Here is a 144,179-nt window from a genome sequence, read left to right on the forward strand (position 1 = left end):
GTGGAGAGTATGGGCTATGATGTGGACCATTGACCATGAGGTGATGCCCAGAGATATAATTACCAAATGCAATGGACGTGTTATGATAATGGGAGAGAGTGTTGCTGTGGGGGGAGTGGTGGGGTGGGGGCAGTGGGGTTGAATGGGACCTCATATTTTTTGAATGTAATTTTTTAAAAAATGAATAAGAAAATAAAGAAAAAATAAAGAAAAAATAAAAAATAAAGAAAAAAATAAAATTTTCTCCCATTGAATGTGTTGCCTTTTACCTTCTTTGCAAAGTCTTTGAGATGCAAAAGTGTTTAAGTTTTTTCTTTTGTTGCTCATGCTTTGAGCATCCAGTTTAAGAGATCTCCTCCTACATAAGATCTTGAAGATATTTCCCTGTTATCTTCTAGGATTTTAGATCCTGGTTGTAATGATTACACCCTTGATCCATTTTGAGTTGATTCTTGTATAGGGAGTGAGATGGGTGTCCTCTTTCATGCATTTCGGTATGGATATCCAGTTCCCCCAGCACCATTTGTTGAAGAGACGATTCAGTCCCAGTAAAGTGGGCTTGGTAGACTTATCAAAAGTAAGTTGACCGTAGAGGTGAGTATCTATTTCTGAATTCTCAATTCAATTCCATTGAACAATGTGTCTATCTTTATACCAATACCATGCTTTTTTGACAACTGTAACTCTGTAATACACTTCAAATTCAGGCAGTGTGAGTCCTCCAACTTCACTTGTATTTTTTAGGATGTTTTGGCTATATAGGGTGAATTTCCCCTAAAATAAATGTGGTAATTGACTTTTCTATTTCTGTAATATAGGCTATTGGAATTTTTATTGAGATTGAAATGAATCTATAAGTCATTTTGTGTGGAATTGACATCTTTATGATATTTAGTCTTCCAACCCATGTACAGCAAATGCCCTTCCATTTACTTAGGTCTTCTTTGACTTCCTTTTGCTGTGTTTTGTAGTTTTCTGAATAGAGGTCCTTTACATCCCTGGTTAAATTACTTCCCATATATTAGAGTCTTTTCTTGCTATTATAAATGGATATTTTTTCTTGATTTCCTCCTCAGATTATTCATTTCTGGTGTATAGAAATACTACTATTTTTTGCATGATGATCTTGTGTTCTGTCACTTTGTTGACAGCTTGTCATAGATATTTTGGAAGTTTTTAAGTATAAGATAATGTCATCTGCAAATAGTGAGAGCTTTACATCCTTTTTTCCTATTTGGATACAATTTATTTCTTTATCTTGCCTAATCGCTTTTACTAGAACTTTTAGTACAAAGTTGAATAACAGTGGTCCTCAAGGCATCCTTGTCTTGTCCCCATTCTTCAAGGAAAAGCTTTCAACCTCTTTCCATTGAGTACAATGCTGAAAGTGGGTTTTTTTTTTTCAATATACCCTTTTTCAAATTGAATAACTTTCCTTCTATTCCTATCTTTTGCAGTGATTTTATCAAGAAAGTATGCAGGACTTTGTCAATTGTCTTTTCTGCAACACTCAAGATAATCATGAGGTATTATTTTATTCAATTAGTTAATGTGGTATATTATGTTGATTTGTTTCTTTTATTGAACCATCCTTGCATACCAGGAATATAACCCTCTTGTTCATGGAGTATAATTAGTTTAAAATGATGGTGGACTCAATTTGCAAATATTTTGTTGAGAATTTTTGCATTGATATTCAATAGAGAGACTGGACTGTAGTTATGTTTTCTTGTATTATCTTTATCTGGCTTTGGTATTAATGTGATGCTGATCCATAAAATGTTTTGGGCAATTTTCTCTCCTTGTCGAGGATTTTTGGAGGACTTTCAACAAAATTACTATCAATTATTCTTGAAATATTTGGTAGAATTCACCTGTGAAGCTATCTGGCCCTGGACTTTTCTTCATTGGAATAATTTTGATGACTGATCCAATTTTGTGATTTTTTTTGTTAAGTTCTTTTATATCTTATATTATTAATGTGGGTTGTTTTGCAATTCAAATAATTTATCCATTTCAATTAGATTATCTAATTTGTTGGCATAATTATTAAATAATATAATCTTTTTTGTTTATTTATTTTTAAAGAAGCTTTAGATTACATAAATGCTATATCAAAAATATAGGGTATTCCCATATACCCCACTCCTTCACCCTCTCACACTTTTCTTCATTAACAACATTTTTCAATAGTGTGATACATTTGTTTCAATTAATGAATACATATTGAAACATTGATACTAATCATTGTTTTGTTTACATTATATTTTACACTCTGCACCACATAATTTTATAGGTTTCTATAAAATGTATAATTGACTGTATCCATCATTGCAATGCCATTCAGAACAATTCCAATATTCCAAAAATACTTTATGTTAAATGTATTCTACCCTCTTTCTCCCCTCAGAACCTCTGGTGGCCACAGCCTTTATATCAGTTATACAATTTCTTCCATTACTATAATAATAATGCCTCCTTTAGTCCATAGTTGCAGTCTCACCTTATTTTTGTTCATTTCTAAATCTTGAGGATTTGAGGGTATTTATGTCCACTGTGTTTCTGATTGAAAGGCTTATATCCCATGTGGTAGATGGATGTAACAGTCTTGCTTGCAGTTATGGATACTCTGTTCTTTTGTGATGGGTGTTGTCCATCATCATTCTTTTGTTACTTGTCCTGGGCTAGTAAAATGCACTGGAAAGTAAGTGTTGGAACTCTCCTGAGATTCAGGGATCGAAAGGCATATGAGCAGACCAAATATTTATGTCTATGGAACATATATATACTGAGTTCAAATAAAACGCACAGAAGAAGAAGATCTATTTGTAGAGAAATTATAAATGAGTCTAACTCTGTTACATTGAGAAGCATACACAAAGTAAAGCTGCCTGACAGGGTGCTGAATTCCTGAGATTGCCTCTCATGCCTATAATGTCTAGAAGTCTCTAGACCCCTCAAGTGCTCACTGTTTGAGATACCATTTACTGTGGCAGTCAAAAATGTCCTGCTAAGACATGCATATGTATAACCTCTGGAATGAACTCTCAACTCACTTTGAAATAGTAGTCATAAAAACTTATTTGTATTTAGTATCACCTCCTTTTTTCTCTATTTTTTAAAAATGTTACATTCAAAAAATATGAGGTCCTTGTACACCCACTAACTTCCTCACCCCACTCCTCCCACATTAACTACCTCTTTCATTATCATGGGACATTCATTGTATTTGGTGAATACATTTTGGAGCACTGCTGTACCACATGGATAGTGGTTTACATTGAAGGTTACACTCTCCCCCAGTCCACCCAGTGGGCCATGGCAAAACATACAATGTCAAGCATCTGTCCCTGCAATACCACCCAGGACAACTCCAAGCCCTGAAAATTCCCCCACATCATATCTCTTCTTTCCTCTTTTATTCAAGTTCTTTTTTCCAAATAAATCACTAGTTGGAGTTTGGTAACAATTGCTTGGTGCCAAAGTGGCTCATCCCTGGGAATCCTGACCTATGCCAGGGGGTTGGTAGTGCACTTATATGCTGAATTTGACTTAGAAATAGCACATTTGAGCAAAAAGGAGGGATAAATCTTAGGCAATATATAATAATAGGCAATATTTTAATTTCACAGGAACAAGGTTGATAAGTACAAGGATCAATATTGGGCTTGGCATAATGGTCTATCCTCCTTCATTAGGCACTGTCCATGTACTTGAGGGATTCTTGCCACTCTTAGAGAATGTAACAGGACTTCTTAGGATGGGAATTCAATATTCTTTCAGTTATTGTATGGGTCTCCATCCACTGGGACAATGTCCCATGACCACTTGAACATATTCATATGCCATAGAGGCATCCCCCAGGTGAACCCTCTCCACACATTCCCCCATCTCGGAGACCCTGAAAAAGTGATCCTCCCCTGCCTCAGTTGTGACCCATCTGCAACCCAAAATATCACCCAAAACAAAGCCAATATAAACAAATAAAAAGAATAAAAAATAAAAAGTAAAATAAAATAATAAAATTAAGAATTTTTTGTCTTTCATCACTGTAAGTTCTGTTATCTTTTATATATAGTGACAGTTTCTTCTGTATTATTCCCCAGTGTCTTACTTATTATTATTATTTTTTGCTTTAATTTGAAAGTAGCTTTAGAGCAACAAGTTGGGCATCCACCTACCACATTGGAGGTCCCAGGTTTGGGTCCCAGTGCATTCTAAAAAAGACAAGCAGAAGTCACACCCACTGCATTGAGCTAGATGCCATACTGTGGCACCCAGCAGATGCCAAAATGAACAGATGCAACAAGCCAGCATGCCACATCCTGCAGGGAGCTGATGTGGCTCAGACCATTGGACACTTGTCTCCAATGTGGAAGTTCTCAGGTTTGGTTCCCACAGTTCCTGGAGAAGGTGAATAAACAGTGAGCAGATAGACAGATGAGAGAACCATCTGCAGAAAGGGGGATAAACATTTTTTTAAAAATTAAAGTTAACAAATCTTTTTTTAAAAAGAAGCTTTAGGTTATATAAAAGTCATATAGAAAATATTAGGGATTCCTATATATCCAATACCCAACCCCTCCCCTCTACCACTCTCCCCTATTAATTATACTTTATATGTGTGGTACCTTTATTACAGTTGATGGAATATTGAAGCATTGCTATTAGCCACGGTCAATGCTTTACATTATAGCTGAAATTTTCCAAAATAAACTTTTATAGGTTTTGACAAAATTTAAAGTGACCTGTATCTGTCATTGCAAGATCATGCAGAACAATTCCAATGCCCTAAAAAAGCCCCATGATCCATCTATTCTAGTCTTACCTATTCTAGTCTTACCTCCTCTTCCCCTTGGAACCTATGGTAATCACTAAGTTTAAATTTTTGAACTATGGACTGATGTTCATAGTTACATGCAATAATATTTAAGGTTTGATATATTGGTCTGTTTTCTTTTATTAGGCATTTCCTGTCTCAAGAAGTTTTTGCTCCTCTAATTGAGAACATAGCAGGACTCCCCAAGATGGGGTTTAATATTTTCTTATTTATTGTGTGGGTCTCTACCCACTAAGAAAATGCACAATGACAAGATGAATAATTCTGTGGAAGCATGCCCCAAGTGCGCCCTATCCTGTATATCACCCCATCCTCAACACACTGCACCACTAACCCTTCCTTGCCATATTTACCAAAAGAACATTCCCACCATTGTAGTTTTAACCAGAGACCTACAAATCTCCAAAGTTCACCTGTCCTTCCACCAGCCCTCACCTCAGTTCCATGGATAGTCCAACCCAACCCTCTTACACTACTTCCCCTCTTATGTTAGCACCGTGTAAACCAATTACATCACCGCACCACTATCACACCCATCCATCGTCCAACCACCCCCATCTACTTTATCATAGATTTTGCCCATAATTAGCATTAGCTCACCACCTTATACTCTCTTTTTCTTTCTTGATAACATATCTTCCAATTTTTAGCTCTATAAATCTGTTCAATTTGTTTAAGTCATCTCAGTGAGGGCATGCAATATTTGTCCTTCATTCACTGACCTATTTTACTCAACATAAGGTCTTCAAGATTTATCCATGTTGTCCTCAGTGTTAATACTGCATTCCTTCTTACAGCTGATTAATATTCCATTATATATATATATATACCACAATTAGCTTATCCATTCATATCTTGATGGATACTTGGGTTACTTCCAACTTTTGGCAATAATGCTGCTATGAACATTGGTGTCGATATATATTTTCATAGCCCTACTTTTAATTCTTTTGGGTATATAAAGCAGATGTGGAATTCCTGGATCATACAACAGTTCTATACTTAGCTTCCTGAGGAACCATCAAACTGTCTTCCACAATGGCTGCACCATTCTGCATTCCCATCAGCAGTGGCTGAATTTCCTCTTTCCTCCATATCCTCTTCAACACTTGTAGTTCTCTCTCTTTTTTTAGTAGCCACAAATCTAAGTGTAAGATGGTATCTGAATGTAGTTTTGTTTTGCATGTTGAGCAACTTTTCACACGTTTTTAGCCATTTGTATTTTTTCTTTGGAGAAGTGTCTATTCAAATTTCTTGCCCATTTTTAAGTAGGTTGCTTAACTCTTTATTTTCAAGATATTGGCTTTCTTTATATTAGGCCCTTATTTATTGGATAAATTATTACCAAATATTTTCTCCCATTAAGTAGGCTGCCTTTTCACTTTTTTGACAACTCCTTTGAAACACAAATGTTTTCAATTTTAAGGAGGTCCTATTGTCTATTTTATCTTTCATTGCTTGTACTTTGTGTATAATATTTATAAAACCTTTTCCTACTAAAATATCTTGTAGATGCTTCCCTATGATTTCTTCTAGGAGCTTGACGGTCTTGGCTCTTATATTTAGGTCTTTGTTCTATCTTGAGTTAAATTTTGCATAAGTTATGATATAGTAATATTCTCTCATTCTATTGAATATAAATATCCAGTTCTCCAAGCACTATTTTTTTGAAGAGGCCATTCTCTACCAGGTAAGTGGGAATGGTAGTCATGTTGAATATCATTTGACTGTATATTTGAGGATATATTTCAGAACTCTCTATTCATTTCTATTGGTCAATATGTCCATTTCTGTGTCAATGCCATGGAGTTTTAAACACTGTAGCTTTGTAATATGCTTTAAAGTCAGGTAGTATAATTCCTCCAGTTTTGTTTATCTCTTTCAAAATATTTTTGGATATTCAAGGCCCCTTGCCCATCAAAATAAATTTCATAATTAGGTTTTACAAAATTCAGTAAAAAAATATGCTGGGATTGCAGTAAGTCTGTAAATCAATTTGGGTAGGACAGACATCTTAATGATATTTTAGTCTTCCAATACATGAACATGGAATAGTCTTCTATTTGTTTAGGTCTTCTTTGATTTCCTTTAACAATGTTCTGCAGTTTTCTGTGTACAAGTCTTTACATCTTCAGTTAAGTTTATTCCTAGGCATTTGATTCTTTTAGTTGCTATTGTAAATGAATTTTTTTCTTGATTTCCTCCTCAGATTGTTCATTATTTGTGTACAAAAATGTTATTGATTTTATGTGTTGATCTTATATCCTGCCACTTTACTGAACTTGTTCATCATATCTAGAAGCTTTATTGTAGATTTCTCATGGCTTTCTATTTAAAGGATCATGAGATTTCAAATAGTGAAATTTTTACTTCTTCTTATCTAATTTGGATGCTTTTATATCTTTTCCTTGCCTAAGTGCTCAAGCAAGTACTTCTAACACAATGTTAAGTAAGAGCAGTAACTGTGTGCCTCCTTGTCTTGTAACACGTCTTAGAGGGAAAGACTTTAGCATTTCACCATTGACTATGATGTTAACTGTGTGCTTTTCATATATATCTTATATCATGTTAAGGAATTTTCCTTATCTTCCTACCTTTTGAAGTGTTTTTATCAAGAAAGTCTGCTGTATTTTGTCAAATACTCTTTCTGTATGAAGAGATGACGATGTTATTTTTTCTTTCTATCTGTTAGTATAGTGTACTATATTGATTGATTTTCTTATGTTGAAACATCCTTGCATACCAGGGATGAAATGCACTTGGTCCTGTTGTATAATTTGTTTGATGTGTTCTTGAGTACATTTAGGAAGTAATTTGTTGAGGATTTTAGCATCAAGTTTCATTAGAGTTATTGGTCTGTAGTTTTCTTTTCTTGTGCCATCTTTATGTGGCTTTGGTATTAGGGTGATGTTGGCATCTTAGCATTAGTTAGGCAATGTTCCCTACACTTCCATATTTTGGAAGAGTTTAAGCAGGATTGATGTTAGTTCTTTCCAGAATTAATGATAGAATTCTTGTGTGAAGTCATCTGGTCCTGGGCTTTCTTTTAATTAGGAGGTTTTGGATGACTAATTCAATCTAATTACTTGTGATTGGTCTATTGAATTCATTAAATTCTCCCTTCATCAATATAGGTTACTTGTGTGTTTCTAGAAATTTGTCCATTTCCTCTAAATTGCCCTTCCTGCTGGCATACAATTTTTCAAAATTTCCCTCTTCTGATAGTCTTTATTTCTGTGGAATTAGTGGTGATAATCATTCCTTCATTTTTGCTTATGTATTTGCATCTTCTTTTTTTCCTTTATTAGTCTGTTTGTTAATTTTATTAATCTTCTCAAAGAACCAGGTTTTGGTTATGTTAAATTTGTTCTAGTGGTTTTTTTTAAATTATCAATTCCATCTAGCTCTGTTCTAATCTTTATTATTTCCTTCTTTTTGCTTGCTTTGGAATTAATTTACTGTTCTTTATCTAGTTCCTGCAGGTGTGCAATTAGGTCTTTGTTTTTAGCCCTTTCTTCTTTTTTAATATGGGCATTTATGTCTATAAATTTTCCTTTCAGCTATGCTTTTGCTGCATTGCACAGGTTTTTATTTCTTTTTAAAGATTTATTTTTTATTTATTTCTCTCCTCTTCCCTGCCTCCCCCAGTTGTCTGCTCTCTGTGTCCATTTGCTGTGTGTTTTCTGTGTCTGCTTGTATTCTTGTCAGTGACACTGGGAATCTGTGTCTCTAGTTGCATCACCTTGCTGCATCAGCTCTCCATGTGTGCAGCACCACTCCTGGGCAGCTGCACTTTTTTTCACGCTGGGCAGCTCTCCTTATGGGGTACACTCCTTGTGCATGGGGCTTCCCAACAGGGGGATGCCTCTGCGTGGCACTCTTTATGTACATCAGCACTGCATGTGGGCCAGCTCATCACATGGGTCAGGAGGCCCTAGATTTGAACCCCAGAACTCCCATGTGGTAGGTGGACACTCTATCCACTGAGTCAAATTCGCTTCCCATCCCACAGGTATTTATATGTTGTGTTGTCATTTTCTGGCATTTTATTTTATTCTAATATTAATTGTTTCATTTTTTAATCAATATTTGTATTCTTACTCCTTTTTATGTTTATGATTTTTTTGCTCTCATTAATTATTTATTTTCCTGGTTATTGAATTTTTTTCTATCTGTTTTTATTATTATTATTATTTTTCTCTTCACCTATCTTTCCTTTTATGTGGCCTTAATTTTTTTTTCCCAAAGGAAAACAGAACCTAAAAGGATATGGAATAAGTGGAACCAAGGGAGAAAAAGGAAACAACACAATACAAAACAAAATAAAATCATAGATTAGGAAGAAAAGCTCCATCTAAATAAGCCCACAATGATAAACTGAAACCTACCTGCCAACAAAAATATACAAACCATATTAAGATAGTATAATAGAATTTTTAAAATGCCAAAAATATGAAGACATTTTAAAACATGAAGAACAAACAAAAAAAAATGTGGAATCAAAGATGCCAACAAAAGTATACTAAATAAAATGCCAAAAGTATGAAAAAGAAATTTTTAAAAATGAAGAACAAAAAAGAAATGTGGAATGAAAGGAAGGCCACAGAAGAGAGAAAAATGTGAAAAGAGAAATAAAGAAACTAAAGAAAAACTAAGGAAAAAAAAGAAAACAAAGAGAGAAAACAACAACAAACAATAGCAAAAACATTAAAAAACAAGCCAAGAAAAACAGGCTTCCCTCTTTGGCCCCTAGCAACCATCTCAGGCTGCTGGGGCTTATCAGTCAATCACACTACAGTCTGCCCTCTTCAGGTAAGGTACCACATTTTAGAGAAAAAAATAAGAATAAAAATGAAAATGAAAATTAATAATAAATATTTTAAAAATAACATTGAAAACCTAAATAACAAAATCTATATAAAATTTTCCTGTCATAAGTTCCCAGCTGGGTTCCTGAAAAATGAGTGAATCACTCTTTGGCTCCCTTCTCTTAGGCAATACCATGAATCAAACTAGGAACCTAGCATATGAGAGGCAGGTGTCCCTACACTGTACTTCCCTCCTTCCACAGGTTATGTAGACTATCTGACTCTCCCCATCCCATTTCCCTCAAGTAATTTGGTTATCTAAGAGTCTGTCAGTTATATCTCCAACTTTCTTCTCTCCCTGGCTGATTAGATGCCTGTCTCCTCCTACCCCCTAGCTGACACAGTTTCTTCTCCCAGTCTCTGGCAGGCTGGTTAAGTGTGAAAACCTGCCTGATCTTATCCCCTCTCTCCTCTCCCTGGGTCCACTTATGTGTGGGTTGGGATCTTTTTTGAGATTCAATGGCATCTTAGCTAACCAAATTCACTGAAGAGAACTCACTCTCCACTCTCCACCAGATCTCTCTTCCTCCCAGGGAAGAGAAAGATCTTTCTCCATCCAGTTGCATACAGTGAGCCAGGGGTTTTACCAAGGCTATTCATCTTGAGGGTGGAGTGTATGTGCTGTTCCCAGCCATAGGGGCAAGTAGCTCACAGTTTTAATTTGGCCTTTTTTTCTCTCTGTCCTTCTCCCTTTTGAATGTTCTGCAGCACTCTCCTGGTCTGAAGATCCCAAAAGCAGCTCCTTGGATAGCTTTTTGCCCTTCCTATATTGTTTTTGTGAGCACATTGAGCACTACCAAACAATTTCCATTTCATCTTCCTGGAAGATCATATTTTCTTATGAATCTATTCTATTTTCTTTCAATATTATTACTTCAAAGACATTACTTACTTCAACTATTTTATTCTTTGGCTTTCATATGTCATACTTTTCTTTTTGCCTGTCTTTTCACCATTTTTAGTTACACTTTCTGATAGTCTTCATGTTTACACTCTCCTCCAAGCCTCTCTCTTTAAAAATACTTTCATATTTGAAAGACGGTTTTCCTGAATAAAGAGCTCTTGGCTAACATATTTAATCTTTCAATGTATTAGTTATATCATCCCACCTTGTATGTGATTTTTTCCATATATATATATATTTTTTAAAATTAAAGATACATAAATTAAATTAAATTAAATGTTACAATAAAAATATAAGAGGTTCCCATATATACCACATCCACACCCCCTACTCCCACAATGACAACTTCTTTAATTAGTGTGGTACATTCATTGCATTTGATGAGTACATTTGGGAGCATTGCTACACAGCATGGATAATAGTTTATTTTGTAGTTTACACTCTCTCCCACTCCATTCAGTGGGTTATGGCAGAATATGTAATGTCCTGCATTTGTCCCTCCAATATCATTCAGGCCCAGGTCAAGTCACAAAAATGTCCCAATATCACACCTCTTTTTCCCTCTCCCTACCTTCAGCAACTTCCATAGCCACTGTCTTCACATCAATGAAACAGTTTCTTCCATTGCTGGAGTCACAACAATTCTATAGTAGAATATCAGAAAGTCCACTCTAATGCATATTTTATTCCTCCATCCTGAGGACCCTGGGATGGCAATATCCACTCCACATCTAAATTGAGAGGGACCTTAGATCCCACATGGCTGATGGATGGAATTCTCAAGCCAGAGAGTAGGTGTTGCAACTTTCTTGAGGTTCAGTGCCCGGTTGGCACATAGACAGTCCAGAGATTCAAGTCTCCTGAGTATACACCAACCCCAGTGCCAACCACAGGCATGCGTAGACAGATCACATCTGAGTCTAACTCCATCACATTCAGGAGCACAAATTCCAAAGTAGGGTCCACTGGCAAGGCACCAAATTCCAGAACCATTTATTATGACTATAGGCCCTGGGTGTCTCCATGGCACTCAGGAGCACCAATAACTGAGGTTCTTTCTACTTTGGCTGTCTCTGAGATCCTGCTGAGTTGTGCATAAGCTCAACGTCTCTGATGAACTCCCAGCTCATTTTGAAGTCTCTTAGCCATATAAACTCATTTGTCTTTACCATTTCCCCCTTTTATTCAAGGTCTTTTTCTAGTTGTTTCACCAGCTGGAGCTCAGCAGTAATCCCTTGGTGCCAGCAAGTCTCATCCCCAGGAGTCATGTCCCATGCTGGGGGGAATGTAATGCTTTTACATGCTGATTTTGACTAAGAGAGTGACAGCATTTGAGCAACATGGAGGTTCTCAGGAGGAAACTCTTAAGCACACTTCAGCCCTAAACCAAGTTGAAATTTCAAGGACACAGACTCATAAGCATAGTCATCAGTATCAAGGGCCCATCATTGGGCCATCCTTCTCTGGTCTTTGCCCTTGAACTTGGGGTAGTGTTGCTACTCCATCACAGAGTGCAACAGAGTTTCCTGGAATGGGAACTCAGCACTCCCTTGGTTATCATGTGATATTCTATCATCTATGCCAATATCCAGTGATATTTGAACATATCTATATATACATGTCCTGGAGAACTACCTTCCACCCATGCGTCCCCCACTCATGACACTCCACAACAGTGCTCCTCCTCTGCCATAGTTGAACTCCTCTGTGATCAAAAACTTCTTCAAAAATGAAGTCTAATATATTGCCAAACACAATTAATAGGAAAATAAAATAGTAATGATAGTTTTAAAGATTAGAAATAGAATACATAATAATTTAGAGAAACTAAAGTAAAGTAAAAAATAAATTGGGGCATAAAAAATGAAAAATATCATAATTTTTTTGACATATTGTCTTTCATCACTATAATAGTTGTTGCCCTGTATGTAAAGTGGCAAGACAATCTCTACCATTTCTTCCTGTGTCTACAAAGTCCTTTTTTAAATTATGTCTTCGAAAATATTTTAGATCATAGTAAAGTCACATTTAGAACATAGGAAACTCCCATATACCCAACATCAAAGCTTTTCCCCCTTCCCCAGCAGTGATCTTTTTAAATGTGGATGTCATAATTGCTGCAGATATTGAAACTTAGCTACCAGCTATGGTTCCATTATGTTTTACATTTTAGACTCTACATTTTTATAAAATTTTTGTTACATTATGATTTACATTATGATTTTCATTTAAACTACATCATCATAAATTCTGTTTATATTTCAGATGGTCTGTATCCATCATCATAGGATCATGCAGAACACTTCCATTGTCCCACAGTTACTCCCTCTTCCAACTATTCTATTCCTCTCTCCCCCTCACCTTAGGGCCTATAGTGACAATCAAGCTTCACTGATTGAAGGACAAGACGTACAGATATTTGCAACAATGCTGAGAGCTTGACACACTAGTCTGTCATCTCCCATTGGGAACCACCCTTGCTGTTGAGAGACAGCCACCCTCTGTTTGAGACCATCAGGTCTCCCAGGATGGGGGCATATCACCTTCCTGTCCATTGTATAGGTCTCCACTGACTAATATAACACTCTGACAAGATGAGCACTCACACACTCCCTAGAAGCCTGCCTTTTGCTGCTATGACAATTTTCTCCTTATCTTTGGCATTTGATATTCTGAAGAATATGTGTGTTGTAGTAGATCTGTTTGGATTTTTTCTCATTGGAGTATGTTCTACTTCTTGGACCTGTATATTCATGTATTTCATGATAATTGAGAAATTTTGGGCCATTGTTTCCTCAAATACTCTTTCTGCCCTTTTTTCCTTCTTTCTTCCTTCTGGACCTCCCATGACACATATGTTGATATACTTCTATTATTCAAATCCCTGAGCCCCTGCTCAATTTTCATATTCTTTTCTCTGTATTTTCAGCAATTTTGTCTTCTACTTCACTGATTCTTACTTCTATGGTTGCAAAACTGCTGTCCTATGCATATAGTATACTTTTAATCTCACCTATTGTGTCTTTCATTCCCTTGGGTTCTGTTAATTGTCTAGACAAGGGCAATGGTTAGGTTATTTTATCAACTTGGCAAGGTAATTGTGCCCAGTTGTTTGGTCAAGTGAGCACTGGGTTAACTGTAATACAAGGGCATTTATGGACTTTAGTCACCATTGACTTTATTACAGTGGTAAATCGTAGATAGCTGTTAATAATTACATCAATCAGGGAGATTATCATCATCAGTGAGTGATGCTTAACCCAATCAGATGAATTCCTTAAAAGGAGAAGTGATTACAACATCGAGAGAGAATTTCCCAGCTCATCTTTGGATAGCCAACATCTCCCAGATCTTGTTAAGAATCTTCCTTGGACTTTCCTCGGCACTGCTGGTTGCAGCCTGCCATGTTGCCTTCTCTTTCCCAGCCCACAGTTTGGGCACCTTGGGGAGTCCCTTACAATCAGTTGAATGAGGATGAGAAAATTCAGACCTGGTTTGCAGATGGTTTTGCATGATATGCAGGTACCATCCAAAAGTGGGCACTAGCAGCACTGCAGCCCCTTTTGGGGTCCCTGAAGGACAGTGGTGAGGGCATATCTACCCAGTGGGCAGAACTTCAGGCAGTGCATCTGGTTGTACATTTTGCTTGAAAGAAAAAATGACCAGAGGTGCATGTTTACACTGATTCATGAGCTGGTGCCAATGGTTTGGCTGGATAGTCAGGGACTTGGAAGGAACATGATTGGAAAAATTGGGTTACAGAGGCCTAGGGAAGAGGTATGTGTATTGACCTTTCTGAGTGGGCAAAAAACATGAAGATTTTTATGTCCCACATGAATGCTTACCAGAGAGTGACTTCAGCAGAGGAAGATTTTAATAATCAAGTCAATAATATGACCTGCTCTGTGGCTAATGCTCAGCCTCTCTCCCCAGCCACTCCTGTCATTGCCCAGTGGCCTCATGAACAAAGTGGCCATGGAGGTAGGAATGGAGGTTATGCATGGGCTTATCAACATGGACTTCCCCTTACTAAGGTTGGCTTGGCTACAGCCACTACTGAGTGTCTAATCTGCCAGCAGCAGAGACCCACACTCAGCCTCCAATATGGCACCATTCCTTGAGTTGACCACACTGCTACATGGAAGCTGGTTGGCTACATTGGACCACTTCCACCATGGAAGGGGCAGTAATTTTGTTTTAACTGGAATGGACACATAGTCTGGATATGGGCTTACATTTCCTGCATGTAATGCTTCTTCCAAAACTACCATCCATGGACTTACCAAATGCCTTATCTACTGTCATGGCATTCAACACAGCATTGATTTTGATCACAAAACACATTTCACAGCAAATGATGTGTGGGAATGGGCACATGACCATGGAATCCACTGGTCCTACCATGTTCCCCATCACTCTGAAGCAGCTAGATTGATAAAATGGTGAAATGGCCTTTTGAAGATTCATTTATGGTGCCAACTAGATGGCAATACCTTACAGGTCTGGGTCAATGTTCTCAAGGAGACAGTGTATGCTGTAAATCAGTGTCCACTCGATGGTACTGTTTCTCCCATAACCTAAATCCATGGGTCCAGGAATCAAGGGGTGGAAATAGGATTAGCACCACTCACAATTACCCCTAGTGACCCATTAGGAAAAATTTTGCTTCCTGTCCCTGCAACCTCAACCTCTGCTTTCTACAGGTTTTAGTGCCAAACGGAGGAGCTCTGTCACCAGGGTACACAGCAATAATTCCACTGAAATGAAAGGTAAAACTGCCACCTGGCCACTTTGGGCTCTTCTTACCTCTGAATTAACAGTCAAAGAAGGGAATTACTGTACTGGCTGGAGTGATTGATCCTGACTATCAAGGGTAAATAGGAATGCATCTACATAGCAGGGGTAAAGAAGAGTTTGCCTGGAATACAGGAGATCCTCTAGGGCATCTTCTAGTACTGCCATGTTCTATGATTAAAGTCAATGGAAAATTTCAACAACCCAGTCCAAGCAAGACTAACAATGTCCCAGAATCTTCAGGAATGAAAGTTTGTTTCACCCCACCAGACAAAGAACCATGGCCAGCTGAAATGCTTGCTGAGGGTAGTGGAAACATGGAATGGGTAGTAGAAGAAGGTAGTGATGAATATGAACTTTGACCATGTTACCAGTAAATGGAAATGAAGTATAATGGTCACAAATCTTTCTTCCTAGTTTCATTAGAATGATGATTGTATATGTACACAAATGAATTTGTTAGTCTTCTTCCCCAAACTTTCTCTTTTTCATATAACAAGTTGTATCACTTTCATGTCATATTAGGAAATCAAGTTTGAGAGTGAATATTACCCAAGATCTTGCACTCTATTCTGTATGGAATTAATATGTTTCCAACTGTATGCAGGAAAGTTGAACATTTTTAGGTGGAAATATATATATATATATATATATATATATATATATATATATATGTGAATATCTGTTATTGTTTTTACTTAGAGACTAAGTATATTTAAAGGTAATGTGTATGGTTGTTGACTGTGGACTGTGATGGTGGACTGTGATGGTTCGGCTGTTGTGTCAATTCAGCCAGGTAATTGTTCCCAGTTGTTTGGTCAAGCAAGCACTGGGCTAACTGTAATACAAAGGCATGTATAGACTTTAGTCACCATTGACTTTACTGCAGTGTTAAATCATAGACACCTGGTTATAATTACACCAATCAGGGAAATTGCCATCGGCAATGAGTGACACTTAACCCAATCAGCTGAATCTCTTGAAAGGAGAAATGATTCCAGCATTGAGAGAGAATTTCTCAGTTCATCTTTGGATAGCCAACATCTCCCAGAACTCATCAAGAATCTTCATTCCACTTTCATCAGACCTCCTTGTTGCCACCTGCTTGTGGAACCTGGACTTGTGTATCCCCACAGCTGTGTGAGAGCCTCTGATAGGTCTCTTACTATGGACAAATATCCCTTACTGATTCTGTTTCCCTAGAGAACCCTAACTAATACACCAAGCTTTCAAATTATTTTTTTCACCTAGTGTCTCCTTAATGTATTTTATCTCTTTAAGGATGTTACACTTCAACTCCCTTATTTGTTTAAAATTTGTATGAATATCATTGATTACATGTTTCAAATCCTGTGTCTCATTTAGAGTTTCTTTTGTGCCTAATTCTGAATCATACCTTCCTTTTTGTTAGCATGGCTTATAATTTCTTGTTAATATCTAGGCATCTGATTATGATGGCGACTATACTTTCATGACCAATTTCTCTATCTTCCAAGGAATTAAATGTTGAATGTTGGCACTATTTTTTGAATCGTGGTTTAACTTGTTAACTACTTAGACTTGTGCCATGGAACATGTAATAGGGTGCAGACCAGTTTCCAGAGGACTTGGGAAGTGCTGAGACCAGGTACACAAAAGCCTCTTTTATTTATTTACATTTTTATTTTGCATATACTTTTCCTGGCCTGCCAGCAGATGGCACCTGTCAGCAACACTCTTAGGTCAGAGGTAGAAGGGAATGGGTTTACAGGAACCCTACCTAGGTTGGAAGTGTAAAATCAATGTTCTAGAGAATTCCCATCAGGTCAGGCTCTTTAAAGCTAAACCTGACAAATCAGTTTCTCAAAAGCCTTCTCTTCTCTTCATCCTCCCTTTTCCAAAGGAGGAATTAAATTTTCCTTCAGCAACCAGTCCAGGTCACTAGGGAGGGTATTTGAGTAGGTAGGTTCTTAGTTAAGTTACCTGCCAGCTCCCAGGTCATGATCTATGTCATGACCACATCCAGCCTGATAAAGCACAACACTTGGAAAGCCACAGACCAAGTTTGCTGTCCAAAAGCTGGATAGGCTGTAGGGTGAGTCCCTCCATCTCTCCTTTTCTGAGGAAGTGGAACTCTGTAAACCCCTCAGTCTGTAGCCACCAATCTGGGACCAATGAATCCACTGCTGCCTGCTCCAAGAGTGGGGCATGGGCATCGGCAGCTGTAACTGCAGCTTTCTTCATGGCTTTTCCCTGCTGAGTATCCTTTTCTTCACCTGTCTCACTTATGGGTGGTGTCCAGCCTTCCCCTGGTATCCTAAGCTGTAGAACATTTTCCCAGACAATTTCTGCCTGTCCTCTAGCTATTTTTCTGGAAGAGAAGTGTGTCCTGTGCTCTTCTAATCCTCCATCTTTCTGGCAGCTTTCATATACACTTCTCTTTCATCCAGGCTGATCTTCTTGAAGAGAGATCAGACTACAAAAGAGAGCTCTAACCAATGCAGACTCAATTTGTAATGACTGTGAAAGGTGTTTTTGTTTTGATTTTTTTTTGTTAGATCCTGGCATTAAATAAAATTTCTGTCGTTTCACTAACTGAATAAAATGTAAGGAGATATTTTCTTAGGGAAAAAATCCCAGACTAAACACTTTTATAATAGTAAAATGTGCAGTGCTGAAAAAATCAGAATTCAAACAAAGGAAGAGTAAATTATAGTCCATCTGTAGGAATAAGATGCAAATCCAGAAACCATCAGTGAAGATGACCAGCTTTGGAAATACTTGATGAGGACTTTAAAATATATATATATATTTTTTCCTATGTGTGAGGAAATGAAATAAAACAAAAGCAAAGAATTGTGAGACTGGAATGATAAATGATTTACTATTCATCTTGATTTCCTTGAACTTTTATTTTATGTAGGGAATTATAAAGGAGAAACAGAGATTGACTGATGGAAACTAACATACCAATAATCTTTTGTGGTGCTGATAAAGAAAACCCTGCCCAGCCTGGGAGAAAGAACTGTAATAAAAATTCAAGCTAATACCAACAAAGTCTGCTGGTCTTCACCAAAGGACTCTAATCTAACATCAACATCCTAGTTGCTAATTAACACACTGGGACATCCTGCCCAAATCCCACATCACTCATCATCCCATAGTTCACACAGCTCATGTACCCATTGTCCTCACCCCTCATCCTGTAGTTTACATCGTTCACATAAACATCATCCTCAAGCCCTCCCGATTTTCTTCCCACCTTCCTTTTGTTTAAAGGAGTCACATAAGCTGCTCCTCCAACTCAAACTTTTGAGCAAAAACCTTTCCATGCTGCTCCTTCATTAATGTAACTTTAGCTCAAAAAACTTGCTCTGCATCCCCTGTTAAAGTCTGTTTTATATTCAGCACAACAAACTAAAGAATACCAGGTAAACAATGGAGGAATAATATAAGACTCTCAATAAAGAGATATACATTTTAATATGGAACCAAACAGGAATGCTTGCATCAAAGACTGGAAAAAATGAAATGAAAAATGTCCTATGGTGTTGAACAATAGAATGGAAGAATCAGTGAAAATGAAAACAAGACAATTGAAATGATTCATGGTCAGGAGCAGAAAGAAAAGAGATTTTTTCTTTTTTACAAAAGTGAATACAGAGTAGGAGTACTATGAGACATCATCAGGCATATCAATATAAACATTATGGTAGTCCCACAAGGAGAAGAAAGAGAAAAACCTGTAGAAAAAATATTAAAAGAAATAATGTCAGAAAATTTTTCAACTTTAAGGAAAGACTTGAATATACAAATTCATGAAGCTCAACAAAACACAAACAGTAACAACTAAAAGAGAACTTTGCCCAGATATAGTAGCCAAACAGTCCAACACCAAGGCCAGTGAGATTTCAGAAAGTTTAAAGTAAAAAGCAATATGTTATGTACAAGGGTGTCCTAATAAGATTATCTAATTTCTAATTAGATACCATGGAAAAAAAGAAGTTGGTAAGAAAAAAATAATTAAATTGTTGAAGGAAATATTTGCCAACAAAGAATTTTATACATTTCAGACTGTCTTTCAGATAAAAGAGAGAAATTTTTGTTCCCAGGTAACTAAAAGCTGAGGGAGTTTGTCACCACTGGGCCTGCCCTAATAGCGATTCTATGGGGTGTTCTTCAGATTGGCAGGAAAGAATACCAGGCAGTGAACTGAAGCAACATAAAGAAAGTAAAAGTAACTATGTGGGTAATTATAAGTGCAAGTACTTTTGCATTGTTTTTTTAAATGTGTAATTTCACTTTTCACTTCTTTCAGATTTTAAAATGCAAATGTATAAAAATTAAGATAAATCTATGGATTTGGAAGAATATATATAAAGATATAATTTGTAACAAGTACAACAAAAAGGTGATAGTAGAGGGGTTATAGGAATAATGTATGAGCATGATACTGAAGTTAAATTGGTATCAAATCAAATGTGATTGTTATAGATTTTAAGAATTATTATTCAGGGCTTTGCTATTTTCTGCATAAATAGGATATCATCTTTTTATTGCACTCCCTCCAAGATATCTTCTACATGTAAAGATTGTAATAATTGGGGAATAATGTAAGATGTGCTATAACTTCCAAGGTGACACAAATCCTGTCATTGAAAACCTTTTATAGCATTATGATAAAATTCTATGGTAATAGTATCTAGAAAGGAAATGGTTGCAAATTCTGAGATTTAATATGAAGAGTAGTAAATTCACAGCTAGGGTACATGTTCCCTTTAAGTTCCTGTGTATTTTAACATTTTGAAAATTACCACACATTTGATAGATTACTAATAAGGTACAACAAAAAATAATTTTAGACAAGAGAAATCTGATGGGCATCATTTTAATGAAGTAATCAGATATAATTGCAATATAATTGGACAATCTAACATCATATACCTCCTCATAATATAAGCAGAAAATGGTATTGCTTCACTTATGTATAATTCTTTCTTAAAAAGTAGAATCTAAATATATTTAGGAGAGAACAATCCAATAATCCACAATTGAAAGACATTTTATGAAACAAATCTGCCTGTATTCTGGAAAAATACATAAATCATTAAAAAAAATAAAGTTGAAGAATTTATCCAGTTAAAAGATCGAATAGACCTAACAAATAAATGCAATGAACAATCCTAGATTCTATGCTAAATTTGGGGGAAAATGCTGTAAACCATGTTATTCGTTCAAGTAGACAAACATGAATATGGATTATTCCAAATGTTTATTTAAAAATAAATAAAAGAGATGAACAAAAACCTCCCAGAGATTGTGAAGCAGCAGATATTGTCATATCTTCTTCACCATGCTTCAAAACAAACTTGAGCAGCAAAGAGGTCCTGTTGATTGGAAGGATACAATGGGAGTTATTTGAAGCTTTGCCACTACCATTTTAAGAGGATGTAAAGATCAGGACATAGGGGATGTGTTAATTTTGTAGTTAAAAGTATTTAGTGGGGTTTGAGCTTGGACTTTCAAGGTCTACATATAAACATAATTATAATAGAAATGAGGTTTTTCTTAATGGAGACTTGAAAGGAAACTGGAATTTTGAAATATTACTAAGCAGACTTTCTCATCTCCATTTTGATCATATTTTTACAGCTTGTGGGGGCATGGACTACTTTGTGCAAATATTTAAAATACTACAAAGTGATCTTAGGCAATATGTGTGTGGCATTTTTCATTGAAACAATTAAGAATGTTAAAATTAAGCCACAAACTCCTCTAAACCTACATGCTTTTCGTTACCTCAGGCTAACATGCATGAAGATGCTAAATTGTGTGTGCTCTTCATTTTTTTTTCAAAATTTTTTATTTCCTATTTGTTCTTTGTCTTTTTTTCATAGTGTAACCTTTTATACTATGAACTTCAGCATCTGTCATGTCACCTAATCCTCACAGAACAGTGGCTGGGGTCACGTGTGGTGGGAGGGGGCAGAACAAGCTGTGGAGAGTCCCACCATCCAGTCCTGCCTCTCCAGCCTGAGGAAGGGCACCAGGTGGCTGGTGAGAAGTTCTAATGGGAAAACTTTTCCTGACATCCTCCCAGCTCCCCACATCTCATTCTCTTCCAGTTGCTTCTTGTTCCCTAATTTCTCCTGTCTCCTGAATGACTGAAGTTACAGGATGTTCTGGGAGCTGCCAGGGGGTCTTTCTGAGGCCTGGTTTTCCTTCACTGCCCTGAGAATGTGTATTCTGGGAGAACTGCCAGGAGGGAAGATGGCTTTTTCCTCCAAAAGAATCACATGATTTTTATGCCTTGTTTTAGCCTGAGAAGTATTATTTCACCCAATAAGATTTTTTTATCGGCAAATGAAAAATAAAGATACATAATGTCGATGTCAAATTTTTTCAGGATATTGATGGATGCCAAGACACCTATCTACCAGTAGATAACATGCTAATATAGAGTAAAAAAAATGATTTATAATTTATTCTTCTTTCCTTTTGATAAATATTAATTATATTTATAAGATTATTAATTAATTTGAAGCAATTATTTTAAAGATATATTATAAAGTGGACTTGATAATTAAAGAGTTAGCTTCCAAGAAGTTCACAGTCAAGTTTTCAGGCTCTGTTATTTGTGTATGTTAGGAGGAGGGATGGAGATGGGAAAGTTGGGCTATTTGTATTGCTCTGTTTCCAAAATATGCTTCACAACCCATTCCCACTCAAACTTTAACATAGTGTTTTCTCTTAGCTGCATTTCATGGTATAATTGTGATAGTTGATTATCTGTGTGGCTTAAATTTTCCTCACTGTTGATTAAGAATCAGCTCTTTCTTTATTACTCATTAAAAAATTCAAGTCCTCAAGTTCTACTGCACCTTGTACATAATCTCAAATAAACATAATGCAATATTGTTTTTCAGGTTAGATGAGCTGAATTCCCCTTTTTATGAATAGTATGAATAGCATAGATATGAATTTGTGGCAGACTGAAAATTTCCCTCAGTATCTATTCCTTTTTCTTCCTTTTTTTTCAGTTGGAATTTAAATATTTTAATTATTTGCATTTTAAAGTATAGTTAAAGAAAGAAACTGAAGTGAGTTTCAGAAAGCAGAGCTACGATTAGGGATGAATACAGAAATCACAATTTTACATAAATCTATTTTCTTATTTGAAGTTTGTCGTTCATACATAAATATACATAACCAATAAGTGCATAGTAAAAGTTGTGAATTTTCTAAACAAACATGCATATCATCATACAGGGCTCCCATATACTTTCCCAGCACCACCAAATCACATTGTTGTAAAACAATTGTTATAAATTATGAAAGAGCTTCATCAAAATATTATTACTAACTATAGCCAATATCTTATATTTGGTGCATTTATCCCCCAATCCACCCAATTGTTAAAATCCTGTGCTAATATTATATACATGTAATAGTTCATGAGAGAACATTTTCATATTTTTTCTATTAACCACATTTCATTTTCTAACACAGGATTCATTGTGTCATACAGCCCCATTCAAAGTCTACAATCAGAGTTAATTAAGATTAACTGCTTAATCTTTGTGCGTCTAATCAGATTCCTTTCACATATTTTCTTTCTTAAAGGTAGTTACAATTTTAACCCACCTTTTTAAAATTTTTTTATTTTTCCAAATTCTACTCAATTTATTCATTTTTTAAAAAGATATTACATTAAAAAAAATATGAGGTCCCCATTCGCCCCCACCACCCCCCACCTCACCACTCCCCCTACAATAACACTCTCCCCCATCATCATGTCTCATCCATTGCATCTGGTGAGTACATCTCCGGGCATCGCTGCACCCCATGTCCCGTGTTCGACACCATAGCCCACACTTTCCCACGTTCCATCCAGTGGGCCATTTAACCCACCTTTTAAAGAAAGAAGCTCTGAGATTATTTTATATGTTAACTTTATTAGCAAATCAGAACTTTCTGTTTCCCTGTAATTAACATATTTATAAGATTATTGTGAAAATTAGGAGTTTTATGTAACATGTTTGCTGAGCTATAGAGTCACTCACAACCCAGATTTTGTAAATAGCATGTTTTTTATTTAATTTTAGAGTTTACTGTTCTTAATTTGTGTTTAATTTATAAAATTTTGTTAATGAGACGTTTATTAACCATCAAATAAAAGTAATCTTTTATATCAGAAAAAAATAAGTCAGAATATGAATAAACAATTCACAGAAGTGAAAAAATATAAAATAATATAAAGTACTCATTTTCTTTTATTTATATAATTATAATTAACTATAAATTAGAAAATGGCTTTCAAAAATATGCAGTAGGTGCATTAAGAGTTTGAAAAATAGTCATGAATCTTAATCTTTGACTCACTAAGCTGATTTTAGAGATTTTTTCCAGGATTGATTTGTGGAGAAAAGAAGTCTAATATTAAACTTTAAATATAAATAAGGAACTTTTCAAATGATAATATAAATAAAATTTTTAAATTATGTTTCTAAAATCTGTTTAATATTATGTGGTAATATCTACCAGATCCTATTAAATAAAAAAAAAAAAGAGCTATACACTTGAGTAACCAATTTCATCAGGAAATACCTGTGCATGTACACACATACACACACAGATATAGAACAATGATAGGAAGAAAATACACCAGAAATGTAACAGCATTTGACTCTGAGATTTATTTTCCCTTTTTCTTCTTTTCCTTAATTTTTGTAGTGAGTAAGTTTTATCTCAATACTGTGAAATAGAACTCATTTTGATATACCGAAATGAAATATTTGTAAATTTTAAATAGCTAGAAGGACATAAAAAGGTCATTTATCTAAAATAATCAGGGGAAGTGAGAAATAAATGTAAATAAAACTGTCAAACTTTAAACTGCACTGAAGCAAAGCACAAGTGGCAGTATTTTATCAGGAGTTACAAAGCTGAGGCACTGAAAGTGAAAGAAAAGGGAAGTGAGGCAGAGAAGGAGGAAAAGTAATAACAGATGATATATTCCAGGTGACCATTAATTCCCAGAGACCTATAGAATTTCTCAGTGAAGCAAGACATCTTTGGAGAGGTGGAGAAAAATAACAAAACATCCTTTTCTTACAAGAAAAGGAGACAAATTTTTTCCGAAGTTCCTTTTCAACTCTTGTGCTAATTAGTCATCATTCACTCATCAGCGAGTGGACTCTCCTATAATTCTGGGTGATATCACATTTTCTTTTACAATTTCTAAGAAACCGATCCTAGGCCCTGCTTTCTGCAAGCGATGAGAGCCACTTGATGATACATCAGATTCTCTAAGTGATGACAGTAGCCAGAGACTTGGGACAATGATTCTAGACAGAGGACGCAAATGGTTTTTTAAGGAGTAAGCCACCTAAGAGGAGACAAAAAGAATAGATGAGGTCAAGAGAATTTAAGACAGTTTGTTGAGATTGGTCTAATATACACAGAAGAATCAAATAATCCAGTTAAAAATATAAAAGTTCAAAAACAAAAAAAGGAAAGATACCACTTCCTGGCCATGAAGCTATTATCTTCAACCATAACACAAACGAGCAGACAAATAAAACAAATGGGAAATTTCTCAAACTGGACTAAGAAAAACATCTTCTAAATATCCCTTCTGTCAAAGAAAATAAAAAAACAATAAAGAAAAGTAAATATTACAAATTGGGAAAGCTTGATTAGTGAGTGAATAATAGAGTTTAATAACAAAAAGTATATTTAAAAAAACATCCAGGGATTAGCTCAGTAGGCTTCCTCTGTGTAGTTTTCTCCTTGTTTCTTGGGCTTGGGACTCTATGAGTGTTTTGAATCTATGATCACATAGTTTTCCTTAAGTTCAGAACATTTATGGCCATTATTTCTTCAAATTTTTTTCTATGTGTCTCTCTATCCTCTCCGTTAGGAAATCAAAGAATGCATCTGTATTATGCCATTTGAAGCTATCCTACTACTCACTGATTCTCTCTTCATTATTTTTCATTCCTCTTTCCTCTGTGATTAATTATGGATTAGTGTCTATTGCTATATCTTCATGATAACCAGTCTTTTTTTCTTCAATTTCTGATCTGTTTTTAATCCCAACCAGTATAATGATCATCCTTGGCTTTTTAATTTTCACCTCTAGCAATTTGATTTTTAAAAATATCTTCCATATCTACATTTGTTTTTGTTTTACAACTGCTCAGACAAATACCATACAGTGGAATGGCTTAACCAATGGCAGTTTATTGGCTCAGGGTTTTGAGGCTAGATGTGTAAAATCAAGTCATCAGTAAGGCAATTCTTCCTCACAAGAGTACAGGATTCTGGGCCTGACAGCTGGCAATTCTTGGGTTTCCTTGTCTTTTACCTTACTTGTCAATGCACATAGTGGCATCTTCTCCATTCTCTTCTGGGTTTTATTGATATCCAGCTTCTGCTTACTCTCATGGAATCTCTCTCTCTCTCTGTGGCCTTCTCTACAAGGCCTCCAGTAATAGGATTATGACCCACCTGGGTTGAACTGGACCACAATTTTAAATGAAATAACCGCATCGAAAGATTTTATTTACAAAATGTTTAGAGCCACATGACGGGGTTGAGATTAAGAACATATTTTCCTGTTGTACATAATTTCAAGCCACAAAAATTCTTAACTTGTTCAATTTTTCCTTTAGCTTTTTGAACATAGGGAATAAGGTCATAAACATTTGAACATCTATTTCAGTTGGATCTGTTTTAATTGATTTATCTCCTCATTAGAGGTTTTATTTTCCTGATTCTTTTCATGCCTTATAAGTTTTGATTAGATGACAGATATAGTGAATTTTACCTTGTCAGCTTATTAATATTTTTATATTCTTGTAAATATTGTTGAGCTTTGCTCTGTATTGTAGTTAAGCCACTTAAACACTGTTTGAAGATACTGTTGGTTCATGCTTTTAAAGGTTATTAACATGGGACTAAAACAGTCTTAATTTAGGATTTATTACATGCTTCTATTGAGGCAGGATTTTCTGTGTACTGTACCTAATGACCATGAATCATGTTTGTTTCCAAGCCTTCTCTAACACTGAAGGGTGGTACTTTTCCCAGCCTAGTATAGTTTCTGTACTTGCCTACCTTGATCACATCCTGCTGAATACTTAATAGGGACCCTCTAAAGATCTCTAGATTTCTCTCTCTGTGCATCTCTCTTCTTTGGTGCTCTGCCATGCAAATTTAAGTGCCTTCGTGCTCTTTATATCATCTGCTATGTTGACTCATGTAGGATAATTTGTTAGGGTCCAACTGATTTCCCCTCCCAGATTCATGGCCTGAAAATTCTCACACTACAGTACTTTGGGGTTTACTTTGTTATCTCTAAGGAGATGTAATGCTTATTTTTATTTTCCCAGAACTAGGAATATTCCCTGAATTATCATAAATATTGTTGTTATTAGTTATCTCATTGGACTCCAGATTTCATGTAGGAATAGCATAGGAACGGTTTGAGTCATAAAAGGAATAAGGTGTGAATAGATTTTCACACTTCAGAAAGTGTTTTTCTCATGATACAAACAGAGAACCCAGCCAGCACCAGCTGTACTGCTTCACTAGAGTTCTAATCCAGCTCTCTCTCCTGGACTTTTTCTGAGAATTTAAGAATCTCCCTTTCAGGCAGCAAGAGATATTGAAACAATGAGATATTGCTTGACTCTACATTTAATAATTAATTTACAGACATGACTTTTACAAACATTGGTGCATCTCTGCCTGTTATAGTCCTGCAAGTACTAAATCTTTTACTTGATGCCCTCATTTAACAATTTATCTAGAGAAAATATTCAAATCAATACATCTCTGAGAAAGGATTCAAATCAATATGTGTCTACCTGACTGTTAAACAAAAAATAATATCATTCAATATGGAATTAACTGTATAGTTAAATATTTAAAAACATGAGAGAAACTATGAAAATAGGTAGGCAATTTTATTTCTTCAATTTTATTTAAAACTGTAATCCACCATGTAGTGATATTATAAATCACTGTACATACAGTAAATGGTAGAATTCTTATAACAGATTTTTAAATAAAATTTTATTGAAGTGTATCATTCATATATGGACATACATAAACAAAAAATATATAATAAAAATTGTGAACTTACAAAACAAACTTGCATATCATACAGGGCTCCCATACAATAACCCACAACCAACAGCTTGCATTATTATGAAACATTTGTTACAAATGTTGAAAAAGAATCATCAAAATATTACAACTAACTACATCCCATATCTTATATTTGGTGTATTTTCCCCCTACCTACTCAATTATTAACACCCCGTATTAGTCTTACACATTTGTAACAGTTCATGAGAGAAAGTTCTCATATTTGTCTTGTTAACCACAGTCAATCTTCCACCATTGGGTTCCTGTATTATACATCCCCATGTTTTGTACAGTCCATTCAAAAGTGTATACACTGGCTTTCACTTTGATCCCAGAGTTATGCTGTTACCACCTCAGTCAATTTTAGAATGTTTTCATTACTCCAAAAGGAAAAATCCCATACCTCCTTATACCCCCTCTTGTTGACTCTTAGAATTGATGTAATATCTTCTTTGCCATTGCCACAAAAATATCACTATATTCCTGCTAACTATCATCCATAAGTTGCATTAGTTTTAATTTTCCCATATATCACCATATTCTTAACACTTTGTTAAGGAATATTCTTATATTTATACTATTAAACACATTTTCATCCACCATTGAAATCACTATAGATTGTTTTAAAACAAACATTTCTAGAATTTGAATTATTATTTCTTTCTGGCTTCTCAGATTTTTTTTCAGGTAATAAAGTTGATAAGCCCAACTACAATTTATTTTTTTGAAAAGGCACTACAGCTCTCTGTCAGGAGCTATTTAAATAGCTAAAGCAATACTCAAAGAAGGGACATAAATATCCTGCCCCTGGGTTAGGACACCCTGATAAATACCTTTTATTTTCTAGAGGATCTGACAAGGTATAATCTTGGTTTGGGAGTGGAAATGGCAACAGTGATGTCCTAAAATATAAAAGATACATATTTAAACATCTTAGTTTAGCATAGTGACTCTTATTGTGTCCCCAAACCCACTGTCTTAGTTGGGCAAAGGACTGCCAATGTAAAGCAAAAGAAAATGTATTAGCTTTATTTTTTTTAAAGATTTATTTATTTATTTCTCTCCTCTTCCCCCCCACCACGGTTGTCTTTTCTCTGTGTCTATTTGCTGCCTCTTCTTTGTCCACTTTTGTTGTCGTCAGTGGCACGGGAATCTGTGTTTCTTTTTGTTGTGTCATCTTGTGTCAGCTTTCTGTGTGTGCAGCACCATTCCTGGAGAGGCTGCACTTTCTTTCATGCTGGGATGCTCTCCTTACGGGGCGCACTCCTTGTGCTTGGGGCTCCCCTACACTGGACACCCCTGGGTGCACTCCTTGCACACATCAGCACTGCGCATGGGCCAGCTCCACACGGGTCAAGGAGGCCCAGGGTTTGAACTGCGGACCTCCCATGTGGTAGACAGACGCCCTAACCACTGGGCCAAGTCCGCCGCCTTGTATTAGCTTTTATAAAGGGGATTTATTTGGGGGAAAAGCTTACAGTTCCAAGGCTGTGAAAAGTCCAGCTCAAGATCATAAGGGGTGCTTTCTCGCCAAGATCAGCAGCTACATGTAGAAGCAAGATGGTGAGATATCTCTGCGTGGTCTCTTTTTCCACTCTGGGCTTTCTCCCAGGCCCAGGTGCTTCACTTTCTTCCAGATTTCAGCTGCAAGCTGACATAGGGCTTGTCTCTTATGGCTTCCCATATCAGTCTTGGCCGTTCTGCTCTAGTCCCAAGTTCAGCTATCAGACAAATGTCTCATCTCTCCCTGGGGCCTCAGTTGCTTGAACCTTCTCCTTTCTGTACATAGCAAGATTTAAAAAAAAAAAAAAAAAAAGACAAATGACAGAGCACTCTCTTTCTGTGTCTGTCTTTCTGTGTGACTCTGTTTGTGTCAGACCCAGCAAGAGAGTGGGGGCTCAACCTGAATCATGGCTTGCTGAGGTAGTCAAATCAAAAGTCCTAAAGCAATCCTAACAGGTAATCTAATCAAAGCCTTCTTGCCTGAATTTAATGCAATCAAAGGGTATCACACCCAGAAGAACAGATTAGTTTACAAGTAGATTCTTTCTCTTTATTGGATTCATAAAATAATCTCAAACTGCCACATTCATTGTTCCTCATGCATTAGCGTGACTAAGAATCACTTGGAGATATTGGTAAAGCGTAGACTCCTAGTTTCCATACTCAGAGAGTTTGAATCAGTAGGACTTTGGTGGGGTGCAGGAATTTGCATGTCTTTTTTTCAATGTTTTTTTTAAATTTTTTATTTTCTATTTCTATGTTATAAGTTTCTCTGTTAACACATGATAGTAACTACAATATCAATAAATCTGCTTTTACCTGTGGCTACAGTTCCCTCTTATATTTGTTCATTCCTCAATCTTGAGGGATTTGGGGTGATGTCTGGTCTTCTTCAGGCAAAGAAAGGACTTAATTATGGGGCAGAGGAAAGGAATTGTTTGCTTGTTGTTGAAGATACTCCTTGTTTTGGGGAGGGGACTTGTCCATCATCATTGTTTTGTTAGTTGTCTAGGGCAAACCTGAAGCACTGGCGAGTAGGAGGTAGCTGCAAGTCTGCTGGGATTCAGGGCTCAAGCAATGCAATCCAAAGATGTATGACTCTGAGAAATATATTTAACAGGTTCATTGAAAATTATAGGCTCAAATAAAAAGAATAGAAGAATCTTTAATAGGGAACTATAAACGACAGTAAACCTGTTATATTGGGGAAATAGATTTTCAAATATTCCCAAATAAGGTCTGCCAAGAGGGTGTTGATTTCATGAGGCTGTGTTGTTTTCCTATGGTGTCTGGGTGTCCCTAGTGCTTTTTGGAATACTTTTATTTGAGGCTTCGTTTACTGTGGCATCTTGTGAAATCTGCATAACACCTGCATAAGTATAACATCCAGACTGAACTCATGAGTCACTTTGAAATTTTTAGCCATAAAACTTTTATTTAATATTACCTACTTTTGATCAAGATTTTGGTAATAATTCCTTAGTGCCAGCAATGCTCATCATTGTGAGTCATTTCCCAAGTCAGCGGGAAAGTGATAACTTTATTTTCAGAGATTGGCTTAGAGTGAGGTTACATTTGAGTAATAAGGATGTTTTCAAGAGATAACTTAGATATTAATTATAATTATTCTTACTTTAATTATTATAGAAATAAGGTCCATACATGCAATCATTAAGATCAAGGGCTTGGCATATAGTCCTATTTTCTTTTATTAGGCAAATCTTATATATTCCAGAGAATTTGACATCTTGTTTGAGAAAGTAACAGGAATTTCCCAGGATGGAAATTTAACATTACGTTAGCTACTAAGTAGGCCTGTATTTATCCAGAAAATATATTTATTATACAAAAATACATTTATATCCCATAAGACTATGCTTTAGGTGTATTTAGTTCCTATATACCACCCACTCTCAATATCCTGCACTAGTGCCGTACCTTTGCTATAGGTCCTGAAGGAACATTCTTATATTTGCATTATTAACCACAATTTTCTACCCCCACAGAGTTCACTGTTATACAGTCCTCTGTTTTATCCTTTAGCTTTCCTTCTAGCAACATACACAACCCAAAATTTCCCCTTTCAATCCCATTCCTGCTCTCATTCAATGTTGCTGATTACACTCACACCGCTGCACCACTATCACCTCCATCCATTTCAAAACCATTACAACCATTCTAATCATAAATTCTGTAGATTAAGCATCAGCTTAACATTATCTACTCTCATTCTATCTCCTAGTGAGTTATCTTCCAGATTCTATTTCTATGGATCTGCTCACTATGCTTAGTTCATATCAGTGAGACGATGCAATATTTGTCCTATTGTGTCTGGCTTATTTCATTCAACCTAAGGTCCTCCAGGTTCATCCATGTTGTCACATAGGTCAGTATCTCATTCCTCCTTATGTTCCTTCTGAATAGTATTCTTTCATGTATATTCCACATTTCGTTTTTCCATTTGTTGATGGACATTTGTGTTCTTCCATCTTTTGGCAATTGTACATAATGCTATTATGAATATTGGTGGCACATATCTGTTCATGTTCCTGCTTTCAATTCTTCTGAGTATGTACCTAGTAGAAGGGTTGTCAGATCATATTGCAGTTCTATACTTAGCTTCCTGAGGAATTGCCAAACTGCCCTCCACTATGGCTGAACCATTCTAAATTCCCACCAGCAGTGAATGAGTGCTCTTATTTCTCTGCATCCTCTCCAACACTTGTAGTTCTCTTTAAAAAAAAAAAAGATTTATTTATTTATTTCTCCCCCTCCCATCACCTCCTGTTGTCTGCTTTCTGTGTCCATTCACTGTGTGTTCTTATGTGTCTACTTGTATTCTCATTAGGCAGCTCACAGGAACCCATCCTGGGACCTTCTGGAGGGGGAGAGAGTCTATCTTTCTCTTGTGCCACCTCAGCTTCCTAGCAGCCATTTTAACTGGTGTGAGATGATATGACATTGTAGTTTTAATTTGCATTTCCCTAATAGTAGTGATTTTGCACATCTTTTCATGTACTTTTTAGTCACTTGTATTTCCCCTTTAGAAAATTGTCTATTGAAGTCTTCCACCCATTTTTTATTTGGGTTGTTTGACTTTTTTAGTAGTGAGTTGTAGGATTACTTTATTAAGTTGTCACATGCTGGATAGTAGAGCTTTATTGGATATGCGGATTCCAAATATTTTTTTTCTATTGATCAGGCTGCATTTTTACTTTCTTGACAAACTTCTTTGAAGCACAAATGTTTTTAATTTTAAGGTAGTTCAGTTTATCTATTTTTTCTTTCATTGCTCATGCTTTGGGTGCAAAGTTCATGAAACTTGCCTACCACAAGATCTCACATAAGCTTCCTTATGTTATATTCTAGGATTTTAATGGTTCTTCTTTTATATTTAGGTCTTTGATCAATCTTCACTTAATTTTTGTATAGGGACTGAAAGAAGGATCCTCTTTCACTCATCGGATATAGTTATCCAGTTCTCCCAGCACTAGTTGTTGAAGAGACTCTTCTGTGCAAGTTGAGTGGCCTTGACAGCTTTGTCAAATATAAGTTGGCTCTAGATACATAAATTTGTTTCCAAAACCTCAATTCAATGCCCCTGGGCAATTTGTCTATCTTTGTGCCTATATCATGGTTTTGACCACTGTAATTTTGTAATATGTTTAAAGGAGGTCATGTGAGTTCTCCAACTTTTTTCTTTTTCAAGATGGTCTTGGTTATGTGGGGCCCCTTACCCTTTTAAATAAATTTAATAATTGACTTTTCCATTTCTGCAAAAAAGCTGTTAGAATTTTGGGGGGATTGCATTGAATTTCTAAATCAATTTTGGCATAATTGACTTGTTAATGATATTTAGTATTCCAATCTATGAACTTGGAATATCCTTCTATTTATTTAGGTCTTCTTTTATTTCTCATAGCAAAGTTGTGTAGTTTTCTACCTACATGTACAAGCTTTTTACATTATTAAATTTATTCCTAGATATTTGATTCTTTTAGTTGCTATTGTAAATGGATTTTTTTCTTGTTTTCTCACCAGATTGCTTATTCCTTGTGTATAGAAACATTACTGACTTTTGCATGTTGATCTGATATCCCCCACTTTGCTGAATTTGTTTATTAGCTCTAGTAGCTCTTTTGTAGATTTTCAGGGCTTTTTATATATTGAATCATGTCATCTGCAAATAGTGAAATTTTAAATTATTTCCCCCATTTGTATGTTTTTTATTTCTCTTTCTTATCTAAATGTTCCAGCAAATTCTAACACAATGTTGAAAAAGAGTGGTGACAGTAGGCATCCTAGTCTTGTCCCAGAGGGAAAGATTTACACGTTTCACCGTTTAATATATGTTAGCTATGGCTTTTTAATTTATGCTTTGTTTTAGTTTGCTAAGGCTGACAATGCAAAATACCAGAAATGGGGTGACTTTTAATGTTAAATGTATCAGCATTACAGTTCCAAGGCTGTGAAAATGTCCAAATCAAGGCGTCCTCAGAGGTGATTTCTCACCAAAGGCAGGCTGTTAGTCAGAGCGTGGGCTTCTGCCACATGGCAAAACAAAATGTTGCCTTTCTGTCTGGGTCTTCTCCTCCAGGCTACTTTCTTGGAGCTCAGCTGTAGGTGATTAAGCACATGGCCTGGCTCACTGCTTCATCTTTGAGCTATATTGTGGGCCTAGTTTCTTGGGGGCCTCATTCCACCCTCTGTGCCCTGATGATATATAAGATACACAACCCCAAGCCTCCAGGAGCTCTTGTGGTTTCTCTTGAGCGCTCTCTCAGCTGTAGCTGATCCTGGAGTTCTTATTTATGTGGTAGGGCAAAAACAGTTGCTGTCTTTCTCTGTGTGTTTTTATTTCCAGTTCTCAGTTTATATAAGACCCTAGGAAGAGGGAAGAGACTCAACCTAGATCATGCCTCACTGACAGTCCAATCAAAGGTCCTAAAATGATCTGATCAAATCGAAAGATTGCTTAACTGAATCTAGTGCAATCAGCATGTCCTACACCCACAGAATTGGATTAGTTGTAAGAACATGATCTTTTCTGGGATTCATAAAAATTTCAAACTGTCAAATGCATTTTCAGTATTGATAAAGATTATCATATGATTTTTCTTCTTTGCTCAGTTAATGTTGTGTCGTTTGCAACAGGCCTGCCCATGCAAAGTACCAGAAATGGGTTAGCTTTTATAATGGAAAATTTATTAGGTGTAAATGCTTACAGTTCTGAGGCTGTGTAAATGTCCAAATCAAGGTATCATCAGACATGCTTTACCGTCAATGTCAGCCACTTGTGATCCTGGTGCCCTGCCATGTGGCAAGGGAAGGTGGTATCCAATCTCTGCCAAGGTCCCTGCCTTCCCCACCAGTCTCACCATCTCCTGGGGCTCAACTGTGATTGATCAGGCATATGGCTTGTCTCTTTCCAAGCCTCCTCTCTTAGCCTTGGTTGCTATCATTTCTCCTGGAGGCCTGCAGTGGAAATCAGGCATATGGTCCTTCTCTTCAGGCCTGATCTGTTTCATGGGCCCATCCTCTTGGAGCTTTGTACTTCAGCTTCAGCTTCAACTGCTAGGGATCCTCAAGTCCATTCCATATGTTTATGATTTCTTCTGTATTCTTACCTAGAGTCTTCTTAATATCCTTTTTTTCTTCCTTCAGCTCCTTGAATTGATTTAGGAGATTTGTGTGGACATCTTTGATTAGCTGTTCCAAATTCCCCATCTCCTGCTTTTTAGGTTTTTTTTTCCCTTTGACTAGACCATACTTTACTGTTTCTTAGTCTAGCTTGAAATTTTTTGCTGATGTCTAGGCATCTGTTTATCTTAATGGGTTTACTCTATTGTTCAGTTTCTCTTTCTTGCCAAGGATTTTATTTTTGTTTGGCTTTGTGTTAATGCACTTCTTTGACACTTGTTTCCAAAACTTTACCCTAAATCTTTAGACTTGCCAATGTTTAAATGGAGAAATAAAAGAAGGAAATAAAAAAAGAGAAGAAAATAAAAGAATAAGGAAACATAAAAAGTGAAAAAAGAACAAATAAGGAAAAAGGAAAATGAAAAAGTAAAGAAAAACAAGAAAAAAAATGAAAAATCAAACACAGGCCTCTCTTTCAGGCCACTGTCATCTGGCTAGGCTCCCCCTCATGAGATGACCACACTCTTGTGGCCCCGTAACTCTGTCACTCCCATGATGCCTAGAAGAGGAGAGAAAAAAGGGAACTCTCTGACCACTGATGTCTAGCTAGGCCTCTATAAGCCAGTCTCCTGCTGGTTCCCCCCCATCCCGCCACTACTCCAGTGCTTAGCTAGCTCCTCCCTCACTGGCCACACACACACCAATTTGTGACCTGTCACTTCTCCAGTGCCTGGCTGGGCACTCTGAGCCAGCTGGCTGTGTGGAGTACGCCAAAGCCTGTAAGTCCCCCTGTGCTTGACTGTACTCCCTTCACTGGCTGCCAGCTTAGACTGCCTCATGATCCAGTGGCTTCCCCTATGCCTGGCAAGTCTACCTTTCTTCTTGCTGCTTCCGAAGGATTAGTGCAACCTTCCATTCCCTATGCTGCGATCTCAGATCTCTCCTGGAATTTGCATTTCTAATCAATTCACAATTTATGCTCATGCTATCTGCTTACAGATTTATTAGACAGAATAATGGCCCCAAACACGTCCAAGTCCTAATTTCCACAACCTGTTAATTTACGTTATAAGACAAGCGGGAATTAAGGTCACAAATGGACTTAAATTTGCTAATCAGCTGATATTAAAATATTTATATCATTCTATATTCCTCTTATGGGTACAATTAATCACATAAGACCTTAAATGGTGAAGAAGGAAGTGGAAGAATCTTAGCAAGAAAGACATATCATGATGAAAAAAAGTGACTGACCATTGTTTCCTTTGAAGACAGAAAAGGGTCATGAACCAGAGAATATTATCAGCCTTTAGAAGGTAGAAAAGGCAAGGAAGTCAGTTATCCCTCTGAACCTCCGGAAAGGATTTCAGTCCTTCTGACATCTTGATTTAACCTTTTGAGATCTATTTTGGATTTCTGTCCTCTGGAACTGTAAATTAATAATGCTTGTTGTTTTAGACCAGTAAGTCTGTGTTCATTGGTTGTGGGTAGAATAAGAAACTAATAAAATAGTCCATGTTTCCAATAGAAAGATAATAAATGATCACAAACCTCCTGCCCAGGCACTTATGATTTGGTGTTTTAGAGAATTCAAGAATGTTGGTAACACTGCAATCTATCAATAATCTTTATTGGAGACTATTTAAAATATGAAGCATTATAACCTGCAAATTAAAATGCTGTTGCCAACCATATGACTGGCCAATTTTACTGATCCAGATATACCCAGTCAACCACTGATGACTTTGTTGAAAATAAACTGTGTTAATAAACAAAGATAAAGAGTAAAGAAGAACTATCAGCTCTTCCTCTCGAAAATATTCAAAAATATTTTAATGCGGAAAGCTTTCAAATCTATAACACTTGGACAATATCTATTTATTACATTATAATTTGAGTTAAAAAGGAAGGTGGTTAATTTTTTTAAGTGATTTTTTTCCTGGGAATGTTGCCATCAATTCACATACTGCCTTTCATTTATGAAATTATGGTGTCCTAATTAATGACAAATGATGAAAAGTCTATATATTTGGATATTCTAACCATCAATTTTCACTTAATTTTCATAATTTTAGGAAAACCAAATAAGAATATATTTGTAATATTTTCTGAATTGGCAATAGATTTCATAATATGATCTTGTTGATTCTGAGATCATCATCAGGAAAGTGAATCTGAATTGAATAAAGTGTGGGAGGTAAACATTTGTATGTGCTTATAGTATTTGTAGAATTTAAGCAATCATGCCTACAAACTTTAAACTCTGATATTCATAGTATTGTTGTTATAATTTGACATGGTGTGTTTAAAAAGAAAAAGAAATATGGGTGGCATGTGCAGAACACTGGCTAGAGATGCTTGAGATGATCTCTCTATTCTTTCTTCCATTCTACTTATACTTTCTTTGCAATGGGAGTAGTCACTGTACAGTATTCAGACTCAAAGTTTTGATCATGCTATGAATATGTAAATCCTGAGAATAAACTTCATTATGACTATGGGACCAAAGGGTAGATTTCTTATAAGAAAGATGTGTATTCATTAATATTATAAGGTTTCTGATAATATGTTATTCATAATTTGTCTACTTATTTTCCTTGGTGATTTTCTTCATTAATGTGTGAATGTACATAACACAGAAATGGGCAAAAGATAATTCTAGGAAAAATGAGAATGAAGTGTTTTGTGTGGTTACTTATATACCTCCCCTTTATGATCATGTTTGTTATTATATTACTTCCTTAAGAAAACCCATCTGTTCCTTTCTTCCCTGAGTTAACAAATTTCTCACTCTCAATTTACTTTTCCTCTCCACCCTCATTCCTGGATCCACCTAATATTCTTACCTCTTAGGTTAATGTGTACTAACATTCAGTAGGACAGATGGTGCTTTAAATTTCTGTTCATTTATTTGTTTTTAATGAAGGAAAGTATAAAATTTCCAAACGAATAATGGACCCAGAGGTGATCTTTGTATCACCCAAGCTATAGATATTTCAGAACCATATTAAAAATTAATGTAACCTGTGCTCTTCAATATGATCCTTAGAAGGCAATAAAATGACTTTAGAATCCACAGTAAAATCAATGTAAGTATGTCAACATATAAGCTTGTGTTTATGGAATATAGCTAATGTTTAAATAATGGGATATTTAGTAGATAAAACTACCCTATAAATAATGTCAGTTTCTGAGCTCAAATGTTATATTATAACAATATTCTAACAATAATCTAATGTAAATTTAAATTACATTATTAGAGAATAATTCCTTTAGATTCACACTGGAAATTGTGATATGTATAAATGCCAGAGAGAAACAGATAAAAATAATTTGCATTGTGGGTCTAAGTAACATTTTTAGCTCTATGGACACCCTGATCTTGAAGTTAGAACATCAACTAAAATTACGGAATCATAGAAAGGTAGATTTGATTTGGAAAGGAGTGGCAAGAAAGAGAAGAAATTTATTTAATAAACATTTATTGCCTATTGATTTGTATACTACTCATTCATTGTTCATTTTTAGTAAACACATATTTATTAAATATTTATGATATATTAAGCCCTCAGGCACAATTTTATAAGATTGGTGTGGAAGACAAAAAAAGACAAAATTTTAGCAGTGAAAGATTTTATATTCAAGTCAAAGATACAGATATAAAAATAATTAAAATGTATAGTTTGTTAATGGTGATTGATGGAGAAGAAATACTAGAAAGGGAAGATAGAAAATAGGGAATGTTCACTTTTAAATAGTGATGTCAGAACAGTACTCCCTAAAAAAAAGATAATAACGGGGGAAATATAATTCATTAAAGAGAAGAACAAGTGTCAAGACCTTAATTTGGGTTAATTCTTGAAGTATTCTAGTAAAGCAAAAAGACTGATGTGGCAGGAAGATAGAGTTAATGAGGAGCAGAGAAGTAGGAAAGTGGCCTATGAGATAATGGAAGCTTAGTTCATGTAAGGTCTTGTATACTTTTGAAAAGACTTTGTTTTTTTTGTTTTGTTTTGTTTTGTTTTTACTGAGTCAAATGGTAATTTAATTAAGAACTTTAAACAGAGAATCTGCAGGCTCCAATTTATATATAGATAAACTTCTCTGTGTCCATTTTGGGTTTGCCAAGTTCTAGATGTCAGTTTGATATGCAATTGGAGATCTTGAGTAGGCAGCTCTGAGCTGGAAATATAAATTTGAATCAGTTTATCCATGATTTTATAACAGTGGGTTCTCAAACCCTCCTAATTTTTTTTGTATTTTATTTGCTATTTTAAAACTATCACTATTATTTCATTTCCTTATTAATTTTATTTAGTTATTTTTGGGCTTCATGTTTGAAGAAGTTTTGAATCACAGAAGGGTTATAACTATGGCAGGGAAGAATCACTGGTACAGAGTGTCAGTTATGGGTGATGCATGGTAGGAGGTTCACCTGGGGCATATTTATGAGGCACATGAATGAGTTCAAGTGTTCACAGGACATTGTCACAGAGACTCACACAATAACTGAAATAATATCAAATTCCCACCCTGGGGAGTTCTGCCACATTCTCTAATGGGATAGCAAGAATCCACTGAATACAGGAACAATGGCTAATGAAGTTGGATGAGCCATTGATGGGCCCTCGTTATTGATGACTGTACTTATGAACCTTTTTGAAATTGAAACTTAGCCTGGTATTTTAGCTTGCTTAAGAGTTCATTACTAGACCCTCCTGTTGCTCATGTGTGGCATTTCTCTAAGCCAAATGTAGCATATAAATGCATTACCTTTGCTCCAGTGTTGGACATGACTCCCAGGGATGAGCCTCTCTGGAATTGAGAGATTACTACCAAGCACCAACTAGCAATACAACTAGAAAAGACCTTGAATAAAGGGAGAAAAGTAAAGACAAACGCGTTTATATGGCTAAAAGACTTCAACGTGATTCTTTGAAGGTTATGATTACGTATGCTTCAAAAGGATCCCATTGACTGCCACAGTAAATATTGCCTCAAATAGTGGGGCTCCTGATAGCTCTGGAGACAACCAGATTCTATAGTCAGGCCTGACAGCTTAAGAATTTGGGACCCTGCCAGTGGGCTCTACCTTGGAATTTATCTCCTCAGTACTACGGAATTGGACTCAGTCATGATTTCCCTACACATGACCCTTCTGCCCCGTTTTATGTGAACCTATAGTTAGTACTAGAGTTGATAGGTTTTTCACCAAGAAACTTAAATCTTGGGCTGTCCATGTGCCAGTCTGGCCCTGAACCTACTCTCCAGTTTACTGGAATCACCCAGGGCAATTAAGGAAATGATGATGGACAATGGTCATCCCAAGAAACAGAGATAGTCTAAAATTGCAAGCAAGATAGTTCCTTCCATCTGCCCCATGGGGTCTAAATCCTCTTTCAGTTGGAGGTGGGGTGGGCATTTACCATTTCAGAGTGGGCATCACCATCCCAGAATCCTCAAGATTGGGAAATCAATGATGGACTAGAGTAGACTTACTGCTATTCTACTATAGACTTATTGTTATTCTAGAAATGGAAGAACTTTTGTCACTGATGTGGAGACAGTGACTGCTGGAGGTTCTGAAGGGAGGGAGAGGGAAAAATAGTAATACCAGGGCATGTTCTGGGCATTGAAATTGTTTTGAATAATATTGCAATGATGGATACAGGCCATTATATATCTTGTCATAAATTACAAAATTGTGCGTGAGAGAGTTTAAACTATAATGTAAAGTATAATTCACACTTAGTGGAAATATTCCAATGTGTGTTCATCAATTGTAACAAATGTACCACACTAATTAAAGATTTTTTTTGTGTGGGAAAGTGGGGGAAGGATAGTAAGTGGGTCATATGGGAGTTCCCTAGATTTTGTATTAACATTTATGTAATTTAAGTATCTTTAAAAATTTTTTTTAAAACAGGGAAATAAGAAAATAGAGAAAAGTCGGAAAGGAGATTCATGAGAGAGACAAATGAGATTGACCATTAAATAGAATAATTTTCCATTGTAGAAGCCAAGTGGTTAATGTGCTTCAGATAAGATGAAAATACAGAAATGTATTGTGCATTTGGCAATTTAGATAATTTTTTACTTTGGCAAGAGCAGTTTTAGTGAAAAAGAGATGAACGCTCTGTTAGAAGGGATCAAGAGAACATATAAGAAAGCATTTACAATAAGCTAACATAGACATTATTTTCAATTTTTTTTTCTCTCTAAAAGGAGGAAGTGAAATAGATTCATAGTTGGAGATACAGTTAGATCAGGGAACTTTTTTTTTTTTTCCCAGTAATAGAAGGAAGGGAAATAACAGAATGCTTTTATGCACTAGGGGAAAAAGAAGAGTGGACAATATCTGAAGATGTAAGAGAAAGTAGAAAAATTTCTGGCTCAATATATTAGAGTTAGCAAAGGAGGGTGGTGTGATGGTTAGGCTCCTTCTATGACCAAAAAGGAGGCACAACATTTAGTTGGACTCTGCATTTTGGAGACAAGACATTCCTCTTTTTGGTGTGCTACTCTGGTCCATTTACTAGGTGACCAGAGAAGCTGCTGGTTTTGATTGGGTACTGGAAAAAGAAGAAGCTCTTTTTCAGGTCCAGACTGCTGTGCATGCTGCACTACCATTGAGCCATACAATCCAGCAAATCCAACGTCACTGGAAGTTTCAGTGGCAAACAGAGATGCTGTCTGGTGCCTTTGGTAGGCACATATAGGAGAATCACAGCACAGACCCTTAGGATTATGGTGCAAAGCCCTACCATCCTCTGCAGATAACTACTCCCATTTTGAGAAACAGTTTTTGACCTGCCACTGGGTCTTAATAGAGACTGAACACTTAACCATGGGCCACCAAATTACCATGAGACCCGAGAGGCCTATCATGAGCTGGGTTTTGTCTGACCTACCAAACCATAAAGTTGGGCATACACAGCAGCTCTCCATAATAAAGTGGAAGTGGTATATATGAGGTAGGGCTTGAGCAGGTCCTGAGAGCATAAGTTACATGAAGAAGTAGCCCAAATGCCCATGATCACCACCCTTCTCAAGTTACCTTCTCTTTACCAGCCCACACTTTGGGCCACTTGGGGAGTTCCTTACAATCAGTTGACTGAGGAAGAGAAAACTCAGGCCTGGTTTGCAAATGGTTCTGGACAATATGCAGGTGCCACCCAAAAGTGGACAGCAGCAGCACCACAGCCCCTTTCTGAGACATCCCTGAAGGACAGTGGTGAGGGCAAATCCTCCCAGTGGGCAAAACTTTTAACAATGCACCTGCTTGTTCATTTTGCTTGGAAGAAGAAATGGCCCAAGGTGCATTTGTACACTGATTCATGGGCTGTTGCCAATGGTTTGGCTGGATATTCAGAGACTTGGAAAGAACATGATTGGAAAATTAGTGGCAAAGAGGTCTGGGGAAGAGGTATGTGGATTTACCTTTCTGAGTGGGCAAAGGACATGAAAATTTTTGCATCCCATGTGAATGCTCACCAGAGGGTAACTTCAACAGAGGAAGATTTTAATAATCAAGTGGATAAGATGACCTGCTCTGTGACTAATGCTCAGCCTCTTTTCCCAGACACTCCTGTTATTGCCCAGTGGGCTCATGAACAAAGTGACTATGGAGGTAGGATTGGAGGTGATGCATGGGCTCAGCAACACAGACTTCCCCTTACCAAGGCTGATTTGGCTACAGCCACTGCTGAGTGCCAAATCTGCCAACAGCAGAGACCCACAATCAGCCCCTGAAATGGTACCATTCCTCGAAGTAACCAGCCTGCTACGTGGTGACAGGTTGACTACACTGGACCACTTCCACGATGGAAGGGGCAGCAATTTGTTTTAACTGGGGTAGACACAAAGTCTAGATATGGGTTTGCATTTCTTGCATGCAATGCTTCTTTCAAAACTACCATCCATGGGCTTACCAAATGTCTTATCTACCACCATGGCATCCACACAGCACTGCTTCTGTTCAAGGAACCCATTTCACAACAAATGATGTGCAGGAATGGGCACATGCCCAGGGAATCCACTGGTCTTACCATGTTCCCTATAATCCTGAAGCAGTTGCATTGATATAATGGTAGATTGGTCTTTTGAAGACTCAATTACATCACCAACTAGGTGGCAATACCTTGCAAGGGTGGGGCCATGTTCTCCAGGAGGCTGTGTATGCTCTAAATCAGCATCCACTCCATGGTGCTCTTTCTCCCATAACCAGAATCCATGGGTCCAGGAATCAAGGGGTGGAAATGGGAGTGGCACCACTCTCTATTACCTCTAGGGACCCACTATGAAAATTTTTGCTTCCTGTCCCTACAACATCAAACTTTGCTGATGTACAGGTTTTAGTCCCAAAAAGAGGAGAGCTGTCACCTGGGAATACAACAATGATTCCATTGAACTGGCAGTTAAAACCTCCACCTGGTCACTTTGGACTCCTCTTACCTCTGAATCAAAGGCAAAGAAGGAATTACTGTACTTGCTGGGGTGATTGAACCTAACTATCAAGGGGAAATGGGGGAAGCAGACTTGGCCCGGTGGTTAGGGCATCCGTCTACCACACGGGAGGTCTGTGGTTCAAAACCTGGGCCTCCTTGACCCGTCTGGAGCTGGCCCATGTGCAGTGCTGATGCACGCAATGAGTGCCCTGCCATGCAGGGGTGCCTCCGCATAGGAGAGCCCCACATGCAAGGAGTGCGCCCTGTAAGGAGAGCCATCCAGTGTGAAAGAAAGTGCAGCCTGCTCAAGAATGGTGCCACACACACGGAGAGCTGACACAACAACTTGACACAACAAAAAAAGGAACAGATTCCCGTGCTGCTGACAATAACAGAAGCAGACAAAGAAGAAGACACAGCAAATAGACACAGAGAACAGGCAACAGGGGCTGGGGAAGGGGACAGAAATAAATTTAAAATTTTTTTAAAAAAATCTGTTTAAAAAGGGGGGGGGGAATGGGACTGCTTCTACGTAATGGGGGTAAAGAAGAGTTTGCTGGGAATACGAGAGATCCTCTAGGGCATCTCCTAGTACTTCCTTGGCCTATAAATAAAGTCAATGAAAAATTGCAACAACCCAATCCAAGCAGGACTAACAATGGCCCAGAATCTTCAGGAATGAAGGTCACCCCACCAGTCAAAGAACAATGGCCAGCTGAAGAGCTTGCTGAGTGTAAAGGAAACATGGAATGGGTAGTGGAAGAAGGTCGTGATAAATATGAACTTCGAACATATGACCAGTTACAGAAATGAGAATTATAATGGTCATGAATCTTTCTTCCTTGTTTCATTATGATGATTATATATGTACACAAAACAAATTTCTTTGTCGTCTTCTCCAAACTTTCTCCTTATCATATAATGAGTTGTATCAGTTTCATGTCAAATATTTGAGGATGTCAAATTTGAGAGTAAATATTACCCAAGATCTTGCACTCTATTATGTATGGAATTAATACGTTTCCAGTTGTATGCAGGAAAGTTGAACATTTTTAGGTGGAAATATATATATATATATATGCATATATATATATATATGCATGTCTTCTATTGTTTTTACTTAGAGACTAAGTATATTTTAAGGTAATGTGTATGGTTGCCAAGTTGACAAGGGTGAACTGTGATGGTTCGGCTGTTGTGTCAACTAAGCCAGGTAATTGTTCCCAGTCGTTTGGTCAAGCAAGCACTGGGCTAACTGTAATACAAGGAAATGTATGGACTTTAGTCACCATTGACTTTACTTCAGTGGTAAATCATAGACAGCTGGTTATAATTACACCAGTCAGGATGATTGCCAGCAGCAACGAGTGACAATTAACTCAACCAGTTGAGTGTCTTAAAAGGGGAAGTGATTCCAGCATTGAGCGAGAATTACCCAACTCATCTTTGGACAACTCATTTTTCCCAGAACTTGTCAAGAGCCTTCATTGGACTTTCATTGCAGCCCCTGGTTGCAGCCTGCTAGTAGAACCTGGACTTATGTATCCACATGGCTGCATAAGAGACTGTTATAGAATTGCATACCATTGACTGATGTCTCTGGTTGATTCTGTTTCCTTAGAGAACACTGATAAATACAGGTGGGTTCTCAGATACAGATGAAAGAGCTGAACTTTTTTTGATGAAGGAATATTTCTTCCATAATATCAGGAGTGAAAGATGAGTATATACATATGTGAAAGAAGGAGGAAGGATGGATGGGTGGGAGTTTGTAGACCTTAATTTTTATTACACTATTTTTAGGTAGAGTAAGATAGGTGGAGTAGTAATGAACAATTTTGCTTAAAGATTTACATATAAGATTACATCTGCATACATACTACCAATCCAATATTTGTTTTCCTTCTAATATATCCCTCCTGTATCAATTTGATATGGTTATGAATTCCAGAAATAGATATTGGTTTATGTTTGTAATCTGCTTTATGTTTGTAATAATAACTTAATCATAACGTCAGTTATGATTAGGGCTTTGATTGGGCACCATCATTAGGATGTTGCGTCCCTACCTCTTGGTGTGTGGGGACTCATAGATAAAAGGCACTGCAAAGACAGAGTTGAGGGTTTTTGATGTTGGAGTTTTGATGTTGGAGCTTGATGCTGAAACCTTAAGTCGGATCCCCAGAAATAAGCTATCAGAGGAAAGAGAAGCAAGCCCCAGGAAGAGAGTAAATCTTAGCCCAAAAGAAGCAAGCCCTGGGAAGAGAAGAACCATTAACCCAGAGATCATGGAAGAGAGGATTCCAGGAAGCCTAAACCCTCACCAACATTGGGAGCCATCTTGGTCCAACACATGAAAACAGACTTTGGGGAGGGAAGCAACTTATGCTTAGGGCCTGGTGTCTGTAAGCTGCTACCCCAAATAAACACCCTTTATAAAAACCAACCTATTTCTGGTATTTTGTGTTAGCAACCTTTTCGTTGACTAGTACACCTGCTTAGTGATTTCCCAACCTCTAAGGATAGTTTAGGAAGCAATTTGTTGTAATTGAAAGAAGATAGATTCATAAATTGTAGAGGTTGGCATTAAATAATATTAAATATTTTAAACTTATTTAATCTAAGTTCTTGGTCAAATACTTAGATATTCTTAAGCTTCATTTTTTATATGTAAAATGAATTAGAATATATTCAAATATATTTATCCTATGTTTCTGTACAGATTGAAAGAGACAGAAAATTATAATAAATTAGAAATTGGTAAAAGAGACTAAGGGTATTCTTTCAGTACAGTGCTGGATTTATAGCTTTAATTAATATTTTGTTGACTGGGCAAGCTTTCATCCCTGTCTTGAGTAGAAGATAACCACAAAAGTTATGTTTATTGTACTGTAAGATATTAACCTGTTTTGTGCCTAACCCTCAAATCTCATCTTAATGTTTCTTTATTAAATTATATGTAAAACCCTATCTTCAAATGCTCATTAAGCCAGTTTTATTACTGCTTCCCTCGTTAATTAATGAAGAGAGTTAAATTTTAGATGCATATTCATTTAAATTTACACGAGTCATGCTTTCACATTTTCACAATGTATACTTTAACACATGATAATTTTATAAGCCTTAGCAGAATATATTACATGTTGCTTTTGCTACCTCACCTGTCCCTTCCCACAGCTATCACAAATGTGGATTTTAGTTCTCCCACTGAAGAAAAATAAAAATGCAGTTGAGTATGACTTCCTAATTTTGCATCTTCTTAAAAGCTTAATATTGGAGAGTTTATTTGTATTTGACAAATTATTGATAATTTCCCCTGGTGAAATAATCTCAATATTTAATGTGCACATCCAATGGGAATTGTGGTATGGTGTAAGGGGTATGGAAATTGGTAAGTGATGGAATTTTGTCAGAATCTTAGCTTGATTATTTAGATGACATCAATATTGATGTTCTTATACATAGGGTAATGAAAATAAAAGTCACAGGAATTTTTGTGCAAATTAAAGTACAAAACACTCTTCCTACCACTTAATTGATGCACTAAACTGGTAGAATTCTACTCTTAATGTTCTAAAAATATGCATGCAACCGTGCTTATCATTATCTTTATCATATTTATTCTATTTTAATTTGATATTTGTATTGGAATTATACCTTCTAGTTGCAGACACCAAAATCTGTATTTTGAGCTTGAACATAGACAGACTCGCCAGGTTTCAACTTCTGACATATGCATATATTTCAAACACTCCCTCTTCTATTTCACCATTCTCATTTGATGTTTTCACACCTTCTTACTTCAGAAATCTCAGTCTTGACTCCTTTTTCTCTTTATAAATATCATTTATTCAAAAGTAAAATTTTCCTAAACTTCTTCCTTTATTTCGCTCATCCATTCACCCATCCATCCATTGATGCATCTGCTAATATGTCTGACAAGTACTTATTGCTTCTATTCAAGCCTGCATCATCTGAAAAACAGTAATTTGTAACTAATCTAGGCTAGACATTGTGATATGGTAAATTCATGAAATTATTTTCTGAAATATTTCTTAAATATGTCTTTTTCTAACTCATAACTCTACATTAATTCATTCCTATACATTTTAAAGGTATTATTTTTCAAACATACAGACAAGACAAGGTAATATGCTCATTACTCATGAACCAATTATCTAGCTTAATTACATGATCATATATATTAGTCCATTCAATTGTTTTTATTCTACCCCTAATATTTACCAATATTATAAGAGCTCTTGGGGATAGTGCAGCAAAAATCAAATCAAAACAAAAGAGAAAACAAACGAATAAAAGTCAGACTGTCATAATACTTGCATTCTAGTAGGGCTAGAGATACAGAAGGTCAACAGCAAAACTAACAAAAAAGAAATAATTGAGAGATCACTAGGAAATAATTTCTATGGCAAAGTTGGTTAAGAGTGTATTGAAGTGGAGATTTAGGATGGTAAATAAGTTAGTAATGAAATTATATTTGGGCAGAACTTTTTAAGTTGTGAGAGAGTGACTGGCAAAATAAAGAGTATTTTAGACACATGGGGTCAGCCTTTTAAAAACTGATATCTGGCATAACTAAGAATCAACCAGAAGGTCAGTCTGGCTGGGGAAGAGTGACCCAGTGGCCAGTTAACAAAGGAGGTGGCCAGAGAGAACTATGCTAGCATAAGGCTTTTGATCCTGAGAATGATAGGAATGCTTTGCAGGGTTTTGAGCAGGGGTCAGGTATGAGCAGACTTCCATTTAAGAAGCATGTCTTTGCCTGCACATGGAGAATATAGACTGTAGGAGGTAAGAATAAATGCAGGGAGAAAAATTTGAAGGTTACTTCAATAGTCCAGGTTAAACATGATAGTGACTGGAATGTGAACATTATTGATTTATTCTGATAAAATTATGAAATGATTTTACCAAGTGATTAAATTTTATAATGAGAATTTATTATATTCTCTGTTAAATACTTATAAATATATATTTCATACTATTTAAGAAAAATATGAAAGTGATGATTACATAATTATATACCTTTAATCAGGAAGTTTACGATTTCATACTAAATATGCTTTAAAAATAATATAGCAAAAATATTCATGTTTGCTTTTTCTACTTTGAAATTGTTAAGAGTTTTGCTGGCATAATTACTACTTATGATCCCTGACGGCCTGCCCTCTTAAATGATATTAGAATACCCATTGTACTTATTTTCAAATTTATAGAATAAACTACTGTTGTGAAATACCTGTTTACATATATATAATAATGTTATACACAATTAATAACTGTGAGAGGAGTTCAATAGTCAGAAAATTATCTAAATCATTCAGTTCATTAGCCTGTAATAAGATAGGAGAAAAATAATTAACCAATCTCCCTTGACCAATATACATGAAAAATTAATGGAGGTTATTTCATGATTTGAATTTCAATTAATCTACAATATATTTCCTGAATAAAGAATTGTGTTTTAGACTTCTTTGAAATTCTTTGAAATTTATACTTCTTTTGAAATTGTTGATTATACATTCAACATTTTGCAAGAGAAATAAAACATATAATTTAGGAAATAATAGTATGCTTTTTAAGTAGAGAATAACATTTTAACCATGGTTATAATTTTAATATTTTGATTAAAAGCTATTTACTCATGGGCTATTTTCGAAACAGACATTGGCTCTGCTCTATAGGAATTAGCCTCCTCATGTGTGCAGCATAAATGTACTAAATATCATGATGCTGTACTTCAAGGTACATTAGGTTGGAAACTGAAAGACTTTCCTTTGGGTGAAAATAAATCTATAGAGTTTATTTAAATGTTTTATGTTACAGTGTGTAAAGAATTAAAAGTCATATAAAGTGCCTATACATTTGTGGGCTTTTTACCAAACTCACATAAGAATCTTTGTGACTAGCAGAGTGACAACTGCATAGTATTGATCAACATGGGCAATTTGTTCATTTAGTCCATATTAGATTCACATAGCTTCAAAATATAATAAGAGGGAGAGAAATGAGAGAAAAGTATTTTTTTTAATCTAGGGTAAATTTAATAAAAAGAAAATTATGCCATAGAGTTAGTCATATCTGTAAGAATTTTAAAAAATAGTTTTAAAATTTTTATATAAATATGTTACTGAGGCCTTATCAAAATTTCAAACAGACCTTTCTTGAAGTGTGTTTTCTAGAATTAAGACAGTGATTTTAACTAGAATTTTAATATTAATGTGTTCAAATATTTAATATCGGAAGCTATTATTAGTATGGAAGATCATTTTCTTAGTATGTTAAATTAATTTGATATACTTTATGTTTGAACTTCACTAGATAAAATGTATAAATGACACAAATATAGAGAAATATTATTTTAATATAAAATAAAAATGATATTAGAAGTAAAATGGATAAGGTAGTATTTAATGGCTACTTGTCAGAAAAATATATGGACCTCTCATTATTTCTATACATCTTCCCCTCCACCACCACCAGCACCTTATCAAGTTGACAAAGCAATATCATGTTTTAGTTTCCAACAGATGAAATATAATGGATATATTTATTAATCTGCTATTCATTATCTTTTTACATCTGAAGCAACATCAACTTTCATTTATCCTATGTTTTATTCAAAGAGGAAGGGATGGTTCATTCAGTCATGCTAACATGTCTGCCTTGGAAATCTGTTTCACACTTTGCCTGTTGAAATTTTTCTCTTTGAATCCACTAAAATACTCTATCTATATCTACTCCAAGAAAAATGATTTTTCTCTGCTTCTGTGCTCCCAAATTATTGTTTTTTTTAATATATCATAGAACAATGGTCTTTAAACTGACTTCCATGCTATATATTTTTATATGCTTAGGTAACTCACTTTTGATCATAAACTACTTAGAGGCTGATTCTGTATTTTATTTAACCTTTGAATTCTCCCTATGACCTCAATATTTCACTACTAATCATATTGAAACAAATTTTTAATATGTAATATATCCCTTGTATCATGCTAAAAGGTAGATAGATATATGGCATGTCCCAATATTTTTAATCCTCCAGAAAGACATATATTTTTTTAAATATAGTTACAAATTTACTGGGTATAATATGGAAACAATGGTTGAACTTATGAAATTATAAACAGGAAATCTAATATAGCTAAGAGCAAGGAAGGAAGAAGTATATTTATGCAGATTTTGAGGGCTCAATAAATCATGTTTTAATTAAATTTTTTAAAAAATTTATTTCGACATTATTTCAAACTTACAGGAAAATTGCAAAAATAATATGGAAACAGTACATAGAAACCCAATGCATCCCCATGCAGATACCCAGATTTACCATCTATTAGCATTTTGTTACATTTGGTATGTCATTTAATCTAACTATATCTGCCTATCTATATTTATTTATTTACCTATATCTAAGTGATAGATTTTAAGACTAAAAAAATTCCCTTTAATTCTCTGCATTGTTACATAACACTGGTAAGCAGAAATGCAACTCAAAATATAAGTTGTAAATATAAAAATGATTGTTATGAATGATGGTTCACATACGAGAGTTTTCTGTTTCCCACAGTCACACAATATACTATTGTGTTTGAGATGTGTCTTAACTCTTGGTTTGAATAAATTAAAGAATCTGCATGAGGAAAATAAACTAAAATGTTCAGATCTGAAAATTGTTTTCATGTCTTCCTAAGTGTTCACTGTGGCTTCTATTTTTATTCTTTTTAATTATTCTAATTATGACCTTTTATTTAATAATCTCAGTCTCCTCATTGGTAGCTCATCCTCCTCACTGTTCTACTCATATAATAGGTGTTAGAGGTTTTCTCTCTTGTAAATGGCTGGACTCCAGGCCATCCTGACACTATTCCAAATGCTAATATAGCAGATACTAACAAGCCTATGAAGCTACAGGTCTAGAAGAAATATAGGTCTATATTAGAATGAACTCAGTATGACTTTAGTAAAATTTTGTCACAGAAGAAAATAAAACAAATACAGCATTTCCTTCTGTGAAAGTTTCCATTTTTTTTAAACTCTTGACTGCTGTGAAATTATGCAGAGACTGAAATGATTATTCTAATCTCTCACAAAATAGAATTCTATGGCACTTGTAAGCACTGAGTTTGTGGATTCATATTGACATTGAGATATCTGACAATTATTTAACAAACATCACTCTGGTCCTCTTGTAGGCAAAGTTTATGTAAAGATGAAAGATATATATGAAACATACAGTGTATAATGTCATTTTCTAGTAGTTTCAGTTCTAGTTAGAAGAGAACCACCACCACAATAAATAAATAAATAAATCACCATAATGCGGTGAAGTAAGTACATGCTAAACAATGAAAACATCCATAGGAGGTGAGAGTTGGGGTGCAAATTCCTCCATAAATGTAATGCTTGAGATGTCTTTTAAGTGGAACGTACAGGTAACCACTACCCATGGAGGAAAAGTTGGAACAAAGGAAGTTCGAGAGGTGAGCAGTGGTCTGAACCCAAAGAATCCAAGTTAAGGAACAGAGTACCCTGAAGCTGGTGATTTATTAATATATTTAAAGCAAGGCACTGGCACACTAAGTTTTGTATTTAAAGACAATTCCTAAAAAAGTAATTAGAAGATGTGGTAGGAAAAACCAAGGAGTAAGAATTTAATGCTTTAATTAAGGATGTAGCATTGAATGGATAAAGAAAATATGTTGTTAAAAATATGTTGGGGATTGTATTAAAATCACTTATTATTTATAAAGCTCAGAATTAGGGGGTGATGAACCATGATGGTGGGCATGGGAATAACTGATGAAAATAAGGGTTTCCATTTTGGCTTCTGATTTTCTGGTTTTTGTTTCATGGACACATTGTCCTTAAAAACATACAGCGAATGGACACAGAGAGCAGACAACTGAGGGGGGGGGGGGGGGGGAAGAGGAAAGAGAAATAAATAAAAAACAAATCTTAGAAAAAAAAAGAACTTCTGACTTGGTGGCACCATAAACATTTTTTTCACCCACTTAACTTTTATTTTAATAAAATATTTGTAACAAACATTATTGTCTTTCTATTTGCTTCAACTCTGAAATTTGAGAAAGTATGTAATTGTTGCACGTTTTCTTTTTAAAAGAAATGTGTATATCAGGACCATCTTTTCAAACTCTGAGTTCCTTGGTTAGCTAAAAGATGTATTCTTGCTATTCCCATGACTGGGAGAAAGTGTGTCTTCATTTGTGATAACTTTTGGTATCCACAGGAAGATGAGTTACTTGGAAACTATTTTATCCTACATTATGGCATGATAATTTCAGAACAAAAACAAGATCTTTCATCAGCACTTCCTGCTTCTCCAGTCTTCTCAACACTAATAATATAGTTCTCTGGTGGAGGCATTGTGTGAAAGCTTATGTCTTTAGAATTACAAATATTGGAAGAACACAATAGTATCTTATCTAACTTTATCAATATCATGAACTATTAAGAGAATGAAGGCTAACAAATCTAGCCCTTTGAAATAAGGGTGTGCCATGTCAAAACTGTATCTTTTAAGTTGTCTCTCTTCTGAACTCTCTTCCTCTGTTTCACACTTCCCTCGCATTCTAGCAGACCCTCCTTCTCTTTTCACCCTGGAAGAATGTTTGAGCTTTAAGTTGCTTATACAATTTTGTGGCACTGAGAAGAGTATCTGTTCTGTTTTTCCTGAACCCTGACATCTCAGATTTGGCCACCTTTTTGTGTTGTCATTGCTGTAGTTTCTTTCTGTATCCCAATCTCACAGCTTTTTATACAGCATCTCTGCATGATTATGTGAAATCTAAATCCCATGTGCTTCCCCTCGAGGTTTAAGGTTATTCACCAATTCCCCAACATCCTCTTGAGATAAAGAAAGCTACATTCTGCTGCATCACTAAACATCTCTTGCACTGCTGCCTGACCATGTTAGTAAGGGAAGAGAAATGTGGGGGCCCTCTAATTTCTTGGACACAAAATTGTGCTCTGCCATGAGATCCCTAACTCCAATTATCCCACTCAGGGCTCTTTTTCAGAGTGTTTTATCAGACTTTTTACTCTCTTGGCTTCCTGCCTTTCTTCTTCCCTGATATATATTATAGTATATACTTCAGGGGCATGAAATAGGTTCTTCTGGAACCCGTAAATTTTCAAAAGATATATTTCTTAACAACGCTGTTCCTGCCTGTGAAATCAAAAGCCACAATTTTATTATAACAATTCTCTGGTTCTCTTGTAACAATCCATCACTTGGAGATATGACAGATTCTAATCTTTTGGCCAAAATGAAACAGAAGAAAATAAAAGCATGCATATCTTGATACTTCAAAAATATATAATGTGCAATGTCAAGAATAATAACTGTTTATATTCTCAGACTATAACTTTGTTGAAAATCATCTTTTTCCATGTTCACAAGCATTGCATGTAATATCCCAAAGTCCTGCAATATATGAATTATAGAAATTAAACACTGGGTGATTAAAAAACCCTCAAAAGATGAAACTGAGGATGAAGAAAATTATCTTGTTATGTAAATGACTGAAGACCACTAAAATACTTTATCCTTAATTAATTCATGCAACCCCTTCAAAAATTAGTGATGCAGTGCTGCTCACAAACCTGAATCACCCTCCACTGCCAAGCATCACTATGAAGTATCCACAGTCCAACCTCAAGTCTCATTGTCCTGCTGTACTACTAGAGTTCACAATGCTGCATATCCTATGTTGCATCTCTCTCTATAGTCATAGCTAGAAGTCTAAGCCTTTCAGGTCTCTCAGTGCCCTCTGAACTGTTATTCCCTTTAGCTCACCCAATCCTCACCAGCATGTCTGCTCTTTCCCCAGATTTCCCAGGTTGCCTTCTGAAAATTTAGCTCAAAGTTCATTAAAAACTTTCTCAAAATTCTCTATGTCCACTTGCCTTCAAGGAAAAATGATTCTACCCAAAGGACACTTATTCCTCTGCAAATACCCAAGTAAAAAAAAATTCCTTTTTGCTTAACATTTTTCTTTTTAGTTCTCATAAACTCCAGGTTTGAAGCTGGCCATTGTTACACCTCAACGGTACCTCTATAACATTGTTTCTCCTTCCAATTATATAATCATACAAACAGATTTGGGAATGTAATCAAACTAACAACAGGAAAGCATTTGAGATGCATGTCATGGAATGCTGTGATATGTTTATTGAATCTACCAAACCCTGATTTCTTCCTGTCATTTTTGGAAGACCGTAACAATTGACTCACCAGCTTCTTTTATTCTCCAAATCATGCCATCATTCTCAGACAATTCCACATCCATGTGGATGGACATTGAGACACACCATTCAAACTTTGTCTTCAACTGTACAACACCAAGTATACTTTCTTCCTCTTCTCCATTGACACAGACTTCTGAATTTATATTGCTCTTGTTGACAAAAGAAACATGACTTATAAAATTAAGTAATTAAAACAATTCTCTCAAGTATACTCTTCTGACCAAATAAACTCATGACACTCTTTTAAATCATCAATTTCTCCCACAGTCTTCACTTCCTTCCTAATCTGGAAACGTTTCTTTGGCCCACAAATATGATGGCAAATTTCCAAATACATTGAACTGACTTTCACTTCTTTCCTTCTGTCAGATTCATCCAAAAATTAGTTATACGACTTCTTACTTAAAATCTTGCAATGTTATCATTATATATTTTAATATTTTTAGAGAAGTTGTAGGTTTACAGAAAGATCGTGCAGGAAATACAGATGCCTCTTACACTGCTCATATTATTAATACTTTTACAATAGTTTGGTACCTTTGTTACAATTGGTGAAGCAATAATATTTTAATTATACTATTAATTGTAGTCTATGGTATATATTAGGGATCCCTGAGTTGTACAGGCCTATGGTTGTATTTTTAACTTTTATTCTAGTAACATATGTAAAACCTAAAATTTCCTCCTTTAACCACATTCAATTCAAATATATAATTCAATGGTGTTAATTACTTTCACAATCCCGTGCTGCCATCACCATCATGCATTACCAAAACATTTTCATCACCCCAAGCACAAACTATGTGCCAATTAAGCATTAACGCCCCTTTCCTTACCCCCAGCACAACTCTGGTAACCTGTATTCTAGTTCCTGACTTTGTCAATTTGCTTATTCAAATTATCTTATATAAGTAAAGTGATACATTTGTCCTTTTGTGTCTGGCTTATTTCACTTAACATGATGTCTTTAAGGTTCTTCCATATATCAGAATTTCATTCCTTTTTAGGGCTAAATAGTCTTCCATTGGATGTATATAACATATTTTGTTTTTCCTTTCATTGGTTAATGGACATTTGAGGTGCTTCCATATTTTGGCAATTGTCAATAATGCTCCTGTGAAATTGGTGTGCAAATATCTTTTTGTGTCCCTGCTTTCAATTCTTTTGGGGTATACTTAAAAGTGGGAATGCTGAGTCACAAGGAAATTCTAAATTTATCCTTTTGAGGAACTGCCAAACAGTTTTCCACAGCAGCTGTACCATTTTACATTTCCAAGAATAATAAATAAATGTTTCAATGTCTCCACATCCTCTCCAGCACTTGTTTTATGTTTGTAATAGTAGGCTTTCTAGTGGATATGAAATGGTGTCTTACAGTTTAAATTTGCATTTAGTTTTCACATCACCATTCTTTGAAGTGACTACTCTTTCCCTTTTGAGTTGTCTTGGCACCCTGGTATCACTATATTTCAAGTGTTTGAAACTAAGGGCTTTTAGATTCTTACTAAGGTTAATATGCTTAATATGCTACTTGTAAATGCATAATGAATTGGACTAGAAAAATTCAATTTGGTCTAACAGATTTCTGAGTAAAGGTATCGAACTAAGTAAATATATATATACACACACACACATACATACTCACATACATGCACACACACACACATATATATTTCATCCTTTAAATTAATGTAAAGAATATTAAAGCTAAAATGGTAAGAAAATTCTGGAGTTGTATAAATTGTTATCTTACTAGATAATACAATAGGTAATATCAGGGAACAATAGAGAGGACCTTCAATAGGAAATTAATATCTCCAATGTAGAGCTTTGCAGCAAATTTTATTAAGCAAATACATTGATTGCTTGTTAGTTAAAATTGTTGATATATGACACTAAGAAATACTTTTCAAATAGAATAAACACAATGTTCAATCAATCATTTTTGTTTATTTTCTGGAGATATTTTGCTTTACTGCTTTAAAATACAAAAGTTATATTGTTTCTGACTATCTTTTTCCCCTTCCATATTTCCTTTCCTCTAAGCCAATTCGCACACACCACAATTACGTATAAAAGATTCTAAGCCACAAAGAGTGTAAGAATATTAGACTATATACATGAGTTTTTGTTTTGTTTTGTTTGTAATTATATACTGGCTAATTTGTCAAACAGTCACCACTTCTTTTCCATTTGCAAATCTCAGCAAAACCATATGCAAATAACAAATCATCTATTTCCATGAGTAAATAACAAATGCAATTTGATCTCTTAATGTTCAATACTCCTCCTCCTCATCTCCACAATGTTATCCTTAAGTATGTCTAAGTTTGAAAAGTAATATTTTTGGATCATATAGCTCACAGAAAAATGGCTAAAACCTGGAGTAGAATAAAAATAAGCCACTGTCACTGCCAAAACTATCTATAAGCATCATTTTCAACTTTCTCTGCCTGTTATTTGAAAGCAACTTTTAAAAATTGAAACACTCTGCCCAAGAGGTTGTATTAAAATGCACTGATGATATCTAGACTTCTTATAATAGTCATATCTTTAACATATATTAATTGATTTACTATGTGTAAAACTCAGAATGGCACATATGCATAAAACCTGCTATAGATGAAGGGGATATTTTAAAATAATTTTAATATATTTTTTAGAGAGTTTGCTCATTCATTCTGTAACACAACAAAATTATTGAGTATGTGAATGTGGATGGCGTTATTCTATGCTTTGGAGACAACAAAATAAACAGTCATGAGCCCTGCCTTCGGGTAGCTGACAATCTATAGGGTAAGACAGACACAGAGATAGATGTTCAAGACAGAAATAAAAATCAAATTAAAAAAAAGAAAGCAGTTAATGGATGATTTCTCTATGATAGGTCTGGTTTATCTAATCATTATAGCAGTCCTTTAATTTAGGGACAGTTCTCAAATCTATATCTCGGAAGAGGAAATTGAGGCATGGGTAGTTATCTAATCCAAGATCATTCAATTGCAGAATGACAAAGGTGGGATTATAAGGTAATTCATGTAGAATAAAAAATGCAGACATATTAAAATATATATATTAGAAAGATGTTGTTGGAGTACCTGAAGAACCACCTTTAAGGAGAGCTTGTGGTGACTAAAACTATGTCAGGGCATGTTCTCTGAAATACCATAAAGTAAGTAGATAATGAAGGAAGTACAATTTGCAGTCTCCCAGCCTGAGGAAACAGAATGAGGAAAACTGCTGTGGTGAATGTCCAACAGTTCACAGTAGTGCAGTGTGGAAGTTGAGATATATCTGGAAGGGGAAAAGTGGGAGAAAATTTGCAGGAACCAGGTCTCAGAGGCTCCACCTGCCAAATCAAAGAGCTTCTATTCTACCTTGAAGAATGTAGAAAGCACCAAAATGTTTTATTCCAGGTGTGGCATAGTCACTTTGGTGTTTCAGATGTTCAAGCTGGCAGCTTTGTGAGATATTTTAAGAAGGCCAAGACGAGAAAAAGAAAGGGATAGACTTTCACGTATTATAGTGTCTCTGTTAAGTTATTATCATTTTTTAAAGATTTATTTTATTTATTTCTCTCCCCTTCTCTCCCCCGCCCCCTCCCTTGTCTGCTTTTGTGTCCATTTGCCATGTGTTCTGTGTCCACTTGCATTCTTGGCAGCACCGGGAAACTGTGTCTCTTTTTTGGTTGCATCATCTTGCTGCGTCAGCTCTCTGTGTGTGCATTGCCACTCCTGGGCCGGCTGCGTTTTTGTTTTGTTTTGTTTTTTTCATGTGGTGCGCACTCATTGTGCATGGGGCACCCCTCTGCAGGGGCACCCCAGCGTGGCACAGCACTTCTTGTGTGGCAGCACAGCACGTGGGTCAGCTCACCACACGGGTTTAGGAGGCCCTGGGTATTGAACCCTGGACCCTCCCATATGGTAGGCAGATGCTCTATCATTCTATCATGTCTGCTTTCCTCTGTTAAGTTATAACACAAGATGAACTTGTCAATTGGTAGTGGTGTTTAGAGAAATGTATGTAGTGTAGATAAATGTAAGGTATGGCTATTAAAAATTGATTGAATATGTGTGCTGGGAGAACAGTCATTAACTATAATTCTTAGCTTTTTTCATGATCTAACATTCAATCTTTCAGCTGACCAAGATTAAAAATAAGATAAATATATAAAGTTCCTAGAATAAATAATTATTCATTCAGAGATGGAAGAATAATGAAATAAGTGGCATATAGAGAAAAAGAAATAACATCAAGACAAAAAGTCTGATTTAATCATGGGAAAAGGGAATTACTATGTTTGAGAAAATATATTTATTCTGGAGGTAGCAAAAAAAACAAGATATAGAGTAATGGGAAACAGGAATGAGGAAGTGGCAGAGATGATGCTATAAAGATAAACTGAGTAGAATTTTTAAGAATCCATAAGTCTGATTATTATGCTTAACTTTTAAATGAAACCATGATATAAAAAAGGGGTAATTAAAATTTTTCTGGGATAGAAAGAGATTAAGGTCGAGCCCACAGTATTGTCTAAGAATATTATTTGCATCCTATATGTCAGGCTTTGTAGTTACCATGCAAATAATAAAAATTCTGAACAAAGCAGATAGAATACAATAATAGAATTTATTATATTAGAATAATAGAATATAAATTAAGGCAAATCAAGAGGCAGACAGACAGTAAATAAGCAAATTTCAACTTATGTAAGATCTAATTTATTAGGCTGTGTAAGCAAATACCATGAAATTGGTAAGCATTAAAGATGGCAAATTATTGACTCATAGATTTTTTTTCCAAATTCTACTCAATTTATTCATTTTTTTAAAAGATATTACATTAAAAAAAATGTGGCCCCCATTCGCCCCCACCGCCCCCACCCCACCACTCCACCCCCAATAACACTCTGCCCCATCATCATGTCACATCCATTGCGTCTGGTGAGTACATCTCCGGGCATCGCTGCACCCCATGTCCCGTGTTCCACACCATAGCCCACACTTTCCCTCGTTCCATCCAGTGGGCCATCTTTCATGGTTTTTGAGACCAGAAAAAATGTCCAAATCTCAAGGTAATGCTTTTTTCCCAAAAACCAGCTACCAGTGACCATTGACCCATTTCTCACATGGTAAAACACATGGTGACAATTGCTGATCTCTCCCTCCTTTTCTGGGTTTTATTGATTTCAGCTTCTTACTTCTGTGGCTTTCTCTCTTTCTGTCTGCAGTTCATCCCATTTAATCTTGTCATAGGATTAAGATCCATCTTGATTTAGGTGAGACACCTTAACTGAAGCAGCCTCATAGAAAGGTCTTACTTACAATGGGCTCACACCCACAGGAATGGCTTAACTTTAAGAACATATTTTTCTTGCACACACACAGCTTGAAACTACCAGAGTCCACCCACTGGACCCCCATAAGACGTGTTCTTTCTGCATGCAAAATGTTTCCATTCCATCACAACATCCCCAAACCTTAAGTCATTATCAGAAACAATACTTACTACAAAATTTCTTCAAAATAGGTGATATGTAAAGAATAATTCACCTCTGTCTGTGATCCTGTGAAACAGAGAGAACAAGTTATATGCTTCCAAAATACAATGGAAGGACAAGCATACAGTAAACATTTCCATTCCCATAGGAATATATTGGAAGGGAAACATGGTCATGGGATCCAAACAATTCTGAAACCCAGCATATCATTGTCCAGTAGATTTCAGGCTCAAAGAGTCATATATGGAAAGAAGTTTTGAACTCTGGCTTAATGGATCTGCAGTTCTACCCCTTCAGGCACTTGCCCAGTGACCATGACCTCCCTGAACACTTGTGTGAAGGTTCCACCTTCACCATGCATCTGGATGAGGACCAAGCTCTCCATAAATGCCTGGCCACAGATTTCGCCCCTTCTGAGCACTGTGGTGGTATTCAGACTCTTTGACAGCCTTGGGACAGACTCCACCCTCTCTGAGCACAAAATCTCTCTTCCTGAACAATGAGATAGGTGGAAGGTCTAAGCTCTCCAAGTACCATGGCAGACTCACCTTTTCCACACATATGGGTGGGCCCACTCTCTCTGCTTGAGAACATGTCTTGGTCCAGATTTATGCTTCCATGGTTATTCCTTTGAAGATTTTTCCTTCGATTTGTCCATTTTCTCTCTTTATTCCAGGTTGCGATGTTTCCATTTATGCATATCATGCGCGCGCGCACACACACATGCACACACACAACTTGTTGGTTTTGCAAGTAGTATGCAGGGGTCTAAACCATCAGACGAAAGAACTTTTCACAAATCTTTCCTGGATAACTGTATTTCAAAACCTGACTTCCATAAATATTGCTCACTGTTTCTATGTGCAGTTAAACCTTCACATAGAACACTCTTCTCTGGGGACTCACTTTCTCGAAGCTCAGAATTTTCCAAACTACCAGTCTCTTGTTTCCTTGTGCCCAGGAGTTCAATTTTAAGCTTACCCCTTTCCTCTTACATTTTACTACAAGCCACATGGAGAATTCAGGCTGCACTTCCCACATTTAGCTTGAAAATCTCCTCATCTAAATATCCTAGCTCATGACTTTCAAATTCTTCCTTCCATCCAACATCAGAACTCAATTTTGCCATGTTCTTTCCCACTCAAGGGTCATCATTCTTCTAGTTTCTGAAAACATATTCATCATTTTTAAGGGCTTATCAGAAACCCTTCTTTTTCTATTTCTCTCCCTTTTCCCCACCCCTGTTGTCTACACACTATGTCCATTCATTTGCTGTGTGTTCTTCTTTGTCCACTTGCATTATTGTCAGTGGCACCGGGAATCCATGATTCTTTTTGTTGCATCATCTTGCTGCATCACCTTTCCATGTGTGCAGTGCCACTGCTGGGCAGGCTGCACTTATTTGCATGGGGTCATTCTCTTTGAGGGGTGCATTACTTGCATGTGGGACTTCCCTACATGGGGGACACCCCTGCATGGCACAGCACTCTTTGCCCACATCAGCACTGCACATGGGCCAGCTCACCATATGGGTCAGGAGGCCCTGGGTTTGAACCCTGGACCTCCCATATGGTAAGCGGACATTCTACCATTTGAGCCAAATCCACTTCCCAGAAGTACTTTCAACATTCAGATTTCCATTAGTAGACTCTTCAGAGCAATCTAGGCCTTCTCTTTTAACCACTGCACTATTCTTCCAGACTTTACCCAGTACCCAATTCCAAAGCCATTTCCATATTTTTGACATTTACAATAGCAATATCCCACTTCTGGTATCAAAATCTGTTTAAGTTTCCTAGGCTGCTGGAAGAAGATACTATGAAATGGTTCAGTTTCAACAATGGGAATTTATTTTTCAACAGATTGAGACTGAAAAGTTGTGCAAATCAAGGTATCATTAAAGAGATGCTTTCCTTTCAATGACCAGCAGATGACTATCCTTGACTTCTCTGCCACATGGCAAGGCACATGGAGGCATGTACTGGTCTTTCCTTTCTCATCCAGGTTTCATTGACTTCAACTTCTTGACTTCCATGGCTTTCTCTCTTTGCATGAATTTTATTCTTTTACAAAGGACTCCAATAAAATGATTAAGACTCATCCTGAATGAGTTCAATTAAATCTTAACTGAAGTAGCCTCATCAAAATGTCTTAATTACAATGGGTTCATACCCACAGGGATGGCTTAACTTTAAGAACATATTTTTCTTGTGTATATGCAATTTCAAAATACCACAATGTAAATCTGTATCTGTTTATGTACATAGGTATAAAATGGCAGTTGGTAATTGACACATTTGATAAACACAATGATGGAAATGTACTGTAAAGACAGAGTAAAACAGAGGGTGAAGATACCTTTATAAGTTATGAATCAATAGCCTTTCTGGGAGGGGCCATTTAACCTGAACACAGGAGAAATTAAAACAGTGAAGAAAAAAAATGGAAGTCAAAGTAAAGGTATAATCAATGTTGAGAATAAGTAGGATCTGCCTTGAGCATCCTTATGATATAGATTTCTTAAGCTTTTTTGTTCAGTTTTGTGCCCCAGGCACAGTGGGGTTCTTGCTCTCCCCCAAGCAAACTAATCTCTCACTTTAGGGTTTTTGCATATACACATGTGGCTTCTGTCTCTACTCTTCTTGTATCTAAATCATTTTGGTCAGGTCAAATGTCAATAGCCCAGTCAGGCTATTAATAGCCACTTTTACTGAGGAAACTGAGAATCTCACTAAGAAGCGGGTCTTGAGTAAGTTGTGTTCCATCAAGTGGTGGATGAGATAAAAATGTTTATTTCTAGGGAGGCTCTTCCAGGCTAACCTCTTGTACATTTTTTGCATATGTTCACTCCTGTCTTACTTAAATTATGTTGGAAAACACTTCTCTCAGCCCATGCTAATTCGAAGTATGTTTATAACAAAAAAAGAACCCATATTGGGTTTTTACTAGACCTATGTCTAATTGCCTTATTTTACCTTTTGGGGTTAAAAGTATTGAAACTTGAAAAGACATTATATTGTGAACCTTTGAAGATTTTGCATAGTTGATTAACATGAACTCACAATTACTCAGAATGGTTCAAAATCACAAGTCTGAATTGGTAATTTGCATCAAAGATAAATTATCATTCTCAAAATGATATAGAACGAAAGTATAAAAGTTTTCTTTTTTTAAATAATCAGATTCATTTTTCTTTCTTTCTTGAGGTACTGGGGCTGGGGACTGATCTCAGGACCTTGAAATTGTGAAGCCGTGCTCAACCACTGAACCACATATGCTCCCCTGAGTTGGTTTTCTTGTTTGTTTACCGGTTGTTTCTTTTTGTGTTTCTAGGAGGCACCAGGGACAAAACCCAGGACCTCCCATGTGTTTGAGCAACATCCAGTACCCTAAAATTGGTTTTAATAACAGAAGCCAAATTAATCAGATGGATAGAAGAATTAGTTCAGGAATGAAATTGTAAGTCTTTATTTGATCCTTTAAACAAAGGTAGTGATATAAGGACCATAGCTGGAACCCAGATTTTAATTGATAAAGACAGAAATATGACATTAAATATAACAATTAAGAAATTAAGAAGATGAATCATATGCAAACATGCTACTTAGGAGAATAATAAAGTCACTATAAAGTCTTTCATTCCATAATATATCATGTAAAAATATTTAAACTATCAGGAAACTTTTTGTTTAGTGATGCTTAAAAGTTTTAAAGTGAAAATTACAAACACTGTTCTTCCTATTTTCCCAGACATCAAAGGCTTTCTGTAGGAAAGAAAAGAAAGTAATTAATTTATAGGACTTTTGAACCATGTAGTCTTTTCAACTAGAAAACTAACACAACATGATGCTTTCTATTGAGAAGATCTATGCGGCCTTCTTATGGCTCTCATTTTTATCTCGAGGTGTAAATTTTTATTTGAATCTGTCAGTTTGTTGTCTTTACACTTCTACTTGAATTTGCCACAAGAAAACTGAACAAATGGTATTATAATATCAAAAGATAATTGTCCATTTTTTCTCCTCCATTTTTCTTCACAATAGCCAAAATTGAATTGAGAAGCTTTAGGTAGATTGAAGTTATTTTCTATTTCCAAACAAAATTTTTGACATTAATGTGTACCTTGCAAATTTCAATTAATTATCTTATAGGATCATTATCAAGAATATTCATAAAAATATAGAATATATCATTAAATACTCGTAAAGATAATAGAGTTTATCCAGTTTACTTGAATTTTCAGGTAAGAAGGAATAAATAAAATTGAGAGATAATGATAAATGAAGAGAGGAACAAACAAAAAAAATCACAAATTAAATGCAAGAAGCAGAAATTTTCTAAATTGCAGTACAGTATTTGGTATCTATGTAACATATTCCTGATTAGAACCATTTAACTCGTCAGTTATTAACAAAAATGCAATAATTGGAGGAAGAGTAGAAATTGTTTAATGCTCTAATGAAGTGTTCTTAAATATATAGATTAACTTGAGCACCTGGAAAAGCAAAGCTATTGGTTTTGCTTAAATTGTGGATTAAAAATAAGAGTATGGGAAAAATTTAGTTTAGGAAAAACTGACAAGACATGTTACTGAAATTTTCTTAGCTTTCTTTCAAAATACTGTGTGTATGTTATGATGGTATTTTTGTAGGAATCTTATGAATTTTTTGTAGAAATCTTATACCTTCTCCCCATCACCATAGCCTACAAAATTCCTAAGAACCACTTATAAGAAGTACACAATCACTCAGAAACTGATCATTTTTATTAATCCAATGCTTTGCATCCAAATCTCAATATTAATTTAGGAAATGGATAACTTCTTTTCTTTCTGAACTATGTGCTGCACTAGGGTCCAACATTAAACAATGTTTTCTTCTTTGTATCCTCTTAAAAGACTAATATGTTATGTTTTTGATTGTATAAAAAATGTATGAAGAAATAAATTTTGACCCAGTTCCTATGTGTTTATTTTGTTAGGAATCCTACTCAAATATCTGTATGCAATGCCTGCAGTCTGTGTGCCAGTTAGCTTTGAGTAGTTGAAGTAAATAAAACAAAGAAAAAGGATAGGAACCTGGCTGGATACTCAACCAAAGAAAACACACTCAATTACAATACCACTTAACCTGTGTAAGAATTAGAACTATAGGATCTTCATACAAACCAAGTCTCATCTTCTTACTAAACATCTACCATAAGAAAGCCTCTCTATGTCACCACAAGTGTCAGCATTCTTCCTTCCTTGGGAAAGATTAGGATAATAAGGGTATCAAAGGAAAAATTGCACTAGACAATGTTAAACAGGCAGAGATGAGTAGAAGAGAGTAGAACTCAACTTTGTCTAGACAAAGAAAGGCAAGCTTTTTTAGGGGCTGAGTGGGCTACTTGTGGATGTTAAGGAGTGTTTATCCTTGAGACGGGTGAGCGATTTTCTGAGTTTGCATTTGGAGCCATTTGTTTCAGATAATCTTCTTCTGCTGTGATTTGGCCATTTGGAGCTTGTAAATGGTGATATAAGGAGGGAGATAAGGAATCATCTAGTGAGGCAACTTTCTGGCACCCAGATAACTTACGGGTCATGAAGAAGTGAAGTAAGGGGACTGGAGTCAGGGAACTTGAGTCAGGAATAAGCCTGTCTAAAGTTAATCAAGCTGAAAGGAAGTTAAGCCCAACTTGTTCAGGAAGCTAGAATACAATAGATTCTAGAGAACACAATGCCTGAAAGTAATCCTGAACAATGTCTAGAAAACTTATACATCACCAGCTCATTTATTCTCCCACTTTCGATTTATGTAAAAGTTGCGAAACTCGTTTAGGAAGAATTGTCCCTATTCCAAACAAAGGTAAATTTGTCCCTTTGGTATATAGATCCTATCTACTGCCCCCATTATGCCTTCATTTTCAATTCTACCTCTATGTATTAGATCCTTCCTAGTATGAAAACATATGCATATTTCATAAAACTCTCCTTTGAGGCCATTTCCTCTCCCCACACACATTTTGCCCCATTTTCTTCTTCCTTTTCCAGGTAAATGTCTTTAAAAAGTATTTTATACTCTAATTTTTCTCATCTCTTGCCCTTTTGAATGTATCGCAAACAGGTTTTTGCTCCCTCAAAATGTCCCTGGTGAGGATGCTAATGTCTGATCCATTGTAAAAGTTATGATTCATTTTTCAGTCTTTCTTTTATTGGTCTATTTGTTTTCTTCTCATTTAGACAATTGTTTTCCCACTTAGATTGCTATATAATACACCTTCAAGGTTTTCTGTCATTCAGAATGAAATTTCCTCTGGAGACCAGGAGAAGCTCCAGATTTTCCCCAAGGACTTTATCATTGGCCCTCCTGGGGGATTGATGGGTGGGTAATTAATCAAAACAGCAAACAGCTGGGACTCCTCCCTGTCATTAGCAAAGGGGCAGAATAATTAATAGCTTAAAAAGCAAGCACTCTTTTTATTTCAGATTTGTTTTTTTTAATTTATTTCTCTCCCCTTCCCCCCCCCCCCACCCCCCAAGTTGTCTGCTCTCTGTGTCCATTCGCTGTGTTCTTCTGTGACCGCTTCTATCCTTATCAGCGGCACTGGAAATCCGTGTTTCTTTTTGTTGTGTCATCTTGTTGTGTCAGCTCTCCGTGTGTGCAGTGCCATTCTTGGGCAGGCCGCACTTTCTTTTGCCCTGGGTGACTCTCCTTACCGGGAGCACTCCTTGCCCGTGGGGATCCCCTACGCGGGGGACACCCCTGCATGGCAGGGCACTCCTTGTGCACATCAGCACTGCACATGGGCCAGCTCCACACGGGTCACGGAAGCCCAGGGTTTGAACCACAGACCTATCATGTGGTAGGCGGACGCCCTAGCCATTGGGCCAAGTCCGCTTCCCCTCTTGCTCTCTCTTGCTCCCTCTTTGGCTCTGTGCTCATAACTGTTCTTGTGCCTGCTCCTGCCCTCTGTGCCCTGCTCTTGCTGTTTATTCCCTGCCATGATGGCTATGCCAGTAAAACCTGGGCATTGATAATCTATTATGGGAAGTTATAGTCTGTAAATCAGCCCTCTTTATCACTCTTCAGCCCCTTCCTCTCTACCCGAGACCTATGATCTATTAATTTCTCCCATTTCTCTTCCTTCCCTACCTTAATAAATTACTGGCCTAACTAACCTGAGGTGCTCTTGAAATTCATTTCTGTGGTGTAGTCAAGAACCTAGGCAAAATGGGTAATAGAACCATGCAAAATTCTTAGCTCTTTCCCAGAAAAACCAAGATGAATTTGACCTTAGGGCCTTTTCATGTGTTCCCAGTGCTTACAGTTCTCTTCCACAGAGGTGCCCCTGAATTGCAACTCTATTTATTCTAGTTTCTGCTCAAATACCTTCTACTACAAACCCTTCTTTCTGAAAGTCAACCCCATGCTAACCATTAACTTTAATTTTCTTAATCTGGTTTAAAATCACCTATTTATATATATTAATTGATTTTCTATCTAAACTAGTAGAGTGTAAACCTCCTTAATGCCAGGGTTTTCTTTGTCCTGCTTGCTGATGAATTCTCACTGCCTTAAATAGTTCCTGCCAGATAACTTTATCTCATATAAAAGTTGAATGCCTAATAGATTTTAATTTTCTTCAAACATTGACTAGTCATAAAGTTTGTATATACTCAGAAGAGAGAAAAGGTAGTAGTGTTCATGTGTTTAAATTTGCTTTATTAAAGATAAGCAGTCACTGACATTCTACTTTTTTCAGTGTCCTTTCTTCTTTTGTGTGCATTAAGATTTTTAATAATGAAATATACATATTGTATAAATGTGTAGGCAATTATTTTAAATTAATAATAAGTTTTATCAATATATCTAAAATTATATCCTCTTGGTTCTGAAAAGAATTCTAAAAACTGGTATGCTCATGTAGACAAAATGTTAGATTAACATCTGAGAATTCATTGTGATTTTAAGAATCTGCCCAAATTACTTCAGAGTAGAACTCCAGCTCTTCTATTTCTACCTAAGTGAGCACATTTAAATTTTATTCTAGCTGTGACATTAGACTATATGTATTTGTCCCATAAAGATTTGGAAAGTTCAGCACAATAGGCCTTCCATAAACACAACATGATTTTCTTCCTAAATCTTAGTGTTCTGTTTTGAAATAAAGATGTTAAATCTGATTTCTATTCTAAAAGTTGGTGCAGGGGAGAGGGGCCGGAGGAGAGCTGAATGGAAAATGGGATGTTAATGCTTTATTTTTTTAGCAAATTAATTTTATTGATACATATTTTTTAAAAAAATTCATCCAAAATGTGCAATCAATGGTATTTGGTATAATCATATAGTACTACACTCATCATGTCAATCAATCTTAGAGCATTTTCATTATTTCAATGATAATGATAATAATAAACAAAAACCAGACCAAAAAAATGCATCACCTCTCAATCTCTATATGATTCCCCTGCTGTACATAGCTGCTATGTCTGGTGATTCTTGCCATTATTTATTATTTTTTAAAAGCAGTTTTTCCTTTTTTTTAAGAAATCAATTTTATTCATACATATGAATAAAGCATATATCCATCCAAAGTGCACAATCAATGGTATTTGGTGTAAACACATATATGTGCATTTATTACCTCTGTCATTCTTAGAATACTTTCACTATTTCAATACTACTACTACTAAAAAACAAAAAACAAACCTATAAAACTCATCACCTGTCAATCTCTCTATGCTCTCTGTGCTGAACATAACTGCTATTGTTTCCATGTCTCTAGTATATTGGTATTTGTATTTTATAAAAACAGTCTTACATATGCAATATCACCTATATTCAAGTTTTGCATGAGATTTTACTATCTTATACAGTCCCATCCATGTTACAGTTTTTAGGTTTCCTTTTAGTAAACTATAAGACCTTAGTCATTCCCTTTCAACCACTGTCATACCCATATAATAGTACTGCTAGTCACAAACACCATGATATGATTTAACCGTTTCTATTCATTTCCCAAAGATTTACAAAAAACTTATTTACTTTTTCTGTACAAATTGATCCTTAGCTTTACATTCTCTACCCTCCTTCTATTTACTGGTGATCTATATTCTAATTATTAACTACATGAGTTTACACGATATATTTAATTCATAATAGCACAAGCATACAGTATTTGTCCTTTTGTGTCTGGTGTGCTTCACTCAATATAATGTCCTCCAGGTTCATCCATGTTGTCAAATACTTCAAATTTCATTTCTTCTTACTGCTGTATAATATTTAATCATGTTTATATACAATTTGCTTATCCATTCATCAGTTGAAGGATACCTGGGCTGTTTCCAACTTTTGATAATTATGAATAATGCCACAATGGACATCAGTGTGCAGATGTCTGTCCATGTCTCTGTTCTCAGTTCTTCTGTGTAAATACCTAGTAATGGTATTGCTGGGTCACACGGCAAGTCTATATTCAACTTCCTTAGGAACTGCCAAACAGCTCTCCACAGTGGCGATACCATTCTACATTCCCACCAACAATGAATAAGTGTTCCTATCTCTTCTCATTCTCTCCAACATTTACAGATTGGTGACTTTTGAATAGTAGCCAGTCTAATAGGTGTAAAATGATATCGCATTGTAGTTTTGACTTCCATTTCTTAAATGCTAGTAATTTTGAACGTTTTTTCATGTATTTCTTTGACATTTGTATTTCTTCATTGGACAAATGTCTTTTCCAGTCTTTGCCCATTTTTAAATCAGGTGGTTTATCTTTTTATTGTTGAGTCGTATGAGCTTGGTGTATGTCATGGATATTAAATCCTTTTTGGATATGTGATTGCCAAATATTTTCTCCCATTGAGTCAGCTGTCTTTTCACATATTGACAAAGTCCTTTGAGGTGCAAAAGTGTTGAATTTTTAGCAGGTCCCATTTATCTGTTTTTTTCTTTTGTTGCTCATGCTTTGAATGTAAGGTTTAAGAAACTACCACCTACCGCAAGAACTTGAAGATGTTTTCCTACATTTTCCTCTAGAATTTTATGGTTATCACTTTAATATTTAGGTCCTTAATCCATTTTGCATTATTTTATATATATGGTGTGAGTCTTCTTTCTTTTTTTGGGGGTATGAGTAGCCAGTATTCCCAACACCGTTTCTTGAATAGACTGTTCTCACGTAGCTGGAAGTGCTTGACAGACTTGTCAAAAAGTCACTTGACTGTACATGTAAGGGTTTATTTCTGAGCTCTTGTTTCAGTTCCATTGGTCAATGTATCTGTCTTTATGCCTGTACCACTCTGCTTTTACCACTATAGTTAAGTATTATGCTTTAAGGTGAAAAGTGAAAGATCCCAACTTTGTTCTTCTCTTTTAAGATCTGTTTGGCTATTCAGGGTTCCTAATCGTTCCAAAGAGATTTGATAATTGGTTGTTCCAATTCTGCAGGGAAAAAAAAAAAGGCTGTTGGGATTTTTATTGGGATTGTGTTGAATCTGTAAATCAGGCTGGGTAGAATTGATATCTTTATGATACTTAGTCTTCTAATCCATGAACCCTGAATATCCTTCCATTGTTTTAAGTCTTCTTTGATTTCTTCTAGCAGTGTTTTGTAGTTTTCTGAATACAGGTCTATTACATCTGTGATTAAGTTTATTACTAAATATTTAATTGTTTTTTTTACTATTATAAAAAGAATTTTTCTTTTCTGATTTCCTCCTCAGATTTCACATCAGTAGTTTAAAGAAACGCTTTTGATTTTTGCATATTAATTCAGGATCAGCCCACTTTACTGAACTCATCTATTAGTTCTTGTAGGTTTGTTGGGGATTTTTCAGGAGATTCTACATATAGGAGCATATCATCAGTGAATAGCAAAAGTTTTACTTCCTCCTTTCTTATTTGGGTGTCTTTTATTTCTTTATCTAGCCTATTTGCTCTAAGTAGAACTTTGACCCCATATTAAATAACAATGTGACAGAGGGCAACCTTGTTTTGTTTCTGATTTCAGTGGGAAAGCTTTCAGTCGTTCACCACTGAGTACAATACTAGCTATAAGTTTTTCATGTATGCACTTTACCACATTGAGAAAGCTTCCTTCTATTCCTATATTTTGGAGTGTGCTGTTTTGTTTTTTTAAATCATGAAAATGTGCTGTGTTTTGTCAAATGCCTTTTCTACATCAATTTACAAGTTCATGTGATTTTTCTTCTTCAATTTATCAATAAAGTGTATTACACTAATTAATTTTCTTGTGTTGAACCACCCTTGCATGCCTGGGATAAAACCCACTTGATTGTGTTGTATAATTCTTTTAATGTGCTTTTGGATTTTTTTGCAAATATATTGTTGAGGATTTTTGCATCTATAGTCATTAGAGATATTGGCCTATAATTTTCTTTTTCGTAGTATCTTTATCTGGTTTTGGTATTAGGGTGATTTTGGCATCATAGATTGAGTTAGAGTTCTTTCCTGTACAATTTATTTTTGGGAGAGCTTGAGCAAGATTGATATTAGTTGTCTTTGAATGATTGGTAGAATTCCTCTTTGAAGTCATCTGGTGCTGTGTTTTTCATCTTTGGGAGGTTTTTGATGACTGTTTCTATCTCTTTGCTTGTCATTTGTTGTTGAGATCTTCTATTACTTCTAGCCTTAGTGTATGTGGTTTGTGTGTTTCTAGGAATTTGTCCATCTCCTCTACATTGTCTAACATCTTGGCACACAGTTTTTCATAGTATCCTCTTATGATCACTCTTATTTATATGGGAACAGTGGTAATGTCCCCACTCTCATTTCTGGTTTTATTTATTTGAATCTTTTCTCTTTTTATCTATGTCAGTTTAGCCAAGGATTTGCTGATTTTTTTTTTTATCTTTACAAAGAGCATACTTTTGGTTTTATTGATTCTCTCTATTGTTTTTTGTTCTCAATTTCATTTATTTCTACCTCAGTCTTTACTATTTCTTTCCTTTAGCTTGGTTTGGGATTAATTTGCTATTCTTTCCTAGTTCCTCCAGGTGTACAGTTAGATCTCCCATTTCACCTCTTCTTTCTTTTTTATTGTAAGTATTAAGGGTTACAAATTTCCTTTTCAGCACTGACATTGAAATGCCTCATAGGTTTTGATATATTGTGTTCTTATTTTCATTCATTTCAAGATATTTGCTTAATTCTCTTGCAATTTCTTATATGACCCATTAATTGTTTAAGACTATGTTGTTTAATCTCATGTAGTTATGAATTTTCCCTTTTTCCATCCATTATTGATTTCTAGCTTTATTTCTTTATGATCAGAGTGTTTTGTATAAATTTAATCTTTTTAAATATATTGAGACTTGTCTTATGACCCAACATATGGTCTATCTTGGAGAAGGATAAATGAGCTCTTGAAAAGAAAGTATATCCTGCTGTTTTAGGGTTCAATGTTCTATAGATGCCTGCTAGGTCAAGTTGGTTTATAATTTTACTCAAGTTCTCTGTTTCTTTACTTATCTTGTGTCCAGATGTTCTATCCAATACTGAGAGTGCTGTGTTGAAGTTTCCAAGTATAATGATACAGACATATGTTTCTCCCTTCAGTTTTGCCAGTGTGTGCCTCATGTATCTTGGGGCATGCAGGTTAGGTGCATAAATAATTAGTATAGCTATTTCTTCTTGGCAAATTGTCCCCATTATTAATATGTAATTACCTTCTTCATTCCTCATAAGAGTTTTGCATTTGAAATCAATCTATTTTGTATGATGTTTGTATCACTACTCCAGCTCTTCTTTGGTTACTATTTGCATGGCCTATCTTTTTCCAACCTTTCCTTTTAATCCAGTTGTGTCCTTATCTCTGAGGTGGGTCACTTGTAGACAACATATAGGCAGCTCATATTTTTTTATCCATTCAATCAAGCTGAGTCTTCTGATTGGAGAGTTCAATCCATTAACAACCAATGTTATTACTGTAAAGGTATTACTTATTTCATCCCTTTTGCCTGTCTGCTCTGTTTTTGTATTTTTCTGTTGTCTGTCTTATTACTCTTCAGTTTATCCTTCCTAATAATCTTCACTTCTACTCTTTTCTCCAAATTGCTCACCCTTGTTTTTTTCCTTTCAGGTTGCAGCACTCCCTTTAGTTTCTCTTGTAATTCTAGTCTTTTGGTAACATATTCTAGAAGGTTTTTTTTTGTTTTGTTTTGTTTTTGTCTGTGAAGACTTTGAAGTCACTCTCATTTAAGAAGGACAGTTTTGACAGATGCAGAATTCTTGACTGGCAGTTTTTCTCTTTTAGTTTCTTAAATATATCATACCACTTTCTTCTCATCTCCATGGTTTCTGATGAGACATCAGCACTTAACCTTAATGATTTTCTGTTGTATATGACATTTTGCTTCTCTCTTGCTGCTTTCAGAATCCCCTCTATCTCTTATATTTCTCATTCTAAATAGTATGTGTTTCAGGGTAGGTCTGTTCAGATTTACTCCATTTGGGGTTCATGGTCCTTCTTGGATTTTGATATTTATATTTTTCATAATGGTGAGGAAGTTTCCACTCATTATTTCATCAGATATTATTTCTGCCCCTTTTCCATTCTCTTCTCCTTCTAGGATACCAATAATGTGAATATTTGTTCATTTCACATTATCATTTATTTCCCTGGAACTCTGTTTTATTTTTTCCATTCTTTTCTTTTCCTGTTCTCCAGTCTTTTCCAGTTCAAATGTTCTGTCTGCAAAATCAGCAATTCTGCATTCAAGTAATTTAAATATGTTCTGATGTGCCTTTAATGTATAATCTCACCCATCATGTCTTTCATTCCCATAAGGTCTGCTACTTTTCTTTCCAGTCTTTCAAATTGTTCTTTCTGTCCACCAAGTGTCTTCTTAATATCTTTTATTTCTTTTGTCATATTTTCTTTAAATTCTTTAAGAGATTTATGAGAGTTGTGTTATTATCACTGTTTTTCTTAAATCCTCTATCTTTTCAGGTTATTTAGTTAGTTACTTTGGCTGGGCCTTCTCTCCTATTTCTTAGTATGACTTGTAATTTTTTGCTCCTGTCTAGGCATCTGAATTGGTGAATTCACTTAAATGGCCAGTTTCTTTTCCTTGTCTAATTTTTTTTTCCCCCACAGCTCTTCTTTGATATTTGATTAAGCTTATCCTAAATCTTTAAAATTTCCTGGCTTAAGTTATCAAAATTGGGCAAGGAACACACTAATGGGTGCAGATTTTCTCCCAGGCATAGAATGCAGAAAGTTTTTATCTACGCAATCTACTCTAGCCAGCACATGGCTCTTGTTAACACACCTTTCTACAGCGGCGTTTCAGTCTGGGCTTTCCTGTGTTCCTGTGTTGAATCTCCAGCAGGCAGAGCCGGCTGGCCAAATTCACTGATGAAAAGTCCCCCAATACCTCCTGTTGTTTCACTTGATCCAGCTGGCAAGGAGGACGATGTCTGATTCCACTCAGTCAGCTTGAGTGAGCCAGGGGTTTTATTCCAACTTAATATCTTAGGGTCAGGAAAAGGGAATCCTCCTGGCCATTGTGGGGCTGATAAATCACATTTGTCATTTTGGCTTCATCATTTCTCAGTCCCACACCGTTTGGAGTTATGTAGCATCATCCTGGTCTGCTGACACCCAAAGCAGTTTCCTCGGAAAGCTTTTGACTGTTTTTCCACTGTTTTTGTGAGAGTATTTAGCTTGGCTTTTTAATCCATTACCATAATCCCCATTAATGTTTTATTGGTACAGAGTTTCTGTAAGGATGATGGACAAGTTTTGGAAATGGATGGCGATGACTGTAGCACAATATTTGTAATGCAGTTAACACCACTGAATTATATATTTAAAGTGGTTAAAATGGGAAAATTTAATTTTAATATATTTTACCAGAATAAATTTAAAAAGCCATAAGCTGCACAACACAGAGGGAATCCTAGTGTAAATTACATACTATTGTTAATAGTAGAATTATAATAATATTGTTTCAGCAATTGTAACAAAGATTACACTCCAATGTCAAGTATTAATAATAGGGTAAACTGCAGCTAAGCAATGTGTATATAGGAAATCTGTTCTTTCTGAATAATTTTTCTGTAAGCCTACAACAGCTCTAAAAAAAATAAAAGAAATAAATGAAAACGAGTGTAGGGTAATAGTTTAATATTTAAGAAAAAATGCATTTCTTAGTTTGTAGTATTCAATTTAGATTATTATTCAAACCATTTGATTCTCCATTATTACATACTAAATTAACAAAAAGAAAAACTGGTAACTTTGAATAGTAACTGTTTAATATATTTATAAATATTCAAATATCAGGATTATCTAATCATATGACCATTAATTTTAGGGGTCAAAGTTTTAGAAAGGTATTTCCAAAAGCTGTATATATCCTTTTATTTTCCACATTGAGAAAGTTTATATATCATTTGAATAGCATTTTGTAGAGATTCAATAACAAAAACAAAATAATCTCATATATATAATTTATCCAGTTGTTCACATCACCAAGAAAAATTCTAATTGTGCTTTCTTAAAGCAAAAAATACTTCAAAAATAGTCATCCTGCCATTTAAACACAGCTGAAAATTAATGCTTTCCTGCTTGGAACATCCCTCCTAATATTGTGACATTTTACTTTCAAAATAATAAGAAATATTCTCTCTTAAGCATGCATCTAATCATTCCCCAATACTTATCTTTGAAAATGAATACAAATTGAAAGATAGACAAAAAATTTCCATAAACAATTAAAAATAAAATTTTTTAAATGACATGTTTTTAGTTTTTTAACAAATAGAAATTTACTAGAAAAGCAGTGAGTACAAGAATTATTTCCTTTTGTTAGGTCAAATTATCAAAAGTATCAGGTAGTTTTATGAATTTGTAGAAAGAGTGCCTCCTTCTCTTTGTAACTCTTATTGATCTGAGGTTTTATTTAACACCACATTCTAAAGTATATTTTTCAAAACAAATTAGTAATAAAATGATAACCATGAAGCAACTTTTCTGTATTCAAGGTTACAGAAAAGGTCCACCTTAGCTTACTCCCTAAAGATTCTATTGATTGCAAGATAAATGGTAAATAAATGTTTGTTGACATATAGTAATCTTTGTCACTGTCCATGTTCTAAATAGTCTACAAGTTCTTTTGTATCTATTTCCAAAACATATAGAAAATATTTTTCTTTTCTTCATTTCTACCATTAGATTCTTAGGTTACGCCAAAATTTTTACTGGTATCCACTGTTGTCATAGTTTTCTGTCTTCCTTGATAACAATACTGTTTCCCTTCCATATGTAGATATTAATCCATAATAAACTACCCCAAAACTTAGTGGCTTAGTGGTAATGAAAAAATAATTCTACCTTTTCCATGAGTCTACAGAACAACTCGGTGGTTCTGATGATCTTGGCTGAGTTCTGGTCTTGGCTCAAGCTCACTCACTTATCAGTCAGCTGCCTTTTGGCTGATGTAGTAGGACCTCAGCTTAGACTAATAACTGTTCCATGTATCTCTTCATTCAGCATGTTAGGTCGGCATTTTTTCATTCTGATATAAGGATTCTGAAAGAAAGCAAAACTGTGCAATACTTTATGGGATTTAAGTTCAGATATGGAACACTTTCACTTTGCCACATTCTACCTGTCAAAACAAGTCTCAAGGCCAAGACAGATTTAAGGGATGGAGAAATAGAAAAGATGAGCATTGCTGCAAAGATGGATTGCAAGGAGTGTAGATATAGGCAGATTGGGGGTCATTGAAGTGCATTTGCAGTTAATTAATCTAACATGCTAAAATTTACCTTCAGCATAGCATCCAGAACTATATTTCTAGAATATAGATTACTGTCCTCCACAAATCCTTTTTAGATGATTCTCATAGAATATTCCAACCTCTTCATCAAGACCTACAGTCGGTCCTTTGTGAAATGGTTCCTGTCTTCTCTGATCTCACCTTCTAGTTCTCTCAGCTCTCTTCACATTTCTACCATCCTTGGGCTTTCTCCAGGCCTACTACCCTTTAGCAGAATCTTCCTTTGGTGATTTTCAGGTGTTATTATTCCTATTTGGAATGATCTCCTTTTTTTTTTTTTTTTTTTTTTTGTTCGTTCATGACTGGGCCCCTTCTTTCATTCAAGTTATTCAAGTTTGGCTCATGTATGACACCCTGAGATCTGATCACATCTGAAGGCTTTTATCACATGATTTTGTTTGAGTTTCTTTGACTTTACATGGGAATATACTTTTAAATGTTCTGCTTACTCTTCAACTTTGATCTCCTCCACTAGAATATAGCATACATAGAACAGGGAGATTTTCTATGAATTCATCAGCATATACCACTGATGCCAATCTCTCCAAAAAAAACCACAACATTTGGTAAACACTCATTAAATATTGTTAAATAATAAAAAGGATCAATAATTAAGATGAAAAAATACTAAATATACAAATATTCATGGACACACCAGCAAAGGAAATAAGTATAATATTGGGAACATTCCAGATATAGGGATATCCTGTTATTGGAAAATTTGAACATAGCAGAATTAAGTTCTTTCTGCACTCAAATATTTGAACACTTTCACCAAGTTCTGAAAGCTCTTTCTATTGCCATGAAAATTAGATGACACCATGAAATACCAAATTTTAGATTTGTTCCTGTAATAAAAGGAGATGCTATAAGGAACATTTTTAATCAACTGATAAAATTGTATGATGACAGTAAATTAAAGCATTCGTTTAAAATACACTAAAGTTGATAAATGTAGTATGAAATTCCCTTTTGTTAAGAAACACATACTTACATATTTAAGGATAAAGAGTCTGATGCATTCAAGGAGTGCCATGCCACGCAGGGGTGTCCCCCGCGTAGGGTAGCCCCATGTGCAACGAATGTGCCCTGTAAGGAGAGCCGCCCAGTGTGAAAAAAAGGGCAGCCTGCCCAGGAATGGGGCTGCACACACGGAGAGTTGATGCAGCAAGATGACTCGACAAAAAAGAGATACAGATTCTGGGTGCCACTAACAAGAATACTAGCAGATACAGAAGAACACACAGCGAATGGACATGGAGACCAGACAACCCGGGGGGGAGACGGGGAAGGGGAAATAAATAAATAAAATAAATCTTTAAAAAAAATAGAGTCATGATATATTCCTTGTGTACCTCTGTGTGTAGGTATGTGGTAGGGTTGTGTACAGAAAGAAAAGAGGAGCAAATGATAAAGCATGTGTAGATGGATTAAATACTAACAATCTGAGAATCTGATTATAGGTTTATGGTGTCTTTGTAATATTATTCATCTTCCAACTTTTCTGTAAATTTTAATTTTTCCAAATAAAAGTTATCATATTAAATACTCTACACACGTCTACCAGTGTAAAAGTTGGTGTCTCCACCAAAACTTCCATGTTTTGCAATTTAACAAGTGTCTCCTTCACGCATTTGCATGCTATTCACAAATAGTAGGTGTGATTTCAGTAGATAGCTCTATTGAATAAAGAGCTATCTATTGGGCAGGACTTACTCTGTGAACATTATTTGTGCTGATGTGTCTCAATAAAGATTTGGATGGGAAAAATGAGTTTTGTTGGTTTATTTATTTATTTTTGGTCTCATTTACTTCTAGAGTGGCAATTTACAGCTAGAAACTATAATAAACAAGAGTTTTATGTGCAGGTTTCTGGGATTAGAATTTAATATTCTCTACCAGTCTTTCTTCATGCAAAAGATTATAGTACTCACTCTGATCTCTTCTTCCCTTGCTACCAGAAAAATCACTTCATTTAATGTTCCCTATCAATATATAAGGATCAATATAAATATTGGAGTCTTTGAGGAAGTGCTCATTGATATTTTTAACTGCTCTTTTAAATTTCTTACCCAAATAAGGTATGTCTTATGCATGAAAGTTTTGGCTCTTCAAGCATAACAATGCCATCCTACAGTACATGCTTGTGGATCAAAAATCAATCCCCACATGGTTATTTTTTCTGTTATATACCTGGTGGAGGAGGGAATAGCTGTGGAGCACACAAACTTTGTAATTTTCTTTACTGTTTATCATCAGGCTCTACCCTAGACATAGATCTAGTTTCTGAGCTGCTTTTGCTTTTCTGGTCACTTGCCTCAGCACAGTTGATTGTTATAGCATCATTATCTGTCACCAGATAGCCTCTGTCTCTTCTTGTCCTAGTCTATCATTGTCAAGGGAATTGCTTAACTTCTATCATGTTAACATCAGTTCTTTTCATCAAGACTTCCTCCACAGATCCACTTTACCCCAAATATATCTTAACAGAAGGAACAGTTGGAAAGCACAGCTGGAAAGAATGAAGCCATGTATGCTGGCCAAGTTTTTTCTATAAGTGATTAGAGATAACAGCATGGTATGAATGTCCTCTTTATAATAAAATCAGATAGAAACATTTTTTGATCCACAATTGAGGCAACTGGGGCAGAACAAGATGAAGTGGTTAGTTTCCATGCCAAAGCAAGATGATCTATAGCTGAGTCAATAATAGAATTGCTGGAATATAACATATGTGCCCAAGGCATCTTCTGACCCATAAGAAAAGTTTCAGTTTACTCTATGACTCTTATGATAAAGGACATATGGTTTGTTGAAAATATAGAGTCAGTCTTTCAAATAAGAAGTGAACTTAGAAATCAGTCATTCTAATATGTTTCTGAGATGCATAGATTTTAATGTATTTACCATAGATATTCAAACATTGGACATTGACTAAATTAAGCTTAGATTTTTAAAAATAGACTTCTATTTGATTTTTAATGTAGCATTTGTTTTAAAATTTTTCTGTGTTAATTGCATAAAATATATAAATAATATTAACACAGAAATATGTATAGATAGTTTTCCCTGTACTCTTGCAAAGAAAGTAAGACTGTTTTAAAGAGGGTAGTATAATCGGTAGTATATTTTAGTTGGTTTTATTTATTTGTATTATCTTGATACCTTTTACCTAAGACATAATCGATTCATATTTATAATGTTAAATTGAACTAAATGCTTCAATTCTGTGAAGTGCATGTTGAAAAGCATTCGTTTAGTGAATAGCCACTATCTGAATAGTGAGATCCAGAGTTGCTTTTGCTAAACCTCAGAAAAACTAGTGTCTGAGATAGAGAAAATATTTCCTGTGGCTTTAAATTTATTTTAAGAAACAACATAATATTTGATCTTTAAGCAATAGCTACGGTTAACTCACTTTATTCAATATATTTAGTTCTGTGACTATGCAAAAATTTCCAAAAGATCGCTAGATTATTAACATTAGAAGATAATTTGAAAAGTCCCTTTAAAGGCCAATGACACTTAACAAAAATTTATGTTTTTTTAAACCATATTAACAGAAGCGTATAATTCTAGTGGCTGATATTTCAGAAAGAGGAAGCAAGGTATGAAGTAGGGAAAATATTTGAGAGCAGAGAAGTAAGACCTTTGTACTACTGAAGACCCACAAAGGTGAAATGTAGATATAAAGTGTGAGAAAATAACTAAGTCTAGATGTTTGAACAAGACAGCTTTGCTTTTTCAGAAATGCTCAGATAGAATAATAGAAAACAATACTGATTATTCATAGGCTTACAATTGACTGATAGGAAAATGTGGCTAAATGCCCTGTCTTTCATAGGAATTCTCACTAGAATATGATTCAAAATTCCTTAAAATTAAATTCTATTTGTTTTTGGGGGAGCATTCACAATAGCCACATGCTTATTTATTTATTTGGAATTAAGTGCATTTCTATGTGTTCTTATCATGAATAAGAATATATTCCCTAGTATAATATCACTAACACATTATAGAGTTATTTTAATATTAAATGAGTTAATATATGTATTGCTGGTTAGTTTATTCCAGTTGTACATAATAAGGAAAAATTTAGGTTCTGTCATGTTTCTTAAGATATATACTTTATATCAACACTTTTGCCAAGGAAAGAAAGGAAGCAGGAATTGGTAGAAAAAGTAGTTCAGCAGCAGTGCATGCCTGGCAACATTCTAGCCTGGTTCCAAGGGGAACTCTGTATGTAAACGGTCACTCAAAGTTTTCTCTGGTTGGGCTAAAGTGGCCAGGCCATTATACCCCTACAGCAATCTGTCACTGGAGGTGGGCTGACATGAAAGTAAAAGAGAAAACTAGAACACATGTTCTTCACTGTCTAGCACAATATATAAAGTACTTGCACCATAGCTGCCACATCATAAGTGCCCTTTGTTCCTGTTATTTAAATTGTTTTATTTTAATACATGCAAATGTATGTATTATGAATAAGTAAAGAAGTATTTCAGTGCAAGTTGGGAACAAATACATTTTGAATTTTTCTTAAAATAATAATTTCATGAGCTGATAAAAAATTGGTTAGAATTAATTCTTTATACATTTTCAGAAAGAATGGAGTTTAATGGATTTCTCGGAAGTCGCTAAAATTCAAATTTCATTAAGGGAATTTTAAACTTGTCTCCCAAACCAGACTTTTAAAATTTTTAATTAATTTTTACAAAGCAACTTTTCCTTCCAGCACTATCCCTTGCTCTGTCAAGTTATCTGCCAGCTTTTATGATATATCCACAGTTTATTTTAGCCTGACTAAACAAACATGAATATATATAAATATATATATGTTCATATACAGTATCTTGTATTTATTTATTTATTTATTTGGAAGTTGTGGGTATAGAATATTCATGCATAAAGTAAGGAGTCTCATATACCACACTATTATTAACACCTTGCATTGGTATGGAACAGTTGTTATAAAGGATGATAGCGCGTAATTATAATTGCACTCAGCTATAGTTGTTTGTTTGTGTAGTGTAATTCCATGACATTTTAAAAGAATTTATTGTCTTACCATATATACTTTCTAACATTTCCTATTTTAATCACATTCAGATATCTATTATAGTGCTATTAATTATGTTCATAATGCTGTGCTACCATCACTACCATCCATTACTAAAACATTTCCATCATTTGAAATAGGAACCTTATACATTTTAAGCCTTAACTTCCCATTCTACTTTAAAACTTTTTAGAGTGGTAAAAATTATGTTCTTCATATTAATACATTAATTACATTGAAAAGAATGAAAATAAATAAAATAAGAATGTCATAAAGATAAAGCTGATTGTATTTTTTCAAATTTTATTTTTTTAAATTAATTAATTAATTTATTTCTCTCCCCCTCACCCCCTCCCCAGTTGTCTGTTCTGCATCTATGTGCTGCGTCTTCTTTGCCCACCTCTGCTGTTGTCAGCGGCACAGGAATCTGTGTTTCTTTTTTGCTGCGTCATCTTGTTGTGTCAGCTCTCCGTGTGCATGGTGCCATTCCTGGGCAGGCTGCACTTTCTTTCACGCTGGGCGGCTCTCCTTATGGGGCACATTCCTTGTGCGTGGGGCTCCCCTACATGGGCACACCCCTACATGGCACAGCACTCCTTGCGCGCATCAGCACTGCCCATGGGCCAACTCCACACGAGTCAAGGAGACCTGGGGTTTGAACTGTGGACCTCCCATGTGGTAGACGGACGCCCTAACCACTGAGTCAAGTCCACCGCCCAAATTTTATTTATTAAAATTTCAAAAATCCTTCTATTCTGACTATAAATAGGAAGACTGTAGTGAAAAAGGGAGGGTCTATAGTTCATTTTCTCTTTCTAATTCTATACCTCCATACATTGCCAGAATTGTTTTTATTATTTTTTTGAGAAGATAAATAAAATTTTTTGTCTTTATTTATTTTTTTAATGTTACATTAAAAAAATATGAGGTCCCCATATACCCCCCACCCCACTCACTCCACTCCTCCCCCCATAACAACAACCTCCTCCATCATCATGAGACATTCATTGCATTTGGTGAATACATCTCTGAGCACCACTGCACCTCATGGTCAATGGTCCACAACATAGCCCACACTCTCCCACAGTCCACCCAGTGGACCATGGGAGGACATACAATGTCTGGTAACTGTCCCTGCAGCACCACCCAGGACAACTCCAAGTCCCAAAAATGCCCCCACATCACATCTTTTCCTCCCAGTCCCTACCCCCAGCAGCCACCATGGCCACTTTCTCCACACCAATGTCACATTTTCTTCGATTACTAATCACAATAGTTCATGAATAGAATATCAGTAAGTCCACTCTAATCCATTTGTTTTTAAGGCCCTTCTTGGCTTGAGATCATGACAATGTATTTTATAAGGGAGGAGAATCTATCTATCCATCTGTCTATCTATCTATCTATCATCTATCTATCTATCTATCTATCTATCTATCTATCTATCTATCTATCTATCTATCATCTCTCTATGAATGAAACTGGTTTACTTGTAATCTGGTTTAAAAGATATTTCTATGAAAGGATCTAAAACTAACTCTGTTATCTTCAGAGCTTTCAGTGCTGTTTTTATACACTTCTTGGGGATCTCCCACTGGACATTCTACAAGGCAGGTTAAATCTATTTTAGTGACCATTTCATTTTTCTAGGTTCCTTTATCTCTGTTTCTAGAAGTTTATCCACATAGACTCTTTTTCAATCATCTTTCACCTCCAGCCATATCAGAGACCCTTTTATTGGGGACCTAGCTACAACTTTAGCTTTGAACTTTAGTTTAACCTTAAACTTTAATTTATTCACTCACAATAATTTCCAAAGTTTACTTGAGTTTAATTGGATTTACATTGGCATTAGGAATATTTAAGTATTCTTGCATTTAAATTTAAAATTCTGGAAAGGAAGGTGTCAATCCAGCTCTCTTATCTGATTTTTCTGTGCCCGTACCAATCAATCACTCACCTTTGGAGCTTGTCATTTATGAGTTATAAAATTACTATGTCCTCCATATTCATTGGTCACATGACACCCTCTTCACATCACTTGAGGTTGAGGGGAAACAAACACCATCATCTCCATAGGACTGTCATAGATAAAGAATAATGATAACATTTTAAAAGCAACTAGTTTGCTTACTAATCTCTCAATTCCTTTATATTGAGTTTCACAAAGGTTAATGGCTGGTAAAATCCCTTTGGAAATATGGCAAAAAGAGTCTAGTATTTCAACTTAAAACTGGGGATGCAGAGGATAGTAATCAGTATTCTCTAGGGAAACAGAACCAACAGGAGTTATATCTATATATAATGTGAATATTATAAGATTTTTGTATAGGAATAGGTTCACACAACTGCGGGAATGGGCAAGTCCAAATTCTGTAAGGGAGGCTGTAAGCCAGGAACTCTCTTGATGGTTTTCAATGAGTTCTCAACACTTCTTTTAAAGCATTCAATTAATTTGCTAAGACTTCTCTCAATGTTCAAGACAATCTCAGTTTTTCATAGATGTAATCATCCAAAGATGCAATCAACTTACTGATGATTTAAGTCCACAGTAACAATCTGGCCAGTGATTGCTTGACCAACCAGGACACCCAAACCTGGCCAAGTCGACACAAAAATGTAGCCATCACACTTGGCATGTGTTTTTCTCAATATTATGCCCTCTTTCAAAATACCAAGGAAGACTAATTCCATTTTTACATTTTGTGGTGGTATTTGTTGTTGTTGTTTTTGTCCTTGTTTTGTTTTTGTTTTTTAGGCCCTGTTTGAAATCTTATGGAGCAAAATACTGGTTTTATCATTACAATATGGAAAACACACAACATTTCAGAAAATCTGGCATCCTTAAATCTAGTAGTACATATCAAATAAAGTGTCTGACTGAGCACCTAACTAATTAATGAGGGTATATATACTTATTTTTCAAACAAGTCAGTCACAAAAGTGTACTGAACACATTTTGATTCCATTAGTTTGATTTGATACTGACTTAATTTCAATAGTATGTACATATACAATACCTATACTCCTCCACCATTTTTATACCACTTATGTCTTTGCACATTGTATGTCCAAAAACCTAGATTTATCATTACATTGTAAGCATTTGCATCGTAGCACCTATAGAAAGAAAGAAGTAGAGTTGTAAACCAAACAATACAAAACAATAATACTGGCATTTATAATTACCAAATCATTATCTTTTCCACAGTTCTTTATTTATTTATGCTGATTTGAATCACTTCATTTCAGTCTGAACAATCCTTTTTAGTAATGCTTGTGGGGCAGGTCTAGTGGTGATGCTCTCCCTCACCTTTTATTTTGTTTATCTGAGAATGTTTTAATCTCCCCCTCACTTTGGAAACAGTCTCTTCAAACTATAAAATTCTTGCCTGGCAGGTTTTCTTTTAGCAACTCACTGCCTTCTGTGTCCATAGCTTCAGATGAGAAATTGATACTCAGTCTTACTGGGATTCCATGTATGAAGCACATTGTTTTACTCTTGAAGCTCTTAGAACAATCTAAATGTCTTTTGCATTTGATATTATAATCAATATATGATGGGGTGTATTTTTCTTAATGAATATTCTGTATGGTATTCTCTGAGCTTCTTGGATGTGCATATTCATAGCTCTTCCTAAGTTTGGGAAGTTCTCTGACATTATTTCTTAGACTATTCCTTCTGCTTCTTTCTCTCTTCTCCTTCTGAGAGTCCCATAAAGTGTGTATTTCCCAGTCTTTCTGAGCCTGTCTTGACCTAAGCCTTTGCTTTTCTTTTGGAGTTCCCTGTTTAAAGGAATTTGTTGTTCCCTTTGTTTCCCACTCATGGGACAAACCTCCCGCTACTTGGTATCTGAAACAAGCAGACCTTTGTTTCAGACTGTCTGCCTCAATCATTTTTACATTCTTTTCATTGTCTCGTGCTGCTTTTGTCTAAAGGGCAAATTCTGGGAGAAGGATCATCCCAGGGAGAATATTCCCGAGATAGTCTTTCCAGCCAAAACAGGGCCAAACACTCACAAAGGGAACACAAACCTTTGTGAACCCCTCCAGAGTGTCATGAACCCCTCCAGAGTGTCCTGTGGAGGGGTTCATGAAGGGCACCAACATTTTCTTCAGTAGATCCCCAAGGCCAAGGGTTCTTGGCTTGCCCAGCAAATGCAGGCTTTCAGTGAACTGTCTCCCATATCCTTGAGGAAGGCTTGCATCTTAAAATCTCCACCACCTCTCCTGTGTCCAGAGAGGGTTGAAACAATGGCTGCTGCCACCTTGTCCAGGGCAGGTTGAACAATAGCTCCTCAGAACCAGAACACTGAGATGCAAATTTGATAATCAAAAACCATGAAAGTGATTGGCTGTGCACACCCCTGTTCTTAGGAAAGAGGATTTTTATGTCCGTTTTGTCAGCAGGAGCTAGCCAGGGACTGGACTCCATGGTGTCCTGCAGTGAGAATAAGGATGGGCACTGGTAGTCACCACATAGAGAAAGCAATTACAGTTCTTTGCCATAATTCATCAGCCTTTTCCACTTGCTCTTCCTGGATGCTGTACAGTGTTCTGGTCTCTGGAGTTTTAAGATAGCTGCTTGCAACAATTCTTGACTCTTTTATAGTTGCCTTGGTGGAAGAACTGAGTTCTTCAGCTCTCTACTACACTGTATTCACCAGAAGTCAAACCTTATTCCACTTATTTGAAATTTTAGAAGTGGCAAATGAATTTTTGACATCATTAAACAGATAAATTGATGTTGAGGACAGGGATTATGGAAATTAATTCAAGTATGCAGGAGGAAAGTTTCTGGGGTGGTAAAAAATTCTGATACCTTGATTGTGGTGTGATTATACAGGTGTATGCAGTAGCCAAAACATTGAAATATGCACTTAAAGGGGATTCACTTTATTGTAAGTAGATGATTTTATAATAATTAGGTGTGACACCTAAGATTCAGTCTTTAATTTGTTTCCCATACTTATGGAAAGAAATTTCCAGCTTTTATTTTTTGATCATTGGTGGGTCATTTTTTCAGACTACCTCAAGAATCAACAAAATTATTCCAAAATAAAATGTACATAAACTTGTGTCTAGTAATTCCATTTCTATAAAATTATCTGTATGCATTTCTCTATAGCATCTTACAGAATATATCCTACTCAAACAAATGCACATGGGAATTCAAAACAATATTTCCCTCCCCATGAAAAAATGTAGCAGCATGTTAATTGTTGCCCAGAATGAGAACTTAATATATCAAAAATAGAATATTACATTGTATTTAAGAAAATTAAATTAGATATTCATGATGCCCAGATGTGATTTTGATTGCTGAAGTAGAATCCAAAAACATAAGGTATAATACAATCCTTTTTAGAGGTATTTTTTAAGCATATAGCTACACACACATATATATGTAAGTACATTATATATATATACGTATATTTGTATGTACTTGGAAATTTTCTGGAAAAATCAAACTGGAAAAAAAAGTGTCTAAATCTGAACAGATTAAATATTACTTATAATTAAGAATGTTTTAATTTTATATATTTCTAAAGTGTCAATATAATTTGTTATATATGTGACTAAATTGAATGAATAAAATGTACAAAGCATTAATATAAAAATCATTCAATAAATAACAATTTAAAATTTAAAAAGCATATAAAAACTAATTATACTGCTTTAAAATTAATATAAAGATTTCTGAATGGCATATATATAGAAATATTCATGAATGAAATTGATAGCTTGAAAGAAAAAATTTAGAGTCAATTTTTAGAGTGAGGAATTCTCTTGCTTGATTGCCTGGTTTTTGTTAATTTTTATTATTATTGAAATAATGAAAATGCTCTAATAATGATTGAAGTGATGAATGCACAACTATGTGATTATAGCAAATTCCATTGATTATGCACTTTGGATGAATTGAATAATTTATTAATATGAATCAAAAATTTATTTAAAAATACATAATTATGCAAGATCAAGCTTGTTCAGAGTGAAATAGCTGTAGACAAAAGAATAGACAGAACATAGGCCATTTTTAGGACATTGAAATTGTTCTGTTTGTTCTTGCACTGATGGATGCAGGCCATTTTAAATTTTGTCAAAACATATAAAAGTTTATGCTGTAAAATGTAAACCATAATGTAAACCATTGACCATACTTAGTAACAGTCCTTCAATATTTGTACATTAATTGTAACAAATGAAACATGCACATGTAAAATATTATTAATAAGGGAGAGGGGGAGAGGAGGAGGGGGTTAGGAATTTAGGAATTCCTTATATATTTAATGTGACTTTTCTGTACCTAAAACTTACATTGAAGATAAAGTGAAAAAAATAAGAATACACAGAAGAAATTGTCACCATACCTAAGATACAGATTTTATGGTTATGAAAGACTCAATGAAAACAATTTATTTTATTCTATTATTTTTATGTTTAATTTTTGTATTTTATTTATGTATTATCATTATTTTCTTTTCCTATTTTTTTATTTGCTTATTATTTTGTCTGCATTGCAGAAGGGTCACAATGTGCCAAGGGAGAATCACTGGTGTGGGGTGTTGGTGATAGGGGTATGTTTTGTGAGGGGTGTACCTAGAGCATGCAACTATGGCATATGAATATGTTCAAGTTTATATGGTACATTGTTTAGTGGATAGAGACCCACACAATAACCAAAAACTATTTAATTCCTATCAAGGAGAGTCCTGCTACATTCTCTAAAACAGGGGCAAGAATCCCCCAAGTATACAGGCAGTGTCTAGCACAGGAGGATAGACCATTATGCCAAACCTGTGATATTTGTGAACTTTGTTCTTGTAATATTGAAACTTAGCCTAGTATTGTGTATTGCCTAAGAGTTACCTCCAGAAAACTTCCTTGTTGCTCAACTACGGCCTATCTCTAAGCCAAACTCAGTATATAAATGCATTACCTTCCCCCTAGTATGAGACATGGCACCCGGGTATGAGTCTCCCTGGCGCTGAGTGACCATGCACCAAGCCCCAACTAACTATATATTGGGGAAAAATCCTTGACCCAAAGGAGAAAGCATTAAATACAAATTAGTTTTTATGGCTAAGAGATTTCTGAATTGGCAGTTCATTCCAGAGGTCATGCTTATGCTCGCCTCAGGAAGATCTCACTGATCGCCACAGTAAAGAGTACTGCAAATAACAGGGCTCCTGAGGGCTCTAGACACATCAAGAGGCTATAAGCAGGGCAGACGATCTCAGGCATTCAGCTTCCCGGCTGTGGGTCTTACTTTGGAATATATGCTGACCAATGTTTAACTTATAATTTTCTTACACATGGCTCTTCTGCCCCTTTTATTTGAATCTTATTAACGCTGTACCCATTAAATATGTATCATGGAGACTTAAATCTTTGGTCTCTTCATATGCCTGTTGAGCTCTGAATTTCAGTAGTGTTGCAACACCTAGTCTCCAGTTCATTGGGTTTGCCCAGAACAACTAATAAAAGGATGATGATGTACAATGCAAATCCCAAAAATCAGAGAATACTTAAAACTGTAAGTAAGATATCTGCCCCGTGGGATCAAAGACCCTTAGGTTTCACCTCCTAAAATCCTCAATATTGAGGAATGAATAAACATAAAGGGGAATTCAACTATGGACTAAATTAGGCATTATTATTCTAGTAATGAAAGAGCTTCTATTAATGATATGAAGGCAGTGGTCACTAGAGGTTCCGAGGGGAGGGAGAGGGAAGAATAAGTATAATATGGGGCATTTTTACACCATTGGAATTGTCCTGCATAACATTACAATGATATAGTCCATTATACATTTTGTTAAAGCCTATAAATTGTGCAGTGCAAAGTGTAAACTGTAATGTAAACTATAGGCCATGATTAGTAGTAATTCTTCAATATATGTTCATGTACCACACTAGTGAAAGATGTTGCTAATGGGAGAATTTGTGGGAGGGGGAAGAGTTTGGATATATGGGAATCCCTTATTTTGATCTAACAATTATGTAAACTAAAGCTTCTTTAAAAATAAAAATTAAAAAAACTAAAATTTATAATAATAAACATTCATAAATTGTAAGCAAATTAAGCCTACTTTGTATTTTTCATTAAAAATTTATTGAACTATATCACCTGTACATAAACATTCATAAACAAAGAGTACAGGAAAAATTGTGAACTTGGAAAACAAAATGGATAACCTCATGCAAGGCTCACGTACCTCACTCCATCACCCATACCTTTTGAATGGTTGTGAAAGAAGCCTTTTTAACATAATAAACTTTATTTTTAAAGAGGTTTTTAGATTATAGAAAAGTTACATTGAAATTATAAGGGATTCCCATGTAGTCCACTCCAACATCAACCCTTATTTTTTTTTCATTTTTTATTATGCTTTTTAAGGATACATAGATCACACAAAATGCTACATTAAAAAATTTGAGGTTTCCATATACCTCAATCCCTACACACACACCCTCCTCCCATATTGACAACTTCTTTCATTAGTGTGGTACTTTCATTGCATTTGATGAGTACATTTTGGCTTGAATCTCTGAACTGCCCATGTGCTAGCTGGGCCTTGAGCCTCAGCAGAAATGCAAAATCTACCATCTGGTCCATTGGACTTACCCAGGTCTGCTAACAGAGGTGAGGATGGTCAAAAACCATACCGGGGAAGCAAGAGAGTCTATAGCTACAAGCAGGAGAATTCCATGCATCAGTCATGTGGGATCTAAGCCCTCTCTCAATTTAGAGTTGGTGTGGACATCACCATCCCAGTGTCCTCAGGATGGAGGAATAAAATATGGATTAGAGTGGAGTTACTGGTATTCTACTATAGAATTATTTTGACTCTAGCAATAAAGAAATTATATCATTGATAGAGAGAGAGACCATGGGAGTTTGCTGAAGGCAGAGAAAGGGAATAAAATGTGTGATATTGGGGCATTTTCAGGACTTGGAGTTGTCCTCAATGATAATGCTGGGACAGATGCAGGACACTATATATCCTGCCATAACCCACTGAAAGGTCTGCGAGAGAGTGTAAACTACAACATAAACTATAATCCATGATGTAAGGCAATGCCCTATTATTTTTTTAACTTTTTGTATTGAAAGATATCACTCATACATACACATACATAAACAATAAATGTATAATACATGTGAACTTAAAAAACAAACATATTGAGACAATAACTTTCAAACAAGGTAACATTTGGGTTTGCATTGTGGTTTATACTTTAGACTATACAATTTTCTAAATTTTTAGTTATCTTATGTTTTACATTATGATTTACATTTTAACCTATCAGCCCCTATATATTTTTGGTGTAATTTTACATGACTTATATCCATCCTTGCGTACTCTTGTGGAACACTTCTATTGCCCACACAGTTACATTGGTTCCTTCTATTCAATACCTCTTTCCCCTTCCCCTTAGGGCCCACAGTGACAGTCAATCTTCATTGCTTGAAGGACCATGTTCAGAGATACTTGCAACAGTGTTGAGGGCTTAACATGCCCAACTGCCCTAATGCACTGGGAGCCACCATTTCTCTTGAGAGATACAATTCCCTCTATTTGAGGGCATCAGGCCTCCCCAGGATGTAGGTATACCTTCACTCTCATTATATGGGTCTCTATCCAATGATATAACCCACTATAGCAAAATGAGCATTCACATATTCCCTAGGAGCCTGTTCTGCATCAGATTATCCCCTTTAAGCATCTTAAACAGGTAACCTTCCTTAACATGGAGTTGAAGAAGGTCAACCACCACACCAGGGAGCCAAGAGTGCCTACAACTGAAAGCAGCAGTACTGCATCCAGCGTCCATGTGGAATCTAAGGCCCCTCTTGATATAGATGTGGAGTGGACACAACCATTCTAAGGTCCACGTGATAGAGGAATAGATTGGATTAGAATGAACTTACTGATATTCTACTCGTGAACTATTGTGATTAGTAATTGAAGAAATTGTGGCACTAGTGTGGAGAAAGTGGCCATGGTGGCTGCTGGGGGTAGGGAATGAGAGGAAGGGATGAGATGTGGAGGCATTTTTGGGACGTGGAGTTGTCCTAGGTGATGCTGCAGGAACAGTTACCAGACATTGTATGTCCTCCCATGGCCCACTGGGTGGGCTGTGGGAAAGTGTGGGCTACGGTGTGGACCATTGACCATGAGGTGCAGCGGTGCTCAGAGATGTATTCACCAAACGCAATTAATGTCTCATGATGATGGAGGAGATTGTTGTTATAGGGGGAGGAGTGGGGTGAGGGGGGTGGAAGGTATATGGGGACCTCATATTTTTTTAATGTAATGTTAAAAAATAAAGACAAAAAAACATAACATCATACAAACATATATAGCATCTCACCCTACCACCAATAACTTGTATTGTTTTAAATCTTTTTACTAATGATTAAAGAACATTGTCAAAATATTACTACAGAACAAAGTATTTTCCCCTAACCAATCTGATTATTGTTATCTTTATATCATTTACATACAAACATACATAAACAATTAACTGTGTAGTAAAAGTTGTGAACTTACAAAGCAGACATGCATAACATCATACAGGGGTCCCATACATCAACCCTCCACCAACCCTTGTATTGTCATGAGACATTTATTGCAAACTATGAAAGAACACTGTCAAAATCTTACTATTAAGCATAGTTCTTATCTTACATTTGGTGTTTTTCCCCCAATCCACCCTATTATTATTTTTTAAATATATTTTTTATGACAGAAGTTGTAAACTTATAAAACAATTATGCACATGTGCAGAATTCCCAAACAACACACCTCCACCAACATACTGCAATGTGGTGTGTCATTTGCTACAGATAAAATAATATCATTAGATTATTGCCATGTCCATAGCATACATTTTGCTCACTTTTTCCATACTACCTCATTATCAACATAGTACATCTTTTGCATAGATGAAAGAATATTATATTATTACTAATAACCACAGTCCACACGTCACTCCAGCTGTATTTTTTTGCATGGATCTACACATTCCCAACAACCTCCAGTAGTCATATACACTTGTTGTAGCTCACAATGGACATCTATACCATCAACCACAATTCTCACCCACCTTTTGGTTTACTGTGATATCCAGTTCCTAGATTATTCTCAAGCATTCTGTAAATTGGCATTTACATAACTAGACTACCATATTCAGTCACATCCCCATTTATAAACTAGCTGTTACTCACTGTGTGTTACCCTCTGCTCTATACATTTCCATAATTTTACAGTAAAGCTAATTAAAACTTCTACATATATTAAACATCAGCAGTCCATTCAGTCCTTCTCTTAACTTCTTTAAGAATCCACCACCTACCACCTGGTCCTGAAGATATTTTCCAATAATTTCTTCTAGAAGTTTTATGGTTATTGCTTTTACTTTTAGTTTTATGATCTATTTTGAGTTAATTTTTTGATAAGGTGTGAGATAGGGGACCTCTTTCCTTCTTTCAGCTATGAATGTCCAATTCTTTCAGCATCATTGTTGAATGGATTGTTCTGCCCGAGCTGTGTGTTTGACAGGCTAGTCAAAAATCACTTGACCATTCCTGTGAGGGTCTGTTTCTGCCATAAATTTGGTTCCATTTGTCTATTGTGTCTGTCTTTAGGCCAGTACCATGCTGTTTTTACCACTATAGGTAGGTATTATGATTTGAAGTCTGGAGACGAGGGTTCACTTTTCCTTTTTATGATGTTTCTGGCTATTCAGGACTCCTTACCCTTCCAAATAAATTTAATGATCATGTTTTCAATTTTTTATTTAATGCTGGTGGAATTTTTATTGGCATTGCCTTTAATCTGTATGTAAATTTGAGTAGAACTAACATCTTAATGATATTTAGTCTTCCAATCCATGAGCATGGAATGTTCTTCCAGTTATTTGGAGCTTTTTTGATTTGTTTAACATTGAGTTTCAGTTTTCTGAATACAAGTTCTTTACATCATCAGTTAAGTTTATTCCTATTTGAGTTTTATCTGTCATATTTTATTTTCACCACTCTTTGACACTTTTAGTTACTTTTATTGATATAATCTTCATTTCTAGAGTCTCTTCCAGGCCACTCTCTCCTGTCTTTTCTTTAAGACTCTAGCACACCCTTTGTATTTCCTTAAATTTTGGTCTCTTGCTTAGAAAATTTCCCAGTTTCTGTTTATCTGTGATTATTCTAATTTCACCTGCATTTTTGAAAGACAGTCTTGCTGGATATAAGATTCTTAGCTGGAAGTTTTTCTCTTGTAGCATGTTAAATATATCAGACCACTATCTTCTTGCCTCCATGATTTCTGGTGAGAAATCAGCACTTAATCTTATTGGATAGCCCTTATATGTTATGCATTGCTTTTCTCTTGCTGCTCTCAGAATTCTCTCTTTGTCTTTGGCCTTTGGCATTCTAATGAGTATGTGTCTTTGAGTTGGTCTATTTGGATTCTATCGCATGGGAGTACATTGTGCTTCTTGGACATGCATATCTATGTTCTTCAATAGGATTGGGAAATTCTCTACCATTATTTCTTTAAATATTCCTTCTGCCCCTTTTCCCTTCTCTTCTTCTTCTGGGACATACATGACATGTATGTTTGCATGCCTTTTGCTGTCATTTAATTACCTGAGAACTTGCTCAATTATTTTCCATTTTTTCTTCATTTCTTCTTTTGTATGTTCACTTTCTGAGGCCATTTCTTCAAGCTCACTAGTCCTTTATTCTGTCTCCTCAAATCTGCTATTATATGATTCCAGTGTTTTTTAAATTTCATTGATTGTACCTTTTATTCCGGGAAATTCTGCTACTTTTCTATGTATGCTTTCAAATTCTTCTTTGTGCTCATCCAATGTCTTCTTAATATCCTTAATCTCTTTAGCTATCTCATTGAATTTATTAAGAAGATTTGTTTGAATATCTATAATTAGTTGTCTCAGTTCCTTTATGTCATCTGGAGGCTTATCTTTTTCCTTTAACTGGGTCATCGCTTCCTGTTTCTTGGTGTGGATTGTAATTTTTTGTTGGTGTCTTTGCATATGACTTATTAGAGTATTTATTCTGGGTGCAGTTGTTCTTTTTAATTTAGGGCTTCCTATTTTTTCTCCCTTGCTAGTTGCACAGTAGGAACCAGGCACGCAGTTGGTGCTGTAAGCTGTGGAAGCTCAAGCTGCCCCCATTGTACCAGGGACCAATGATGCTTCTTTCAACTTTCTCCATTGCCAGGGGTAGGGACAAAGTCACAGCTATGTGGAATAATCCACATGCAGGCCTAGACTGTAGCTGCCCAGAGAGACTAATGACGCTTCACATCCCCTTCTTCCCTGCCTGGGGCAGGGATGGAACTGCAGGTGTTGGCAGCAACCATGCAATGAGGGTCTAGGTGACTGCAGCCACCCTGTCAGACCTCTGATCCTCAGTCAATGCCAGTCAAAGTAACCTGCAGTTACCTGTATAGGCTGTTTAGGGCTCCTCAGCCTCCTCCCTGCCAGAGTGGGGCTGAAGTCTAGGCAGGCTGCAGGCTTATCTGTGTACAAGAAACTGGTTCCTGCAGACACTGAGACTTTCAGTCAGCCCAGCTTCCCCTTAGGCTGAGGGCAGAGTCGGAATCATGGCTACCGGCCTCTTTCTGAGTTGGACTGGTTCTCACCCCCTGTTCCCATTGTTATCTCTTAGCCAGCCAAGTCTCCCAAACTGTAGCTGAATCGGCAGCCAACAGTGTCCTCCTCCCCCATTTTGGAGAAGTGGAGCTTTCGATTCCAGTCATAGAACAGTTCCTGAGGTGGCTTATGCCTCCATTGGAGGATGGGCACTGGCCTCTGTGGCATGGAGTGCTCTACTTAGGAGTTTTCTCTGCAGACAGGCATCTTCTCCTTCCACTCCTTCAAGGATGTTGCAGGATGCTCTTCTGGTCTCCTGGAGCCCCCAAAACAGGTGCTTCAGCTAGCTCCAGAGAGCTCTGAGTGTTAGCTAACTGCCCTATAGCAGGAGCTGACTCTAGATGCTCCTTACTCGGCCACCATCCTGCTGGTTCTCCTGCCCTATTATTTTTAATGTAGCAGTACACTTTATTAAGATGTATCTGTAAAATACACTCATTATAAAAAATGCACATTTTAAAAAATTACTCACTTTTGGTAAGGACTAACATATTTATAGTGAAAATCTAAAAAATAAAACCATCATTGTGACCTTTACCAGTACTTCACACATTTAACAAGTACTGAAGGAGACGATTACCATTGTTATAACTTCTTTAAAGCCAAAAAGCTTAAGCACAAATAAGAATTAAGAGAAACTTCAGAATGTTCACATTAGCATGCACTTTTGGCTAAGGTTTTGTGAATCATTTTTAACAAGTGATGAAAGAACATCCTAAAAATATTACTACTAATCAAAGTATCTTACATTTGGTTTGTTTTTCCCCCAATCCACCCTCTTATTTTTTATAGCATTCAAATATGAACATATATAAACAATAAATGTAGCAAAAGTTGGGAACTTACAAAATAAACCTGCATAGCATCATATAGGGACCACATACATCAACCCACAACTAACACCTTGCACTGTTGTCAGACATTTGTTACAAATTATGAAAGAATATCATCAAAATCTTACTACTAACTATATTCCATAATTTACATTTGGTGTATTTTCCCCAATCCACCCTATAATTTTTTAAATATATATTTTGTTACAGAAATTGTGGGCTTACAAAACAATCATTCACATGTGGGGAATTCCCATACAATACCCTTTCATCAACACACGACACCACAGTGGGACATCAGACTTACCACCAACCACGGTCCATAGCATACATATGACACACTTTTTCCATACTTCCCTATTATCGACACAGTATATCTTTAGCATAAACACATGGCTATTATAGTATTTCTGTTAACCACAATCCATAAGTCACTCCATTTGTTTTTTCCCATGCTTTCCCACATTTCCACTACCCTGCAATAGTGACATATATCTGCTCTGACTCACAGAAGGACACTCTTATGTCTGTACCATCAACCAGAATTCTTATCCACCTCTGGGAACACTGTGTTAGTCAGTCCCTAGATTATCCTCTGCCTTCCTTTCAATTGACATCTACATCCATAGACTACCCTTTCCAACCACATTCCCATTTATAAACCAGTTGTTACTCCCTACAATGTGTTACCATCGATTCTATACATTTCCACACTTTTACAGTAAAGATAATTGAAACTTCTACATGCATTAAGCATCAGTGGTCCTCAGCCCTCCTATCCTCCTTTAAGAATCCACCACCTACCACCAGGTATTGAAGATGGTTTCATTCATTTTTTTCCAGAAGATTTATGGTTCTTGCTTTTATATTTCTGTCTTTGATCCATTTTGATTTAATTTTTGTATAAGATGTGAGATTAGTTTCCTCTTTCTTTCTTTTGGCTATGGATATCCAGTTCTCCCAGCACCATTTGTTGAATAGACTTTTCTGCCCACACTGGGTGGGTTTGACAGGCTTGTCAAAAATCACCTCCATAGATGTGAGGGTCTCTTTCTGAACCATTGATTTAGTTCCACTGGTCTATGTGTCTAACTTTATGCCAGTACCATCCTATTTTTACAACATGGTAATATGATTTATAGTCTGGAAGTGAGAATCCTCCAACTTTACTTTTCCTTTTAAAGATGTTTCTGTCTATTTGGGACCCTGTACCTTTCCACACAAATTTGATAATTGTATTTGTTTAAAAAATGTTAGTGGAATTTTGTATCAGCATTCCATTGAATCTGTATATCAATTTGGATAGAATTGACATCTTAATAATATTTAGTCTTCTAATGCATGAACATGGAATGTTCTTCCAAATATTTAGTTCTTTTTTAAAAATTTCTTTTAACAATACACTACAGTTTTCTGAACACAAGTGCTTTACTTCCATAATTAAGTTCATTCGTGAATATTTTATTCTTTTAGTCACTGTTGTAAATGGGATTTTTTTCCCCTAACTTCCTCCTCAGATTGTGCATTCCTGGAGTCCTTTAAAGTCTACTCCATCTGATGTAAGTGTAGCTACTCCAGCTTTTTGTTTTTGTTTTTGTTTTTTTTTTTTTGTTTTTTTCTCTATTTTTTTAAATGTTACATTCAAAAAACCTGGTATGGATTGTAGGTTTTTGTTGGTGTCTTGGCATCTGGCTTACTAGATGTATTTATTTTGGGTTTCTCTCTTTAGCATAGGCTTTCTTGCCCTTTCTCCCTTGCTGATTGAGTAGTAGGATCTGAGGATGTAGTTAGTGCTGTAATCTGTGGAGGCTTAAGCTGCCCACGTTGCCCCAGGAACCAGTGAAACTTCTCCCAGCTCTCTCCTTTGCCAGGGGTAGAAACAGCCCCAAGTAGTAATCCAATTAGTGCAGGCAAAGACCATCTGTAGTACCATAAAGAGACTGATGAAGCTTCATGACTTGTCCATTCTTCCTCTCCCTGGGATGGGGATGGAGCTGCAGATGTGGGCAGCAATCTAGGTTATGCTAAGTTAGGACTGCAATCTGATATGGGTGAAAAGAAGAAGTCAAATTGATGACTATCAGCCTCTTTGTGACTTGGACAGTTTCAAGCATTATTTATTCCCAGGTTTGTACTGTAGCCAGCCTAATTAAATTCACTAATCAGTAGCTGAAGTTAGTGGCCAACTGTCTCTTCCTCCCCTGTTCTGGGAAAATGGAGCTTCAACTTCAGCCATAGAATAGCTCCTGAGACAGCTTGCACCACCAAAGTAGAATAAGCACTGATTTCCTCCAAAGTAGGATGAGCACTGACTTCCAGGCCATTACCTATAGTTTGCCAAAGAGGCCAGAGCAGTGCACCCCAGCTTCCTCCCTGCCAGAGGTGTGACTGGGGCTTAGGCTAGAGTTGCAATCCACTTCCTCTCATGCCAGGGGAAGTAAAAATGGTAGCTACTGGACCCCTTCTGACTTGGACAGGCTTAAACCTTAGTTGTTCCTAGGGTTATACTTCAACCAACTGAATCTACCAATCAGTAGCTAAACCTAGTACCCAACTATCCCCTTCTCCCTCGCTTTTGGGAAATGGAGCTTCCAACCTCAGTCATGGAACAGCTCCCTATGTGGCCTATGCTGCCAGTGGAGCATGGGCACTGGCCACTGTAGTGTGGAGTGCCCTACTGATGAATCTTCTCTGCAGATGGGCAGTCTCCTGCTTCCATTCATTCAAGGATGTTGCAGGATGCTCTTCTGGTCTCCTGGAGCTCCCAAACAGTTGCCCTAGATAGCTCTGGTGACCACTAACCACTCTGTAGCACAAGCTGACTCATAGAGCTCTTTACTCTGCCACTATCCTCCTGGTTACCTACCTTAATTTAATATCCCCCACCTTGCAGCTTTTTGCATGCTGTCTGATCTCTGTGTCCATTCACTGTATGTTCTTCTGTGTCTATGTTTATTTATTTTATCCCTCCTCTTGTGGCTTGCTTCCTATCTGCTCTCTGTGTCTATTTGCTGTGGGCGCTTCTGTGTTCTCACTTATCTCCCTTCCTTTTTTGTAGCATCACCTTTCTGAGTTGGCTCTCTGTGGCATCTGCGGGCAAGGCTGCACTCCACAGTATGTGGGTGAACCTGCATTCACAAGGAGGCCCCGGGATGCAAACAAAGGGCTTCCCATATGTTAGATGGGATCTCATCTGATTGAGCCACAGCTGTTCCCCCTACCTTAATTTTTTAACGAAGCAATTGGAAAATTATGGAAGCAGAAATTTGGATGTAATTATATTTTCACTGGCACTCAAAGAAGAAAGAAACACATTTGATTAATAATTGTGACACTAAAATGCAAATAAAAACATCCTTTGCAGAGAAGTAGTAAGAAGGAATTTGATTGATGCATACATGAAAGAAGAAATTATTGGATATTTTTCTTCTTTCAATTTTTTTTTGTTTTTTTTTTTGTTTCCATTGTTTGTTTTTTACCCTAACTTGGTTACATTTTACAGATAGCATCCTAATTTTCTTTCACTAATCTATAGCAGTGTAGGAAGAAAGTAGACTGGAATATAAAGGAAGATTGAAGATTAGATCACTAGTGATTGGCAAACTTCAGAATGCTATTAAAGTGACATTCTAATTTAATTGTTTCCTTGAAGCAAAAAAAGGATTTTGAGATATCACAGAATTTTCTTTCAAAAATAAAATGTAGAAAATAGTACTCATTGCAAACAAATTATCTATTTTTTTTCAAAAAATAAAGAAGCAAATGACAATAAAATATTTTGAGTTCTGTTAAATTTGAATATAATTTCATAGAAAAATAAATGGACACTAAATGTTTAATATATTCCTTGTATAGAAGAAAATAGGAGTTAATAATAAAATTTAAATATTATCTGTTTTGATAATAAACATATTATTTATTTTATTGGAAATTAAATAAATATGTAAACAATAAGCAACTTTAATATCCTTATTTGTTTATAAGCATTACTATCCTTTTTTTCCATATATCTCCCAACCAGCAATGTAGAATAAAGTAGGATATGTAAATATTTGTTAACATTTGCATATCTTATTTTGTTTCTTTCTATAATAAAGTGCTCACATTTCCTTTTGGAGAATTAACTCTCCTTCATTGTTTCAAGACATTATCTGAGCATAAAGTATGTGGTCTTATCTCCATTTCTCCCCAAATCTCTTATTTTCTCTTCAATTCTTTCTCTTCTCTTCATTTCTCTTCTCTTCTCTCCTCTTATATTTCCTCCCCTCCCCTCCTTTCCCTTCCCCTCTCCTCTCTTTTCCTCTTTTTCTCTCACTTCCTCTTTCTCCCTCAAATCAATATAATAAAAAATAATAACAAAAAGAAAAAGAAAGTAAACTACAAATGAACATTAATTCTATAAATTCATTTTGCATAAACAAGATTATAGAAGTTATTGCTCCTAAAACCCCATATGGGTTTCGGTCCTTCACCTGCTCTTAGGCAACAGAAAGTTTCTAGGCCACCGTAGAGGGAAGACAAACCTAAACAGAGCTTGGATTTCTCCTTGAGTAGAGAAGACAGAGCTAGGAGGATGCAGAGCCCAAAGTGTCTAGAAATTATGAACAGTGCATAGGAGATGAAAGAGTTGAACAGAGAGAGAATTCCAGATATCTGAAAAGGGTTACCTCACTTATGTATTCACCTTATATTAATCAATGCATTGGCATGAGGATACTACTCTAGTATGACCAAAAAAAAAAAAAAAACACCCAAAAGGAGCAAAGAGTCCAAAACCCCAAGGTCACGCATGGCCAGCAATTGTGCCTGTCCCTTTCAAACAAACTAGAGAAATTCATAATTCATAGAATCTTGGGGAATATTCAGAAAGGTTTGCCTCACTTAAATGGCAGAATTAGTTACAAAGTAACCGCCATTCTCATACCAGCCAACAAAGTATAAATTCAAGATTTGAAAAGAGCAAACTATTTCCAAGTGACTTAACTGTGTCCCAGAAAAACAGCAAAGAGGCTTTTTTAAAAATAGAAATACAAAAATATCCATGACCAACAAGGTACATTTCACAATGTCAGGCATCCATACAAAAATTTATCAGTCAGACAAAAATGCAAAAAAATATAAGTTATGATGAAGAGAGACAACAGCCACTGAAAACAGACTCAGAAATGATGCAGATATTAATAATTAGTAGAAAGCATATTAAATGTTTTCATAAATATATTACCTATCTATATTTTTTAATCTTAAGGAAGATTTGTTGGTAGAGACATGGAGGATTAAATAAAAAGGGACATTTCATATTGAAAACTAAAATGTCTATTATTAAGAAATGAGTTGATAGGATTAGACATTACAGAAGTTAAGGTTAGTGAATTTGATGACATAGCAATAGAAACTATCTAAAATGAAACACAAAGAGAAAAAGACTGAAAAAAATGAACACAGTATCCATGAGCTGAGGTATGATTTTAAACAGCTTAAGACACAAGTGGTTAAAATCACTGAAGGAGAAGAATAAGAAACAGGTTCATAAAAATACATTTGAAGTAAAAATGTCCAAGTTGCTTCCCAAATTTGGTGAAAACAATAAATTGATTATCAAGAAGCTCAAAGAAACTGAAAGACTTAAGTGATGAATGCACAACTCAGTGATTACACCAAATACCATTGATTGTATACTTTGGATAAATTGTAGGATTTATTAATATGTGTCAATAAAATTGATTAGCTTTTTTTAAATAGTGTGGGTTGGGGAAAAAATACACCAAATATAAGATATGGACTATAGCTAGTAGTAATATTTTGATGATGCTCTTGCATAGTTTGTAACAAATGTATTACAACAATGCAAGGTTTTGGTGGAAAGGTGAGGTATGGGACCCCTGTTATGCATGTTTATTTTGTAAGTTCACAACTTTACTATACACTTATTGTTTATATATGTTCATGTATAAATTATATACCTCAATTAAAATTATATTTAAAAAAAGAAACCAAGCACAAGAAATATGGCATCATGATCAAATTGTTTAAAAATGCTAATAAAGATAAAGACTTAAAAAGCATCCTGAAAAATAGGACAAATAAGATACAGGGATAAAAGTTTACAAATGGCAGCAGACTTGCCTTCAGAAACAATGCAATATAGAAGGCAATGTAGCAACATTTTAAAGTACTAGGGGGGAAATCTGCCAACCTAAAATTATTTATATAAAAATATTTTTTAAAATTTAAGACAAGCAAAAGGCATTTCAACAGAAAAAATTGAAAAAAATCATGACCTGGAGAACTGAACCTTTAAGCATAAGAAAGATAATAGCAATGGGAATTCTGAGTCTTTACAAAGGAATGAAGAACAATTGAAATTTATGGAGGTGAAAGCAATGTTTTCTTATTTAATCTTTTTAAGAGATCATGAAAGTCGGACAAACAGTCAATAGGTGCACAGGTGACAGGATAGTAATGGGATATGGCATATGTGATGGCATCATGGAACAGAAAAAGGATATCGGGCAAAACTTAAGGAAATCTGAACAATGTATTGTTAGCTTTAGTTAATAGTAATGCATCAGTGTTGGCTAATTAATGGCAGTAAATGTGCTGAACTAATTTAATTTGTTAGTAGAGGAAATTGTATACAGTTATCTGAAAACTCCACATACTCTCTTTTCAATTTTTCTATAAATTGAAAACCATAATGACAAATAAACTATAATTATTTTTTAAGTACTCAGATTCTAAGATAAGCAATATAACCATCTCTATTTACCAATGATATTGTTGTTGATGTAAAAATAATCCACTTCCATCCACAATATTGTTCCTAGAACTAAGCATACATGAATTTAGTGAAGTTTCAGAATACAAGTTTGAGAATAAAATCCATTGATTTTTAAAGCATATTATGGTAAACAATTTTGAAATTGAAATAAAAATATATTTCACAATATCATAACATGAAATAATAAGGGACAAATCTATCAAAGATATAACTGTTTTCTGAAAAATTCAAAAGATTGCTAAAGAAAAAATTATAGTACATGCAAATAAATGGAGAGATATACTATGTTCCTGGGTCAAAAACTCAATATTTTAAGAAGAAAAGGTGTTTTTCCCCAAACACCCATAAATGTAATGCAATTATAATCAAAATACCAGCCCACTTGCTTGTATAAATTGGCCAGTTGATTTGAGAAAACTCTAGAAAATATAATAAGGAAGGGCTACTGGTTTAAGGTGTTTGACAGGGGGCATCTGGCACAGGGTGCACCTGAAGCAGGCTTCTAGGGAGTGTGTGAGTGCTCATCTTGTCATAGTGTGTTATATCAGCGGGTGGAGGCCCATACAATGAGTGGGAAGGAGTTTTACCGCCATCCTGGAGAGGCCCTATGTTCTCAAACAGAGGAGAGGGTGTCTCTTGAGAGCATGGGTGGCTCCCAATGGGGGAGGAAAGACAAGTGTGTCAAGCCCCCAGCATTGTTGCAAGTATCTATGAATCTTGTCCTTCAAGCAGTGAAGCTTGTTTGTCAATGTGGGCCCCGAGGGGAGGGGCAGAGAGAAATAGAATAGATGGAAGAAGGGGTAACTGGGGAGCAATGGAAGTGTTCTGCATGATCCTGCAATGATGGATACAGGCCATGTTAAATTTCTCCAAAAATTTTTAAAAGTGTATCCTCTAGAATGTAAACCATAATGTAACCAAAAATTTATAAAAGTGTACAGTCTGAAAAGTAAACCATAACATAACCATGGATAGTAGCTACATTTCAATATTTGTATATCAGTTTTAGCAAATGTAACATCTACATGTAAAAAGATCATTTCTGGTGGGGGGGGAGGGGAAGGATATTGGGCATATGGGAGTCCCCTACATTCAATATGCAACTTCACTGTGACCTAACAAAATTTTAAGACATAAAAAAGTGATGTAATACACTGAGGAAGAAATGGAGGAGATTGCCTTGCCACTGTACATACAAGGCAACACCTATTACAGTGATGAAAGGCAAAACATCAGAAAAAAAGTCTTGTGATATTTTTCATTTTTTAACACCTTAAGCCATTTTCTACTTTATTTTAGTTTTCCTAAATGTTTATGTATTCTATTTCTAACCTTTAAACCTGTCACTGCTATTTTATCTTCCTACTAATTGAATTTGGCAATATATTAGGCTTCATTTTGAAAAAATTTTGGATCCCAGAGGGGTTCAACTATCAGGGTAGGAACACTGGTGTGCGGTGTCATTGATGGGGCATGCATGGGCAGGAGGGAGTTCTCCAGTGCATGCATGTCGGGTATATAGATATGTTTGCGTGATGGTGGGTATTGTTATAGTGGGTAGAGTTACACACGACAACTGTGGGAGGGCTGAGTTCCCATCCTAGGGAGATCTACTGCATTCCCTAATGGAAAAACAACAATCCCCCAGTGCAAGGACAAAGACCAGTGAAAAAGGATTGTCCAGTGATGGGCCCTTGATACTGACTACTATGCATATGAGCCTGTATGCTTGAAATTTCAACTAGGCCTAGAGCTGCAGGCTGCCTAATTGCTATTTGCTGAGAGCCTCCATGTGCTCAAATGTGGCCCTCTCTAGGCCAAAAGACACTGTTAAGGTAATGAAAAAACAAGCTAAGACTGACTGAGAAAAATATATGAATGTCACATATCTGATAATGAAGTCATATCCATGTTGCATAAAGAATTCTCCATTTCATATAAGAGGAAAACAACCCAATTTAAAAATAGATTATTTAGACACACTCAGCAAAGTAGAAATACAAATGACGAATAAGCCCAAGCAAAGATGCTCATCATCAGTAGTCATTAGATATATGAAAATTAAAAACATGAGCTCTCATCCCCACTTATTAAAATTCCATAGAAGCAAAGGCAAATCATGTTAACTTCTCAGTCTCCCTTGGCTTCCTTTCAACAAGGTGGCCTTAGGGAAGTCAGACATCTACCATGGTGACTCAGCCCTCTAAGTGAGGATGTTCCAGCAAACAAAGCCAAATATGGATCAACTGTTAATCCAGATTTGGAAGTGTGCAGTGTTACTTCACCAATACCTATTGATCAAAGCAATCACAAGAACGCTGCTTCAAAGGAAGATAAATTTGACTTCTCTTATTGGTGGCAGAGTGGCAAGAGCACATTGTAAAAGACCATGTGAAACCAGAGATACTGTTGCATTCATTTTTGGAAAATAGTCTACTAGAACGGGAAACAAATATTATTGGAGACTCCAAGCATTTTCTCAAAAATTATTTATAATTATAAAGGAAAATAGTGTACCTTTATATTATCAAGGTTAAGAGGGATGCCTACTGATGAGAAGTAATCAAAATGTCAGCCTCTCCTATGTATCTAGATTACAGTTTACCTTCAAAAATGATACCTCCTAATTATGCAAATATGGGAATATATCTAGTCATTATCCCAGGATTATAAAATTGCTATGTGATGACAACTTCTCTTCTCTGATGTTGCTGGTATGCAAAGCTTGACCTTGAGGAAGTTGTAGATCAATTTAAAAGGGCTATCTGGAAATGTCCAAAACTGACTCCCTACAAATTTTGAATGCCTCATTCCCAAGCTTCACACAATTTACTCCTTATGGTGTGTGTGTGTGTGTGTGTGTGTGTGTGTGTATGCTATGAAGAAAACATTAATCTCTTTACTTGGATGTATAATATTTTCTCTTTATGTGAGGCAATGATACAGGCATTTTCTGTACTCTTGACACAAGTGCCTACTGTAATTAGTCCTATAGATAATTGCTTCTTCCCCTTTCATTGCTCTGTATTTGGCTGACTTCCACATCACAGTCACTAGGAGAAGATATGAACAATTCCCAACTAAATGAGTCTTGAGTTTGCTGACCAGAAAATTCTACATCCCCGTAGGAGTTGTGGATGCAACAATATCAACATCTTTCTTGAGAAAATTAAACATTGCAAATACATGAATATCTGGGATATTTTCAACCCTAAGTTACACAGAAGATAATGCAGGACATAAAAGTCACCCTGCTCTATATATGTATGCTAAATCTAAGATTATTTCCTTTTAAGAATACATAATTTTAGGACTTTGACTTTTTTGTTAGGATGGCATAAAAATAAGTTAAAATGGTATTTTTGTCTCTCCTCTGTTTACAGTAATCTATTTAAATCTAAAAATAAAAATGAAACAAGGTTAAAGTCGAAAACAAAATCATAATAGCAGGTGAAAGTTAAAGATAACATATTAAGTAAAAATAAAATAATATTCAGCTAAAATCTGGGATTATTCCTTCAAAGAACTTTTCAGTAGTGGGAAAAAGATATGCAGAAGTAAGAAATATGAGCACTATTTCATTAAACCAGGAGCGAACACAAAGCTAATTCTCTGTCATCTCTATGATATTGAAAGAATATTTGTCCTTATGTCACTTTTAAGTTTTGGTGCTGGAGGGAAACTATTCTCATAAGAAAGATGTGTATAGTAACATTTACATATTTAACTGGAAATATCAGTGCCCTTGATATTTGTGAAACATTTTTCCCAGCTCATTTTCTTTTATATATGATTGAAGAACATCAGAAAAATGCTTGCTTACAGTATACTCTTATGTTCATTCCCAATATTTTCATGATGTCTCTTATAACATTGTCCTCTAAAGGGATACACTGAAAGTCACTTATTCTTCTATGACCCTGGGGAAAAAATAATATGCCAGGTTGTATCTGGGAACTCTCTTGTAAGAAAAAGTGGTTGCTATAAAAGATGATAAGCACAGTACATAAGAGATAGTTTGACACTCATTAGCCAATATTTGAAAATGAATTAGTGAAATAATGGTATCAATATTTCTAACAATATTTGTGGACATTTGAATCTCTAAAGGTCTGTGAGGTCCTACCACTGTTCAAAAGAGAAAAGTCATTGTACAATGCATAAAATGGAAATGAAATATTTAAGAAACAACTAGAGAAATGTGCATTTACCTTTTTATTTTAATAAGAGCAGGACAAATTCCAGTGGAATTCTGTATTCTTTCTATTAATTTCTGTGACTCAATAAGCAAAGGCTCTGACAACTCCAAGATGCTGCATTTTCCATATGAACTTTTCTTTATTAATTAAGCACTTAAAATAAAAATGATGCCATTTCAGCATAGAAGTAAAAGGCAGCATAGGTCACCCCATAGTTCCCTTTCCTTTCTGTCCATCTATACAAAGATACAAAGTTTTGGTATATTATGCACATATCAAGTGAAATAAAGACAACTGAATTACATTCCTGTAGTGTTTTCATTGTTCTGTTAAGAATAAAATACATATGCACATATAAGCTACAAAAATACAAATTGTGTAATTTTGATGATTCCACAAATGAGTTAAGTATTCTCATATATGTACTTAAAACTGGCATTACAAAATATAAGGATAAATGTTCAAATTCATGCTAGTAATTTAAAATTTTAATGTTTATTTAGAACACTAAATAGCAATAAAATACCATGTTGAGGAGAGAGAGATGGAATAAAGGCAAAAAATGTATAATTTAGTAATTTTAACAGCATTGTCTTCCTGCATTTTCAGCAAAACATCCATATTTTCATTTTTCAAGGGGCCCTGCAAATTTCTTAGCTGGCTCTGTATGCAGCAATATATAAAGATTAAATATATAAATGAATAACAATGTTCATCCAAGTAATATGTAATTTTTATCCAATAATCTAATCATTTAATTTACAATATAAAGAGACTTAAAAGCTTAAAAACTACTATCTAATCCATCAAGAAAAAGCATATGAAAAATTAAATACAGTCATAAAATCAAAATAGAGATTCTCACTTCTTTGCCTCCACCTGCCCTTCCCTCTTTCTTCTACCATCCCTCAAAGAATTATCTATTATAATTAGTTTCTTGTGCACCTTCCAGATATCCTTCAACACATGAAAAATAAACAAAATACATGTTATTTTATGCTATCATTACTGCAAATATAATATCCTATATACATTCTTTTGCAGTTTGAATTTTTAACAAAAATTTTCTGGAACTCTTTGCATGTCAGGAAAAGCTGAACTACCTCATTATATTTCAGATCTCAGAGTTTTCCATTGTTTAAATATACCATAATCAACCTAGGGTTCGTTTGGGGCTGATGAGTATTTAAGATGGTTTAATGTTTGGCTATTCCAAAAATAATACATTGAAAATCTTTGAATATAAATTGATTCTGTAGAATTTGAGAAGCAAGTTTTCTGAATTAGAGTATATATGAATTTATAATTTTGATAGATATTAACGGTTGCACTCCGTTTGAAACTGTATCAGTTTATTATAGCTCATTCATTATATGAAGGTGCCTGGTAGTGAAAATTGCTTGCAAGTTTATTTTTAATTTTTATCTTGTTTTGATTGATCTGCATTTTTTAATTTAAGTGCAATGCTATATTGTCTTTTCTGTAAATTGTTTATATACTTTCTTAATATTGCACTCTGTTGTTGGTTGTTTTCGTATTAATTTATAGTTATTAAAAGTTAGTGAATTTAGCCCATCATTTGCAAAAAGTTTCTCATATTTTCCTAAGATTTTTCATCTGTTTTTTGAGTTTTATGTAGTCACTTTTATTAAATTGTCTTTTACTTCTTCCTACTAGGACATATATAGAAAGGTCTTCCTCACCTCATGATTATACTATACATTTCACATATTTTCTTCCATTTAATTCATGGTTTCATTTTTGATATATGCCTTTAGTCTTCCTGGAATTTATTTTGTTTAACAATATGAGTATACAACTAATTTTATATTGATTTTCATGTGCCAACCCATTGTACAAACACGATTTAGTGAGTACTATTAGAAAACAGATTTGAGATGGCATTTTCTCATATATTAAGACTGCACGTTTATTTGGGTTTATTTCTGGGTTTTCTATTCTATTTCAGGTCCATCAATTTTCATCATGTAGTATTACAGTTTTTTTGAATCACTGAGGCTTTAAAATAATAATATTTGGTCAGGTTGGTCACCCCTCAATACACTTCTTTATAGGGTTTTCTTTATTTTTCCCTGTGCAGTTTGTGATCAAAGTGTCAGTCATCCCTCAGAACATTTCTATAGCTCATATTCTCTTAATAAAAATAACTAGTTTATTCACTTTAGGCAAGTTGATACCTTGGAATTTTTCAAGACAATGTGGCTGCTAACTGCCAAATAATTTGAATCTAGAACTTCAGCATAATGGAATTTCTTGGGCAATCTAAAATGTGGCAGTAAAATAAATAAATAAATTGCCTTTCTTACTATAAATAAGTTTATTTTTTTTTCAATATTCATTTTCTTAGGTTAAAATCAATAACTGCATTAGAATCACTATTCTCTATAAAAATCTATTTTGCATTCAAATAACTAAATATCTAATATACATAACCAAAACAATCAGCAGTTTGTAGAAAAGGAAGATGCTTTCTTATAAATATAAATTATTCAGTACCAAATAAAATATAATTTTATTGTAATTGTCAAAGCTTTACTTACTGTGCTAAATGTTGAATAGCATTTTTAAGGTAGAAATCTTAAGGACAAAAGAAAACCTGTGAAGTGTGAATAAACAAACCTGCACACAAGAATTATGGTTTAAACTGTGTCATGTTAATAAAAGGTGACAGGAGCATATTATGCTGCTAGATGAATTTTCAGCATTTATTACATTATTTTATTTCATTGAAATTCATGGAGTTAAACTGAAATACTTAGTGACAGTCCATTTTTTTAAAACCACCTTCTCCTCAGAAACAGATAAAAGAATGTAGACATATAGTTTATTACACTTGACACCCTAATAAAAATTCTGAATATTTACACAATTGAATCACTTGCTCAGTTCCTGCATTTCCTTATCGATCAAAATTAGCAATTCATTCACCTAGATAAACAAATATTTTAACAAATAAATAAATATTTCTTAGGTATGAAGGATGAGAGTATACCATTGAAAAGTAGAGCAAATATATTAATAGTTACTACCTCCAGCAAAAATGGAGTTAATATTCCGCCAACATGTCTATTTTGTTGTACTCATAATTCATCTGTAAAAGTTCATTTAAACATAAGCATGTCTTAGTAGTCATATTATTTCACTCTTTTTACCTGGCAGGCATTAAATTATGTGTGACTACATATAATTTAGTATATATTTAATCTATATATATTTTCATACCTAAGATACTTCTTTTGTGTCACTGAAAAAATGATGTATTTGATAACATATAAAGGTCTTCTGTTTATAGGAAAATATTTCATTTTCAGTATTCAAAATGAATTTTAGTGTATTAGGGCAAATGCCTCCCTTCCTCAGATTTGTATGTCACATATCACTAGACAGGAATAATGAATTCTAGAATATCTGGTCTGATAGAAAATGTTGACTCCAAGAGCCGATATTAAACATTATTTCCATAGTCATAAAATTGAACACCTCCTTCATCCCTTTCTACCCTAATCTATGCATGCAAGCCATTCAATGATGAAAATTTTATCCCTTCCAATATTAATTTGTTTATCTCTTCATAAATATATGTGCTTCCTTAGAAAAATATTCTATTTTACTTCCCTAAGAGACTAGAGAGAGAATGATTTCCAAAGGCCTCAGGTGTGCTCAAGGACACGATCAGTATGTTAGCACAGAAAAGTGAGGATGCCATGTGAATGAAAAAGACTTCTTCATAATAATGTTTTAACTATATGCATATAATTACATATAATAGATCAATATATTGTTCAAAAATCAGTTTTACATTATTGGATTTCTGGTAAAAAATAACCGGACTGTCTGATATTTGAAATAAAACAGATATATACAGTCTCAGTGGAATTGAGGAGATGGTAATGTAAACTGATTTTTAGGTGGTCTCATGCATTTTTAGTGCTTCAAGGGCAGACATATGCTATTACTTAGACCAACCTCTTTTGTGAATTCGGTACCCCACAGCAAATCAGATATGTACCAATAGGATCATAATTTTCTTCCACGATACAGCTCCTATTCTTGCTTTTTCTCCTTTTGTTTATGGGTGACTATATAATTTGTGTTTTTTAAAAAATTGCAGGCATCACCAGTCACCGCTCCACCATGGAAAAGTAAGGACCAGAGGTTCCTGGCTAGTAGCATATTCTTGGATCTTGAAGGCCAGGATATTTTTTGCAATTATTCTCATGGATGCTGGACTCACACATTTCTATTGAAGGTATTAAGATGATTAGGGGTATATTTATTGAATCTGTGTGCTGCTTCCTCATACATAATTTGAGATTATTACATCTAGAAAGGCATTTATAAGCTGCTTTAATGGTGGCCTGATGAATCCAAGGCTCTTCTTGCCAGCATAAGAAGTAGTGCATAGGATTTGCAAGAGTGGAGGCTAATGTTGGGGGCAAGTGTTTAGACAGTCTATGGGCACTTTATCAGGCTGTATTTAGATAGCTGTGGGTCTGTGGGCTGTGTTGTTTAGGCATTGAAGCCATTTTATGCTTTCATATATGTATAAATGTCCATGTGGATGATTTATCCATACCTGGTGGCACGTTGATCTGAGAAAATGTTTTCTACCTTGACAATATGTCTAGTTGGTCTAAGTTGGGAGGAAAATGTTGGGCCCTCTCTGCTTAGTTGCTGTAGATGTGCCTTATGTTACTTAGGACCACTGGGTCAACCAGCAAACCAACAACCCATGCCAGGCATGGCATAATGTGAACTCCCATGACACAGTGTTGCCCTCAGACACAGAAAGCAGTATGTGGAGTGTCTCCCAGCCATCCTATCATATTAGGAACATGACTTAATAAATGTCCCAGTGCCACTTTGCTAACTGGTGAAGGGGAAGAAAGGAGGTAGTTTTCTCCCTACTTTGCAAGAGGTGATGAACTCCACTTTATAGCTGGGGTATAGACTTACTGTTACACAAGCAATGGAAGAACTTTTTTTGATGTATATATAATTTTTTTTATTTTTAAAAAGATACTTAGATTACACAAAATGTTACACACAAAAAATAAGGGATTTCCATATGTTCCAGTCCCCAAACCTCCCATCCTTCCCCACATTGACAATTTCTTTCATTAGTGTTGTACATTCATTGCAATTGTTGAACACATTTGGAGCATTGCCACTAAGCATGGATTATAGTTTACATTGTAGTTTATGTTCTCTCCCACTCAATTCTGTAGGTTATAGAAGGATATATAATGACATGTATCTGTCATTGCAATGTCATTCAGGGCAATTCCAAGTCCTGAAATGCCCACAATTTACACCTATTTTTCCCTCTTCCTGCCTTCAGCACCTCCAGTGGCCACTGTCTACATATCATGATATAATTTCTTCCATTGCTAGAATACCAGTAAATCCACTCTGGTCCATACCTTATTCCCCAATCCTGAGGATCCTGGAATGGTGATGCCCATGCCACCTTTAATTCTGAGGGTGCCTCAATCCCAAATGGCTGATGGATGGGACTCTCTTTCTTGCAGTTGTAGACTCTCTCAGTGCCTTGATATGGTGGTTGTCCATCCTTACCTCCTTGTTAGTTGTCCCAGATGAGCTCAATGGACTGGAGAGTAAGTGTTGCAACTCTCCTAAGGTTCAGAACCTTGTTGGCACATAGACAGCCCAAAGATTCAAGTCTCTTGGATGTACAAATACCAACTTCATGGAAGGGACAAAAGAGGCACATGGAGAGATGTCACATCTAAGTCAAACTCTGTCACACTTGGGAGCACAAACTCCAAAGTAAGGCCCAGTGGCAAGGCATCAAACTCCAGAGCTATCTGCCATGATTATAGGATCTGGTATTTCCAAAGCCCTAAGGATCACCACTAATTGGAATAGGATCTACTTTGACAATCTACGCCACCCTGCTGAGATGTGCATAAGCATTACCTCTGGGATAACCTCCCGACTCACTTTCAAGTCTCTTAGCCATGGAAACTCATTTGTCTTTACCTTTAGAATGTTGGGTATATGGGAATACTCTGTGTTCTGCATGTGACTTTATTGTGACCTAAAACTTTTTTGAAGACAAAAATGAAAAAAGTAAGACACTAGGGAAGAAATGGAAGAAAATGTCACTGCACAAATAAAGAATAACAGTTATCACAGTGATGAAAGGCAAAACATCAAAAAAATTCCAATATTTTTCATTATTTTTAATATCTTAATTTTAAATTTAAACAATAGTTTTTCTAAATTATTATGTATTTTAATTCTTATGTTTAAACTTATTATTATTAATTCATTTTCCTATTAATTGTATTTGGTGATATTCTTGACTTCATTTTTGAAGAAGTTTTGGACCACAGAAGGGTTACAACTGGCATAGGATGATCATTGGTGTGGGGTGTCATTGATGGGGGATACACCAGAGGAAGTTCACCTAGCCATATATATATATACATAAATGTGTTCAAATGTTCATGGGGCATTGTCACAGGGGATGGAGATTCACACAATAACCAAAGAATATTGAATTCCCATCCTGGGGAGCTCTGCCACATTCTCTAATGGAACAGCAACAATCCCCAAGTACAGGAGCAATAACAAGTGAAGAAGGATGGTCCAATAATGGGCCCTTTTTTCATTGATGTGGAGGCAGTGGTCACTGAAAGTTCTGGGGCAAGGCAGAGGGGGAAAAATAATTGTAATATGGGGGTAATTTAGGTACTTGGGAATTGTCCTGGATGATGTTGCAATGAGAGATACAGGCCTTTATATATCTTATCATAACTTACAAAATTGTGTGAGAGAAAATTTAAACTATAATGTAAACTATATTCCACACTTAGTGGCAACACTCCAACATGTGTTCATCAAATGTAACAAATGTACCATACTAATGAAGTATGGTATGTGAGAAAGTGTGGAAGTGGTTGGGAATTAGGGCAAAGGAATCCTGTCCATTTTTTATGTAACATTTATGTAATCTAAAGACCATTTAAAAAATAGAAACTATTAAAAAAAATAAAAAATAACCAACAAGCTAGTCTGAAGAGCTCTGGAGTGAGCAATGGGACTTATATCACTGAGAAACTCTGTTAAGCAGCTTATGGGGGTCACAGGAGTTCAGAATGGAACTTACACAACCCATAATTTAGGGTGGGAAGTAATGGCAACACTTAAAACAGGCAATGTGAAGTAGTGCAGAGGAGCACAAATGAAAAAAGCCAGCATGTCAGAAAGCCCTCCCAAAGAGTTTCACCTTGTCAAGAAAGTGGGTATGTTAATCAAAAGCAGCATGAGCCAAGTCTAGAATCTCCTGTCCGCTATGACTTTCAAGGAGGTGCAAACCTGGGTAGGATGCTGGGAAGAGAAGAGAAGTTGTTTATCTTGTATCAGCAGGTTTCAGGGATGGTCACTGAGGGATCTAGTGACAGAGTCTAAGATGCTAAGGCATCATGCCAGAGGAAAAAAATGCCTATTTTTAAAAAATTCCCTACAAAAGGGAACTTGTTTTTGAGTCATCCAATCTTGCCTTATGTTATCAGGAGCTTGAGGGATTCATGAGCACTCACTTGCACCTACCTACTGAGCTGGTTAATATTCAGCCACTATTTCAGAAATCATAGAGAAGGAATAAGAAGTTATAAAACACTTATGTTAATGGCAATGATATCTTTTTTAAAGAATCCATAAGGAATTAGACAATATTTTTGAACCAAGGATTATCCTTTGGGATTGGAAGTCCAGATAAATACATCTCAGGAAAATACTACTGAATCCTCTCTCTATACGACCATCAATTAATTCATATCTTCAATTCATTCTATTATCTAACAATCTATTTACTCCTCTAACAACCCTTCACTAAGGACATGAACATCAGCAAATTAAGGTCTCTGAGTCATTATATTCATTTCACTTTATTTTTCATTCATTTTGGGGAATTAATTAATATCATTTTATTAAAAAAATAATTTGATGCCAAGGACACTTTTTTTTTTTTTAATTTTTTTATTTTTTATTGACTTTGTAATATTACATTAAAAATATATATGTGAGGTCCCATTCAACCCCACCCCCCCACCCCCCCTCTCCCCCCCCCAACAACACTCGTTCCCATCATCATGACACATCCATTTAAACTCTGATGAGTGTCTTCCTGCCTATATATAGGATGCAGTATAATAGCCAAAATAGTTCCTTTTTCTTAAGTCAACTAGATTTAGATACATATGGTGGCATTAATAATATTTAAAATAATTCTCTTACCTCCAGTATGACATATTATATTTTCCCAAACTAGTCAGAACAATATCTCCAGTGTCCTTTGTTCTTTTAGAATTTAGCCACTCTATCAAGTGATGGAACATAAGTTCTCTCCTCTAGATTTATGGAGGAAGTTACCAATATATGATTTCTGAGTCTACAAGTTGATATAGCTCTTGCTGGTACTGTTTCAGGATACTCAATTTTGGAACTCATTTATCATGCTACTGCAAAACCAAAAAGCCACAAGGAGGTGTTTGCCTTGGCAGCCCTCTCCTGCAGTCTCAGCCAATAGCGAGCATCAAGCAAACTGACATGTGTGAGTAAGCATTCAAATGATTCTATCCCTGCTGTCCTTGAACCATCCCAGGGGATGAAACATGGAGCAGAGTAGATCTTTATTCATTGAAATTGCAAAGTCACAGATTCATGATTTAATAAATGATTGACATTGGCTTAAAACCCTAAATTTGTGGGTATGTTATGCAGGAAAGAGTAAGTAGAGTATAAACAGTAATATTTTTCAATTGGGTTTTCATAACTTGTCCTTTACCAAAGTTAACTATCTGATTATTCTGGGATTTTGTTTTGTTTTGTTTTATATTATATTGAGGTTGTCTTTCTTCTGACCAACTGAAAAGAGCAAAAATAAATAAAGAAATAAACAAAGAAACAAATAAATAAACAAAGGCCCAAATCACATTTTCTCCCTAACAATCACTGTCATGATCATCATTTTTCATCTTATGTGGTGAGCCCTATTGCTACACAAATCCTTGAAAATGGAGAACATTGTAATGGTAAATAAGTCTTTAATAAGTACATAATGTTCTTTTAAAAACAACAACTGAGGGAGGCCTGAGTTCCTAGCCAGGGTAGCTCTATCACAGTCCCTAAAGGAACAGCAACAATCCCCCAACTGCAAAGGCAAAGACCAAAAAAGAAGGAAGGCCCAACAATGACCCCTTGATACTAATGACTATGCTTGTGAGCCTGTGCACCTGAAATAAGAACAAGGCCTAGAGCTGTAGGGTGCCTAAGAGTTCCCTCCTGAGAGCCTCTGTGTTGCTCAAATGTGGCCAGTCTCGAAGCCAAACTGAGCATGTAAATGCTTTGCCTTCCCCCCACCATGGGGCATGACTCCCAGGGATGAGCCTCCCTGGTGCTGAGGGAATACTACCAAGTACCAGCTGATGATATAACTAGAAAATGACCTTGAATAAAAGGGTCAACTCAGACCAGCAAAATATCTCAATCTACATATAATACCAGGAGTTAAAAATGCTTTTTGACTGAATCAAGGGGGAAATGGAAAGGACAAATGAGTTTATATGGCTATGAGTCACCAAAAAGAGCTGGGAGGTTATCAGAGGAGTTGACCTTATGCACACCTCAGCAGAGTCCCAGAGACAGATAAAGTAGATACCACCCCGGGTGTTGGTTCTTCTGAGGGCTACAGATATCCACAGGTTCTGTGTTCATGGCAGATGGAGTTCAGTGCCATGTCAGTTGGCCCTACTTTGGAGTTTGTGTTTCTGTGTGATGGAACTGGACTCAGATGTGATCTTTGTTCACAAGCCTCTCCTGTTACTTTTACCAGAACTGTAGTTGGTGCTGGGGTTTAATATATACCCAGGGGACCTGAATCTCTGGACTGACCATGTGATAGCCAGGCCCAGAGCCTCAACAGACTTCAGCTCCTACACTCTGGTTTATTGGACTTACCCCACTCAGCTAACATGGAGGTGAAGAAGGTCAACTACCACACCAGGGAGCCAAGAGTGCCTACAACTGAAAGCAGGAGGATTGCATCCAGCATGCATGTGGAATATAAGCCCCCTCTTGTTACAGATGTGGAGTGGATACAACCATTCCAAGGTCCACAAGATGGAGGAATAGAGTATGGATTAGAGTGGACTTACTGATATTCTATTCATGAACTATTGTGATTAGTAATCAAAGAAATTGTGGCATTGGTGTGGAGAAAGTGGCCATGGTGGCTGCTGGGGGTAGGGAATGGGAGGAAGAGATGAGATGTGGAGGCATTTTCAGGACTTGGAGTTGTCCTGGGTGATACTGTAGGGACAGTTACCAGACATTGTATGTCCTCCCATGGCCCACTGGGTGGAACATGGTAGAGTGTGGACTATGATGTGGACCATTGACCATGAGGTGCAGCAGTGCTCAGAGATGTATTCACCAAATGAAATGAATGTCTCATGATGATGGAGGAGGTTGTTGTTATGGGGGGAGGAGTGGGGTGAAGGGGGTGGGGGAGTATATGGGGACCTCATATTTTTTTAATGTAATATTAAAAAAACAGACAAAAAGAAAAATAAACTATAATGTAAACTATAAAAATTTTTTAAAAAATCAAATGAAAAAAAAAGTATTAATGTACTTTAAGAAGAACCTTGGGTAATCTTTTTGGTACTAATATTGGAAGGACATTTAAGTAACATCTGCTTTTAGTCTTTTCCAAGTAGCAAATAGTGATGTAAAATTGTGGCTACACAACAGAAATTTATTTTTTCACAATTCTAATGGGTAGAGTCTGAAATCAATGTATCAGCATGTTAATTCTTTCTGGAGGGTCTGAGGAAGAATCTATTCCATGCCTCGCTGCTAGTTTCTGGTTATTGGCCACAATCATTAGCGTTTCTTGACTTGTTGCAGCACCATTCCAGTCGCTACCTCTGCCTTCACTTGGTCTGCTTCTGAGTATCTCCAATGTGTCTCTTCTATGTCTCTCTGTCCAAACACCCTCTCATTTTTTTTATAAAGACCCCTTATTAGGGCGCACACTATTCCAGTATGACCTCATTTTAACTCAATTTCATGTGTAAAGACTATTTCTAAATATGGTAATATTCACAGGTGTGATGGGTAAGTTCACATGTCGTCTTGGTTAGGTTTTGGTGTTCAGTTTTTGGTCAAGCAGGCACTGGACTAATAGTGACTGTGAGGATATTTCATGAACTTAAATCATTAGCACGTTGTTTGTATCTATGACTGAGTATAAGTAGAATCAACTGAAGAGACTGCTTTCAACAATGAGAGAAATCTCATCCAACCAGTTGAAGACTTTAAATGAAGTGACGATTTCATCAGTCAGCTGAAAGAGATTCCATCCCTACTTAGCCAGTCAGCTTATCTTGGGGATTCACCTAAAACCCTCATGGTATTTACTAGCTTGCAATCTGCCCTATGGAATTCAAACTTGTGCATTCCCACAGTTGCATGAAACAATTCTTATAAAAATCTCATAATATTTACAGATATCTCTTGCTGGCTCTGTTTCCCCAGAGAACGCTAACTAATACAACAGGTATTGAGAATTAGGAGTTGAATACATCTTTATTCTATGGCCCTAAAACCACTTCTGTTTGTCCTCTTCCCTCCCCCAAATTTCATGTCCTTTCCAAGGGCAAAATACATACACCCCATCCCAAGATCCCCAAATGTCTTAATCCATTATAGCATCAACTGTATGTCCAACACCTCATTTAAATGTTATCAGTTTACAATTCTAAATCTTATTATCTAAATCATCTAAATCAGGTATGGATGAAACTCTGGGTATGATCCATCCTGGGCAAAATACCTTTGTATCTTGTGGACCTCTGAAACTAGAAAACAAGTTTAACCGCTTCCAAAATGCAATCATGAGGCAGATGTAGGATGTTATTCCTTTCTTCAAAGAAAGAAATTGGAAGGAATAAAGGGGTCATGGGCCACAAGCAAGTCTAAAGCCCAGCAGGACAAATTTTATTTTTGTTTTAAGGAGTGAAACTAATTCTCTGAAGTAGCAGAGATGGCAGCCCGCCTTGTCTGTGGCTCTAAATTTGGAGACAGTCTTCCTTTTTCTTTAAGAATAAAACATGTTCTCAGCTGAGTAGCTCTATCACCCTTTTCCTGACTGTAGAGTCTCCGAAGTCTGACAGCATTCCTTTCTTTTCAGAGAAACCTCAGTTCTTGCTCTTACAGCATTTTGCTTATTGGATGAAGCCCACCCACATTATCAAGGTAATCTTTTTTACTTAAAGTCACCGTTTGTAGATGTGAACCATCCATATCAATAAATATCTTACCAGTAACTCTTAGATTAGCATTTGGTTGAATAGCTGGATTCCTATAACCTAACCAAATTGACACATAAAAGTAACCATCACAGTGTCAAATAGTGAATATTTAAAGCTTTGCAGGCCTCTGTTGCAACTATTCAACTATACTATTAGTAGCATGAAAGAAGCCATAGACTATACAATAATTAATGGGCTTGGCTGTGTTTTATTAACCAAAACAAGTGGTGTGCCAGATTTAGATCATAGCAGTAATTTGCCAAACTCTGTCCTCAAGTAGGAACACTGGAGACATGTTCCAATCAACTATTTGGCATCTCAATTAAGCCAATTATCCAACCCTTTTTTCTTATGTCTACGAGTAGTTAAAAGTAAAAAAATAAAAAAATAAAAAGATCTATTAACAGAATAAATAATATATTGGGGGAAGATTTTCAAGTTAAAAATACTAAAAAACACTTAAATTTTAACAAAATCAAATTCTAGAGACTTAAATAAAAGTTAGATGACAATAGAAGATTTTTCCTTGACTGACCTAATGAAAATCACTTAAATACCTAGATTCATTTGAACCAAATGCAATTTCTTTTTGTAGATGTAAAAGATATTGCTTTCAGTTTTATTACAAATAGAAAAATGCTTTTGGAAACTAATGAACCGGATGCATACCTTTATTTTCTAATCTATAAATTATTGCAAAAAAAGTTCAAAATAAAGTTAATGGAATTTAAAATTTTTTGGTTACTTCAAATAAAATAGCTTATTTATTGCTTTAAAACACAGTTCAAACTTCGAATGAAATAATTTTACCTTAAGTTAATTTTCCATTCATCTACTTAAAAATATTTTTGGCCTACTGTTGTAGAAACTGAATATAAATCAGGAACAAAACCAACAAAAATACCTCCCTTTGTGGAACTTGTATTTTACCAGGGGAAACAAATAATAATCGGGATAAATATAAGGCATAGTAAAAGAGTATAAGACATAAAATAAAATAGGATAATCATGTAAGGATTATGGCTAAGGAAAATATAAATGTAGACATTTCAGGAATCATCACTGAGACATTTTCATTTGCCAAAAGACTGAAAAGAACAGTTATCTGCTTGTAATTTTATGGGAGAAAAGATTTGCAGGCAGAAGGGAAAAAAACAATTGTCAATGCAGCAGTGCAGGCGTTTGCCTTATGTACTTGAGGAATTCTAGGGAGACCAGTGGGACCTTGAGCGTAGTGAAAGAAGAGGAGATAGTGAGGTGCAAGTTCAGACCCAGCAGCCCTTTTCAAGGACTTTGGTATTTATATCAAATTGGGAAAATATTAGAAATGTTTGAGGTGAGAATTGACATGAGTGAACCAACTTAGCTTTTCCAAAAATCACTCTGGCAAAGCTGGAAAAAGGTAAAACACTTTGGAAGCCATGAGTGTTTAAATCAGATCATCAGTGGAGTGGAAGGAAATGCTCATATTTTCTTATAAATGACATATATAGTAACCACAACACACATGAAAAACAGTGCTAGTAAATAATAAGCTACTTGATAAAAGCACTTTAAAAGAGCAAGCACAGCAATTCCATAGAGGTTCTGTAGGGAGGTATTTCTGGACAAGAAGATTTGCCTTGCATCCTCAAACTGTGTTCTATGTTTATCGGTCAGCTCAAGAGTGGATATGAACACAAGGGTCCAAGTTTGTGTATACAAGGTCAATGATGCCATATACTGGGTTTCTGGGTCAGCATTGAAGAGCATCTGTATATTAAGAGGACTGATCTCAGTCAGTTTTTGCTCTCCCTGTGCAATTGACTTGGACTAGGTAAGCAAAATCACTGTCAATTTTCAAGGGAAAAGGAAGAGAAAGGACATCTGCACTGCTACTTTATTAATACCAAATGATATTTTACCCTTTATTCTTGAGTGTTTTGAAACTATAGCCCATACTATTTCCTAATTGGGGATTGTATTTAGAGGGTAGAAGAAAGACAATATCTCTAAACAACAGCAGCAGATTTAAAAACTTATTGAAAGATATCCCACACAATAATGAGAAAAAAAATCCAATGAAAAACTATTGACAATTAAAAAATAAAAAAATCCTTCTGAGCTCTTAGTGAATTATTTAAATCTATCTATCACTTTATCTATTATCTCTCATGTTGCATGTCAGGGATCTTTGGAAATGTTGCTAATATTATATAGGTATATAACAAAGGTGTTTCACAACAAAATACCCTCTGTCATATAAGGACTCTCTAAGTATCTATCTACCCATCTCTAATACACTCTTTGTATATATATTTATCTACTTCTCTATATACACTGATATCTCTTACAATATGTATATATATATATATGCTTACTTTCTTTTCCTTAAATGAGTACTAAAATAGAATACTACACCAAAAAACTGAAGGATAATGAATTTGATAATGGCTTTTCTTAAAAGAAAATTAGTGGTATTTTGCAAGGAAAAAACAGTATGGATAAAGCTGAAAAATATTTAATGTCATGCACAATTTATCATAAAATATTTAATGTGGCATCAGAAGACAATGGGAAAGAAATGGTTATACAGTTACGTTTGTCCTTTTGCACACGTTGTCCAGAATAGGATCCATTCTTCTCATAAAGCCCTTAAAAATTTGCAAGGAATTTTCCATTTCCTTTTGTGGATAATCTGTAACAGAGTATGTCACCTTTTAGAATAAACTTGTCACAAATGTTTGCAGCTACTAGAAGTTAGTTATTAATCAAATCCATCTGTTCAGAAATATCTAGAATTAACAATGTTTTCACCTGATTGTTGTTTCTAAAATTCCATGACAAAAGTTATTTACCAGACCTTTTAGCCAGGGCTGCTAAGAAAATTCAGGGAACAAAATTTTAATTAGCTTACCTTCAGCCTGTATATCTGTCAATTACCAATGTTACAAGTCTATTTAGACAATACTACTACTGGGCCAATATAAGCTAACACAGAAATCCGATTGTAAATAAGAATCATGCAAATAAAGATTTAACCCAGTTCCAAACTCTCCAAGCTCTTTCAAATATGCATGCAATCCAGAGGCAGAGATAAAAAGGGGCAAGTCTTATGGAATTAGCTGTGACTCCCAAGGTCATTCTTTTCCATGTCAAATGCATACTCTAAATAAGGCGTGTGGTGACCTCATATGGCATAGAATTTTTTTAATGAAATATAACTTTTACATGTACATAGACAAATATCTTACATAGTTTACATGGCATATCCAGGGATTTTGACACATCAAGCTACAAATTTTTGGTTTTGGTATTATCAGCAATCTTAAACAATGAACAATATTCAAAAACCACTTCTTTGTTATGAAAGCTTCCTCCTAGTAATTACACAAATGCCTTGTTTATTTATTTTTATCTCCTATAGAGAGATGTGTGTTAAAATCTAACTATTTCTGGATTTCTCAATTTGTTCCTTTTATTTCTCTCACTTGTTTTTGTTTATCAGTTGTGAATCTTTGTTGCTATGTGTGAAAAATTTTAAATTACTGAGATGTCCTTGCAAAGTATTCATTTATAATTTAAAAAATCCCACATTAGAATTTCATATATTAAAATCTACCTTTAAAATATTGTATATTTTCACAAAATTTCTCTGATTTGTGTTCACATTGATTTTCATTTCATGTGATTTCAGCACTTCCAGCTCTTATTATTTATGGTTTTACTCCCATTAGAAACAGATATGTTTTTTAAAACGGTGTGACAATCTTGCTTTTTTCTTTGTAAATACATTTATAGCTATTACTAATATAATGACATTTAAGTCTTCCCTCAATATTTATTTTAAGATACTTAGTTTTCCCCGTGCTTTCTTACTTTTTGGGGGAAGAGGAGGGATGGTTTTTAAGCAAATATTTATATTTATCACACTTTTTACTATGTAAGAATGTTTTCTAAGCTCCGTTTTACTAATTATTTACATTTAATTTATTAGAGTAAAAGTAAATAGTGCTTTAACCACCCCCTAAAAATGCTAGGAACTTAGATGGCTTTAACTACATTTACATTTCTCCTGTCTTTAGTGTTAAATTCCTCATGGATTTTTGTTTTCATTTTATTTGAAAACTGAGAATACATTGTTATCTCTTCTGTTTACTACACATTAATTTGTATTGATTTATATACTTACCTTTCATTTTGTTATGATTTTGCAGTGCTTTTCTATTATTCTCTGTTATAGAAATTATTTTCATTGCTGTTTTAATATGGATGTTCTGGCAACAGATTTTTGTCATATATTTTCCAGAAATGGCTTTGTTTTTCTTTTATCATTAAAGGATATTTTTACTCGAATTAGGGTTCTAAGTAAGTGCTTTCTTTCATCACTTTATTTTTTTATTTTATTTTTTTAAGATTTATTTATTTATTTAACCCCCCCCCCCCCATTGTCTGTTCTCTGTGTCTATTTGCTGTGTCTTGTTTCTTTGTCCGCTTCTGTTGTCGTCAGCAGCACAGGAAGTGTGGGTGGCGCCATTCCTGGGCAGGCTGCACTTTTCTTTCGCGCTGGGCAGCTCTCCTTACAGGATGCACTCCTTGCACGTGGGGCTCCCCTACGCGGGGGACATCTCTGCGTGGCATGGCACTCCTTGCGTGCATCAGCATTGCGCATAGGCCAGCTCCACACAGGTCAAGGAGGCCCGGGATTTGAACCGCGGACCTCCCATGTGGTAGACGGACGCCCTAACCACTGGGCCAAGTCCATTTCCCTTTCTTCACTTTAAATGTAAGATGTCATTGCTTGCAGGCTTTCTTTATATTTCTTTTGAGAAATATGATGGCACTTTCTTTGTACCCTTCTATTTCAGTTTCCCAGTTGCTAAAACAAATGACATAAAATGGTTTGACTTAACAAAAGAATTTTATTGACTCATAATTTCAGAAGATAAGCCTATTTCTTCCAAAGGCTGGTAACTTCTGGCTGGCCAGCTTTCAAGGTCATTGGCTTTTCCATCACATGGGAATGCACATGATGGCATCTCCTTCTTTCCCATTCAGATACCATTTATTTCCAACTTCTGGCTCATTCCATTGGATTCTTTCTCCATCTGTGGCAGTTTGAGATTATTTATGAATCTCCAAATGAGAAGGATTATGTTTGTAAACCAATCCTCTGGGTGTGATATCCTTTGATTATATCAATTCAGTTGATGTCCTTTTGATTAAATTATCTGTTACAATTGTTTTGAGGGCTTTTTGATTGGACCAGTGAATAAGGTATGACTTAGGCTGAGTCCTGCCCTCTTGGCAGGTCTCATATAAATGGACACTCACACTGACAGACACACAGGAAGTGACAGCCCTGTCTTTTTTATAACCTGCCATGTGACGGAATGGAGAAGGCTGTGGGAGTTGAAGCCCCTGAGAGAAATGAACCATTTTGACTGAGAGCTTACAGCTGACCTTGGGAAGAGAGCAAGAGAGCCAAGACTGATATAGCATTGAGAAAAAAGCCCTATGCCAGCATCTGAAATTGGGAAGAAACAGCTCATCTGAGCCTGTAAGGGAAAGCCCAGAGGGCAAGTTTGAAACCTTGCAGAGATCACTGCCATCTTCTTCAATGCTTGGAAGCTAACTTTGGTGAAAAATTACCTCTTATGGTACCTAAAGTTGGACTTTACATGGCCTTGGAATTGTAAGCTTTAACCTCAAATAAATGCCTTCAATAAAAGGCAACAGATTTCTGGTACTTTGCTTTGACACCCTTTTGGCAGATTGATATACCATCTGACTTTCACTCTGCTTATATTGTTATTATACTTTAAACAGACCATCTGTGTTTTCTGTTTCTATTATCTGTTTATTTACTTGATTCTGTGATTCAGTATTGTGGTTATTTTTTAGTGAAAGCTAGACATTGTGTGACAAATTTTGAAAACTTGATGAGTTTGAAAGAGTAAAATTGGTTAACATTAGACCAATCAAGTTTTGAGCTATTTTCTGAAAAATTTTCTTTGTAGGTCTCCATCTACATCTTATTCATCTGGTTCTCCTCACACATTCTAACTGAGAATTGGATGTGGTTATTAATACTTATTCCTTTTCGTGGGAAATGATTATTAGTTTTTGCCTCCTCAACACCATGAAACTACAAAAAATCATCTCACCTTTACAGAGATTTTTGGTGTTCAGTTTTTAGCTTTGTCTCCTGAAAGCTTAAGAATTCAGCGAATACTCAAGAGGAAAATTATAGTACATGGCTTCTTTCCATGTGCTCCCCTCCTTTTTTCACTAGACCCTTGGTCACTTATGTTTGGTTGCCACAGAAATCTTAAAAATTTGTGTCATCAACTGAATGAGATTATCAAAAACCTTACTTGGCCTCTGGCTTCTTAGCATTAGTCCTGTAGCAGGAATCTTTGCCCTTTTCCCTGCAAGAAGAATATACAAGTTACTCTAGAGAAAAAAACAGTTTGCTGACTGTCACCTCATCGGCCCCAAGAAAAGATTCTCTTAGTCTTTTTCTGTCTTATATCTAGGTTGCTTAAGCAACTTTCAAGGGTCATTACACAGATTATTTTTTTTATCCATCTTTTCTAAAATTTTCTCAAAGAACTTATTCTGCTATAACCTGCTACATATGATTAGACTGTGCTAATACAATTGCCTAGTGAGAAAATTACACAACATAGGCTTTATGAAATTTATTGAAAGACAGACACAAAAATGAGGGAAAGCATCAAAACAAATATCTCAATGTAAGAGTAAATGATACACCCTATGCAATGAGAAAATAAAATTAATTGTCATTATCAAAAGAAACTGAAAAAGTATCTTTCATTATAAGAAAAGACAAGATGAACTTGGGATGGGAAAGTATGTTTTGGAGCTGTATTTATACCAGAAAATCTGGTTTTTAAAGCTAATCAGCTTTGAACATCTTAGAAAACTAAAACATATTTTATTACTGGAAGAGTGAGGTGCTACTACTGCAAATACCAAAAATGTTAAAAAGACTGTAATTGGTTAATGAGTAAAGGCAGGAAGAAATGTGAGGTGCTTGATAGAAAAGGTCTAGATTGCTTTCAAAAGACTGTTGGTAGAATATGGACGCTAAAGATACTTCTGATAAGGCCTTAGACAGAAATGATGACTATGTCATTGCAAACTGGAAGAAAGGTGATTTTTTTTTTTTAATAACAGAGAACTTGGTAAAATTAAGACCTGATAGCAGATTGACAGTGACAAACTTGAGCATATAGCTGAGGAGATTTTGAATCAAAATGTGGAAAATATGGCCTGGTTTCTTCTTGCAGCTTTTAGTAAAATGTGAGAGGAAAGGCATAAGCTGAGAACTAAATTGTTGGGTACAAAGAAACTAGAAATTGATGGTTTGGAAAACTCTGAGCTTCTGGAAAGTGAGTCCGTAAAGAATAGTGATCCGTGTGAGAGTTCTTTTTTCTTTTTCTTAAGAAGCTTTATGTTGCATAAATGTTACATTGAATGGATTCCCTCATGCCTTCCCCTTCCACACTTTTCCCCATTAATGTCTTTCATTACTGTGGTACGTTTCTTACAATTGATGAGCACATAGTGAAGTGTTGCTACTAACAATGGTTGATAATTTATATTATGGTTTATACTTTGCACTGCACATTTTATACATTTTACAAAATGTATAATGGCCTTTATCCATCGTTGTAATGTTATGCAGAACAATTCCAATATCCCCAAAATGCCCCACATTATACCTATTCTTCCCTCTCCCACCCCTCAGAACCTCTGGTAACAACTGTCTTTATAATCAACGTTACAAGTTCTTCCATTACTAGAATGTTAATAAGTCTAATTTAGTCCATAGCTGCATTTGCTCTATGTATGTTCATTCCTCTATCTTGAGGATTTGGGGATGGTGACTCCCACTCTGCTTCTGATTGAGAGGGGCCTTAGATCCCATGGGACAGATGGATCGCACTATCTTGCTTGCAGTTTTAGATACTCTGTTTTCTGGTATGGGCATTGTCCATCATCATCATCTTGTTAGTTGTCCTGGGTGAGACCAATGAACTGGAGAGTAGGTGTTGCAAGTCTGCTGAGATTCAGGGCTCAACTGGCATATGAACAGCTGGAAAATTTAAGTCTCTGGGACACATATTTAATGGATATACTGCTGATTATAATTCAAATGAAAGGAGAAGAAGAGCCATATGTAGGGAAATTAAAAATGAGTCTAACTCTTTTACATTGGGAACATATATTCCAAGGTAAGACCCACTGACAGAGTGCTGAATTCCTTGAATTGTTTGCCCTGCCATTGTGCCTAAGTGTCTCTAAGCCTTCACCTCCTTCTTCGCTACTCAAGCCTATGTTGAAAATTCCCTTTTTAATGTAGCTACTATAATCTGAATATACTTCTTTCACAAGATTTATAACACTATTTATCATTTATTTGATTCTCAGTTTGTCTCTTAAAATAGATGGAAAATGCCTGGTAGTAAGGGCCATTTTATATATTGCCAGATATACAGCTTCTAGCACTATTAAACCAGGAAAATGGGAGACAGTTTAAGAATTTACCTATGGTCATTCAGCTAGTTAGCTAGTAAGCCAATAAATTCCAATTGTTAAAGATTATGCATTTCACTGGATCTGCTTTGAGAAGATTAGTAAGCTAAAACAGGCAGCGATAGGATGAGGTGAGAAAGCAACTTAAAATGTAATATCACAATTAAAATCTCTGTTTTTACATATACAATAAAAATTAAAATGTTAAGTTAAAATATATGATATATTGGGCAAAAATAAATGCTACATAAAATTCAGAGAATAGGAAATAAGGTAACTATAGACTACAAACTGTGATTAATTGGAAAACAAAACAATAAACCTTGGTAAATACATATTTTCCAAGACGGTGAAAGGAAATGACTGAAAGGCATATTCTGATTCTGTTATAAACACACTTTTGGAGCACTTAAGTAAAATTATTAGATTTTTAAGAATAAAAGGATATAATTTAAAAATATTAAAAATTATTTTGAACCCAGAATCCTCACTGGTTCTACCACTATAAATGCAGTACAGCAGTTCATATATAATTGTGAGGTCAGTATTTTGTGGTCCTGTAATTTTATAAATAACCAAATTAAATTTTCATATACTCAAAAATATTTCAGAAAATAAACCACTACATTAGCAATATTAAAACTGTTCTAGCTAACATGATGAGAGAAAATTAAAATTTTAGAACTTAAAAATTCCTGGTGACAAATGACTTCCAATGAACACTTAAGGGATAATTGCAAATTCCAGAAAATTTCTGAAAAGAGAAGACAAAGAAGGAATTACTAAATTTTATTTTGTAAGACATATACTGGTAGTTGGGTAGGGAAAAAATATATAGCAATACAATAACATGAATAGTAAAATATTTAACATATACAGTATATAATTTATTTTACGGCACAAAAGTGCTCTAAAAATAAAATCTAACCTTCCAGTGTATGAAATTCTCATAACATTTAGTCAAATATTAATCCATACAAATAAAGTGAGCAGATTTTGAGTAAAATATATTTAACATCAATATGACTACAACTCACTAAAATTAGAAATTAATGTAAAAAGTGTTAAACAAATATCACATGTTTATTTAACAAATATTATCCTAAAAATTCTGACTTAAACAGAAAATAAAAACTTTGTGTGCATCTTATTTAGAAATTATGAACAATGAAAGCTCAAAATGTCATCATTAAAATAAAACTGTATAATAATTATAAAGCTGGAAAAATGTACACTGCTCTCAGTGGGAAAGAAACACTGGAAATATTTTGATTGGTTAAAAGAATTAATGAAAATAAAATCAAAGTTCATAAACTAGAAAATAATTTGCATTGGACATAGGAACTTATATTGTTAGTTAATTCTACCTTTGCAAAGATTAAATAATAAAATACAGTAACAGACCCCTGACTTAAGGAATTTTTTTAAAAAATCAATAAAATAAAATTGTTAACATTTTTGAAATATGGTGGGATTTAACCATGGATGTTGCTACATTTCAACATATATAAAATTACAAGATTGAAATAATCAAATATCTATTATCTAAAATTAAAGAGAAAACTAACATAATGGAAATTTCATTTGAAAAATAGCTGAGAGGAATGCTACCATGTATGTTGGAGAATTAATGAAAGGATGGGAAATCAGTCTGGAAAACACACAGAAACCCAGGAAGCTGACAGGCAGGTTACACAAACAAGGTGCAAACAGAAACAGACTGGTTAAGAGTTCACTCAAGATTTTTTTCCTTTTGGAATAATGAAAACATTGTAAAATTAACTGATGTGATGACAGCACAACACTGTGATGAAAATGAGAGCCACTGTGTGTGTACTTTGAATGGATTGTACAAAGCATGGGACTGTATAACGCAGCAAATCCAGTGGTGGGTGATGAACTGTGGTTAACAGAACAAATATGACAATGTTCTCTCATGAACTATAACAAATATATATAAATACAAGGTGTTAAAAATAAAGGGGGAAAATACACCAAAAGTAAGATATGGACTATATTTAGTTGTAGTATTTTGATGGTGATTTTTCAATATTTGTAATAAGTGTTTCACAACAATGCAAGGTGGAGGTGGTGGGGTGATTATAGGATCCCTGTATGATTCTATGCATATTTGTTTTTGTAAGTTCACAGCTTTTATTCTACACTTATTATTTGTGTATGTTCATGTATGAATGATAGACTTCAGTAATTTTTAAATGAAAAAAAATGGGTTCAATCTGGAAGCCACAGCCATTGGGCAATTGCTCTCAGTCACTCTCGTGTGTGTATGACTAGCCTTTTATTTTTCCATTTAAAGTCATTGCCTCTATATTCTAATGTCTTAGGCAAAGATAGCAATTGGACAAATCACAATTAATTATCTGTGATTAATCACCCATAGCTGGGAGAGAGAATGGCTCTCAAACCTTACCTCAATTTCAGAGGAACAGACCCAAGCTTTCATCCATTTCCTAAGAGGAATGGTCTTCAGATGTTGAACTGAAAGAGTGGAGCTGACACAGCAAGATGACACTACAAAATGAGACACAGATTCCTGGTGCCGCTGAAAAGAATCCAAGCGGACACAGAAGAACACACAGCAAATGGACACAAAGAGCAGACAACTGGGGGGGTGGGGAAGGGGAGAGAAATAAATGAAAAATAAATCTTAAAAAAAACAGTGGAGCTGAGAGGAGCGTACAACATATCCAAATATCCTGATTTATTAGTCTTTGATAACATCAACTAACTACTCTTTATCTATATATATATGTAAACATTATGAAAACATACAGACATGAATAACGTTCAAAAGGAAATAAAAGAAGAAAGGAAAAGAATTCTGTTAAATATACACATCACAGGAAAGTAAATACTTAGAGTACATAATAGTGTTCTCATTTCTGAAGCTGGTTACTAGGCTATAGTCCTTGCCTTCTGCATTGTCTTGACCTTTCTCCATTGATGCTAAAATAAATATATTTTAAAAGCATATGAAGAGATAAAGAAACAAGCCATTAAACAGAAAATCCTTCCTTCTGAAAACCAGTGCAAAAGCTTCATAAATGTATTCAATTGCTTATCTATAATTCTAATGGGTAATGGGATATACATAAACCTTGTAAAATACATGGGCATTAGTCTGGGCTTTATTATTTTCACTATAAAACAAATTCTTTGACCTAAATAGATTCCCTTACAAATACCTATGTTCAAATCTTCCTGGGCAAACAGTCAATGAATATTTTCTAGCATCTCTTAAACAGAGGTGTGACATGAAACTTAATCCCCAGTTATGTCCACAGAAACCTAAGTGCAGAAGAGACATCTTTGGTCTGCCCATGTACCAGTTTTGCTCTGAACCTTAGCAGAGTTGCAAACCTACTGTCTAGTTCATTGGACTCACCCAGAACAACTAACAAGGAGATGATGATAGACAACACCCATCCCAAGGAACAGAGAGTGTCTGCAACTAAAAGCAAGGTAGTTCCATCCATCTGCCCCACGGGATCTATGCCCCCTCTTAATTAGAAACAGAGTGGGCATCACCATCCCCAAATCCTCAAGATTGGAGAATGAACCATGGATGAAAGTAGACTTACAATTGTTATATTATAGACTTATTATTATTCTAGCAATGGAATAACTTTTATTGTTGATATAAATGCAGAGATTCTGAGGGGCGGGAGAGGGAGGAATATGTGTATTATGGAGCATTTTTGGACATTGGAATTGTCTGGCATGATGCTGCAATGATGGATACAGGCCATTATATATTTTGTCATGACCTACAAAATTGTGTGGGACAGAGTATAAATTAAAATATAAACTATAGTCCATGGTTAGTAAGAGTGCTTCAAGATGTGTTCATCAATATAACAAATGTACCACACTAATGATGCTGTTAATGTGGGAATGTAGGGGAGGGGATGGGGTGGGTCATATGGGAATCCCCTCTTTTTTTATGTAACATTTATGTGAGCTAAAAGTTCTTTAAAAATAAAAATAAAAATTAATAATAATTAAAAAAGAAATCTAAGTGTAATTCTTTTAGGGGACGATTCTGAAAAACAGTATTCCTAAGTAATCAAAGAAACTGAATTTCCTGGAACTACTCTTTAACCTTTCTATTTACTTCAACATGGTTTTGTAATATCTACAGCAAAATTAAATCTACATGGTAATAAATCTGATAAAACCAACATGTCAGCGATGGTAGGACACAAATAAATAAATATAGAATTCGTAAGCCCTAGTGGCCTTGTGGAGCACTGATCAAACCAAGTACTCCTTTACCCTTGGATTTCCTTTTACATGAGAATTATTTGTTTGAACTTCTGTTAGTTCAACTTTTAGTTGAATAAAATGATTCACAATGAAATTGAAACTTTTTAAATTTTTTACTACATGTGCAGTTGTTCTAGCAGAAGTGCATTTGTCAAGGGAAGTTAATCCAAGTCTAGCATAAGTGGTTCTATTAATGAAGGTAATTTGCTGCCTCTTACCTAGAGAAAGATTCTTATTAATCAAAATACTACCATGTGGATGAAACAATACCTTTTTTGCAAAATAAGGTATTGACCATACTCTAGGACATAATCTAGAATGAACAACATAATACATGATATTGACAATACCCAGCTCATTTACTTAGGAGTGTAGCCTTCATCACTTCTATAAAGGACATGCCTTACATTTGTCCCTTTTTTTCAATAACAATTTATATATAAGTCAATTTAATGTTTAAATCAACTATTTTTTTGTTATAATAGACTTTATTTTTAGGGAAGTTTTAGATTTCAGAAGAATTACATAGAAAGTATAGGTAGTTCCCATATAACCTCCCCAAAACACACATACCGCACACATAGTTTCCCCTATTATTAACATCTCACACTAGTGTGGTACATTTGTTATACTTGATAAACCAATATTGAAGTATTGCTACTAATCAAAGTCTGTAAGTTTCGGTTATAGAAACACTTGTCTTGCTCCCAATCATAAAGGGAAAGCTTTCAGACTTTCCCCATTGAATAAGATGTTGTCTTAGAGTTTTTCATATATGCCCTGGATTGTATTTAGGAAATCTCCTTCTTTGCATATGTTTTGAAGATTTTTTATAGATTATGTTAAATGTCTTTTCTGCATCAATATAGATAATTGCATGGATTTTCTCTTTAAAATTGTTAATTTGGTGTATTACATTAATTGACTTTCTTGTGTTGAACCACCCTTTTACACCTGGGATAAAACCAGTTGATCATGGTGTAGAATTCTTTTCATGTGCTGTTGGATTCAGCTTGCAAGTATTTTGTTGAGGATTTTTGCATCTCCATTAGAGAAATTGTCATTTTCTTTTCTTGGAGTATCTTTATCTGGCTTTGGTATTAGGATTATGTTGTTTTCATAAAATGAGTTAACTGATGTTCCATCCTCTTCAACTTTTTTGGAAGATTTTGAACAGGATTGGCATTAATTCTTGAAATGATTGGTAGAATTTAAGCCTAATGGGAGGTTTTTAATGATTAATTCAATTTCTTTACTTGTGATTGGTTTTTGAGGTCTTCTGATTCTTCTGAAGTTAGTGTAGATAGTTTGTGTTTCTAACAAATTGTCTAATTGATCTTTGTTGTTGAATTTCTTGGTATAAAGGTGTTCATAGTATTTTCTTATGAATGCTTTTTATTTCTACAGGATTACTATTTTTTTTTTTTTTTTTAGGGTATATGGGGGATTGAATCCAGGGCCTTGTACATGGGAAGCAGATGCTCAAACAGGGACCTCCGCCTGCTTCTCAACGAGAGTTGTTTTTTAAAATGAATTATTTTATTCACATATATTAGTAAAGGATACAATTTATTCAAAGTGTACAATCAATGCTATTTGGTATGATCATATAGTTGTGTGTTCATCACTTCAATCATTATTAAAGCATTTTCATAATTTCAATAATAAAAATAATAAACAAAAAAGAGATAAAGAAATAAACAAGTAAAGTTCTCACTTCTCAATCTCTCTGCTTACCCTGCTGTACAGAGTTGTATTTCTGGCTATTTTTGCACAATTATTTATTTCTTTATTAAGCAGTTTTATTGAGATATAATCACATACCAAATTATCTATCCAAAGTATATAATCAATAGCTATTTTTAGTTGTGAAAAATTCCTTTAGTGTAAAATTGTAAGCTAAATAGAAAAATATATTGAAAGAAATTACAAATTTTAAAAGAGAATGCAAGGCCAGGTTAGATATAATATGATCAATTATAAAAAAAATAGATAGCATAACAACAAACATCTATAAATGTCAATTATAATTCAAATATAATAGAAATTAATATTAACATAATTAAAATTTTTATATTATAGCTCTAACTACTGGACATAATTTCTAAGAATGAAATAAATTATTGATTTAGTTATTTGATTTCCATTTAAGTCATAATTCTTTCTAGATAATCAAATTCCTGTTTGAGAATTCTTCACATCTTACTGGAATAAATTAAAACAGATAGCAATTTACCAAATCATATTTCTATGACTCAGAAAAATTCAAAATCTTATTCAACAGTAGTCATGCTAAATCATTATTGCTTCTGATAGATTATTTTAATTAGAAAGTATGAATAAGAAAGGGTTAAAGAAAATGAAATATCAAAAATAAACCTCTTCTCTACCCCTTCTCAGTTAAAAGCAAGTGTTTATTTTGTACAAAAAAAAATTACATAATATTGATCACAGGAACAATTTGCCAGCTGCACTGAGTAATTTTTGTTCATATACTATAATGCTGTTATTTTACATTTATCTGGTCTACTCCAGCTCTATTTTGGTTGTTATTTGCATGTAACATCTTTTTCCAACTTTTCATTCTTTGTCTGTTTTTTGTTTTTTTTTAATTGTTGTTTGTGTTTTTGTAGGAGGTACCAGGGATTAAACCTGGGACCTTGTACACAGGAAGCAGGTGCTCAACCATTTGAGGTACATCCACTCCCCTATAGGATTACTTTTAGGTCTTCATTTTCATTTCTGACTTTATTTGCAACTTCTCTCTTTTTTCCTTTGTCAGTTTAGTAAAAGGTTTTCAATTTTGTAACTATCAAAGAACAAGTTTTGGTTTCATTACTTCTTTGGTTTTTGTTGTTGTTGTTCTCAATTGCATTTATTTCTGATCTAATGTTTGTTATTTCTTTCCTGTGCTTGCTTTGGGATTAGTTTGCTGTTCTTTTCCTCATTTATTTAGATGTACAGTCTTTGATTTTATTTTTTTTCTCTTTTAATATAAACCTTTAGGGTTATAAATTTCCCTCTCAGTACTGTATTTGCTGCATCCAGTAAGTTTTGATATGTTCTATTCTTATTTTCATTCATCTGAAGATGTTTACTGATTTCTTTTGCAACTATTCAAAGGGAAGGATGTAACATTTTCATGGATTGGAAGGAACATAGTATTGGCATAAAAATAGAAAAAGAGATCAGTGGAATTGAATTGAGAGTTCAGAAATAGAAACTAACCTCTATGGTCAATTGATTTTTGACAAACCTCCTAATTCCACTCTACTGGGGCAGAACAGTCTCTTCAACAAATGGTACTGGGAGGACTGGATATCCAATTGCAAAAGAATGAAAGAAGTCCCCTATCTCACACCCTATACAAAAATTAACTCAAAATGTATCAAAGAACTAAAGATAAAAGCCAGTACAATAAAACTCCCAGAAGAAAATGAAGAAAAATATCTCAAGACCTTGTAATAGGAAGAGATTTCTTAGACCATATACTCAAAACACAAGAAATGAAAGAAAAAATAAAGAAAAGATCATCTCAAAATTAAATGATTTTATGGTTCAAAGGACTTTGTCAAGAAAGTGAAAAAGCAGCCTACTCAATGGGAAAAAATACTTGGAAACCACTTATCTGATTAAGATTTAATATTAAGAATATATAAAGAAATTCTATAAGTCCACAATAAAAAAAAACAAAAAAAGCCAAGTACAAAAATGAGGAAAATACTTGGATTAGGCATTTTTCCAAAGAGTAAATACAAATGGCAAAAGTCACATGAAAAGGTGTTCAAAATCACTACCTATTAGGGAAATGCAAATCAAAACTACAATAAGACATTACATCACACCTATTAGAATGGACACTTTAAAAATCAGTAAACTACAAGTGTTGGAGATGATGTGGCAAAATAGGAATTCTTACTTATTATAGGTGCAAATGTACAATGATGCAGCCATTGTGGAAGACTGTTTGGTGATTCCTCAGGACATTAAATATAGAGCTGCCATACAATATAGCAACCCCACTTTTAGGTATATACTCAGAAGTACTGAAAGCAGGGATGTTGTGGGAAATTGCTTACCTGTTTGTTATTGTAAATGTTACACTTGTTAAATGTAGCAGTTGTTAGATGTTGCAGTTGTTCCCTGATATTGTAAATGATGTTGCAGTTCAAATAGCAAACAGTTGCTTGGTAATTTCCTAATAAATGTGATGGGAAAACTAGGGTTGAGGCTCTCAGTTCCAAAAGCTATGAGTCCCCTGGTCCTGCGTTTGTCTCCCCTCTTGTGTCTCTACCTTTATTTCTGCGTTGCCTTCCTGTCGAGCCAACCTATTTTGAGCTGAATGCAGCAAGTGGTGCCCAAAGTGGGGCATGAAGGAAAGAAGGCTCGCAATAACTGGTGCTGGACCAGGGACACAAAGAGAAGAAGGATTGCCTCAAGGAAATCTAAAGTTAGTATAAAAGTGCAGAGCCCTGAGTGGCTTGGAAAGCCTTCGAAGTCCTTGAGGGTTTCTTGTATTTCCCCAGGAGACAGAAAGCAGAATCTACACCTTCCCCTCCAGTGGCAGCAGCTGCGGGGAGGCTGCAGGGCAGCCGGGTTTGCATGCCGCAGCGGGAATGTTTCTGTGCTGGGACGCTATGAAAAGGACTTCCAGGGCTGTTTTGAGAAATGAAAGAACATCCTGTATGGGTACCAGCTCATCGGATAAAACCATACCGTGTGTGCCATGAACTCCAAGAGACGACAAAATTTCCTGTGGGACCCAGAACCTCCGGTCATGCAGAATGAGAGATGGACAGTGAAAACTGCCTGGCTGGGTCTCATTCCAAAGACATCAAGGTATCTTAACTACAGAACTTGTTCAAGCATGGCATCATAAAGCAAGTATGACTTGGGGACAGAAAGAGAGTAAGAAAGGAAGTGAGAGGAGGGGAACTGGAAAAGAAATGTTGAAGTAAAAAAGAATTTTAGATTAGTAAATTTAAAACTGCTTTTGTGTTTGTATGGTCATTCAATGTTATTGTATGTGTGCTGTAATTGTTCCAGTGTGTGTGAAAGAGAAAAAGAAAAAGAAAAAGAGAAGGGCAGGTGCCCCAAGAGAGTGGTAGCCTAGGGAAGCGGACTTGGCCCAGTGGCTAGGGCATCCATCTACCACATGGGAGGTCCGTGGCTCAAACCTCAGGCCTCCTTGACCCACTTGGAGCTGGCCCACGAGCAGTGCTAATGCGTGCAAGGAGCACCCTGCCAGGCAGGGGTGTCCCCGCACAGGGGAGGCCCACATGCAAGGAGCATGCCCCGTAAGGACAGTTGCCCAGCGGGAAAGAAATTGCAGCCTGCCCAGGAATGATGCCACACACACGGAGAGCTGACACAACAAAATGACGCAACAGAAAGAAACACAGATACCTGTACCGCTGACAACAACAGAAGTGGACAAGAACACGCAGCAAATGGACACAGAGAACAGACAACGGGGGCGGGGAGGGGGGAATAAATAAAATAAATCTTAAAACAAAAAAAAAAAATGAGGACAGGAGCCCAGAGTCAAGCCCAAAAGAGTGTAAAAAGAGAAGGGCAGGTGCCCCAAGAGGGCGGGAGCCCAGGGACCCAAGAGGCCCAGAAAGATGTTTGTTTAATGTCAGTGTGTGTTGTAATTTTTCAATGTGTGTAGTAATGGTTTTTGTTATATTTTGATATAATATGATCTAAAAGAGCTCAATTCAATTGCCCAAAAAATTAAATAAGCACTTATATTATCTAAATTTCATGATTAATAGAATTCTTGCTTAAATTGCTTCATAGGATAAAAGGAAAGATGTAAAAGTTAATATTGAAAAAGGTAAAAAGTTTGAGGGAATGCTAACTGAAATGTTATATGGTGCATTTTGTCCTAAAATAAAATGGTTAATATTGAGATACAGGGGACAGAGCTAGTATGTATATACCAACTGTAAAATATTGTGGTAGCATTCAGTGGGATAATGTGTTTTGTAAAAGTAAAACAAACCTGAATGAATACAAAAAGTGCAAAAACTGTGTGAAAAGATCAACAATGGACTTTTGCAGTTCCTCAAGGCTTTCTGCCCTGGCCTGATGGCAATGAATCTCACTGCATAGAAGAAATCTGTGGCAATGACCCTACTAAGAAACATCAGAAGAAACCTTTGGATATTAAGGGACTCAGAAAGGCAAACAATTGGAACAAGCTGTAATGTCCCTGCTACTCCATCAAATTATTAAATGCAGTTTGTCTGGGTAAGTTTGTATTAATTTAGCCTGTAAATTGGATGTGGCCAGCATTAAAATTGAGTACTGGCTTATATAGTCTTGCCGGTTGGAAATTTTAAGCCCATGAGAAATGAGAGTCTATTCTGCTAGTTGAAAGTCTTATTTTTTGTTGTGAAAGCTTTATTAATCAATAAAATGTCATTTGCATAGACTTTGTAAAAACAAAAAGGGGGAAATGTTGTGGGAAACTGGCTTACCTGTTTGTTATAGTAAATGTTACACCTGTTAAATGTAGCAGTTGTTAGATGTTGCAGTTGTTCTCTGTTATTGTAAATGATGTTGCAGTTCAAATAGCAAACAGCTGCTTGGTAGTTTCCCAATAAATGCGATGGGAAAACTAGGGTTGAGGCTCTCAGTTCCAGAAGCTGTGAGTCCCCTGGTCCTGGGTTTGTCTAACCTCTTGGGTCTCTTCCTTTATTTCTGCATTGTCTTCCCTTCGGGCCAACCTATTGTGAGCTGAATGCAGCACAGGGACATGAACAAATATTTGCACATTGATATTTAGAGTGGCATTATTCACAATTACCAAAAGATAGAAATAACCCATGTGTCCATCAACAGATGAACTGATAGGCAAAATTTTGTGCATAAGCATGATGGCATATTATTCACCTATAAGAAGAAATGAGTGTGTGATGTATATGACTACATGGATGAAACTTAACAATATGTTGACTGACACACAAAGACATAAAATGATAAATATTGTATGATCTCACTAATATGAACCAAATATAATAAGGAAAGTCATGGAGTTAATAGCAAAAAAAATTCATCATCAGAAAATAGAACGAGGACAGAGATTGGAGAGTAGTGACTCAATTATTCAATTAGCAAAAGTGTTTTATTTTAAAGCTTGGAATTGGATACAGGTGATGATAACACATTAGAATAAATGTAATTAGCACAAATATGGGGGTATGGTTGTGGTTGAAAGGAGTTTTGCGTTGTGCATGCTTGTAGAAGAAAAGGTAAAGGATGAAACATGGAACTGTATAATGTAGTGACCCCCCTTGCAGACAATGTGCTTAATAGTACAGATATAAAAATCAAAACAAATTTATGTTAATATTACAGGATGTTAATTATAGGCTGATATTACAAAAGGTTAATTAGAGAGCCTTTATCTCAGAGCTAAAAGGTATCTAAACAGGCTATGGACTGTAGTGAATAGTAATAAAATGATATTTTTCATCAAGTATAAAAAAGGAATTATCCTAAGTGACAGAAACAAGATACAAAGTACTACATATTGTTTGATTTCATTTATATAAATTGTAAATGTAAATACATTTATAGAGATGGAATCAGATTAGGGGATATATATGGCAGGGACTGATTGGAGAGATTGAGAGGAAACTGCTAAGTGGTGAGGAGATTTCTTTTTGGAGTAATGAAAATGCTCGAATACTGATTGTGATGATGAATGCACAATTCTGTGATTATACCAAAACCCACTGAATGTACACTGGATGGATTTTATGGTATAAGAATATATATCAATAAAATTGCTAGAAAAAGAAGACAAGATATTAGTAGAGCTTCAAATAAAAGAAAACATATCCTGAGAAATGCAAATTATTTATAATATTTTTCAAAAGAGTAGTCTGCTTTTATAGAATCTCATGAGTGATAAAATTCTTATTTATATATTTTTTGGTAAAATAGTCAAAAGGAACATGAAATGTAAAGAGATGCTCCAAGTCAGCAATGAATAATAGCTATATAATGTGGGCCACACATTTTAATTTTTTTATTTTCTTCCAGCCACCTTATAAAAGGAATAATAGAAATAAGCAACATTACTTGTATTCTTATATTTTATTTAATGTAATATAACCAAAATATTATCATTTCACCATGCAATCAACATACAAATTATTTAGGTATTTTACATTCTTTCCAACAATGTCTTTAAAACATAGTATGTAGGAAAGCAGATATGGCTTGAACAGTTGAATTCAGTCCTGGGCTTGGTTTCTGGTGCCTCTTGAAGAAGAGCAAGACAATGTCCTCGGAAGCAGATGTGGCTTAAGCAATTGGGCTCCTATCTACCATATAGGAAGTCCAGGGTTTGGTGTCCAGGGCCTCCTGGTAAAGGCAAGCTAGACCATGTGGCGAGCTGGCCCGGGCAGAGTGCTGGCCTGCATGGAGTATGCACAGAAGTGCTGCCCAGCACAGGAGGGCTGGCCCATGCAGAGAACTGGTGCAGTAAGATGATGTAACAAAAAGAGAGACTCAGAGGAGCAATAATAAGAGACACATCTGAACAGGGAGTTCAGGTGGCGCAAGAGAACGATCACCTCTCTCCCACTCTAGAAGGTCCCAAGATTGGTTCCAGGAGCCACCTAGTGAGAATATAAGCAAGCACAGGAGAACACACAGCAAATGGACACAGAGAGCAGACAATGGAGAGGGGGATAAATAAATAAATAAATAAATAAATAAGTCTTTAAAAAACAGACAGCAAGCAGACACAGTGGGCTAGTGTGGTTTCTTAGGCACACTATCCATATTTCTAGCAACAGCAAGTTGTTACTGCACTAACAGCACAAACTATGGGAAACAGGCATTTTAAGGCAACCCATGTTATTTACATGCAAATTTAAATATAATATACAGTATAATATGGGATTGAATTTTGTCCTCCAGAAGAGATATGTTGAAATTCTAATCCCTAGTATCTTAGAATGTGACCTTATTTGGAAAGAGGGCTATTACACATGGAATAAGGCATCTTAAAATGAGGTCATGCTGGGAGTAAGGTAGACACTTAGTCCAACATGACCGGTGCCCTTATAAGAAGAGGAGGACTGGACACAGAGAGACATCAGAGAGAAAACATGTGAAGACTGAGGCAGAGAATGCCATGAATTGTTGGCAAGCCTTGCCAGAAGCCAAAAGAGAGGCATGGAAGAGATGTTTCCTCAGACTTTGAAGGAAACATGGCCTTATTGGCACCTTGATTTTGCACCAAGTCTCTAGAACTGAGACAATGAGTTTCAGTTATTTTAAGCCATCATATGTGTGGTAATTTGTTACAGCAACCCTAACAAACTAAGATACCATATCAAACTAGCTTTTCATTTGAGTGAGGACTAGAGCTTGTGGGTACCTTGCTATGCATTTGTTTCCTTGGGAATGATGAATGAGACCAAAAGAAGATTGTAATTCATACCCCAAGGAAAAATGATAGAAAAAAAAAAGTCAACAAGACTTTCTTGTTCTTTCTTTATTCTTTTTTAAGTGATGTTGAATGTATTTACAATTAATTGAATGACACATGCATGCAAAATAATTTAGCAATGTTGCATATTTATCTAATGGTAAAGCATTATTTTTATTGTACCTATGATTACTGCTGTGCTGTTAGAACATAGATGGAAAAAGTGCATAGTAATGCTACAGAGATATGTAAGACATATCTGATCAGTATGTAACATTTACAAACTGATTTTGAAGTCCTCTAGTTTGAGATAGATGAGAATAATGGACAGATTTATAATAATTATAAAATATGAAGAAAAATATTGAACAATGGAAGTGTGCCTAAAACAAAATAAATATTCAAAAATGATTGCATTAATATAGAGTTATTAACATTATTATTTCCTTAGGTGATTATCTGACTTACTGAAAGAATGCAGTTATATTCTGCATTTTGAAGATCTAAAAATCATATTATTAACTTCATACAACATGTTTTAAAATTAAAACATGGACAGGTTTTCTAATTTCTCTATGTCTTTATTTTCACAATATTGCTTTTTATGTCAAAAAGTACTTTAAGAGAAGTTCTTCTATTTTCAATCTTGGTATTTTAATTTCCTAGGCTAAAACAAATACCATGCAATGGGATGGCATAACAACAGGAATTTATTGGTTCATGCTTTCAGGGCTTGCTCCTTCTTGGGTAAGTATGTTTGAGCAGGCTGGCAATCTTGGGATTTCTTGGCTTTTCAGAGACAAGGCAATGCATATGGCAGTGTGTTCTTTTCCTTCCAGGTTCCTTTGATTTCTACCTTCTTGCTTTTCACATGGCTTCCTCTATGTGTCAGTTTCTTTTGCTTATAAGGAATTTAGATATCCTCATTCAGCTGGGGCACACCTTAACTGATAACAACTTCAAAGACCCTATTAACAAGTGGGCACATACCCACAGGGCCAGGAGTTGGGACCTGAATATGTCTTTTGTGGGGAATATGACTCAATTCCTAACACTATGCCTTGTTACATAAACCACTTATATTGGGTGTTAAAGATGCTCATTTTTTTTTTTTAAGATTTATTTATTTATTTAATTCCGCCCCCCTCCCCTGGTTGTCTGTTCTTGGTGTCTATTTGCTGAGTCTTGTTTCTTTGTCCGCTTCTGTTGTCATCAGCAGCACAGGAAGTGTGGGCGGCGCCATTCCTGGGCAGGCTGCACTTTCTTTTCACGCTGGGCGGCTTTCCTCACGGGTGCGCTCCCTGCGCATGGGGCTCCCCCACGCGGGGGACACCCTTGCGTGGCGCGGCACTCCTTGCGCGCATCAGCACTGCGCATGGCCAGCTCCACACGGGTCAAGGAGGCCCGGGGTTTGAACCGCGGACCTCCCATATGGTAGACGGACGCCCTAACCACTGGACCAAAGTCCGTTTCCCAGAGATGCTCTTATATTTTTAGGAAAACCTTTCTTTTTCCTTCTGAGACTTCAATATTGAAATTTTTATTTTTCAGAATTAAAACTTGTTCCCAGTGATGATTAATGTTTGTCAAGTGAGAAAACATCAGACAACTTCTAACTGAATGAAATTCAACAAAATCATTGACCAGTCTTAAAAAAGTATCAATGTTACAAAAGTTTAAGAAAAGGGTAATGTTTAATTTTATTAGAGCAACAAATACATCTAACAATTATAAGGCATTATTAGCACATGGCTTCATTAACACATTTGCTAGACACCAACAGATATTACAAATATTGACATAGATAGGAAAAGGCTAAGGATGCTACATGTTTTAATGCAATCTGGGATCCTGGACTGGATTCAAGAATGAAGGAGGGCATTAGAAATATTGATGAAATCCAAATAAGTTGCTTATTTTAGTTAATAGTATCGTACCAAGGATGATATATCAGTCAGTGTTCTTCAGAGAAACGAAACTTACATGAAATTGGCTCTCAAGGTTATGGGGGTTAGAGAATGTGAATCCTGTAGGGTGGCTGACTGCAAACACAGGAATTTATGCTACAATCCCAAGGCAAAATTATTTTTTCTCCAGGAAATCTGTTTTCTGTTTGTTTCATTAGAAGTGTTGTAGGTTCACAGAAAAACTATGCACAAAATACAGGGTTCCATATACTACCCTATTATTAATATATTGCATTAGTGTGGTGCATTTGCTATATTCCTCATGAAAGAATATTTTTTATATTGTGAC

This window comes from Dasypus novemcinctus, chromosome 2 (assembly GCF_030445035.2).
Source record: "Dasypus novemcinctus isolate mDasNov1 chromosome 2, mDasNov1.1.hap2, whole genome shotgun sequence".
NCBI lineage: Eukaryota > Metazoa > Chordata > Mammalia > Cingulata > Dasypodidae > Dasypus > Dasypus novemcinctus.